The sequence below is a fragment of the Hirundo rustica genome, chromosome 3 (assembly GCF_015227805.2).
Source record: "Hirundo rustica isolate bHirRus1 chromosome 3, bHirRus1.pri.v3, whole genome shotgun sequence".
Lineage (NCBI taxonomy): Eukaryota > Metazoa > Chordata > Aves > Passeriformes > Hirundinidae > Hirundo > Hirundo rustica.
The window spans coordinates 18770957-18913553 of NC_053452.1; the positions used below are offsets into that span (position 1 = coordinate 18770957).

Here is a 142597-nt window from a genome sequence, read left to right on the forward strand (position 1 = left end):
GAGTTCCTGGGGGAAGGGGCGGGGGGGGCGTTATTAATGGTCTCAAAGTTTCTTTACTGCTTTAGAAAAAGAGATGTTTGTATACAAATTAGGTTCGTGGTTTGCTCTTCCTTCATCTGGGAGCTTCTAATCCCCTCCGCTTTTATCCTGCCTAATTACTGCGAAGATTTTAATACGAGTAGGAAAATCAGATGGAGCTGGTTTTCCTGCCGAGAGAGCCCTGTAACGGTGCTGATCGAATATACTATTTTTCCAAGAGTTTCTGAAGTGCTGCTAGCAACGTCCCTGGGTTTGAAATGGGTGTCCTGCACACAGCTCCAAGAAAGGGAGAACTTTTTCCCTCCACCTCTTAAGTGAGTGCAAAAGATTCGTGGGGTTGTTTTTTGGACATCCCAACTAAGACTTTGTCATCTCAATGAGGTCTGACTTCATCGACTCACCAGGTCCAACCAAAATTAACAGAAAAATAAAACGTGCCCTGGGCAGGGATGCTCCACCGACCGCACAAACGAGGAGCTAAAAGGCATCTGTAGGGCGGTCCGTCTGAGGCGGTAGGGACGGCAGGGGCTCGCAGATCAGCCTAGGGGAGGCTCTGCTGTTGAAGCCTGACCTTGGCGGAGAGCTTCCCACCCGCGCTTCCGCGCTGCCGATCCAGGGCAAACCGGGCTGCATGTGCTCCTGCCCTCCGTGGGGCCCCGAAACCGGCGCGTTTCGGAGCGGCGTGCCAGGAGGAGGCGACCCGTGGGGGACTCCCACGGATCTCGTTGTCGCAGTCCCCGCTGAGTGCCGAGCCCCGGGAGGTCGGACCGCCCTGGTGGAGCTCCGGGCCGGCGCCCCCGGCGGGGGCAGGAGGCGGGCCGGCCCCTCCCGGGGGTGGGCGGCGGGCGGGGCGCGGCGGCTCCTCCTCGCCGGGCCGGGGTTAGTTTCGGAGCGGAGCCGGGCGTGGAGGCGGCGGTGGGAGAGCGGCTCCCGGTGGGAACAAAGCGGAGGGCGGGCGGTGAGGCTGGGCCGAGCTGGGTGCCCCTCGCAACAGGTCGTCCCGGCGGCAGCGCAGCCCCCCCCCCGTTCCCCAGGCCGCCGCTCCCCGCTCCGGGTGGCGGGGCCAGCACCGGCCGCCCCCATGCGGTTCGGCTCCAAGATGATGCCGGTGAGTCCCGGGCCGCGGCGAGTGGAAAGTTGGAGCGGGGCAGCGGGAGGGAAGATGGATCCTGCGGACGTGGAGGGGGCGGGAGGCGACCCTCCTTCTCTCCGGCGCTCCCTGTCCGCCTTCCCCCGCGCAACCCGAGCTCCGCGGCCGCGCAGGGGCTTCCCCTCCCCCTCCCAGGTTTTCCTTTTCTTCCTCTTTCACGCCGGGATCAACTTGTTAGACGGGCCCGCTGGAGCCGAGCCAGGGCCGGGGGGGCCGCGGGGCCCCGGCAGCGGCGCGGGGTGCAGGGGGGCCCGCAGCGCCCGGGGCTTTTCCTTCGCCCCGCTCCCGGGGGATAAGGCTTCCCCGCCAGGGCTGCTCGCCCCGCTCCCGCGGGCTGAACGGGCACTTCGTCTGGCTCCTGCTTTCTTCTTCTTCTTGTTTTTGTTTTGTTTTTTTGTTGTTGTTGTTTTTAATGGTACGGAGTTCTTAAAGTTGGTTTGAGCCGTGCTGCTTCTGGGGGGTGGGGGTGGCTTTGTTTTGGAGTGCCCGGGCTCCCAGCGAAGATGGTGTCCATGTTGTTTACGGTTCAGCGTGCTTGGGAGCTCTCGGGGCAGGTATTCCCGACCTCGGCCGGGAGAGTTTCGGGAGCTGTTAGCGGCGGTGTGTGCTAAACCTGCCCGGCTCTGAGCGGCGTCTCTGTTTTAACACTTTCAAAAGGCACACGGGGCACCACCTCCTCTAAGCAGTTTTACCATGAATTTTAAAACTGCACCGTTTTTGTCAGCTGCGGTTGGATGAAAGCAGAGCCCAGCAGCTTGTCCTTAGTTTCCAGCACAATATATGTGAAAGTGGTGACGTAAAACAGTTTCCTTTGAAAGTACACCTGCCACTAAATACCTGGGTTTAGTGGCAGGGATGCCCCGTGAAATGCATGTTCTGTTGTTCTGGTAGACTGGAGCATGTACAGAAAATCCCGACAAGATTAATACCTATTTAGTCCGAGCTGAGAGTGTTTTAAAGTGTTCTCTCTGCCATCCTCCCCCGGGCGATGTGGCCTGTCTTACCGAGTAGCTTTGCACGCATAGGTGGTTCTTTCAACAGCACTCTTGTATTAAAGATTATTTCTACTTTAACTCTTAATGAACTGGCTGAAGCAAGCAAAAAAGGAGCTGTACTGAAAGGTGAAACTGGGAATCCATGCTGGAAGGATGTGGGTGTTTCAGGGAAGCTTGTTTCGCTGTAGGTGTGAGGTTCTTCCTCTGCAATTAGGAGGAAATAATGAGCGATAATTTGATCTCGCAGAACACTAGAGAAGGCTGGGTGATGATTGCTCTAGCTGATGAGGGAGGAACAGACAGAATATGAGCCCAACTAGATTAAATAGCCAATGTGTTGTGCAACAGTCGTGTTGTCTGCCTGTAAAAACTTAGAAAAACAAGCAGTAAATATAATAACGTGTTAATTCAGTCCATGTCAAAACTGAGCTAGGTAAGTGCCCTCCTATATCAGTGATATCTCCAGGCGATGCTGTTGCTGGTGAGTTCCTTGTCATTGAGTTCAAGTAAAGGAAGAAGCAAACAGGCGCAGTCTTACCCCATCACCATTTGCAGGTGATAAGTTTCAGAGTATGCGTTGCCCCGGTGGCTCAGACTTCTCTTTGGTTTATGACTCAACTCATTAGTGATTCTGGTTTTTGAACACATAAATAAAGGGATGAATACAGCCTTTTCTCATTGTTTACTACGAATAATGAAAGGTTTGTGAGTGTTGAAAGTGGATTAAGGAACTAAAAATGTTAAGTATTTTGAGTATTAGAACTTTTAATTCAGCTTAAAAAGCTTTTCTCCTGATTTCCTAGTTGTCTTTTAGTTAATAAAAAAAAAAAATCTCATTTCTCTTTTCACAAAAAGTTTTAAAAGTTTGAGATGGGCAGAGAAAGAGGGTTTGAAGACAGGAGGGAGCAGGACATGAGGCCTCTTTTATTTATTCAGTAATGAAGTGTTCATAGACTTCAGTATCTTCTTCTGCATTGTTCTAATGAGAAGTAGTAGGCTGGCCCTAAACCATCTACAAAATGTCTTGTTTCTTAAAGTTTAAGATGTAGGGTGGGGAAAAGGAGACAGAATCATCTGTATATGATGTAACTCCAGGTCCATCTCGTGTGCTCCAGAAGAGAACGTGGGCAAAGGATTAAACAACTCGGTTTGTTCCCCAAGTGGGAAATACAGGCAACGTGAGCCCAGCCAGGAATTCACCTCTGAGCAGCTGCCAGGGAAAAGCTGGGAAATTGCTGTAGCAGCATAACTACTCCTGCTCTTGGGAGACTACCCTGAAATGGGAATGTTTTCCTTGGTGTAATGATAGATAGGAGCTAAACTGCTGCTGTAACCGTATGTCAGGGCAATGTGATTGAAAGTCTGCACGAGGGTGTACTAAGAAGTAATTTGTGTGTAGCTGTACTGATGAAGGTAATAACAGGGTTAATGCTGGCAAGCTGTGTGAGGTTGTCTCACCTTTCATCTGTGAAGGCTTGTGGGAGTGTGACTGGTACTGTTAAGTAGTGAAAAGGAGCTGGAAATGCTTTCTAAAATAGCATATTTTTCCACAGCATAATTGGTATCTCTCCTTTTATTTTACATTATTACCCTAAAAGGTGCATGCAGTGAGAAATAACTTGGGTCATTATGCATGCTGGATAAATGTTTGGGGTTTTTTTCTGTCAGAATGTGGGATGTGGTAGATTGAGCTACCGTTTAATATCCAGAGAACTTTTTAGATCAAACTCCCTTGATCTAGATAAGGGTTAATTTTTATATTTGAATTATGTGCATTGGTTACTGGGGGCCTCCTGAAATCAGGATGGATCTAGACTCACAGCTATATTGATAGGGACTAACTTGGCAAACTGAAGAGCACTTTAATTCCTTAGTAAGTTTTGCCTTCTATCGTCTGAAATGTCTGGCACTGAAGTTCTTGATAACCGTGTGTTCTTCTCTAATCAAGTTAAGCTTTCAGGTGTAACGCTGCAACTTTGATACCACAAGGAGTACTGCTTTCCTTCTAAAGTCTTAGCATCTTGTCCCAAGTGATCTTGAAGTTGCCACATCCAGTAAGACCTTCAAGTACATATTTTCGTTGCACAACGCTCACTAGTTTGTGGATATGTGTGCATTTTACCTTTTAAAAAACCCCTACAATTAAAGCTGCTTTGCAGTTAATTGGAGCTGCCATATGGATTTTGATTTACTGAGGTAGTCTAGTACTAGCCAGTCTTTGGGAATTTTTGTAGGAAATGCTTCTCTTGTAGTTTAACTAAAGACCTTTTAGCAGAGATGAATCTCTTGTGCTTTTTAAGATGAGCAGCTGTAAGTTTATAAACAAACTGATTCCCAGCAGAGTTTATGGGAGGAATAAGTGAACTGTAGGATCTCAGTGCTGTTTCCTGTTGTCTTTTAATTATTTATCTCTAATCAAGTTTATCAGTCATTAACACTGTTTTCCTTGGCTCCTTTCAATGCACGAATGAGGTTTCAGACTGTGAGCTCTTCAAAGAATATGCTGCATATCTTCATCTGCTTGGAGGATTTAGTTTATTAAGTGTGCTTTTAACTGAATATCCACTTAATGTTAATAATTTAAAAGTTTTAATACTATATTCAAACACTTTAATGTGGTACTCGGTGTTTAAGTATTCTGTCTAGAATGCTAAATAAAGCTTAGGTGATTGTTTTGCTGTGCTGTCTTAGCTCTAAACTTCTCAAACCTCTTGTACTTCTCTTACAGACTCTGGCTTGTCATTTTGCACAACAGAAAACACTGCCTTGAAGTTCCCAGAGTTCTCTTTTTCTTTTTCCCCTCTCTTTGCTTCATGTGGTTACACCAAGATGTTTTTTACTTTTTTCTATCCAGTGAATAATTGTTCCAGGAGTAGTTTTAAATGCATTTACTCTCTCCTATGTCTTTTTTAATACCATAGCACTCTACCTGCAGTTTGTGTGTGTTATATTACGCAGCAGTGTGTTAATACTTTGTTTCTTTGTGTGGCTTATATCAGATGTGGGGGAAGGGCAGTATTACAAATTCATACCAGATCAAGCTGTGGAGACCATGGGACTAGTTAATTATGCCTCTTTTGATCTATTGAACAGTTCAGGGAGCAAGTGCCTCGTGGGGCTCTTGCACTTACAATTTCGAGGGCTAATACGGAGTCATGAAGTTTGGGATGGATGGATAATTCACGGAATTTTGTTTTGTCTTATCCTTCTTCATGTTGTCAGATGGGATCTCTGCTTTTTTGGTGAGCAGATCTGCTTTGTGGGATTAATTTACATGCAAGTCAGCTGGACTTTAAAAGAAGCAGGTATAAAGGTTGTTTCCACAGAATAAACTAGCAGGATGGCAGTGTGCCTAGCATTCCTTTCCAATTATTGATGGAGAAGCAGTCTTGAAAGTGCTCCATTTGTGTAGCCTCGGTCCTTGTTAGCAGCCTGCCTTGGGGACTCTCCCTTCTGTCCCACTGTGTGTGTTATGGAGCTTGTTCAATTACGTGCAGAGTCGTGCCTTGCTGCCATAGGGCCTCCCTGGAGGAGTCGGGTAACCCTGAGAAGACTGGCTCAAGCTACCTCCTATGGCTTGGTGGCACAGCTCAAGAAGGGCTTCTAGCTTCCTTGCCCATGTGCCCACTGACAGCAAAGGAATGCTCAGATCCTTTCAATGTCTGGGCTTTCACCATCTTGTGAAATGTGAAAACTTACGCAGTGCTCTGGAAACTGGAGGATGCTCCTATTCAGGAGGTAACGAGCAGATAAAACTTCTCTTGGCTCTCAGTTTTATTATCTTGAGGCCTGGTTTCTGTCAGCTTAGTCACTTGTGAGTCAGGCAAAGTCTTTTTGATCTTCAGTTCCCAACGAGTTGGATGATCCTGTGAGTAAAGGTCACCAGAAATCCTGGACATCATGTGAAGTGTACTTCATTATCTTAGTCACTATTGCTTAACTGGTTTAGAGGTTTCAGACTTTTCTGTGGAACGTGAAAGATCTGAAATGTTGTTTAAAACAGTGTTAGATAACTTGCTGTAGTTCAGGTTAAATGTTTGTGGAGAGGGAACAGTGAGTTGGGGACAGAACAGCAACTGTGGCTCTGACGTGTTAAAGGGCACAGAGTTGTCTTCTGCTCTTGCTGTTTGTGTTTAGTTAATCATTAATATTCAGGATCTTGCTGCTGCTGTTTAGTCATGCTTGTTGAGTGTTTCACCATAGGAATGGTATTATATGGATGCTGAACCCACTGGTGTCTAAGGATTAACCTTTTGGATTTTGTTTCTATGGTATTAATACCAATTTTTTTTTTTTTTTACTGAGCTGGTAGCGTAGTTTATGTACAAATTTCTTCTGTGGTGCCGTGATGCTTCCAGGTCTTAATAGGATATGGATCTTTGGTAGATGACTGTGTGCAGTGCCTATCTTTTACCTTTTACTGGTGTTTATTTTAAAAAGGAAGATCAGGGGAAGACTTTGTGCATTTATCTAGGGTGTTTTTTGGGGGTGAATTTTTTTTTTTTAAATCCTCTTAATATCTTTACTTTGCAGAAGGATGAGATAAAGCATTGAATTTTAGAATCAGGGTTGTACTGCGGTTATCACTCATTCTATGTGGTTTTCTTGATAATAAAACTGATTCTTAAAAGCCTTTTTCTGCACGTGTCTGGGTTATAGTACCCAAACTCATGTAAAAACATGGACACGTTCCCACAATTGGCAGGGAGATGACTTTAAAGGTTGTGACGTTATTATTTTGAGTTACTCTGTATCAAACATTTGATCTGTAAAATGCAGACTGCTGTTGATCATAACTTGGAGTGAAGAGAGCAGAAGCTGCAGGGGGGTCAAGCCATTTGTTAGAGGTCACGTAGTGAGTTCAGCCTAGGATGGGGGACCTGTCGAGTCAAACCAACTGGTACATTGTGGTGCAGCTGGAATGTAGGTCTGTCATAGCCAGCATCAGTAGTTAAATGATTTATAGGATTAATCACAAATGGGGAGAGAACTCTGGTGGTAATTTGTTGTGTTCCGTGCTTGGGAATGGGCCCTGAAAGAGATGCTTCTTCACAAATCCTCTACTAGTATATAAAAGAAATATTATTATTTCAGCATTTAAGATGTATCTTGGATAAGAGGCAGCATGTGGAATTTGTTTTGGTTTTTTTTTGTTGAATAAGTTAGATTTTCCGTGTCATTTGATACTTCTATTTTGTGAAACGTAACTGCTTAAGGAGTAATTTAGATCTAAGCTTCGATTACTGGTCTTCCTCCATTTCACTAGAGTGTTAAATCCCATTGCTTCTTTGAATTGAAAGCTAAGGGAGAATCTCTGAAATTGTCTATTTTTCTTACCTTAATTTTCCTTCTGTCATGTAAAAGAGTAAAATCCTTTTTTAAATTTTTCTTCAGTGGATTCTTTTTTAGTGTATTTAAGCTCTTTTCTGCACCAAAACAAACCACAGTAACTCCAGTGTAGCAGCAGCCTGTGGGTGTGTGAACAAGGAATTGGAAGGCTGCAGAAGCTTTGCTGTAGTTTATCCTTCTTGCATTCTCAAGGTGTGGAGGCTTGACAGTCAAGCCTCACCTTCCCCAAGGTGACTGTGTCCTTCCTGAGTTTCAGTAGCCACAAGCCTCTTCAGCAAGACACAGGGATCTCACCCTCCTATTCCTTAGTTCTGCTGGCTGAAGCTGAAGTTGTGCAACTTGGCTGGGCTAGCAAATAATAAGAATTTAGGGGAGGGCTTTTACTCCCTGTAGCTGGGTCTCTTACTCAGCTGTTACTATCATATCTGTGCACAGTTGTAACTTGCTAATTTCCCTGCTTCCTGAGCGTGGTGGCTTGTCTGGTGTACTTTCTCCTTTTTTTTTTTAAGAGTGTGCAGAGACTTTTTTCATTCTGCTCTCCATCGTACATAATTATTTGCTGTCTTGAGTGCAGATTCTTACCTGGATCAGTATCTGAATCACACAGAGCAGTGATTGTTAGCTCCTGCCTGATTTCTTCAGATGAGTGAAACCCTTTCTTGCCATCTTTGGATATCCTAAGCCAAGGAAGACCCTCTAAAGGATGTCATTCCCAGAATTTGTTAGAACTTCTCTGGTCTCAGCTGTAGTACAGCTGTGTGTCTCTCAACATAATCGTGTGTTCAGGAGAAGCTGATATAGCAGGGAATGACTGATTTCTGGCTGTAACAAAGGGAGGGAGGTGTCACTGCATTGGGAGAGGCAGAGTGCAAGGGACTAGGCAGAATGAACCAGACCTCCCAGGAAAATGCCAGGAAGCTCTCCTGTGAAATACCAAAGTGGCAGAGGCATTCTGCTGTGGGTTGTGTCCAGGCTGTGTTCCTGAGGAGGGTTTGCTGTCCTGCCATGCTGCCCTGTAGCCTCTCTCTCAGCGACAGCCACGCTGCATCTTCCAGCCTCGAACGTGTTCTGCTCCAAGGAAAGGTTTGTGCAGGGACGCCGTGGGAGCAGCACTCTGTGCTTCTTGCCTCTCTGCTCTTGTGCCTCTGCTGTTGTCTGTAGGTCTTGCCCACGAGGCCCTTCTGCAGAGTGATTTCGCAGTGTTGCACAAAACTCGTTGTTATTTAGGGTACTTCTCTTGCAAATTGTATTTAGCAGTGTTGGCTAAGAGAAGTTTTCTACCTCCAGGGAAGCTGAATGAGCAGCCAAGTAGCACCAGGCTGAAAGGGACTGCTTCTGAAGCTCTTGAAGCAAGAGGAGCCTGGCATAATATAAATGTTATTTGTTTAAACTCTGCTCTGTTTATTTCATTTAAAATAGGTGTGACATCACCTAAGCGACCCCCATTTTGTACAACACTGTCTTGTTCACTGTCATGACTTTGGTGACAACTTGTAAAGCCAAAAGCCACCCAGCAAGCTCCCTTCATTTCTCAGCTGGTGTGTCTGCACAGAGCCTGCTATTGCCTGGAAAGAGCTGTGGGGAGTGAGCAGCACTTAAATAAAACCTGTCAGACAGTGATCAGCTCTACAATCTGCCACCCTTCTGCAGCGTCTGGTCGAGTGCCTGAATGTTTGGGATACAAGTTAAAGTGTGTAGAGCTCCACATCACAGGAGCAAAGGTCAGATCAGGCAGGTTGCTTGGGCTCATGGGCTGACTGAAGGGACAAGATTTTTCCTTCCCAGTTCTGCTGTAGCTTTACATATCCTGTTCCTGTAAAGTGTTTGGCCAAGACTGGCTGTCCATCATTTCCCATGTTGGACATGCCCCACTGATCCTTTTTAACTTGCAACGCAACAACAAAGATCCATCTGTTTTGTTACAAGTGCTCAGTGTGTCCTCTGTGCCAACTGACTGGGTGCTGCTTTAGTTACTCATGGCTTCCTCTGTGTTTGCAGCCCAGAAGTGGTAGGACGAACCCCCTTCTTTGTGGCTTTGAGTAATAATAATAATAATATCAGCTGTTGTCAAAGGGGTGTGATCACCAAGCACGGGCATTTTGTGCTGGCCATCTTTGGCACGGCTGGTGGCTGTGCTGGTTGTCTGCAATGCTGTGTGTCCTGGCAGTCACCTGGATGTGCCAAGTGAAGGTCATTCCCGTGCAGCAGGACTGCGTACCCACTCAGAGCTGGTGGTGAATTGGGAAGAGCTGCCCTTCTGCAAAGGTGTGGTGTGACATTACACCTAATTAATTTAATGGTAGGATGCTGCTCAAATGGATGGTCTTGTTCCTTTGGTTTCCAGCCACACCCAAATCCACGTGTCTTTTGTAGCCTCCTCTTGAATTCAGTGAGGACTTGAGTGATGGTTTGTAGGAAATGCTGCCTGCACTAAAGGCAAAAAGGAACTAAAAGACTTCCATGGTGGAAGTGATTTGCGTGTGGCTGTGTGATCAGAAGTAACCAATGGATTTGGGAAGGTCGTGGTGTGCCCCAGCTCACCGTTTAAGTTGGCTGAGTTGGAGCAGTCAGATGCTGCCTTATCAACTCTTCCTACCCTCCCTTGAGAGTTGATAACACAGGTGAATTTCTCCACCATCTTTGTATATTGTCACTCACTGCAAGGATTAAGCTGGACTAACAAAAGCGTATAATTTGCTCTGGTGATATTTAGAAGATGTAACAAGGAAGCCTCTACATTGTAAGAGCAGATATATAGAAAGGCAGAGGGGATTTTGGAAGCGGTAAACAGGCACATTACTGTGCTGTGTGGTCTGAAATTCCTAGTTGGGGTTGGTTTGGTTTGTTTATTGCTTGTCCCGAAGGTGGATGGCTAAATAGCATGTTTTGGAATTGAAGCATAAAGGAGATGTCAACCCAGTGTGCTAAGATGCTTCTGAATTTGCCATTGTGGTAATGTGTTTTAGGGTACCAGAAACCCTGGTCAGCCTGCATCACAGAACAGCCCAGTGTGTCCTGTGACTTTTCCCGCGCTGGAATTAACCTGTGTGGTTAAACGTGTCATTGTTTCAGATGTCAGAAATGATGTGTCTTCTGACCTACCTGTGTGTGTCATGGGTGTTTTGGTTTGGACATAAATCTGTTTTATGGAGGTGGGACACAGGTTTTGACAGCTGTTTTCCTGGAGAAGTGACTAATACAATGTATTTTAAAAGTGCTTGGCACAGAGCTCTGTGAAGTTGCTGGGTTTGGAGTAAATGAGCGTTCTACACTTTTTTTTCCTGACTTGCTACATGATTTGTTTTATGTTGCTGTTTCAGCATAAATCTTCTGCTCTCTCCTTTTTTTTTTTTTTTTTTTTTAAGTTTTGTTTTAGATACATTGACTCACAGAAATAGAAATTCCTCTCTTCTGCTTCCATAGCCTGCCCTCCCCCATGGGTGCTCCCACCAGCGCAGCCTCCTGGTATCAGTACGCAGAATTTCAGTAATGTGCTCGATGTATGGGTAGGCACTTGCTGTATGATAAATGTGACTTTGCCTCGCGTGTTCTGGTGGGCTGAGGTGGAGTTGCTTCCTGGCGTGAATGTCGATTGCCTTTTTATTGCTGAGATTATTACGCCTTGGCTGGAAAAGCAGAAAAGGAGTGTTTTTGAACCCAGAAAGAGTTGGTGTTTCAGGCAGTGGGAGGTGTGGTGTGGGAGGGACAGGTGCCAGATCCTGTGATAGCCTGTGTTGTTTAAGTGTAGGTGGTGTTAAATACGCTTGCATCCCTGATGCGCATCTATTTTTGCTTTTCTCCGGGAAGCGTCTTGTCTTGTACAAAATCTTTTTTTATTACCGGGAAGAACACTGGACTTTCTTTTCACTGTGAGAAAGTACCTGAGTTCTAAAAGACTGTCTTGAGATGTGTTATTCTCCCAAGACCTGACAGGAAGCACTTATTGTGGCCCTTTTTCGGCCTCTGACCATGTAGGAGGCTGAGAGAACCATAATGCTTATTCCCGGGAGGGTGGGGATGCAAAGCTCTACAGCAGCAAGAACAGCTTTCTTTTTTCTTTATGTAGTTATTACTACTTTTTCTTTTCTTTTGCGCAAAGTCTTCCTCTGGGTTTGACGCAAGTACAGGAAATTGAGATGATTCAGGCTTAAGCTTGAGTTCATAACCCCATTCATTATGCTTGGATGTTGCCTTGGCTTTAGGATTGTTACGAGCAGCCTGTGGTTTGGTACTGAAGAATGGGAGGAGGAGCAACTGGAGCCCCCTCTGATGTTGTATGAGTTGGACTGTTACCCTTTTCTGTAGTAGGTATCTATTGTAAGAACTACGTGGTAACATTTTTTATCTGCCTGAAAATAAGGTTAATTTTATTCTCCCTGTGTTTGAAATGTTTATAACTTGGTGCCTAATGCAGAAAATGAGGCAGTCTACCTGAAGGGGCAAACTTCCAAAGATCCAATTCTCCTTTGCTGGCTCCAGGAGGAGGAGGAGCAAGCTGCAAGTAGGACACCAGCAGTACAAGCCCAAACACCATGTGTGGGCTTGCTTTTCTGACAGTCAGTTTGCAGAAGTTTATGATAAAATGTCTAAGAGTGCAAAGGCAGTGTCTGCAAGGAGCCATGAGAAGGATTTAGGGAGAAAGGTAACGAGTATTTTGGAGTGGAACGGAATATGTTGAAGGAAAGGAGCTACACAGATGGCAGTGTGAACATGCTGCTGTGTGGTACAATATGAAGAATATATTCAGGGTTTGTTTACTCTGAATTTCTGCAGTTGTTTAACTACATTGGTGTAAATCCAAGTGGATTCGGGTCTGGGCAGAATGAGCTATGGATGATCGGTGTTGGCAAATGTGGCTGCTCAGTAAAAGGCTGTGGCTTCCTACATGTGTTACTGAAACCAGTATATCTTATGGGCCAACTTGTTTGGTTTTTATCCTTGTGTTGGGCTTGTACAGCCAGGTTTTGGTGGGGGAGCTATACAGGTGGCTTCTGTGAGAAACTGCCAGAAGCTTCCTCCATGTCCAGCAGAGCAAATTCCAGCTAGTTCCAAGATGGACCCACCGCTGGCCAAGGCTGAACCAGTCAGAAATGGTGGCAGCACCTCTGGGATAATATATTTAGGAAGAAGGAAAGAAAAAGATATTGTGCAGATGTAATTACAGCTGGAGAAGAGCAGAGTGAGAATATGTGAGAGGAACAACTCTGCAGATACCAAGATCACAGCAGAAGGAGGGGCAGGAGGTGCTCCAGGCACTGGAAGTGAGATTCCCTGGAAGCCTGTGGTGAAGACCATGGTGAGGCAGCTGTGCCCCTGCAGCTCTTGGAGGACCATGGGGATGCAGAGGTCCACCTGCAGCCTGTGGAGAAGACTCACCAGAGCAGGGGGATGCCTCAGAGGTGGCTGTGAGTGGGCTCTGAACCTGTTGGGGAGGCCCGTGGCGGAAGAGACTCCTGGAAGGGACCTTCAGGCCAGTGGAGAGAGAGGCCCATGCTGGAGCAGGTTTCCTGGTAGGATCTATGACCCTGTGGGAGACTCGCTATGGAGCAAGCTGCGCCTCTGAAACATTGCAGGCTGTGGAAGAGTGACCTACCTTGTAGCAGTTTTGGAGAGCTGTTACCCCTGGGATGCACTCATGCTGGAGAAGTTCATGCAGATCTTTATCCTGTGGGAGGGACCCCTCACTGGGACAGGGGAAGGACTCCTCTCCCTGAGCAGCAGCAGGAGCAACATGTGATGAACTGACCACAGTCCCTGTTATCTCCCTGCACTGCTGGTGGGGAAGAACTAGAGCTGGAAAGGTGGGGGAAAGGTCTTACTGTACTTCTTATTGTCCTGCTCTGAGTTTTTTTAGTCATTAATCCAATTCATATCTCTAATTTCAATCTGTTTTGGCTGTGACATTATTTGGGGAGTGGTCTCTAGCTGCTTGTCTCAATGTATGAATCCTTCATTATATTTTGTCCCTCTAATTCATTTGCAGAAGGATGTGACTGAGAGGCTTTCGTGGGTGCCTGGCATCCAGCCAGTGTCAACCTACTACAAACTTTTAGGGTTTTTTTGGTTTTTGTTTTTTCCCCTAGTAAATGCTGATGTTGCAATAGATACTTACAGTGAAAAAGTATGGGTGGCTTTAAAAGCCACCTTTGAGATTTTTCTTGCCTTGTGTGATATGTGGTAGCTCAACCAAGGAATGGGGAGTTATGCTCCTGTGCTGAGTGTTCATTTAAAATACTGAGCTTTATTTGCATAGACCTTTCTGGTGTCTGGCTTGCAGGATGACTTCTGCTTTCTTGTGTATGAAAATGCCTGAAGAAAAATGTCAAGTTGGAAAACATAACTTGGGTTCAAAGTAAAAGCCCTTATTTGGAAAGCTCTCTTAAAGACTGGGTGCATAATGCTCTGCTGAAAGAAGAGGGGATGTAGGTCATGAATCTTTTGTTTACCGGTCCTGATAGACTTCACAAAATCAAAATTGCTAATCTAAGATAATGATTTTCTACAAGATTTGGCAGGAAGATTGTTGCTGCATATTCCTCATTAGTAAGTCTGAACTGTAGTGCTGAGTTCTGTTGTTGAGGTTGCAGTCCATGGAGTAGAATGAGAGTAAACCTCCATCCATTAATTTCAGACAGCAGTAATACTTGGCCAGAACTTGGGCTGTTTCCCTTGCAGCTCTTCCAGATTCCCATCATGGTGATTCAGATGCCTGATAGTGAGATGTAATGTGGCATTTGTGCTATAGCCTTTGCCCAGTTGTACTAGCATATACCATAAGCAGATGGCTTTCATTCTGTTCTCTCTACAGTAAGGATAAGAGGGAGGAGAAAAAAAAGGAAGGGGAAAACTTCCTCTTTGCTGCTTCCAGCCCATTTTCCCCATGCCCCGCTCAAAGTGCACGTAGATGTATGTTGTATTTTAAGTCTTGGGAAAAAATTGACATTTTTTACTAAAGATAAAAGACAAATGCATAACAAAATTTTAGTTTAAATAGTCTGCACAAGTAGAAACTACTGTGCCATTGAGAGTAAAGGCTCAGTCTTGTTTTCTGCTGTAGTACAATGAAAAGGGAGAAGGGCTGTGCTTTATATAGACTGGGAATAATATGAACAATCTCATGGCGCTTCCTACTGTACTCCACCTACCTTGCATCATAACTTCCTTTCTGGTTATTTATGGCCCAAAGCCAGTGCAAAATAAACGGAGTAGTGTGTGTGGAGGGTGAGATGGCAAGAGCTGAACTCCATGCGTTTGGGTGTGGCTGCAGGCAAACACTCAACTTCACTCTGCGTTTCTGTTGAACCCTTATTGACCAGCTGAACATGAAAAGGATCAGGGATAGCAGTCATCCCGTGTGCCTGTCTTCTAGTGAGTCTATTATTATCTTTTGCTTACCTTAATCTTTTGCTTACCTTAATCTTCAGGCACAATAAGGGAGGACGTTGCCTCCTGAAGGACGGTTTTCAGGTTCTGAGGAGCTTCATGCGCAAGGATCACTGAATTACTCTGTTGTTGCGGTGTGCTTTGCACTGAATGGAGAGCTGTGACTGTGCACCAGTTGTGACTGCTGCTTATCGGGACAGGAAAATGCGCTGTTGTGCAGGCTGTCTGCTGTTGTTTAGAAAGTTGCATCAAGTCAGCAAAAATATCCGTTTTAGCCGCTGATTTCTTTGTAGCCATCTGGGAAGGTGCGGCATCATTGCTCCCGCTAGGTAAGATGCGAGACTTAAATTTAAAACTCCTTGTATGGAGTGGTTTTGTATTTATCAGGGAGGACTTAGTAGTAGTTTAAACTGTGGGTGAAAGCAGTTATTTCTCATTTCTGTCACCTGTACTTGAAATGTGATGGTTAATCTATTAATTCTAAAATTCTTAATGTTGCTCATTTTTCAGTTAACTAAAACTAACTTCTAAAATTACGTTTTAGTTCAGGATGTAAATTCATAGAAACTGTTTAGGTTAGAAAAGACCCAAAGAGCGACTTCTAATGCCTCCTTAAAAATGAGAGATGAAAAAATTTGTTATGCAAGCTAAAACCATTACTTTGCTGTGTTATGGAAATATAAAAACCTTCAACACAGGTAATGAGTGCTTGAAGGGATTAGGTTTCAGTCTGAAATGCACCTAATACAGAATGTGGTACAGAATTATGTTATTAGCTCTGATGCAAGTTAACAAAATGAATCAAGTTTTCCAGAGGCAGAATGCTTGCTTGGCTATCAAATAATGGGATTGGCTCTGTTGTTGCCTCCTTGTATGCCTCAGTTTCCCTGCCTGTAAAGTAGGAAACTGCTTGCTTATGTCATGGCTTCCTGGTTATGAAGTGCTTTGAGGCTGAAGAATACTGTGTGAATAGACGCCACGGTTTGTATTGTGTAGTGCATGCTGTGCAGGAAGCCTCCATAAAGTTAGGAATTCAGACAATAGTAAAAACAAGGGTTAAGTTGTTGTTTTTTTAATATGTTCTCTTCTTGATTATATTTTGTGAGGGACTGAGTTTTGCTGGTTATTGCCCATTGCTGATATTTTATGATTGGAATTATCTTTCCCTAGAAATGTGGGGAGAGGGGGAAATGTGTCCCTTTTAACTCGGGTAGTTTCAGGAGTTAATTAAGTGTATTTTAATTTACATCATGCCTCATATAATAGTGTTCTTCTGAGTATTTGAATCCTGAATACTTGAATGCTATTAGTGTATTAGTTAGAAAGTGTCTAGTTGAGCACCTTTTTAATACCAAAGATGTGACATCAGCTTTATAGTAACTAAGGAGTGAGAGAAGTCTAATCCTTGCAGAAACACCATCAAAGCTGGAAAGTAAATTGCATTTCTATTTCCCCCCCTTTAATCAATAATTGAGGCCTTCTGATCTAAGAAGAGTGATACAAGGCCTTTGATGTGAAATGATATCTTGTTGGATGGATGTGAATTTGAGAATATAAGATCTGTTTGCTCAGGTTAGTTTTTGGAAACAATTTCTTCTGGGTTTGGAGGGTTTTTTTAATATATTTATAATTTTGCTTTTAATTTTTTGTGTGGCAGCAAAGCAGGAGCCAAAATAGTGTGGTCATAGCCTAGCACTTTTACAGAGCTTGCCATTCTTAAATATTTTACTTACAGTTGAAAATATATTTGCAGATGTTGAGACCTTTTGTATTTTGTGTCGGTGTAATTGTATGAAATGGTCCTGTTGATAAGCTCAGCAATGAATGGGTCAGATTTGCAGGCACATGTGAGGCTCTTTGAGATGATGGGCAGAAGAGAGATGGAGGATTAGAAAATCACCTGTGATTTGCTTTAATTGATGTTCTTCTTCTGTTTGGTTGCTTTTCTTACTATGCTTCCTTCCTGTTCCTGGGTGTGTTACCGTCTTGACTTAATAGCTGTAGTTGGAGTTCATTCATAGATAATTGAGTTGAAGCAAAATGATATTTCATGCTGAGGTTACTCAAAGTTGTACTTCACACCAATGTGAGTTTTTGTTATATTTGTGACTGAAGTGGCAGGCCTTTTGAGACACGAGGTCCTTTGTGTTCAGTATTCTGCTTTTGCATCCACTTGTTTGTAAGTCAAACACTGCAGTCATTCCTTGCAAAAACTCTGCCTTGCTTAAGCTCGTGTGACCTTGGTCTTCTCTCTGATGTCCTTGGTGCGGCCGATCGAACTGCCTCATTTGGTGGCTCCATAACTGCAAACTTCTATTTTCTAAGCTGGAGCAGAGTCAGCTGGAATCTGTGATGTGATTTTTTAAAAGGAACTGCTTCAGTAGATTCACAGCACCCCTGGTTTCTCCCAAGTATTCCAGAGTACTGCAGTGCTTTTATATTTTAAAGCTTTTAAAGTACCTACAGTGAGCATGGGCTGGGAAAAGGGAGGGAAAGTTTTTAGTTTAGACCTTAGTTTAGGGACCTGAGTTCTGTTTAAAATGCTTTGTCTGTGTGCTGGGCATTCATAAAACTCAGTCTTTGAAAGTCCAGAGGAAAAAACCCTCATCCAAGGCTGTATGGAATTGTCAGATGTTTCAGTAATTGCTTCCATGCTATCTTTTTTTAAAAAGTACAGGATCTGACTGAGATTTGCCTTCCTTTCATTTTTTTTAAGTCAAATCTTCATTTGCGCCTAGTTTGAAAATGATTTTTCTGCATGTCAGGTTGTTTTGTTGTGGTTTTTTTTTCCCTTTGAAATTGCTGGATGTCTGTATACAACTGTCTCAACACCTTGAGTTTCAGGGAGGAGCAAGAAACTGTTTTGTGCTCTAGGTGGATGTAAGGATTCCAGCTTCTGCACAAAGTGTCGGGAGAGTACTCATTTCCTTTGTTTCTCGTTTTCATGCAGCAATAAAACAGTGATGTAAACTAGCTGGTAGGGTGGTTAATGAGTGCCACAGTTGCACCATTCCCAGAGGAAGCGTGAGAGAGTCCTTGGGATCCCAGTGCCAGGTGATGGGAGCCACAGCAGCCGATGGGGTGAGAGCAGCGCCGGGAAGCCACAGCAGGCGTTTGGTTCGCGTTGGTTTCTTCACTTTGCCCGCTCCTCTCTGGGAGGAGGCATCTCTGTGATGGATGCTCTCTGGTCAGCTTGCCCTAGGCTCCAGTGTGTCCAGGTGGGCAGCAGGCTGGCCCAGGAGGCATCTCTGTGATGGATGCTCTCTGGTCAGCTTGCCCTAGGCTCCAGTGTGTCCAGGTGGGCAGCAGGCTGGCCCAGGAGGCCTCGTGGGTGAGCAGGCGGCGGTGACAAATGTGACGCCGCTCGGTGCGAGAGGAGCGCGACTTGCTCGTCTCAGCATTGCCCCTGGAGCTGACACCGCTGTCATAACACCACTGTCATAACCATTTAGTTGCTTTACACTAAGGACTTTGAGGGTTGTTTTCAGGGAATTTGCAGTTTGGTTTCTTTTCCTTTCCTTTAGCTCCTGGAATACGTGGGCTAGAGGTGATGCAGACTCTCCCAAGTCCCAGAAATGGCCCCCACACAGCAGGTTGGGGTGCTCTTGGCTTAATGTATTAGTAATTATCCTGAGCATTGTGGATAGAAATGGCAACTCGTGATCCTTCCTGTGTAGTTGTCTGTATTGCTAAATCCCAAGGATTAACAACTGGATATAGACAGGCACACTGAAGAGTGAACAGCCGTGCTAGGGTCAAATTAGGTCTGCTTTGTGTATAATGCCGTGGGTTTTATAATTTTCTCTTAATTCCCATCTGTGAGCTCGTCTTTTAAATTAACGAATGTTATTGCAGACACACAGCTTGTGCCGTTTAGTGGTGTTCTGAATACAAGGTTGTACAGCATTAAATGTGAAGGGGTGATATGTTCTACACACCTATGTAACCCTGCTGTAAGTCTTTTTGGGAACTTCTTTTTTATTTTATACTCTTCTGCCCCCGTAATTGTGATTAAGAGACATTCTTACCTGGCTGCACCTGACATCCTTCACTGTCAGGCTCCTCTAGGGGAGTCAGAGACACTGCATCTGAAAGGTAGGTAGCATGTTCTGTGATAAAAGATTAAAGCCAAGTGTCAGAGATCCTGCTTGGAAAGCTTTGTCTTAATTTAGGTCACTACCTCCTTGTGCTGTAGACGGCAGAACTAGTTGTGCCCATCTTCACTATATAATAAGTGTGTGCTAAACTGGTCTTACCTACCTCCACATTTTCTCTCCTGGTTTCCCTCCTTACAAGCTTCAAGTTTGGCTTTTTTTTTTTAGTTTGGTTTTCTTGTTGATTTTTTGGGTTTTTTTTCCCTTCCCATAAAGTGACAAGGAAATGGGTGGGGGAATGTAGCCATCAGGCAGATTTGAGCTTGCTTTCAGCAGGCTTTTTCCTCTCTGTGAATATTTGTAGAAGGTGTTTGGGAGTTTATCAGAAGCCCTTGTCTTGGAGAGCTGGGTAAAACCAGTGGTAAGAAATTCTGTGCCCTTGGTGCAGTGCCAGGGCCCAAAAACCGTTTGCAAGTGTTTGTGGTGCTGTGAGTGGGCCAAATACTTGCACTCTGTGTAACAAGATGTGCAGTCTGGAGTGTTTTTGTCAGAGCTTTTAAAAGAGTAAAGGCAGCCTCTTACATAGGGTTGAAGGGGATCTTGGCACTCAAAAGAACCCTAGAAAGGCTTTGGAGACATCAGGAATGTGCATGTGCACTGTTGTATTCACGAGAATTCCTGAAGCTGTGAAACAGGTGGGGCTAAATTTCACTTTGCAAAGGCATAAAAATCTCTAATTCCATAGCAATTACACAAAATCACAGAAATAGTGCATGTGGTAATGGTTTTGTTGCTTTTTAAAATTATTATTTAAATTTATTTAGAAGGTTATTTATACCTCTCTCCTTGTTTGATTTGGCCTCCTTTTCCTCCTTTTTGACCTTTTGAACTGTTGCTCCTAAGGATGTATACCCCTTTCACCCTTTAGAAGTAAGGACAGGCAAGCATTTGTGTCTTGAGAAAACACCTTTTCCACCTGTATGAAAAATCCTGAATTGTATGGGTTTCTGTTGCTTGAAATGCTTAGTGGAGTAATTGCTTTCTGGAGATATTTGACTGATTTTTATGTTGCTGGAAGCCGTGTGACTAACAGCCAGTTGACACTGAAGTTGAGAATCGGTCTCGAGAGAACAGACATTAATTTTTAGCTAGCAGCTAAACTCTGATAGTTTAGTATTAATAGCATGTAGGGAGATGGTGCTCAGAGGCAGTAATCATCATCGTTTTCTATCAAATATGGCAACTAATTTTTTGGAGTGCTCGTTTAGTAGTTGTGGCAGGAAAGACATGAGCAAGAGCAACATCTGTGTGGTGTGTATAAACAGAAAAACCAAAGATCAAGGATCCTTCTCCTTGATCCTTGCTGTAAAGAGGAAGCCAAGTAAAATATCCTTAGTTTCCTGGGAAAATGGGGTTTGGGGGGAGACCTTGTATTCAGGCTGAGACTAAGAGCACAGCAAGTTGACTTGTGTTTCTAGGAATCTTTTGATGAAATATGTTACAGAAATGCAAATTGTACTTCTACTTCACTGCCTATGTAGTAAGCTGTGGTCTTTTTGTATACCAGATGTAACTACCATTGTTTTTCACTCCTGCACAATTGTAGTTGACTGTTTCTCCTGCTGTGTCAAATGCTTGCAGGACGCATATGCACATAATAAGGTGGGAGGAGTTCTGACACATCACCTGAGGAGAGAAGGCAGGAACACCAGGTCCGGATTTAAAACCAAATAATCCTCCAGCAATGCAATTTAGTTGAGCAGGAGATTACTTCTGCAGTGCTTCTCTTGCTTATACCTTAAAGAAATTTGGGGTTGTTTAGAAAATTGTACCCACTGTAGTTAAGATGTTATCTGTGTGAGAAAGAATGCCTTTAATGAGCAGGTTGTGGCTGCAAGGTGCAGCCTGCCAATGCCTTGGAAAGTAACCGTGTGCTGTTGCCTTTGTCTTTTGCAGATGTTTCTGACTGTGTACCTCAGTAACAACGAGCAGCACTTCACTGAGGTGCCAGTCACCCCTGAAACAACCTGCAGAGATGTGGTGGAGCTGTGCAAGGAGCCTGGGGAGAGCGAGTGCCACCTGGCTGAGGTGTGGTGTGGCTCAGGTAGGTCAGGCTGGCAGCTGGTGAACTGCTGGGCATTCTCTGCTCCTGGGAAGGCAGCACACGGAGACCTGGCAGGCGTGATCCTGTTCCAGAGAGTTTCTGCTTTACCATTTCATTGGTTTTTTCATCAGACTGGCTGTATGATAATGCACCTGCAAGAAGGCTCACATGTGCAGAACTGAGTTAAAAGCAAAAGGGAACTTAAGCATGCTGATGTTCTTGTGTCCGTGCAGCCCTTCTGTGACTCAGATGAGTCTGAGGTGTGAGAGAGTTTTTTTCTCTTCCTTTTCTCCACAGTAGCCTTTATGGGGGTTTTGAAGTACTAAGTATTGGTAGGTCTGTGACTAGTTCCTTTAAAACCCCACAGTTGTTTTCAGTTGCAGTGGCAAAATAAAGCTTCCTTTTTCTGATGACACCTTCAGTGTTACCAATTGCATTGAGTGTAGCTGGGAAGGAGTGTGCCAGCAGAAGTAGTGGGAGTTACTTGGTGTGAAGTGCTCTAAGGAAAGTGGGTGACAGGGAGGATGGAGAAGCTGCTTTTGACTGTCCTTTCAGGCCTGTGGGAAAGGGGTTTGTGCATGTGGCTCATTGTAATTTTTTTTTCTTTTTCTACGTTATTCTGATCATGGGAGTGTGAATCTCCCTAACTTGCTGTGTTTCATTGGAACTGGAGACTATGTCAACAAGTAAAACCTAAAATTTTACTAATGTCTCATGGCTTAAATGGGAAAGGGCTCTGGACTATCTCCTGTCTCCATGGTTCTCATTAGATACTGGGAGCCATCCAGAGGCATAAGATAGATGAATCCCTGACAGGAATTTGAGTAATGAAAAAGAATTATGTCTGAGCCGACCTTTTTGAGATGCTTCAACAAGATTATAAAAGAATCAGTTGATAAGGGCTTATATTTCTGTCTTCCTCTGCTGCTATCTCAGGCTCACATCTGTTAAAAGAAGTTTTTGGTGAGATGGATTTTTGTTTAATGCTGTGAGATACTTGAGTTATCTCTTGATAGTTACTTGCTTCTGACAAAGGTGTAATGTTTCTGGTATTTGTAAGTCTGAAAAATGGAACAGATTTTTTTTTTTTTCTTCTCATTAGAAGATAAAGAATCTTTGCTTCATAAATAAAATAACCAATTCATCATGGAGGGAGATCTTCCAGGAATGTATTTTCATTATACATCTTTGTCTAAAACAGCACAATACTGAAGTCTACAATGAAAGAGAAGTAAAATGAAGTAAAGAAAAAGTTTAGGTAAAAGTACTGAATTTATAGATAGCCTCAGTGCCCACACCCTGTTAAAGAGCACAAGTGGTTGTGGTGGGTGACAGGGTTCTCCTTTTGGTACTGAAGTTGGAATTGTGCTAGGGTAGGCAGCTCCTCCCGTGTTTCCTGTACCTGGAATTCTTGCTTGGCTTTTGAGATGGTGATGTAGAGAGTGCTAGGAAGAGCAGCGAGATTGTCCTGAAATCAAATCACCTGTTGTAAGAGGCAAGTGAAGTCTGCCAGTACTTAGTGCCCAAATGTTCTTGTTAAGCTGAAAAGTGAACTTCTGTGTGAGTGGGACCATACAGTATGTGGTGTACCAAATTATCGGCCTCTCTGCTAGTCAAGGAGGTGTGAGAAAATAATCTGGATACAGAAACATAAAGCGACTTTTTCTGAGATGAGTCTTTGTAGAGACATCGTGAGGCACACAAGAACAGATATCTAAGTGTTGCTTGGACAGCTGTTGTTACAAGACAAAAAAAAAGCTTCATCCATTTTTACAGTGAAAACCCTGACAAGATCATTGAGCCCAGCCTTTGACTGAACACCACTGTGCCAAGCAGACCATGGCACTAGGTGCTATGTCCAGTTGTCTCTTGAACATTCCTAGGGATGGTAACTCCACCACCTCCCTGGGCAGCCAGCCTTTCAGTGAAGAAATTCTTCCTGGTGTCCAGCCTTAACCTCCCCCGGTGCACTTTGAGGCTGCTTGCTCTTGTTGTGTCACTTGTTACCTGGCAGAAGAGACCGAGCCCCACCTGGCTGCAGTCTCCTTTCCGGCAGCTGTAGGGAGCCATGCGGTCTCCCCTGAGCCCCCTGTTCTCCAGGCTGAACAGCCCCAGCTCCCTCAGCTGCTCCTCCTCCATTGTGCTTCAGCTCCATTGCCCTTCTCTGGACTCTCTCCAGCCCCTCGGTGTCCCTTCTTGCAGTGAGAGCCCAGAACGGGACACAGCTCTCGAGGTGTGGCCTCAGCAGCGCTGAGCACAGGAGGACGGTCGCTGCCCTGCTCCTGCTGCCCGCGTTGGTGCGGGTGCAGGTCGGGGTGTCGGTGCCTTACTGGCACACGCTGGCTCACGTTCAGCTGCTGCTGGGCAGAACCCCAGGTCCTTTTCCACTGGGCAGCTTTCCAGCTACTCTGCCCCCAGGCCGTGGCAGTATTTGGGGTTGTTGTGACCCAAGGGCAGGGCTCAGCAGCCGCCCTTGCTGAAGTTCCACATACAGTTCCTAGTTGTACTTGTTGATAAAAATGCAGTTATCTCAATAGCATTAAAAGATTTAAGTACTGGATTCATGCACGCTGCTTTGGGTAAAATATGTCTTAAGCACCTGTAGAGCATCCAATAACAAGTATTTGCAAGATGTTTTCATATATATTTTGGATCCTTTTTGGTGAGGGGAGGAAGCAGTGGGGGAGAGAAATACTTTTCAGCCTTTTGCTAATCTCATTTTTGATGTCAGCAAAATTTTCCATCTTGTTCTGCCAGGATTAGCCACGATTTCTGTTTCGTTTGCGTATTGCGCTGAACAAATTCAACTGCTTTAAAACAAACATGATGCAGTACAGCTAACCTCTGGGGGTAGAAACAAAAGATTTGTGTTGGAAAATGACTTCTCAGACTTCAATTACAGGGAACCTTCTTACTTTACTTGTTTCTTTCTCTTTCTGACACTTGCTCAGGAATTTTAGCTTCTATTGTCAGACCTTATTAAGCCTACTTTGAAAGATTGCTTGCAAGTGTGCTTGAGGCACTTTGCTCTCTGAAGGGATGCAAGTTTACTACTCTCCCTCTCCTAGTTTTGCTTGAAATTTGGTGAATATCTGGGCAAAACTTCTTGACCTTCCTGTTATTGTCAGAATTCAGTTACCCTGCCTGCTGTGGAAAGCAGTCAAAAGGAGTGCATGTATAAAAGATCTCATTTTTTTTCCCCTCTGAGACAGGTAGGGAAAAAAAGAGAACTGATTGTCCATTCTTCTTGAGCTTTCCAAATGTGCATTTATTTGGTATTTGAAAATCTCTTTGACCTTCCTTTGAAGCCAGTGAGTGGTATTGACTGAATCCTTGTGTAAAGGGCATCTCCCTTGATGATAGAATTTCAGCTGAAGTATAGCTGAGCTGCTAGAAATCTGCCTCATAAGCCTGCTGTATAGCCTTTAAGTCAAAAATCTGCCAGTGGTGCTGTTGATTTTTTTGTTGTCGTTTTTTGCCCTTTTTTTCTTGAATTAAGGTTTAGCAGATGAGGAACGTTTTTCGCTGTCTAGACAAGTAACTGCCAAGAGACGGCTTTTTCTGTAACAGTGACCTACTTGCTTATTCTGTAAAGCTAATCTCTTTTGACAGTGACTCCAGAAATTCTCCTTCCTAGATTGCTTGAGCACAGCTGCAGCATTTTCATTTAAAGGAGCACTTTTATGTTGAAAAGAGCTTTTCACATACTGAAAACATGTTAGGAGCACCTTTTTTAATGAAACTAAAAACATTTATACTTAACGCCAGCAATTTCTCCTGCTGAAAAGATTTTCATATTAAGACAGTGACTTTTTGAAAGACTTTATTGAATATGAATGAACTACTCTGATTTCTTTTTTTCTATTTTTCCCTTCCTCTTGCATAAAAAAAAGAAAGGAAACCACCAACAAAAGCAATGTCAGGAAAAATGAAACCGGTGCAAAAATGGTGGTGTTTAATTACATTCTTTGTCTTCTTGTGTTACTTCTCAGGCCAGGAACAATACCTTCTGCTTGTCTGGCATCCAGCACAAATGGGTCCAACATGATCATGAGTCCCAATGCTGTTAGAAGATACAGTGACAATATTGTGACTATGTAAATTCACTTCTGTGATACATTGACCACACTGTTGCCATCACATTTAAAATAGGCAGAAACATTTGTGGTAAAAAGTCTAGAATAACAAAAGAAACTGCTTTTATGTAAAGATTTAGAGGCCAGTAAGTAATTCTAGTTGTATTCTGGCTGTGAGTGCCTGGCTGTGATGTATGTAAATTTTTAAAGAATGGTAATACAGAAAGGGAGGAGTACTGGTAGAGTCTCACTGGGTTTTTCTGTTATCAAAAGACAATAAGTAAGGTTTGAAAATTACGTATGATTGAATCCTGAGCTTGGGAATAAAAGCAGGAAAAGAAATTCAGTGGAACTTGTGCATGTAACTTTCTCATCTCAGTTATTTGAAAGAAAATGGCAAGTTCTTCCTGGGCTCACTTTTTGCTGTCTGATCCTTTTTTTACTTTGAGCTGTGAATCCTAAGTAGTCCAGCTTCTCAAGGTTTATCTGAAATAGGGCTTTCAAAATGCATCTCATCAGAACTTCATGAGATTTGCTGTCTAAGACAATGAGCTGGATCTGTGTCTGACAGGAGCTGTGGGAGAACACTTGAAGTGACAGGAGCTGTGCTGGCATGCTGAGGATCAGGCCTGCTGGGTACTGCCAAGGAGCCTCTTCAGGTTGTTGAGTGCTTCTGCCTGAGCTCGAATGCAAGGGCTGCCATCCAGCGTTAAGAGAAGAATTCCTCTTCCCTGAGAGTCTGTCTTTGCATCTCTCTTCATTCTCATTGGCATTAGGAAGTAAAGGAGTCCCTGTAGGAATTGTGACAGCAGTGTCTTTGAGGAGGGGGTGGGAATGACTAAGGAATGAGTTTGAGGTGCTACAGAAGAGGAATGAAAAGTACAGCAGCACACTTCCTGAGCTGCTGAGTGGGTAAGGGGCTTTGCACATACAAAATGGGGGCACTAGAACTGAAAGCTCTAGATTCCCTGTTGGTGTTCCCTCGGACTGTGGTGCTGCCCCAGCTTTTCCCTTCAGGGGCAGACTTTTCCAGGGCTGCTATTCAGAGCTGTTGGTTTGGTTTCAGAAGCAAGGAGCGATGCAGTGGCTTCTTAAGGGAGAAGCAGAAATACCTTGGATGAGGGGCGAATGTTATGTGCGCTCGCTACACCTGTGCAGGTGAAAGATGGACAGACGTTTCTGCTTTAGTGTGGGCCCAAGCTGTGGTGGGATGTAGCAGGTGACTGTCTTTTACCTTTTCAGAGCGTCCCATAGCCGATAACGAACGGATGCTGGATATCCTGCAGCGGTTCGGAATGCAGAGGGGCGAGGTGCGTTTCTTCCTGCGGCACGAGCGCTCTCCCTGCCGCGAAGCGGGTAGGTGTTGATCTCAGCTGGTTCCTTTGTTCAAGTTCTGCTTCAGGAAACAGCTTGTGTGTGTTATTTATTAATGGTCGTAGCCAGTAGGTGTTGCAGCCCTTTTTTTGTCTGACCACTGGCTAGTCTTTGTAATGGTTTCATCTTCCCTTGCCCTATCTGGGAATAGTAAATCCAAATTAAAATTTATGCAGGTTTTCTAGAGCTGGTTATCACAAAGCATCCAAGGGCATATTGTGTTAAATATGTTTTCTCCAGCAAAATATCTTGAGATCTTTGGTGGTGATCTCTTCTTTTAAATATAGTAACCAAACTGTTGCCCAGCGATGTAATCTGTGATTTGGGAGATTATTAACCTGGCTAAATACTTCACCAGGGTGATAAACTTAGCATACTTGACAAAGATAGAGTTCTTCAAAGTTTTTCCTACAGATTTGTGTTAGTTTTAGGATTTGCATTAAATGGAACTGCCTGGACAAGTTCTCTGACAATATATTTCTCATTGTAAATTGAAGTGTGAAACCTGTAAAGGAAATTACTTTCAGCTTTTCAGGGGTTTTCTGTGTATCCCACATTTATCTCTTCAGTAGAATTTTTCACTTTTACCTTTAAATTAATCTACTAGGTTCTTCTTCCTCCTCTTTTTCTGTTTTCATCTTTGGTAGTCTTCCTCAGTGTTGGAAATACTGCATTTGTTAAGTGGCGTTGTACCCATCATATTTTAGATGACTAAGTGTATCTTGATACTTGAACTGCATACTGGTGATAGAATGAGTGCATGAAAAGCTAGAGCTGAGGATCTTACAGAGCAGTTTAGTTGTCAAAATGTATTTTTTCAAGTCCAGGGTGCTTCTAGTATTAGCATTGTCATTTTATTGGCTACGCCATTGCTAAGCAATGTATTTGAGCTCTGAGTCAGTCTCACTGAAATAAGGCATTTAAATAGGAATCAAATGGGCAAGAAGGAACAGACATGGCTTTGTCCTGTTTTCACTTATGTTCTATAGGGAGATCAGTGAGCTTGGTGCTGAGCATCTGAGCACTATTTGCACATAATTTGATGGGAATGAAGTAGGGTCCTAGTTAAGCAGCATCTTTACTGACACAATGTCTGCCAGGAAGAAAAAAAAAGTGCTTTTAAACTGTGTATCTATAATGCACATTATATGTGCATATTATGTAGGGCCTGACTGCCTGTTTGCCACAGGATAAATACTGGATAGCCTACTATTGGTTAAGCTGTTTTTGTTTGTATTTTTGAACAAAATTATACTTTAAAATAAAAGTTGACATTGAACAGAAATCTTTTCAGAAAATGTGTTGTCATCGCTTAAATTCATCTTGGCAGTAAACACAAAAATAGGTGTTTAGATTCTCCACCATAATGATTGTTCTGATTCTCCTTTTGTACTGAATACTGTGTCTAACAGGATTAGAAAGATCTTGTATTACCTTGCCATCTTTGACTATTTCTGTCTAGGAACTGGACAAAGGTCTCAAGACCCAACCTTCAAAAGAAATGGTGTGAAAATGCCCGGTGATCGAAGGATAGAGAATGGGGTAAGTGCTTGATGCAGTGGCTAGCTGGATTGGGTCTGGCTGAGCTGGAGTTCATTTTCCCACAGTCCCTCCCAGTGCTGGGCTTTGCACTGGCAGCCAGAAAGGTGCTGATAACACTCCAGAGTCTCGGCTACTGCAGAGCAGGGCTGGCACAGCATCAGCGCTGTCTCAACATTCCCCCCACATCAAGGGGCTGGCAGTGGGCAAGGTCCTGGGAGGGGACACAACTAGACCATCTGACCCAAAGTAACCAAAGGGATATTCCATGGCACGTGGCGTCAGCTGAGATGCAAAGCCAAGGGAAGGAGGAGGAACGGGGGAACGTTTGTTATTTTCCAATGTCTGCCTCCTGGAGCAACCGCTCCCTGTGCTGAAGCCCTGCTTCCTGGGAAGTAGCTGGACACTGCTCTCTGATAGGTAGAGAATAAACTATTTTTTGTCCTTGCTTGCTTGCACAAACTTTTTTGCCTTTGCTTTAGTAAACTGCCTTTTCTCATTGTAGGAAGTTTTCCAGCTTATTCTCTCTGTCCTGTCCTGCTGGGAAGGGGAGTGATAGAGCAGCTTAGTGGGCACCTGGCATCCGGCCAAGGTGAATCAACCGCAGTCCTTTTTGGTCCCTGAAGAGGGTGAGACAAAGGCAGTTATATATGTACATTTATATATAAATATTTTGCATACCACAGTAAAATTAGTTGCCAAGTGTCAAGCTCCTATGTGGGGTACAGAGTTCGTCAGCTGCGCTGCTTATCTCTTTATTTTGCTGAGTTTGGGAACATTAATGCGAACAATGGCTGTGTGCTCTGCCCTCACACTGATGGCCTTGTTATGCTGGGGGAGCTGTCTTGTGGGGATGATGAGGGAATACACCTCCCTCTCCCTGCCTGAGATTGACGTGAATGCCTTTAAAATCCAGGCTCCCATGTTTGCTCATCCATATATAAGCTGTTTAATACTGTTAATATTAACTATTACTGTTGGCACACCGTGGAGTTTGTGGAATTCAGTGTCATCCTGCTGTAGGAGAAAGCAAACTTTAGATGAGGAGATACTGAGATGTGCTCTGAGGTATCCAGTTCCAGGGTGTGTGGAAGGATTTGGGCAGGTGCCTGGGGTGGTTATCACCTCCCATTGCCTGGGGCTTTACACCTGAGCAGGTAATCAGTCAGCCCTGGAAGCTGACCTCTCAGTGGGTGCCTTGCCTACCCCGGTGCAAACCAGCTGCCTCTCACCCTGTACTGGGGCCTGGCCTGGGAGCCACAATACTCAGAGCACTGTAGCTGAGGCAGGAACCCAAACAGTGTCTGAGGATACTGTGGCTGAGACGGGGACTCCAACCACCGTAATTGTGCTCCAGTAGTGAGAAAGGAAAAATGGAAACAGACAAAGTAAGCTGCAGGTCTATTTTGTTGGTTGGAAATGGAGGAAGAAGGAGAATTAGGAGAGTAGGGGTCAGATAAAAAAGGCAGTCCTTCAAAAAAGAAATTGCAAGGAGTGAGACAAATCAAACAGGAGATGAAGTTACTTGGTCCTTGACCTCATCAGGACTTCAAGACTTGTGAAAAGGTTACAGCTGCCAGCCACATGAGCAGATTTCTGCCTGGCTGCTGCAGTGCTGGGTTAGTGGGGCTGATAGTCAGCACTTGGAAGGTCATGAAGCCCAACAGCTGGGATACCTTGCTAGAGATCAGGAAATTGAAAGAGAAATTGGAAAACAGAGAGCAGTTTTGCAATTTGCAGTTTCTGGACATGGCTCCTCTCAAGTGTGAACGCAAGGTTTAAGGAATATCCTGTAAATTCATAGGAAAGTGAACGACTGCACATGAAGGTATCCAGTACTTGAGAGAATTAGCAGTGCTGGGAATCATCTGTAGTGATCTAAAAAGTGGCAACATCCATGAAGATCCAGAGCATGTCCCTTGTGCAGGGTGGAGGAAGGTGGTTGAAAGTGCCCCTGCATCATATTCCAGCATCTTGGTGGCACTGTATCACCTGCAGATGGATGCACCAGCTCTAGAGGTGGCATCCTCCTGGCTTTGAAATGTAGAAGAAACTGGGTACTTCCACATCCCTATGGGCCAGCACCCCAGATTTTAGGGCCAGCCCAAGAGATGGCTCCTCTCCTGCCCCAGTCAGAGGGAAGGGAAGCCCCAAGAACAGGCCATGTAATGAGCTCTGTTGTTTCTGCATGAGCAGGGAGAGGACATGAGGCAGTGGGATGGTGAACCCAGCTCTAAGCTGGAAGAACTGTGTCTGAACTGAGAGGGAAGAGAGCTGTTCAGAAAGGGCCACCCAAGAAGGCTGTCAGTGTAGCTGTCACAGGGACAGGAAGGCAGTCAGTGATCTCCCAGATGTAAAAGGACTGAAACTGCCTCCTTTAACCGTGGTGAGGGCACTTCTGATGGGGCATTGCAAAGGTCAGCCAGGATACTGTGCCCAGGAACAGGAATAGAGGGTCCCTGCCTCTGGCCAAGAGGAGGAAAGGGATGACTGGGCACACTGGACTGTGTGGATTCGATGGCCTGGCACATCAGAGCCACACTAGGATAAAGCTTTAGTAAATAACTGATGTGTTACTGATGCCATCAAGACACAGGAGTGCGGGACCTATCTGGATCTCTGGAGTGACTGGGGCATGCCAGGAGTTGTCAGACCCACCTCAGCCTCTAATACAGACAGGGGACAAGTGGCAAAAGCACCCCATTGTGAGTGGCCCAGAGGCCCCTGGTATTCTCAGCATCAGCTACCTCAGGAGAGGGTACTTTGAGCATCCTAAGGGGTACTGATAGGGCTTAGCTATAGCTACTGTGAATACAGAGATCAGTTATCCACCCTGCCTGGCACAAAAAGACCTGTTCATTGTGGGATTGCTGCAAGTTAAAGACCAGCAAGTGACAGTTGCTACCAGGACAGTGCACTGGCACCAGTACCACACCGACTGAGACTCTAATCCCCATCCATGAACTAATTTGTGGACTGGAGAGCCAAGGAGTGCTCAGCAGGACCCACTCACCTTTAACTGCCCCACTTGGCCAGTGCAAGAGGGGCCTTGAGAGACATTCTGTGGTGACATGGTACCTTGGAGAGGATTGAATCAGACAGTTGGGCTAATTTTTGAAATAACCTCATAAACTCCTGGGAAAAGAAATGGCATTGAGTGAATACATCATGGCATTTAGCACCCACAAGCCTCTGGAAGAATTACCATTGTAGTGAAAATGGAGGCTTCCCCTCTTTGGAGATACTGGTGCAAATCATACCATGGAAAGAAACTAAGAGGCTGTTGTGGTGAGGTTGTTAATGGCTGCTCTAAAATAGATACAAAACCTCTAGCCATTATCATCCTGGCTTTCAGTTTTCAGAATGTCACCAGGATCTGTTGGCTGCCATAGCTGTGCTTGTACAGGTGATCTCGGAGCAGTGAATGCACCATACTTCCCCTTCTCTACTCTCATCAGAATTCTCTTCTCATGTTTCTTCAGACTGGGGTTCTTTCACTTGCGGTTTTGTCAGAAGTCCCTGACTCCATATTTCTAGTTGACGCCAGTTACTGTTTCAGCATTGATCCATTATCTGCTACTCTTGCTCCGTAATTATGGATGTAAGATTGAATCTAGGTTCAGGAAATACCTGAACAGACAACCAATAACAGTGCTGTCTTTGAGAGTGGTGTTTTCTCTCCTGCCCAGCCATATTCAAACTTACTATTTGCTTCAGCTTACGTCGAAATGCTTCAAATTGTGGTGATACACCTACGAGCGCAGATCCATCCTGCCACATGCTGAGCATTCTGGGCTCAGTCAGTCAAAGCTGATTCATGCTGAGCTGAAGTATAAAGGGCTCTGAAATGCCTCTTCTAAATGCTGCTGGGATTTTGCTAGAAACATTATTGTTCCAAGAGATGTAATTTTGTGAGTTGTTGCATTGGGCTGCACATACGTATGAGCTTACAATTTTTTTTTCCTTTACCATGAGAAGATGCTGTGTCTCTCTAATTATTTTATTGGCTATTCAGTTGTTATTTTTGAAAGACTTTTAGCATACTTTTCTGCAGTAGCACTTTCTTAAGTGCTAGCCAAATTAAAAATTCTAGACTTAGCATGCTTTGGGTTTTCTTTGACAGGTAAGTGCACCAAGGATGGATATGACACTGGCTGAACTTCAGGAGATGGCATCACGCCAGCAGCAACAAATTGAGGCTCAACAACAAATGCTGGCTAACAAGGTGAGTTTGGAATTAGAATGTTTACAGCCAGAAACAAAGGTAGTAAGAGTCATGTGAAGTTGGGGAATTGGGGGTTTTTCACTTCTAAACAGAGGGCTCCTTTTCTCTGGCTGCCCGTTTTTTAGATTTGAAAGTCAATGTGGGCAAATACCCAGTTGTAAAACATATAAATAATGCCAGTGATAGAAGTGACCATTTAGCTTACTAAAAGGGTAGAGCACATAACATTAATACGTTGTCATTCATCCTGGTGGCTCTGTCAGCTCTGTTTGTGCTCCGTGTGGTGGCCAGCAATTCACCAGTTTGATCACTGAACAGTGCTTTTGTCTCTGCTGTCCTGTCATGCTATCTTGCCTTCTCCTGATAAGAACTCAGTGTGCCTGGCTTTCTGGGGCATCTGGCTGGAAGAGATGTCTTGTGTGTGACAAAAGTAACCTAGGACTGTGGTTTATAGAATGCTTGCAGAACAGTAACAGAAAAGCTAATGGCAGCACACAAGGCGCTTCTGAACTGCGTAGGGGGAAAAATACTCGGAATGCATCTGCAGAATGGTGGCAGAGTTTGTGTTTTGCTTGAGTTTTGTTGGTACACATCACTCTTGAAAATGTAGCAGAAAATGCTGGTTTTGGCAGAGAATTGTTAAATGTGAGCCTGTCCTGAAGAGGGCAGATCTGCCTGGGTGGGTGTTCCCATGCATTTTAGAATGTTCTTAGCTGGGGAAGAAGGCTGCTCTGAGGATCTGCTCTCACTACTTCTCCTGTGTCACACACCCTGTCTCCCTTGCCCTTCAAGATCAGCTGTGGCTGTATATTTAGTACCTTGTTCAGTTCCCTTGGCCCTCAATAATTTTATCCTAGGGAAACGCTTCAAGCCATTTCTTTCTAATAGTTCTGCAGCCCCTGCTAAGTGGTATTATGGCCTGTCAAAATAGCCAGTAACACTTCCTCTGCTTCGTGGTAAGAGCAGGTGCAGCTATGATGCAGGGAATTGGTCAATCAACCAAGTGATGAGAGGTTTCATCTGAAGTGGAGCAGCACAATTAATACCCATCCTGCCTTGTTTAATGGGCCAAAGAATTTTGCTGTTTGAATTTCTCCGTTTGAGCTGTGTTTGTATATGAGAAGCCTGAGCTTTCACAGCTTCTGCTTCACTCCCAGGTGATGGCAATACACCCTGGTCTTATAAATAACACTGTAGTCACAAGAAACAGGAAGACTATTTTTAATGTAAACGGAGTTGTACAAGACGAAAAAAATAAAAATAGGAGTTTGACTCTGGATAGTTACCCATTGGGTAGGTGTCTGCTGGCTGTGGTTTGAAGAAGAGGAGCCCTGTGGGTGTCCCACTGGTAGGATTTTTCATGAAACAAACCTGCTTTCCTAGGTGCCTCTTCAGAGTGACTTTCCGTTGCCTTTTTCCTGCCTTCTGAAATCAGATACAATATTAAAAATAGATTCTGAGGGAGGAAAAATACACTTTCTTTTTAGACATGAGCTATATTTTTTGTGACATTTTCCTGCGTGGGAGTGACTCTAAAGTAGTGCATACACTGAGGGTGCTGCCTGGTCCTGGTTTTCTCCAGAAGGCAAACTCACTTTTTTGCTCTGCCTTTTTTATTCCAAGTGCACAAGAATCCCTTTTTTATAAATGACTGGTGATTTTTCTTTTTTTTCTTTTGTGGGTTTGGGTTTTTTTGAGGAAATGTGGAGTTCTAATGTTAGTAAGCAATGGTAGTCTTGGATTTTAGTGGGTGCTTGGGAAAGCCTTATGAGTTCTACTCCCCTAGAGCAGTCTGTCGTCTCCAGAGCTGGAAGCCGTGTATAATGGCCACTGATTTAGAGGAATTCTTTGTAGATGATCCAGTGGTCTCATGGTTTCTTCTAGGTCTAAGCTAGATATGTGTATATAGAAACTGATAATGCATCATTTTACTCTCTTGGAAAGGCAAAGGGATCCTCTCCACTAAGGTTCTATCTGTTGTTTAAGTGAGTGCTGGGTCACTGTAAAGGTTTTCCAGTGTTTTGGATTGTCTGTGTGGTGATGGTGGTGATCATTATCAGGAGACCAGTGTGTTTCCAGAGATTTGGTTAGGAGCCATCATCCATCTCAAGGAGGTTTTAGCAGAACTAGTAAAAGTACCAATAGTAATGGAAAATAGCAATAATTTATGGAATACCTTCTACATAAAGAATGTCTAATATTCTCCAGCATGACCTAGTTTAAAATATGACATATGATGGAGATAATGTAAAGTACAAGCAGCATGGAGAGGGTGGAGAAGAAGTAGTCCTTAGCTCTTGTAACTCCAGAGCTGAGTAATGATTATATCAAATTAGCAAATGTCTTGGAACACGAATACTAAAATTCTTCCTAGACTTGAAAATCTTTGTCTTGACTGCAGGAACAGCGCCTGAAATTCCTGAAGCAGCAAGATCAGCGACAGCAACAGCAAGCTGCTGAACAGGAAAAACTGAAGCGATTAAAGGAAATCGCTGAGAATCAAGAAGCCAAACTTAAGAAAGTGAGAGCATTGAAAGGTCATGTGGAGCAAAAAAGACTCAGCAATGGGAAATTAGGTGAGTTGCTGCTTGGGGAAGGTAGCCTGGGTTTTTTCATGAAACACGGTTCTTGGAAGTCAAAAATCTCTGGTGATTTCAGTGATTCAGAGGAGTTATTGACAGCATTCCAGGAATTGTTAATCTTAACGATTTCACGTCTGGTATTTACCAAGAAAACTCATGACTGACCTAGAAGAAAATATATTTTCATACTATATTTTAACACATCCTGTAAGAGCACCCTGTGTTTTGAGCCTAGCATGTCTGCTCTTTAATTACAGCGTAGGTTTTTTCCTTACTTGAATACCTTTGTGCACCACAGTGACTTTTTTCATCCTTGATGTCAATGCCCTACACATTATATTTTCTTGGCCTATAACAAAGTTTAGCCTGGTACCCAAAGTTTCCTTTTATGCAAGAGGTAACTAATGGCCAAATTGGCTGTGTATTTTCTTTTTAATTTTGTGACTCTGACCAAGGTCTCTCTTGCTATAGTACTGCTTGTAGTTGAGCATGTTGATCCAACATTAAGTCTGAAATAAGTATTTATTCTTCTGCCTACCTTTTCATCCTCTCTGTTGTGCAGAACTTGTTATTTGCGGCCTGACTTAACTAAAAACACGAATATGTTGTTTTAGTATGAGGCATTTTGGTTGACAGATAAAGTAAAACTTTTTCTGTCAGAGAATCCCTTTTCTGTTTGGGTATTGTTGCACAAAATAAACATAAATTTTAAGGTGTGGAAGGATGGTAGAATAATACAAGATCCTGGAGCATGTGAATCTGTTTTCCTGCACCATCCCCATCAGGCCTGATATTGGTACTTGCTTGAATTCTTACTGATTCCTTAAACTTCATTCTACAATAGAACAGTTTCAGCTTTGGAAGCAGCTGATGACAGATGTTTGTAATAGACCCTAAAAAGCCCTCTGAGTCTGTTTAATATGACAGCTTGGGTGTTTTTTCACTGAGTTCTTATGACCTAAATTCAGGGTTCTAACTATCATAAATATGCCTTGTGGTTTAGTGAGTGTCTTCCTGCTGAATTCAGCATTCACTGAATTCAGGCTTCTCCAGATGAATTCAGTCTGGCGTTGTGGTTTTGTTTATTTCCATACTTTAGGAAGTTTAAAAAAAAAAAAGAAAAAAAAGTTCTCTTTCTCTCCCTGGCAGGGCTCTGAGTAGCCCAAATTTCCATAACCGCTCTGGAGAGCGTGCATTTGCCAGAGCTCAGAGGCAGGGCTGGTGTGACAGGGCAGCGGGTTCGCCTGAGCAGCCCTGCTCGCTCTGGGGGGGGCCGGCAGGGTGCTCCCTGTCTCCTTAAGTGCTGCCTTGGAAGCAGCCCACGCTGGGCTGTCTCTCAGGGCAGCTATTGTGCTCTGCCCTTCTTTGCAGTGGAGGAGATTGAACAGATGAACAGCCTGTTCCAGCAAAAGCAGCGCGAGCTGGTGCTGGCCGCGTCAAAAGTGGAGGAGCTCACCAGGCAACTGGAGATGCTGAAGAACGGCCGGATTGATGGTTACCACGACAACCAGTCGGCTGTAGCTGAGCTCGACCGCCTCTACAAGGAGCTGCAGGTAACGGGAGGCCAGCCCGTGACCCTCCGCTCTTCTGGGCTAGAAGTCGCTTGGGTTGTTTCTTCCCTGGCTGGGAAGAAATGGCGTTGCTCCTGTTCCTGCCAGGGCCGCGTGCTGAGGATGGAGCCTCAGCTCTGCTGGGCTCAGGGTAAAGAGAGGGAGGAGCACGCGCTGTCCGTACCTTTCCTTTCTGTGAAATTTGGAGCCTAACCGAAGTTTTCTCTGGAGGGAGAACATGACTTGACTTTTTAGAAGGCTCTTCTCTTTCTAACGGTTTCCTGTCCTCGATCCTGGAAGTGAATTTGTTTTTATTTTGGTTGTTTTCCCCCTCCTCCCCCACTGCTTTGTGAATTTATTCAGTTGAGGAACAAACTGAACCAGGAGCAGAATGCCAAGCTGCAGCAACAGAGGGAGTGTTTGAACAAGCGCAACTTGGAGGTGGCGGTCATGGACAAGCGTGTTAATGAGCTGCGAGAGCGGCTGTGGAAGAAAAAGGCAGCTCTGCAACAGAAGGAGAATCTACCAGTAAGTGTGGGCTATTTAATAACTAAAACAGTAATTCTGTGTCTTGTCTGTACAGCCTGAAGGAAAAACTTGCCTGGGGGGAAGGCTGTTGAGATGCTGGAGTTGTTGTCTTGATCCATATGTAGTGGAAATCTTGTATTATTAAAGTCCTTTTCATGGTACATTAGTGTTAACCTACTTACTCTTTACATACAAGGAGTCTTATGCCGTCATGAATTTTATTTTAGGGTTTTTTTTGCTATTACTACCTCAGCTTTATAATTCTCTCAGCTTTTTCAAAAAAGCACTTTTGATATTAGAGTGTCATTTGCTACTCGTTTTATCCTTTTTGACTTCTGTTTCAAACTCTATGAATGGATACTGCAGAGTAAAATTCTTTAAATTTTCTTTTTTTTTTTCCCCCAAGGTTTCTTCAGATGGGAATTTACCACAGCCAGTGGCTTCTGCTCCAAGTCGAGTGGCAGCAGTAGGTCCTTATATCCAATCCTCTACTATGCCACGTATTGCTTCCAGACCTGAGCTTTTGGTGAAGCCAGCATTTTCAGATGGGACACAAGCTTTGCAGGTGCCTGATGGGCCACTGAAAACACAAACATTGCCCAATATGAGAGCTGGGAACAGTTCACAACCTAAAGCTCCTGCAGGTAATAGCTTATCATTAATATTTCTTGTTCAAACATGCTTTGTTTTCTTACCTAACAGTTCTGTTTTGATGTTTTGGGTTTTTTTAAAGCAAAGCATTATTTGGGATGTCAGTCTTGCTACTTGCAATATTTCCTGCACCAGTGAATATATTTTCTAAGCACTGAGATTCTATGATTCAATGTTAAAAATTTAAGTAAATCTATTAGTGAGTACTTTGAGTTGTTATACAGTGTGGACCATAGGAGGATTTCTCTATAAAGTAATTATTTATTTTAAAGTTCTCCTAAAAACTATTTAACAGTGTGTTTGAGTTTCTAGAGGCAATTTTAGTACATACCTGATGCCTGGATCTAGAAACTGGCAGTGCCAAGTTTTCTGATTGTGCATTTTGGAGATGACCTATGTAAAGAATTAACCAACATGACAAATTTTGCAAAGGAGGCAGTTGCTTGCAGTAGCACAGAAATAGCAGTGAAGTTACTGGCTTGCTGGTGAGGTTTGGCCTCTCCTACTTGGGAGTTAATGGAGGTTTGTTGGCTTCTCTCTGGCTTTTCTCCTATGAGAGACAGTTCAGTTCAGTAAGAGAAGTCTAAAGGAAGTTTTAGAGAGTTGTAAATATCTCTTCTGTACTCTCCTGGGAGAAGACTCCCTTTTCAGCTGGTAAAGAAGTGAAACATTGGTCTTCCCAAAAGCAAGAAATGGAGACTGAGCTTGTAGAATAGTTCTGTTTATTTTCTATCTCCCTTCCTCCATCTCCATTTCTGGCAGATACTAAAATAACCATTGCACAAAAGCTGTTCCAAGTGTCTCTTACTGTGTTGGAGAATGGAGGATTGTTTCTTTTTAATTGGTTTGCTGATCCTAAAACTGCTGGAGAGGAATTCAAGCTCTGGGCCACAAAGAATTTGAATTTTTGCTAGAGAAATGTGTGGTGAATTAAAATATCCCTTCTTATTTTTTGGCGCTTGGACAGAAGGACTTATTTCCTAGAGAGAGTTTTTGGTACTTTGTCAGAATGAAATTTTCTGCTGCTGCTTATTATTACTGTTTGAATTTAACACTACAGAGGTTATTTAGAATTTAGTAGAGAGAATCTGGTGAAATACTTAATGGGGGCTTGCAAGCGTTTTCTAAGTAGTTTTTGCAGATCTGGATGTCTACCTCAGTGAATGTAAAGATCAGCTTCAGTGCAGACCCAATACGTACATTAAACACACGGATGAATTTTATCCTGTTTTGGATATCCCTGGCAGGGTCTGTTTATGCTTTAAAGCATCCTGTTTTTCTTTACACAATATATCTTATTTTATACTTAACATTGTATCACTTAAGTTAGCACAGATACTCAAGGAAAGTTTCCTACTAACTGGAAACGTGCCAATCTGGAGAAGTTTCTTTTTTGAATGCTTTAAGTGCAGATGTGTACTGTGACAGAGTTTTGCTGCTGCTTTTGGTAGTTCTTGAACTTCATTTGCGTTTTTATTTTAAAACAAACAAATGAAAATATCTAATGATAGGTTTTATAGCAGTTAACCTCTGTGTGATGCTTTTACATTAGGTAGACCTGACTCTTACAGAAAAAGAAACCCCTATTTGTAATAAGTTAATAAAAACTACTATTTTAGCTTAATCTGTTCCACTTATTCTCTCCTAGGTTCTGTGGTCCCCAATGCAAAACCTTCCCCATCTGCCCCTGACTGGAGTAGTTCAAATACAGACAATCATATTAATCAAGGATCAGCCTTGACTTCAGGAAAAGGAATTGTGACAAGTGAAGGACAAGGTATGTTCTTGTGTGCTTGGCTAACTTTAAATTTGGAGAATCTAGTTGATGATACCTCTCTTCTAAATGCTTCAGTAAAAAATTGAGAATTCATTTGCAAGCACCAAAATAAAAAAAAGAGTTGTCATTGCTTTGCTATGATATTGAAGGGGTTTTAAGAAGAAAGAAACCAAACCCACACCCCACTTCGGGTGATGAAGTAGATCCTGATTCTTTCTTACATGCCCCTGTTGAATTTGCATAATACAGCATTTGACAGGCCCAGGGGCCCTTAGTGCAGAGGTAGGATGGATGCAAAAAGCATCCCCTGCGTGCATTGTGGTAAATACTGCACAGAGCAGGACTCTAACCCCTGCAGTTGTGCATCCCTCCTGAAAGTTGTCTCCTCTCTCTTCAACAACAGCTGAAGGAGAAGCTTTTTTACGAGACAAAGAGAAGAAGGTGCGTCCGTTCTCCATGTTTGACTCGGTGGACCAGTCTGCTGGGCTGGGCACACTGAGGAAAAACCAGAGCAGCGAGGATCTCCTGCGGGAAGCACAGGTATGGAGGGAGCCTGGGCTGCTGCTTTCCATCTGCCAGGGCTTACCCACACTGTTCTAGTGTGGCTGGCAGAAAGCTCAGAAGTACTGAGGTCAGCTTTTAAAAGACTGCTTCTGAGGAGAAGAGTCTCTTAGGCTCTTAATGGCAATCCGTAACTCCAAATCATTCTCTGCAGTCACTTTTTGAGAATCTATGGCTGTATTACTAGTAGGAGTGTGTATTTTTTTTCCCCCAGAGACACAGAGACATTTGCATGTTTGTTTTTTTCCAAATCATCTACATACTTGTTTCAGTCTTTAATACAACTGTGTTCTTCAGGTGTTCCCACCTAAATTTTGGCACGAGGGCAGAGTTTGATCAGGTAGAGGTGAAGTAGCCTACAACTGGAGATGACAAGTGCTTTGTTGGAGAGAAACCTCTTGCTGAGTGTCTGATATCGCCAGAGAAATTACTGTGCCTTGCCATTGCTCCTGTTCTAAACATAGCTGTTACAAGAAAGAATTAAGAGAATAGACTCAAAGTATTTACAAACATCAGCAATGACAAAGTGTTTCGAGCCATTTCTTCTTGTTTCTGATGCTGTTGTAAACCTTATTACAGCAGCAGTAGATGTAAGATATCGTGTCATACTTTGAACCTCTTTGGTCCTTCACAGCAGAACTCTTGAATTGTGTTTTACTGTTCTATCCTAATGAAAGCTTTTTGTGTTTCAGACAACCAATAAGAATGTAACCAAGGTGCCACCACCTGTCCCCACTAAACCAAAACAGATAAACTTGCCTTACTTCAGTCAAGCCAGTCACCTGCAACCTGCTGATACAAAGCTGGATGGAAACCTGCAGAAGCTGCCTTTGGCTATTGCAGCCATGGGGAACAAGCAAAAAGCAGTGGCACAGCAGCCTTCTCATCCTTCTCAGCAGATACAGCAAAGAATTTCAGTACCTCCTGCTGGTTCTTCCACTAGCCAGGATCAAATTCTTCCTTCCTCCAAACAGGAGAATCCCCCAGCAGCAGCTGTGAGGCCTTTTACTCCTCAGCCATCCAAAGAGACTTCACTGCCACCATTTCGAAAGCCTCAGACCGTGGCTGCAAGTTCCATTTACAGCATGTACACCCAACATCAGACTCCTGGGAAGAACTTCCAGCAGGCAGTGCAGAGTGCGTTGACGAGGGCGCAGACCAGAGGACCACACTTCCCAAGCGGTAAGCATGTGGCTCTCTGCCTCTCTTCTGTTTGATGAACCTCAGATAGGTGTTCTTTCCACCCGGTCTGCGGGTATGAAGCTGTTCTTCAGGGGAATTAAGTGGGTGAGGGCAGCTGTAAGATTCTTAGCTGGATCTTCCACGATGCCTAACTGTTAACAAGAAGTGCAGAACGTGTCTTGGCTTTGCGAGATAACTAGTGGTACATCTGGTTACCAGATTAGTTCAGTTCATTTTTTGTATTCCGCTTCTTTGCCCCGTATAAGGAATACGCAGCCCGATTCACCTTTCTTTGTTGTTGTTTTCTTGTTGATCAAATATTCAAACTTGTTCCCCCCACCTCTCTCTGAACTGCTCCACAGTGTATGGCAAGCCCGTGATGGCAGGAGCCGGGGTACAGAGTCAGCTGCCGCAGACGGAGAACGTCTACTCCAACCTCCAGGGCAAGCCAGGCAGCCCAGAGCCCGAGGTGGAACCGGCGGCCTCCGCTCACGAGAACCACGAGGCGGAGCGGATACCCCGTCCCCTGAGCCCGACCAAGCTGCTGCCTTTCCTGTCCAACCCCTACCGCAACCAGAGCGACGCCGACCTGGAGGCGCTACGGAAGAAGCTGTCCAACGCGCCCAGGCCGCTGAAGAAACGCAGCTCTATCACCGAGCCAGAGGGGCCTAATGGCCCCAACATCCAGAAGCTGCTGTATCAGAGGACCACGCTGGCTGCGATGGAGACGATCTCAGCCCCGTCGCATCCCTCCAAACAGACGGCACCAGCTGCCGGGCCTGAAAGCCCGGTGGAAATCCCAAATCCTTATCTAAGCACGGAATCGGAAAAAGAAACAGCTGCTTCCGTGGCAGAACCAGCTATTGCGGAGGAGACAGAAAGCGCAGCAGCAGAGCAGAGCGAAGCTGCTCTTCCCCCCGTACCTTTGGACCCTGTACCCGAAGCTGTATTGGACAGCGATGAGCTCCCGCAGCCCAAACCAGAAGAGCCAAACCTAGAAGCTCCGCTGCCACTGGAGGTGTACATGGAAGAATATCCTCCGTACCCACCGCCTCCCTATCCATCAGGGGAGCCAGAGAGTTTGGGAGAGGACTCGTTCAGTATGAGGCCTCCTGAAGTTACTGGACAGTTTTCCTTGCCTCCTGTAAGTATTGGCTTACAACTGGGGTGTCCTGTCAATAAATCATCTCAAGGGCTGCCATAAACCCCGTGCATTGTGTTGTAGAGCTCAGGCAGACGTGGGAGAACAGTGACACAGTCTAGAAGTCTCTCTGTGGGTATCTGTTCCATTTGCGTGATGCTCTTATCTCCAGACTGCGTAACAGTAATGAGAAGTCTCTCTTGTCCCTAGAATTAATGACATAATGAAAAGTTTCAAGTGGAATACACAAATAGTAAAACTCTACAGAGCTGTAAAGAACATTCCTTATAGAAATCTGCCTACACCCAGATTTTACTTCCTTTTTTAAGAAAAATTAAAGCTGATTTTTTTTTTTCCTTGAGGTACAGATACAAGCATTTTCCACTGTTGCTAATATGAGCTGAGGACTAATTTTCTTAATCCTGGATTGCATTTGTTTATCTGAAAGTGCCTTGCTTGAAAAATATGGAGGAACAGACTTCTTTGGTTTCTGCCTTAAAAACTCATTTGTAGACATCAGCTGTTTGTACTTACACTGAATTTCTTTGAAATCTGATTTAACATCAGTCTACTCTCAAGTTGCATCAAAATGGAGCCTCTTGGGGCTGGGAGGAGGCAGCATTTTTACCATTTTATTTTGCACGTTTGTATCTGTGCGTGGTATGATGTTATCTCACTGTCGTAGAACGAAAATACCGAATGTTTTTGGTTTCTCAAAGACTTGCTTTAAGAACCTATCAAGAGTAGGGTTTTGATAACCTGATACATGAAAGTCGTTTTTCCCTCTAGCACTTCAGTGCACAGGAGTTAAAAGGTTTAAAAGTGCTTTTTAACCTTGTAATTTGTGTGTGGAGTAGATTTCGTGTATTCATGCTATAAAGTTTTTGTTCTTGCTCCATTTTACAAGGAAAATTGAGTGGTAGGATTTCCTGAATTGTGAGAACTCATTTCTGCTTGGTTTTGTAATAATATTGCAATGATGAGAAGAAACCAGCCCAACTTCTTGATTTCATATTTAAATCTGTGGGTTGTTCTGCCAGGTTCACTCTTGATACTTCACTTTTGATACTATGTACAAATCTACAGGCAGAAGAGTATTTCATGGGAATCTCTACTTACATATCTTATCTCCACATGCCTGCTCTTGCAGAATATGAGTCAGCTCTATTCATCTTTGCCTGGACATCTGTCAGAAATTTACATGCCCTCGTGAATGGTCTTATTTCTGTTGCCCAGGCAGCTGGGCGAGCGCTGAGCTAATGCAAGCGTGTTCCCTAAAGGAATGGGTACAAACTCAACTATAGAAATACTTGGTTTCCACTGTCAATGGGAGCATCTAAAGCAATTCTGCACTTGGTTCTATATTTTTCTAAAACCATTTTCCATCACTGTTTGCTCCTGCTAACCTCTTCTATACTCACAAAAATGTTAGGAACTTTGCATCAGCACTTAAAATAGTGTGCTTTGTGGAGTGTGCTGCTTGGTTTGTCTAACAGACGTGAGAATTAATGGCAAAATTGTCCAAACAACAAGAAAAAATTTCATCTTTTTGTGATCTTTGGTAGTTTTGCTACTTTGTTGATGTTTGATCAAGGTAACTTCTGTATGGGTGTTGAATAATGACCTTGTCCAGAGATAAAGGCAGAGATCTTTAATGATATGCTTAAACTAACATATTCATAATGGGTTTGAGGATTGGTAAAAAATACTATAAATTTCCTGTGAAACACTTTTCTAGTTGATAATTTCTCTTGTCATTCCCAAATAAGCAGTTTTGTATTCATCTTTCCAGGAAAGAAGTGCCTGTAACTTGTGTTACCTTTTCACAGGGGAAGAGGACAAACTTGCGTAAGACTGGCTCTGAAAGGATTGGGCATGGAATGAGAGTGAAATTCAATCCCTTGGCATTGCTTCTGGATTCATCTTTGGAGGGGGAGTTTGACCTTGTGCAGAGAATAATTTATGAGGTACAAACACTGATTTGCAAGACAAGGAATTTCAATCCTGGTTGGAACTAGGAAGTCGTAGCTTTTCTGGACTGGTGGAGAACCTGGATCTGTGTTTGAGGAGATAAATCCTAACAGGTTCTAAACGATCGTAATTAAAGGCTGATTTTAAGTGTGTTAAATCCACAGAGGATTTTTAGCATCAAGACTGTAAATTTGCAGGACACCTTTTTCTCCTTTTTTATGTAGTGTTTCATTCCCTGTCTGGCATGTTATCAGATAATTTGAGTGGCAAAATCCATGTGAACTTTGCTCACAGTTTAATTAGACATATATCAGAAATTTGTTAAAAGTACTTTTAGTAAGTCATCAGGATCCTGTTTTTCTGAACCACATTGTTAAAGGGAGACTGCAAGCTTAAATATGATTCTTGGTGCAAAATCGGTAGTGGTTATGGTCTTCTTGCTCATGTCCTTCCTAGAAATAAATCACAAATTCATATTTCAGACTAAGATAACTGATTTTTGTATGAGAAGAGGTGTTTATTCAGAGCGTTTCACCTGAATGTGATGGATTCCTTTCTGGCTGGCCAGGTGGAAGATCCTAGCATGCCCAATGATGAAGGAATTACTGCTCTGCACAACGCTGTGTGTGCCGGGCACACGGAAATTGTGAAGTTCCTGGTGCAGTTTGGGGTGAACGTGAACGCTGCAGACAGTGATGGATGGTAAGGGTTTCATTAAGTGGTTCCTTGTGGATGTTCTCCACAAGAATCAGGACTTGGGAGCTGCTGCAGGTTCCTCAGAATGTCCCTTGCTTTGCTCCTGTGGAGCTGGCAATGAGTTTTCTTTCCAAAGCGGAGCAGCAGCAGTTCTCTGTGGGGTATCATACGGGACTGGGCAGATGAGAAAATAGGGATGTTACAGCAGTATTCCCTGTGTGGAAAAACCATTGTAGGAGTGGACACAGTTGTTAGGAAATTGCTATTTCTTGGAGATTATTGAAGACAGCTTATAATGAGCCTTATGCTGAAATTCCCTATATTCTCTGTGAGACAACCTAAAACTTAGCTGTGCTCTAGCCCTGAAAACTCTCCCCAGTTCTTTGTCCAATTATCAGCCAACTTGAAACCAAAACAAAGTGGAAAACCACAACCTTCAAACAAGGCTTGCAGCTGATAATGTGTTAAAGTCCTTTTTCCAAATAACTAGGGAGATTCCTTATGGAAGGCTGGTGCAGGGCATTTTTCTGTTATTTCTGCCTATAACAGGAGTGCTTGAAGCCTAAAGTGATTAAAGATGCTTGTGCTCCGTCAGCCTGAGGTGTTTGCACGATGATGTGCACTTGTCACGAAGTCAAATCGTGAAGTAATTATCTAGATTGTAAGAAGCATGATGTCAGATTTCTGAGTGGGTTTTTAATATTGATTAAATTTTTAATTTTTAGTGCCGTAATGAATGTTCCCAAAATGTTAATAGATTATAGAAAGGTAGAGTAACTGGAGATCTGTGTGGACACTCAGCTTTTGGGCTTAAGCAGCTCTCAGTGGCTCCTGCTGCCCGTGAAGAGCGATTGCTCGTGGCGTGCTGGCTTCGGTGCTGCGCCGGGAAGCCCTCAGCAGGGCAGCGCTGACTGCCCGAGCTCCTGCAGGCACGGACACTTTGCTCCCAAGGCTCTGAGCGCTGCGTGGGAGCGAGGTGCCATCCTTCCGTCCCTGCCTTGCAGGACCCCTCTGCACTGTGCAGCGTCCTGCAATAACGTGCAGGTGTGCAAGTTCCTGGTGGAGTCGGGGGCCGCTGTCTTTGCCATGACCTACAGCGACATGCAGACGGCCGCGGACAAGTGCGAGGAGATGGAGGAAGGCTACACGCAGTGCTCGCAGTTCCTGTACGGTGAGTGTCGCCCCCGGGGCTCCCTGCCGCTCTCAGCTCACTTCCGCACGAGGAGCGGCGAGGTGCACCCTCGGCTCAGGTTCCTCTTGGAAAGAGAGAGGTTTTGGCCAGCTTCCTGCCGCAGAATGAGTTCCATCGAGATGAACTTCGTAATAGTCACCCTGTGGAGGAGATCCGAGTTACAAGAGGTTTCCCTACGTTAAAAGCTTTGAGTGAAGCGCGTGCGTTGACAGATTCACCAATTAGGTGAATCTTGCCCCAAAGAACAACTTCTGGGTGAAAACAAAAGTGGTATGGATATGTCAGTAGGCAGTTCATAGCTGTTACCTGGTGTCTTGAAATGAGGAGTATTTCCTACTGTGCCAGAACCAGAAAAGTATTGCCAAGTTCCTGCCTTGGTGGATGTTAGCAAGCAGTGAATTTGGCTTTAGCTTCCTGACTTTTTTCTTCACTTGCATTTAAAAAGAAATCCCATATTATATTCAGCCTTTATTCCAATAGTAAGGCTACAGAGATGCTATCTTTGAATGGAGAAAACGAATTCCCCCTAGGGTGTGATGAGTATTAGTCAATGAGGTTTTACATTACTTTACTGTATGTTTTGTGTGTAATGAGGTTTTAAATTACTTTGCTCTGTTCTGTATGTAGCTCGTGTCCCCTAGGCAGGTACCAGCTGGTGTCATCTCTCTGCGAGTGGTTGGAGTAACAGCAATGTAACGCAGCAGAAAAAGCTGTAAAACTGCCTTTCTGCTTTTGTGGCACAGGCCAGAGCTGAGTTTCTCTAAGCTGCTCAGCCCGGAGATTTCAAATCAGTCTGTCCAGCTGTCCTCACTAAGGTCAAAAACTGTGTCTTTGGTGCCAAATACATAGTTTTCTCTATAAAGGGAGGAAGCCTTTTTATCTGACATCAAAATTTGTAGGCTAGGCAAAATTCCATTTGTTTTTTTTAATCCAGACTCTGAGGGAGGTCGTCAACACTAAATACTCAAGGAAGATTGTAGGACTAGATAAAAAAACAAAACAACTTTAAACTGGTTTTAACTCAGATACTAATTAAGAGAGAGTATATTTGTGTTGAACAGCTCTTGAGGGATTTCTTTCAGGAATTTGTCTAATTCTTGAATTCAGGTAAACTGCCCATGAGAGCCTGTGGAAAGGTGGTCCATGGTCTCATTATATACAGCATGAAGAAATACATTCTTCTTTTTTTTTTTGTGTTTTTTTTTTTTTTTTTTTTAATGTCCTGCCATCTGGTGATTTCACTTGATACTCTGTTTTTTGTTGAGTTTGGGATTCTTTTGTTTTATGAAGTACTTTCTGATGGGTCCTGAAAGGACTGTCGGGCTTTGGCCTATTGCCAGTTTTTCCAGGTTGAAACCACTGAAATTATCTCTTGATGTGTTGACTGTTCAACTCTCGAAGTTCCATATTGTTCCATCAGAAATTAATCCTATGGTTCTGGCTGCCTTTAGTTACTGTAAGAAATTATTCCCTCCCTAAAACTGCTTCTGTAAAAGAAGTTTGGGAATGTGTATCTGTTTCCAGAACTGCACTAAACCGTCTCCCTCTCAACTCATTATTAAGCTAATAAACCCTGGTGTAATCAATTGGTTCACTTAATCTTTTTTTGTTACAAATGATGTCCAGTAACAAGAGGTACAGGTAGGTTTAAATAAGACTGATCATCCTTTAGCATTGATTAAATGACAGGTCTGTTGCTGCTTAAGTATGGAAATTTTCACTTTCTTAACTGTAATGGCAGTGCTGGCTCTGCCCCACTACCCTGGTGTGACTGTTAGCACTCTTAGGACACCACGTGCATTGTGTGAATCGTTGTCTGCTTTGGTGCTCGGTGCTCAGTCTTCCCTTTCCAGGCTGGTGCAGGGCACGGCTTTGGCCAAACCTCTGACTGCACCAAATGCAAAGCAAGGGAAGAGCTTCTCTGAGCAGAGCTTATCATGCACTGGAAGTAATTTAATGTTATGTGCTGAGCTGGTGTAGAGAAGTAAAGAACTTGATTTGAGCAGATGCTTCCTTTAGCAGATGTAGGTGGTGAATAGGTACGTGATGAAAAGGGAAGGGACAGGGTTTGTGAGACAGCGTGCAGTGTCCTCTCTGCTCCTGAAAATACCAAAACCAACAACAACAAAAGCCCCAGTAGGTAATATTTTAAAATAATTACCTAAGAGAAAATCAGCTGCTGTACAAACTTAAGATACTTTTTCCAGTTTTCTGCCTGGAGGCTGAGGAATATGTACAGAAAGAAGAGTATCATTTCTGGCTACAGCTGTACAACTTCTGAATAACCCCGCTGGGTGTATCTGTGTACTCCAAAACAACCTGGTCCAGAAATAATTTACCAGATTTTTATTTCTGAAGGCAGTGTTTAAAACAAGAAAAAAAAAAATTAGAAATTAAGAACTACTGAGATAACCAAAAGCAGCTGCAGAGGAGCAGGCAGATCTCTCAAGTACAGGTCTGAGATGCAGCTTGCTTTAAAGTTCTGAAATAAAGTGACCCAGGTGGCAAACGACACCAAAGGCATTAAAATGGCAATGGTGGTCAACCCAAGCAGGTATTGCTATCTCTCTGTGACAGAAAAAGATTGCTGTTGCACTCAGAGTACAGAAAGTGCTTCTTGCTCATCACTTAGGTCTAGAAAGTATGAACTCAAAACCAGAATCTTTTATCAATTTATTTTATCTCTCCATTTGCCTTGTATTTTTTGAGCATGTTCAAGGAATGAATCTGTCTGCTGTAAGTAACTTCACAAAGCCACTTCTTCCAGGGCCAACTCTGGGTAGGCAATAAGGTGCCAAGTAGGTAGGAATTCGGGGTTTTTTTTCCTGGACTGTCTTCCAGTAAGAACAAAGGTGTCTTTCCTCCTGCTGCCCTTTTATTTATATATTATCTTTTCAGTAGAGCTGCTCTGTGTTTTCGATGTTGCAGGAGTGCAGGAGAAGATGGGCATCATGAACAAAGGAGTGATTTACGGGCTGTGGGATTATGAGGCTCAGAACGATGACGAGCTGTCCATGAAGGAAGGAGACTGCATGACGATCCTGCGCCGGGAGGATGAGGAGGAGATCGAGTGGTGGTGGGCACGGCTGAATGACAAGGAGGGCTACGTGCCCCGAAACCTGCTAGGGGTGAGTCCTGGCTGCTTCCAGAGCCAAAAAAACCCCACCCCAGGATGTGGAGTGTACACAGCATTGTATTCTCATTGGATCTCTTGCACTGAGGTGCAGCTTTAGGAGTCAAGAGGAAGGAGTTGACATTCTCCATCTTTATTTAGGGAGTTGAATCCCTTGGCAGGGTGGGTTTAACACCCTCTGTTTAAGGTACTTAACACAGATGAATGGGTGCACGAAAGAGAACATGTATCACCACCACAGCAGGCCCTAATACCAACCTTGTCCCACCATCTTAGAGGAAAAAACCCTTTTATCCAGACATGACATGTGAGTAAGATTTTTCTTGACCATGTTCTTAGGCACATGGGGTGATCTGGGGACTTTGGATAGGGCCAGGAACTGGACTCAGTGATTTCTTGGAGGGTCCCTTCCAACTGTGAGGATATTCTCTGATTGTTTGAGAACAAAGCTAATTTCCCATGTTTCAAAAAAGTGATGTACTGGTACAAAGGGCCTTCAGAACTGAAACTTACATGAAGAATGAATAACAAGTCCTTCCCTGTGTACACAGGGCACCTTTTGATCCAAGGAGATAACCTAGATTTTTGCAGTATTTATTTTTTTTTTTCTAGTATTGGAAAACAGATTACATTTCTCAGTAAAGGCAGATCTTTGTTTTCTCCTATGCTTTTTAAGTAACATTTAACGGTATGTTCAAGGCCTTACATGAATGGCCTCTCCTTCTCTCATCACCTTTAGTATTGCCTTTTATTAAAAACAACTGTGTACAAATCAGATACTTTCAATTATGTCCCTGTATTTCTCCTCATAGCTGAGTTGCTAGAAAATGATGGCAGATGGACATATATATTAAAATTCCATTAAGCTTTTTTCTACAATTCTAGCTACCCTGGTGCTGGAGATAAGAGGTTCTTCAAGATTAACCATTGTGAATTTTAGTTGATTGATGTATGATGCTTGAAAGAGGCTGAAGCTCCTTCCTCATGCAGATAATCCTTGCTCTTTAAACTGGTTGGATTTTGCAGAGCCACTCTATCTAATGCAAAATCAGTTTTCATATCTGTATCATTTCCAGGTCAGGCCTACACACCATGTACAGTAAAATCCTCCCTAACATAGTACTCCTGCTCAGTTTTTTTCTTTTCCAAAGTAAACATTTCTAAATTGAGAGCAGCCATCAGCCCTGCCCAGTAAAGTTAAAATGGCAGCTTTCTGATTTTTGCCTGCCCCAGGGTGAATTGTGCATGTAGTGCTTGTTCATAAGCTTGGCCTTTGACCCTGAGCACAGGTGTGTAAGAACATAAGGAATGTCTATGCTTGTAGGGAAAAAAAAGCAAGCACAAGGCAGCACAGCTTAAACTGGGGATCAAAACTTACCCTTGTAAGCACAACACAATCCCAGCAGCATCTTTGTGGAAAACCACACAGTATTTATTAACTGTGACGCTCCTGTGTCTGTTCAGTTGTTCTAGTGCTGCCACTGAAATACCCTGTGGTGATTCTCCAGAGCAATTACTGGCCTCTTAATATAGCAGCTGAATTCTAGTCTATGATATTCACCAAAGAGGAAAACATTTCGTAGATGAATATATTGTTATTTTTGTCATAGTTTCTTTATCCTGTTGCAGTCAGGTGTACTGAATAAAAACAAGGATTAAATTATCTGTATCAGCGCTGTTCCTTTCTCAGTGACTCCCTAGCTCCCTAAGCTAATAAGACAATACTGTCAAAGGGAGTCTTGAACACTGTCAGGTGTTATGACACTGTAACTGACTGACTTCATCTCTAAGAGATCACAGCAGGCTGAGACAGACCGTGTGGTGAAGCTGTTGGCCTTGTCTTAGTCACTGAGAAAGGAAGAAAGCCAGAGTCTGGTTAAAGGGAGAAGGGAGCAGCTTTAAGGAGAGCTTTAGATGGGAAAAGCTGTGATGCAGACATGCATTGCCTTTAGAGCACGGAGGATTCCTCTCTCCTAGCTGTATGAAGTACATCCCCCTATTTTCATATGCCAGTGGCCATGCTTTCCAGAGCAGTACCTGTTCCCTAAGCCCTTCCAAATGGGAGCCAACAGCTTCCCAGGCAGCTGTCCTTGCTGTGTGCTGTCCCAAGCTGTGTCCTGTCAGTTGTCCCCTGCACCCTGTGTGTGTGGCCTGGATGTGAGCAGCACATGGCCCAGGGGCCAGTTTCCTGCTGGGCAGGTCATTCATGGAACTGGCCACCCAGCCTCCACTTCCTTGTCCTTCTGCAGACAGGTGTTTCCAGCTTGCCCAAAGCTATACTGAATATATAGAAGGTGATAGGTGAGAGAAAGCAAACCAGACTCGGGAGCTCTCTGGTCCCATTTATGAAACAGGGAAGGATCCCACAGTTCACAGAACACAGGAGTCTCCTGATACACAAAGCCACGTGCTTTTCCTGGCCCACCCATCTGGGTAGAGCTGAAAGCACTCAATCCTGTGCTGTTCAATGCCTTCCTTTTGTACTGACACAGTTGGTATTTTTTTAAACTTGTCTAAGACTGCTAAATTCATATTTTGTCAGTGCCCTGGGTGTTCTTTATAACACTGCTTTTGCTACTATGGATTACATTAGAATTGTAGCACCAAAGAGAGGGCTTTTTTTGTTCTTTTATTTTTTCCTTTTTAAAAGAGTAACCTTTTAAAGTACTAAAATTTTAAACCTCATTTCTGTTTTACCCTCAGCTGTATCCAAGGATTAAACCTAGACAAAGAAGCTTGGCATGAAATAGTCCAGAAGCCAGATTCTTGAAGTACTAATCATGGATAACTTACAGAAAAAAAAGTCCATTTTGTGTTGGTTCCAGTATCATGAGACTTATTTCAATGACAATGTAATTTGAAAGCTATGAAAAATGTGCTTTGAAAACAAATGAAGGATTGATGCATTAGCAAATGGATGAGGGCATTGTACAGGATGAAATAATGCTTACAAGCAAATGAAATTCTGCTGCCTTTGGTCGAATCGAGCCATTATGTTCAAGTACCCGCCCAGATTTCTTCAAACGTGGCAGAAGAGAGTTTCACTTTTTTTCTGCATTAAATACAAGGACCTTTTGAATTAGCCACTGAAGGAGTCATCATGATACAGACAACTTGGCTTTGTCCAAATTTATCCTGAGGCTTTTTCCAGATGGGAGAAATTAAAATATGTGCACAGCACCCAAATGCTTATTGCTGGAAGCAGAATGTTTTTCACAAGAAGCTAAAAAAACTGAAGTGCATCTGAAGAGTGACAACCACATGACCAGTCCATTAAGCAATAACTTTAAAAAAAAAAAGCTGTAGCATCTTAGAAATTCTATGTATTCAAAATATCATGTGCTGTAACAGAAATGTAGTTTTAGATTCCTCTTTTTACAAAGAGCCTCATGTATTTATTGTATTTTGTACTTTGAAGACTAAGTGTAGAAACTGTGTAGTCCTCAACAACTTACTTGTTTTTACTCCACTTGTTTACTCCAACATTAAACTTTTTTCTCTTAAGCTTTAACTCTTTTATTTTAATAGTGATTTTTTTATTAGAAACGTTACCAGTTAGACACGTTGCTGTTCTACATTACACTAACTTTCAGCTACTTTCTGTATTAAACTGAACTCCTCCTCCCCATCCATTCAAGGCTGTTTTCCTGCATTTAAAATTGAGCTGAATCTGTTAGTTGCACATTATTAACCTTTGCTAACCTTAAAAGCTAAGGGACATACTTGAGAAAAAAAAAAAGGCACAACAACTTGGTACAAGTATTTTCCAAATAAAGCCTTTCCTATGGAGCTATGCTTTCTATCTCTCTATTTGGCAATAATTTGATGCTGAACAGTATTCAACAGAGGAGCAAATAATTCCTTAAGGGTATTTAGAAAGTGCCTCGCCCTACAGGCTCATGTTTTCCCACTAGGTTAAGTCCTACTGCTTTCTGAAAAGGTGCCCCATAATAAAGAAACCGTTTGTAAGGAGGACACAATTCCTCAAGTGGGGAAACTAAAGGCAGCAGCAATTGGCTCATGGTCACAGCCAACAGGCTGAGTGTGGGGTATATTGTATCAGTTGTCTATCTTAGAAACCTTTAGCTGGTCAAGCATTAATCTTTTAAAGTATCAGCTTGTCTAATATTTCATGAATGGCCACACATGCACAGGCAGCTCCAGCATGCTGCTTTTCTTCTTTAAAAGGCAGCAACTTGTGCTCCTGAAAACAAAAGCTCTGCATGTGCACTGTGATGATCTGCTAACAAAACCAAAAAAAGCAGATTATTTTCAGCAGAAATAAGAGTCTGGCAAGCTTTATTTCTACTCTTTTTTTATTATTATTTAAATACTTTCTTGTATTTCAAAGGAAGATAAATAAGATATGGGTATTCAAGATTCCACCTGAAAGCATGGACTTTCTCTTGGAAGAACCTTGTTGCCAACAGCCTCCTGCTCCAGGCACATCAGTGCTCACTTTGGTCAAAGATGTACTTGCTATTCAAATTCTTTAAAGAATACTTAACTAGAATAGTGCTGGGGCTTGACAAAAAGCATACAAGGAACCCCTATCTCTGATTACAGGTGTTTAGATACGCAATGCTATCTCTTTCCTAATTTCAGATATGCAGGATCTTGTTCAAAAAGCACTTTTTAAAACCAGATTGTCAAGCTATAATGAGCTTTTCTTCCTGAAGCCCTGGACAACACCTTAAATACAAAGATATTAGCAAAGCAGGATTTTCAAAACTTGCACTCAGGATTGATACTAAATTAAAGCCAATGTCCAGAGGCTATATGAGAGTAGGCACTTGCTGTCAGACCCATAAAAATGAGGCTGCAGCTTCTTCTGTAGAATGCTTTTCTTCTTGCAATTGTGTGCCAAATCTGCTTGCTGTATGTAAGTTAAGGCACATTCATGTTTGGATATTACTTGTATGTAGCTTATCTTCATCTGATCGTGCTCTTGTTGAGGTCTCAAGCTGATGCCATTGGTTCAAATGACAGTAAAGCACAGCCACTGTAAGGAGAGAGAGAGGAAAACATGGTTAAATATAGTAAAAAGACCTGTAGCAAGCATGCCATGCATAGCCACATTTCTAGCATATAGTCAGCCTCTTGTTACAGAAGTAATTTTAGGATCTTTCCTGACCAATTTAAATTTATGTCTCATTTAAATCAGAATTTTGGGATGCCTAGGTACAGAAATAAGTTATGTTCAGGTAATAAGCAAGGCAAACATGTAGGAGGATACTGTTCTCCAAACTTAGTCCATTCTACAGGGCACACATGGGGCAGAAAGAAGCAGATGTGAGCAAGACCATCAGTCTTGCCTACACAACTGCACCTACATTTTGCTCTGTTGACAGAAAAAGCAGGGAAGAAGCCAAAATTACTGCCAGCAAAGGGATAAAGGGCTTTTGGTGTAAGTAACCTTGTCTATTAGAGAATATCTCATGATGTAGGTACATTTTTAAAAGGTAATCTTTCTAAGGCTGCTTATAAATACACAAGGTAGATAAATCTAGCACAAATGTGAGTACTTCAAACCAGCCACCCTTAGGCAGAATGGAGCAGGACAGACTCTACATTCCTCCCCCTCCCCATTTTCCCCCAAAACATGAAAACAAATGTTTTAGAGCTAAATGAACTTACATTAACAAGGTTCAGTTCTATTGTCCCACTTTTCTCAGTATCCAGTTTTCTAAACATTTCTGTGATGGGAGAGAGATGACAGACAAGGGTAAATACAGGAACTAGTTTGAAAGTCTTCCCTTTCCTTGTGCTTCAGGATCAACAAGGAATTTAGTCCCAGAATCTAAAATTTGACAATGACCTACACTCCAAATCAAAGAGGGCCAGTCTAAAGTCATAGTGCAGGAGCAAGACTGAACATTTTTAATCATTGTCTGGTATTTTTTTAATCAACATAGAGTTTTTTGCAGGGAAGACTGGGTGTGGTTCGGAAGCCTGGCTTAAAAGACTGAGTCCTGGATCTAGGAGAAGCCAGATTAATATCTCAGGTTTGAATTTGTCTGAACATCTTATCCTGGACTTCTGGGCAGTTCTGCCTGGACAGTTACCCTGCTGAAACCACAAGGCAGCAGAGCCTGTTCTGGTTCTAAGCGTGTACTCACTGAACAAGGTTTCGAGCCGAATCAGACACCGCACGAAGTTATCAAAGTCAACGACGAGATCCTCATCAGCAAAACGAGCCACGATGACCTGATGTAACTGGCAGTTCAGTTTGAACCCTGAAAATGCAATGCCAAGGATTTAAAAGACTGTTTCCAGAGAGTAAACACAGGCACCAAATGAAATCCCTCATCTTGTGTGGTGGCAGGAGGGGAAGCCTCCAGAGTGCCCAAAATTCAGGAAGTTAAGATGGGACTTTGTGGCTCTGAGCATCTCTCAACCCTGCTTGAAACTGATGGAATCCTATAGAGACAGATCAATATAAATACCTGCTGTTTCCAGTGCCCTCCTCATCTCATACGAGTTCATGGTACCTGATCGATCCACATCAATTTCTCTGTAAATTTTCTGCAAAACACAAAACCCAAAGGAAACCTTGACAATAATTCAGAGCGTGGTTTGGCTTCTGGCAGAAGCAAAACATTTTGAAATGCAGCCTGCATGTTACTTAAAGCACTTTGCAACATTGGTCTGAAGGACTTGGTACTTACATCAATTTCTTCCAAAAGTAGCTTTAAAAAGTAATTTTTTTTTAATGCAGTAACCAGAGTGGATAAAGACAAAACCTGAGGGACTGCAGACAGAGTCCCTGCTCTGGGAAAGGCAACTGTGCACGGTGTACAGCACAAACCAGTCTACAGCCACTTCTACATGTGCTTGTTCTCCCAGAGGGGCTGTGTCTTACCTGGTATTTCTGAATCTTTGTCCAGAGGGTGTGGAACTCCTTCAGTCCCAGCTTGCCACTCCCATCATTCTTCTCTGAGTTAAGGAAGTTTCTTCAGAGGTAAGAAAAAGGGGTTTCCCTCTGCTGGATTCACTTGCATGGGCAGTTGTGACTTAAAAAAAATTGCAAACCAAAAAGGGATTCAAGTCCTCTCTGAAGGACTTGTCCTCTCTCCAGGACTCATCCTGTTGAACAAACAATTGTTGTCCAAGATTTCTTTCTAAATCATTAAGATCATTAATTTAAATCATGACCAGTTCACGAGCTCTTTCTGCACCAGCAGGTCTCTGTCTTTCCACTACAAGTATAAACGAGCCAGGATGATGCCATTTTGTTCTGCATAGTGGGTTCAACACCTGCAGTTACTGGAGCACAAGTCCTGGGTCTGGATTATAAACAGGAAAAGCCACAGCCAAGCCTGCTATTTGGAGATCTTCAGCTCTTGAGCAAACAGCTAACAAAAGAACCTGGTCGTGGCACTGCTCCCAAAACCTGTCATGGAGTCCCTATGGACTGCTGTATTTTACACCAAATTATCATCTGTGTTGGTAATTTTCCCTTTTTCCAACTCTGCAATTCAACTCCCACTGCACAGAGCAGCTGAACACAACTATTCTTAGACCCGATCCTTCATCCTACACTTTTGTGCGTATTCTTAGGAGTAAAAGCTCCTAAAATCCTGCGTACTCTCTGCTTCCTGTATGGCATGTCAGAACAAAATACTGCATTTGTTCCCCTCATTTTCCATTTGCAAAGTCCCTGTGGCTTTGTGACTCTTACCAGCTCCAGCCAGATAACAGAGAGGGAACAACCCCACAGCCAAGGCCATCATCACCATGCTGAGAGCCAGGTGCCTTTTCCCAGCACAAACATCACTTTGTCCTCAGCTAAACCAGAACACCCAACAGCTGGGAAGGCTTCCAAGCAGACTTTGATAATGGATTTTCCCATTGTTTGGGATAACACAGTGTGAACAACACTAACAAGGGAGTGGCTTTTTCAGGGGAGTCAGGGTTAGGCCGGCTTCTCCACCTCAGGAGCCATCAGTACACCAGGATGGACCCACCAGGGAGCAAAGATGGCTCACCTGCTTCAGCACAGGAAGGGGAACATCATCTAGGAAGAGCTTTAAAGGATACATCTAACAGGTCAACCATTATTTTGCACGTCTCAATACTAAAGCCATCAGATTTAATATCTTGGCCTGTAAAGAAGAGCAAAAGACAGGATTATCACTGCATGCTGTACCACAGCACCTTAACAGCTCATGAGTTCTCCAACCAGCCTTCATATAGTTCCAAAGGTGCCATCCTTTGAGCTGACAAAGAGGCTTTGGGCACAAGTGAGCTGGGATGTGTCCCCAGGCAAACAGCCTGAGTAGTCTGGTTTGTAGGCGTGCTACAGGAGCAGGAGACAGAGACAAAAGCTTTCCTGCTCTTACTGTCTGCCTGCAAAGTGGACCGCTGTGGACAGTGTGGACTTCCAGCTTATGGAGGTCAGCAGGAGATGGCTTCATGAAAGGCTGAACATGAGGCCAAGCTTGGTAGCCAGCAACACCCCATTGCTGATTATGGCTGCTGCGGACAGCCATACACCCCAGTCCTGACCGTCTGATGAGATTGCACTTTGGAAATTAAAGAGACACTTATTTCTCCAAGCACTTGTTTTTTGAGCACTGTTTAATGGGAAGGAAAATAATGCAGAGCCAAGCAAGGAATCTCTGCACAGAAAAAGAAGCCTAGAGTTTCAAAGTTTCTCTTCCTCCTTAGGGACACCCCAGACCATTGGCTGGGGTACCGCTTAAATCACTCCTGGGTGGTTCAATACTAACACAGCAGCAATACCTCTCTTGATTGTTATCAAGGATTATTCAAATCCACCCATACTCCTGGCAGCCAATTCCCAGTGACAGATGCTGGGATAAAAGACACCCATCTGTACCCTGCCAAAGCACACAGCCTGTAAAACACCTCCTGGGCTGGCACAGCCCCAGCATCTCTGCAGCCCCCTGAAGCAGCAGAGAGAACACACGGTCGTGGCCATATGGAGAACCAAGCAGCAGGGCTGGGGCAGAGCCCAGGCTCTGACCCTGCCCAGTCAGTGGTGCCCTCTGTGCTCCCATGGCCACGGGGGAATCCTGCTGGTGGCCATCTGAAGCTGCTGCTGAGGGAGGCACTCACGTTTAGCCAGGATTTTATTCAAGATGCTGCGCAGTTCGAAGGCGGAGATCTCTGCATCCTGTGGAAAAGAGGAAAACAAATTTTCCACCGTGAGCTGCAGACACCATCTGCAGCCTCTGATTGCTTTGGGCAAGCTGGCCAATTTCAACACCCCCCCTCGAGTTCAGTTCCCTTGAATGGAAGCAAGTGGGAAGCTCTCCCTGCCTCCATTCCCAGGAGCACCACCAATTCCCAGAGATCAGCACACCCAGCTAGGTGTGCATGAGGGCAGAGCAGCCTGGGGGGAAGGCCCAGCCCAGCCATATGCTCTGCCCAAGCACAGAATTCAGGCCCTGCAGAGATAAAAGTCAAGCCCACAGTTCAGAGGGAGCAGAAATTGTTCGCCAGGAGCGCTGACAAATCCGCTGTGGAAGCAGGTGCGTGACTGCAGAGATTCTGGGATGCCCAGTTGTGCTCACACTTGGGAGCTGACTGCACAAGAACTCAGCTCTGTCCTGGGGAGGCACCTCTCTTACCCACTCACCCACGATGCCAGTAAGATACTACCAGAAAAACACTCACATTTCCTGCTAGCTGCCCAAAAAGCTTTTTAAAACTGGGTTCGATGTCATCTTCGCTGATCTCAGTCTAAAAGACATAAACAGAGAATGTCAAAAGGGGGCAAGGTTCTGCCTGAGAAAGACTTGATGCATTTCCTTGTCCTTAACAAAAAAGTCAAATGGCAAGGTTGAAGGTACAAAGTGCTTTTTACTACGATTTCATTCAGTTTTATTTTCACAAAATGGTGAGGTGCCCCTGGCAGCAATCCTGGCATTATCAATGCTGGCAAAGCCACCCACTACACATGGGAGGAGGTAGCTGCTTTAGTGGGCAAAGCATGGACAGCTCCAGGAAGACTAAACATATGGTGAGCCATTAGTTACTCCTGGAAACAGCACTGCATGCAGAAACAGCCCTGCTGCTGAAAGCTGCACCCCTGGATTCCTGGAGAGCAATAGGAGTTTCCTATGGCTCCCGTTAACTCTTCAGAGTGTACCTCTGCCTAGGAAGTCCAAATTCTAGATAAAGGACAACAGTTGTTTCCATTACATTCCTGATGGTATTTCCATTTTCTTGACACCCAGCTATGGATATTGAAAGATCTTTTCCCATTTTCCTAAAGTGGAACAACATTTCTTAATAATGCCTATAGAAAACATCACCCTGCACAGGGAACAGTCACTCCAACCCCTCCTTACAACAAAATTACCTCAATTTAAAACATTTAATTTGATGTACCTCATCAAAATTGCCTTCAATTTCATCATCTATCACCCTAGAAAGAGAAAGAAATCAATATTAAAATCAAAACAACTCATGTTTATGATGCTTTTCCTTCAAGCTTCAGTTAGAGAGTCATTAAAATACAAAAATAACAATGAGCATTCAAAAATTACGGGCTTAATCACCTATGGACGCTGCATAGCACAGTGAAAGCTGTATTCTGCCAGGTATGACAACAACAGTCTGTAAAGACACTACAAATTGTGCCACAGACAGGATTTTGGGGCTCACATAACTCTTTGGGTCACTGCCTACTTAACACAGGACCAGGTTCTCGGGTACAAATCAAACTTTGTCTAGTCATTTTGTCTTTAAAACAGCAAAAATGTGAGAGCCCTAAAGTAATTCTGATGTGTCTCATGCTGTCCCCCAGGTGCTGAGGGAGCACCAGATCTACAGATGGTGCCCAAGCACTCCTAAGGGCCCATCAGAACCTGAATGTGTCCTCACACAACAAACATCCTGGGTTTCTCACTGCTGCAGGAATATGCAGCAAAATATGACAGGATAGAGGAAGGTTTTTGCTTGCTTTGAATCAGGGCAACTCAAAACAAAAGACCCCACACCCCCTCCTCAGGCTTTAGCCCAGCTACTCTTCAAGATGTGACATGTCTAAGCCTTTTAATTTTAATTAAATAGTAACAGGGAAAACAAAAGCAATACAAATAACAACAATAATAACAATAATCTCCCCCATCTGCCCACTGCTGCAATATGGTCACCAAAAGCTACCCACGTGGAGTTTGCATTTTTTTCAGAGAAGACTCTCAGGCAGAAGTCCCCGTTCTTGTCGGGTTCAAAGGTGGAGGGCACGATGATGTATTCTCCTGCGGGGAGCTTGAACCGGTTCAGCACCTCCCGGAGGTTGATGAAAGTGTTGGATTTTTCCCGGGCTTTGTTGGTCAGGAAGAAGTTTTTGCTCAGATGAATATTTGTCTGGCCAGAAAACTTAGTAAAAGCAAAGAAAGGGGAAAAAACCCGCTGCAGTCTGCATGTGTTCACATTTTCAAATTAAAAATATCACAGATATGTCTGTTAGCTATGTCTGGGGAAAAGAAAGTAAAAGAAAAAATATGCCAGTTTGACAGAACTGAGAAAGAAGAGAAAGAGGACTCCTGAGATGTGGCTGCAAATGTATTTTGCAGATCATTGCAATAAATCATTCTGGTCGTGCTTTTGTTTTGCAGATGATGATGGGTGGCTGAAGACATTGGGCAAATTCTTCCACCAATCATTTTTCTCTAAATTGAGATGGCACGTGAGCCATGTCCCTCTGGTCACCAGGGCTGCTGCCACCTGCAGCTCAGCTCTGCCTCCGAGGTCAGGCTGCCTAAGAGCAGAGCCCGCTCATGGAGGGTTCCAAGAATAAAACAAAACAAAATAATAAAACAAAATCATATTTGGAGTGTAACATCCAGTGAAAGGTGTCTCTTCCCATGGCAGGGGATTGGAACTGGGTGATCTTTAAGTTCCCTTCCAAACCATTGCATAATTCTGTGATATTCCAGAATGAGCTATTTTTGCAGTCTTACAGGTGGGCCATTTCAGCTCTAGAAGCCAGCTTCAGGAATGTGCATCTTTCAGGAACCTCCTCCTTCCCGTCCTCCCAGATTTTTAAACACGAAAAAAATTTTAAAAACCTGTCAGACCTGCTGCATAGCAGGAGAGAAAACTCCACCTTTTGGGGGGAAAAGAGCCACAGGACTGTAGCTAGAATCATTTTTCTTATGGAAATGACGTTTTTCGACCACTAGGGTCAGTGACAGAGCACTGCTAAGGCATTAAAAAGCTACATAAGAAATCTAATTAACCAGCAGCACAGTTTCTTTTCCTGATGAAACCATAGTTTACATAAAAGCCACTGGATTTGGCACAGCCTCAGGATGCCCTGGCTGCTCTGCACAGACCCTCACAGGGACAGCAAATCCAGTAATGGTGTTACCCAGGGGTTTTGCTCAGCTTCAGTCCTTTGAGGAGCAACAGCTCAGAGGCATCGCTGCACTGCCACCCCTCTGTGACCCCCAGGGTGTACTAGAGCTGCCTGCAGGTAGAAATAGAGAGAAACCAAAAGAGGTGGTGCTTAAGGAAATTAATACAAATACCTCCTTGGAATATTATTCATGAGTCAAACATGAACTCTGTGCAAACCTGGAAAAAACAGCTGTGCTCTGGGGGAGCAAGTGTGGGGCTGGGCTGGGAGGAGAGCCACAGAAGAGCTGCTTTGGGGAGTTTCTGCATTACTGAACACTCTTATCCCAATCCAGGACACTCTTAAAATGCAACGTGGGCTCAAGGCCCCTTCCAGAATAAATGGCCTCTAACTGTAGACTCTGTGCAGTCATGTTGTGCTGCAATGAAGTAGGGTCCTCTGAACATCTTCCCACCAGCCACTGAGCCCCAACTCCACTCCTTGACCACCAACCCATGTCACATACCTCTGGGGGCACCTGCAGGGAGAAAAGGAGAGGGTTATTTGCTTGTTGAATGGCATCTCCATCGTCTTTTCGCCATTACTTTGCAAGGACATCCACATTCTTAGAAAAAAAAACCCAAAAAACAACCAAAACAACTGAAAGAAAAGAAGACTTGGCTGGAGGGGAAGGTGGGTGTTGAGCCCACATCACCCAAGGCCAAGTGCTGGCTCAGCTCCCAGCTCCATCCCTGAGGCAGGTGAGGCTCACCTGGGGCAGCGTGGGCACAGCCTGCCCCAGCCCCAGCCCCAGCCAGGCTGGTTGTGGCTTCCTGCTGAATCTCCCCCCTGCATCCCACCATGATTTTTATTATATAGCAAATTGTATTGCTCAATTTCTCTACTATTTCTCCCCATCTCCTGCCCCTCTGACCTCTCTATCATCAGGAGAGGAGACAGGGGCTAAGCAAGACAATAATGCAGCTGTTCCTTTACAGCTTCCTTGCTGCAGCTGCTGTCCAACTCAACCCATCTGAGTTTTGATGGAAAGCCCAGCATGGGAACTGCACTATCCCATTTACAGGGGAACGGTTTTCCCTCTTCCTCCCACATTCCTGTCCGGCCCTCCTTGCCTCATAAATGGCAAAGCCGATGGTGTGCATGTCCTCCCCCATCTTCCTCTGCTTCCGGCGGTGCTTCTGGATCAGCCCGATGAGGAAGGTGCAGCCCCCCTCAGGATCGTCGGGGTCCTCATCTTCTTCCTCCAGCTTGATTAAATACTGCGGGTTCGTCCAGAAAGTGTCTGGGAAGTGGATTCAAGCAAACTGCTCAGAGGCTTCTTTGACAGCAACCGTGATGATATTTAAACACACAGCTGGGACAGATGTGGCTCTGACTGCCAAAATCAGCTGTGAGAAGAGAAAACCAAGGCACTGCCCTGCCCACCCCCACCCCAGCCTTTACAACCACAACGGACCCTCATCAGGGAGCCACATTTCCCAGACACCTGCACTTTTTGGAGACTAGTCCTAGATATCCCATCCCAACCTATCTCCTGGAAGCTCCCAGAGAAAGTACAAGTGAACAAATGAAAGGTTTCTCCATTTTTTCTTACTTGGGTAATTCCTGCAGCCCCCTGCAGTGGCTCCTCGCCTCCAGTTCCCATCCAGCTTCAGCAGGCTCCACTTTTTGTACCTGTCACTTGCCAGGGTGTCTGGAGTCAGGTTGCAGATCTCCAGGCGGGAGTAGTGCCTCAGGAAGTCGTTGAACGCCATCCTGTGGGAGGAAATGCTCCTGGCAAGGTCTCCTCGGGAGGGACAGGTTTTCCATAGCTCCACCTTGTCCATCCTCCCTCCCTGTCACTGTGACTTAGCTCTAGGGTTTGGGGTGAATTTGCACACTCATCTCGGAGAGCACACTGGGAGAGGTTACTTTGTATGAATAAAAGCAGAGCAGCTGACATTCCCTTCTCCTGGAATGGGAACCCAGTGACACTCACCAAAATTCCCCATCTTCGTGTCTCCTGGTCAGTCGCTCCCGCACCTCAGGGTCAACACCACTCCAGTTTGGGCAGCTGGAAGAGAATCCCACATCAACTACAGCCTGTGGGAAAGGTGGAATCCTATTGTGGCTGTTCTGGCACAAGATCAAACTTCTAGCAGTTCCAGAATTCTCAAACCACTGCAGAATTAAAAATAGATGCACCTCGCACATAAAATACCTCACTTCTCAAATATCCAAGGAAAGCATGAGAAACAGAGTGTTTTTTTTAGAAAGTGTTAATGCCTGGACTGAGACAGAAAGTGTCAGGACAAAAACTGCCCAGCCACAGAAGTGAGTAAACTTCAGCTTTCATGGCTAACAGCAAAAATGGATTTTTAAAGCCCTTTTAGAAAGTGAGTCTTCAGAAGCTCTCCATTGAATTCGGGCTGTTAAATAAGCAGAAACTACAGGGAGCTTTCTAGGATTCACCAACCAAATCACTGTACCTTACACAAAGGCTGGAATTTGCATGGAAGGCAGCACATACCGTGATGGCTATGAGGGAGATGACAGTGAGGGGATACTTCTCTCTGAAACAGTTCACTGTGAACACCAGATCCAGACAGGACTTACAGAGGACTTTCATACAGGGGACAGACAGAAAAGCACAGAAACACGGCTGCACCCCAGCAGTAAAGGGCTCCTGGCAACAAGTAAGCCATTGACTCACTTGTCATTCCATTTCCCAGTCCACTCCACTTCTCCCCAGGGATTTCGGATTCTGATCAGCTTCTGCACTGTTCCTCGGAAGTTCACCTGATGGGATCAGAAGTGCATGGAGAGTTACCAAGGACTCAGCACCACACTCCCTCCCTCATCTTCTACAGTAATTAAAAACATGACAGAGCAAGTATCTCGGTGCTAGGCATGGCAACATGCACACATCTGGTCCAAAAGATGTAAGTCCAACTGATTCTGAGTGAGCTTCACACAGCCAGGCTTGTCCAGAGAAGTTTTACAGCAAGCACAAACCAAAGCCCATGAAAACCAAAATGTCTGATTTGTGCTGCTAAAAAATCACCTTTGATAGGATTACAAGCAAAGGGAATGTAAAACTGCTCTACAAAAGCCAAAAAGCAGGTACAGAGGTATTTCTCAAAGTCATCACTTAGGTATAAACTGTCTCTTCACATTCAGATGCCTTTTTACCCCCCTTGCTTATATAAGAGGCGCCTGTTACAACAGACAGGACACCCAGACTGCCCACAACCCCTCTGACCACACCAAGGCCCCACAGAGCAGCAACCTCAGCCCCTCCTCTTGTCACCTGCCGGTCCCTGCACACTCACAGAGGCCAGGACAAGCACAGTGGTGAGAGCTTCAGTGGGAACCCCCACAATTTCTAGGGAACACACAGCACTCGCTTGAGGGAGGTGCACCTCTGGAGCCTGAAGCCAAGAAAGCTGCAGAGCAGCAGCAGCAGAGTCCAGAGATGACACCTCAGTTCAGCTATCCTTACAGAGTTTGCACAGATGTCCAAAGGAACAGCCTGGCTAAATCATGCCTACTTGTGAGTTAAGGTGAACAAACTCCCTCTTCCCTGCTTTTGCTGTGAGAAGAAGACCAAATGCACAGCCACAAACCAGCACAGCATGTCAGCAGCTCTCTACACCCCATCCTGAATTTTCAAAAATTATGTCAGAAACAATTATCAGTGAACTAACCAAAAATCCACTGCACACATGGAGGGATGCCATGATCTGCCTCCTTTGTTTTGTCCTGCCTTCACCAATCACCCACTCTTGGGCCTCTGTGTTTGAACACCAAGCCCAGCTGAAAGGTGCTGCTCAGCAGGCACTTCAGGGACAACTTTGCTCAGGACACTTCTTGCTGTGCTTCTAAGATAAAAAGTGTGGCCTGCTGTACAAAGTGGCTGGTCACCAGCAGAGGGTAGCATGCCCTCTGCACAGAGCTGCCCACCACCCTGCTCAGTGGGAAATAGCCATGCTTATGGAACAATAGGAGATATTTTTTTGGCCAAACAGCCAGGAAGGCAAATCTGCGTTTTATCTAAAACATACCAACTAATTAAGCATTGCTTCAGAAAGAAGAGACTCAAAACCCAATTCAGCAAAATGGGTTAAGAATTTGCAGTGTTGAAGATGGGTTTGTGGTTGCCACACACACCTGCTGCTCCTTGGGGTGGCACACCTACCTCCTCTGCCCCCGTGACCGAGTACGCGTGTCCCTTCACCAGCTTCTGGGAAGTGACTGCTTCTGTCTCTGCAGCACTGGTGATCTGGAGGAGCAAAGGACATCAGTCACTGCAGCTTCCCGTTCCCAGGGGATCCAAGAGAACAAAGCTTCCCCCTCCAACAGAGCTTTCCTCTCACTGGGAGGCTTCAGGAGTGGTTTAGCTGCTGCACAAAAGCAACAAGTGTGACAGGGCAGGGAGAGGGGACAGCAGCACATGTGGTGGTGTTGGAGCCCCAGGGACCTTGTTTGTGGCATGGGCTGCACACCAGAAGCCTGGCACTTCAACCAAGTTCCCTCCTGGCTCCAAAACACTCGGTGTGGTGCAGCCTTCACTGGGATCACAGTGGGTGCAGCAAATTTCAGGGTCCAAACAGCCCCTTCAGCTCCAAAGCAGGGTGGGAGGTTCCCCTCCCTTTCCCCAGCCCTGCCACCCTAGGATCTGCCCTGCAGGGCAGCAAGGGAAGAGGCTGAGCTTTGGATGCCATTCGTGCCTGAAGGCACATCCCCTTGTCAATTTTTCACAGCCACTGCTTGTGCAGTCTGGCAGCTGCCAGACAGTGAATGTTTAACCGCCGAAGAAACATGTGGCTGTCATTGTCCTTCCACCCTTTCAGAAGTGTGTGACCTCTAAACAAGCATATTAAAGCTTAAACAAATGGAGAGGATTGCAGAGATTTCCTGCTGTCAATTCATAGCCTTTTACTGCCCCACAGCACACTCTCCATTTAATGCTTAATCTCTGTGTCCCTATTTCTCTTACAGAAGAGAAGGAAAGATTTTACAAGTTTGTTTTTTTTCTGAACGATAAACTCAGCAACAGTTAATTTACACTGCAGAAAGTGCCAGCACTTTTCAACAACATAATATATTTACTCTCTCCCCCCCACCCCCCACAAGGGATTTGTATCAATCTGGGGCAAAAATCCAGATGTCAGATTCTTATCTAAATGCAAACGAGTGAAACAGGCCTTGAGAATACCATGAAGTCAAATTGACATTAACCAAGCGCTTTTCCTGCTGTGAAGCTTCCCTCTCCTGGGACTCTGATTCAACTTGAAAAATGGGAGGAAACATTTACATTTATATTATGAATGGAGTTTTTGTAAACAATTTACCTTCCCTTTAGACATAACTAAGATGCAATCTCATTTGGGAGGAGAGTGATTACCACAACAATATTTAGACTCATTTCAGTAAGGCTAAAAGCAATGCTGAATCCTTGGAGGCAAGGCCAAAGCTCCTCTTTCCTTTCCCGTGTGGGTCAAACCTCTGACAATGTGTCTTCCCAGAAAACCTTTTAAAGGTCTGGCAACAGTCCGAGCCTCTCTGCTTCAAGAACAGAGCCCAGATTTTTTGGGAACATTTCAGGTACAACTTGTGCAACAAGAAAGGCTGCAGCAAGGATGGACATTGTCATCTCTGAGCATCTGACTGTAGGAGCCACAGCAGCTCTGTCCAAACCCTCTCAGCCTGTGCCATCCTGCTGCCAAACTAAGGCTTTCTTAGGAACACAGATGTCCATCGGGACCCCTAACAAGTTCCCTGTGCAATTCATTCCCATGAACCTACTGAACAGCAGAAGGGAGGGAATGAGCTTTTTCGATGAACTAACGAAGTTTAGTTTCAGCCTAACCCCCATGAAGAGCACATGCCTGGGTCACATTTGTGGGTCAAGCTCTTCAGGCACAAGGTAGAGCAGGGAACCATAGGCAGGGCCTGGCATCCTGTGTGCAGCTCCTGCAGGTGCAGCACCGGTTCACCCTCAGCCTGTGTGTGCAGCAAGAACCCAGAAATAAACCTGCTAACTCACATCAATGGAGCAGCCAAGGAGAGAGCCCTTCTGGAGTGCCTTCTGAATGATTTTGAAGAGGTTGGGGGGTGGCTTCTGCAGCTCATACCATTCTGCAATGCCACCAGTGAAGTCCTCGAAGCCTTCGGTGGTGGTGCCACCAGAGAGGGACTCATATGATCCATTCAGCCTGCACAAAACGGGGGACAGACACAACCATCAGGCTCCCTGTTCTCCTGTCCCTCCAGGATAGGCACTCAATGTGCCAGCTGTCACAGTGTTTCTGCTTTCAGGAGCATTACAGCAGCTGAAAATGTCCCCCTCCACTCAGCTTTGCTTCTCAGACCTCTGTACTTGGAAAGCCCGGGATCAAATATTATACAATCATGCATGCACCTTGCAGGTTCAGTCATATCATGATGGGAATCATGAACACTACCTGAAGAAAAAACATTATATAAAAAAAATTAAGACCAAACAATTTGCCTCTCTAGTTCCACAGTCTTTAAATCCCTTTAACACTTATGAGTCTGATTTTCAGTGGAGCTAAATTTCTTAAGTCAATTCAATATAGTAGAGATAGAGTAGAGAATTCCTCTCTGGCCAACCCAAAAATGGAGATTCAGATATGAACACTGAACACAGACCTCGGCACATGGACTGATGTGCTTTGCACACTGAAGCAGTGCAGCTGCCAAGCCATCAGAGCTGCTTAGAGCACATGAAATGGAGCTTCCCAGGCCCTGGTGACAGAAGGGTGCTCCAGGAACATCCTCACCACGAGAAGCAAGAGCTACTTTTCTTGGCTAGCAACAAATTCAATATTTTTGGCTCCTTGTCTTGGGCATCTTCCAACAAGGCTGTACCAAAGGAGCCGTTGTGGGATACCCCAGAAGCTGCAAAGGCTAATAAGCAGACTGACACTTTAAATGCACAGTATCCATGCAGCTGGGGATGCTATGGGGAAGCAGGGGTGTGACTGGGAGGGAAGCCTGGCCCCAACTCACTTGGCGTAGGCCTTCTCCAGCAGCGCGCTCCAGAACTCGCTGCCCTCCGCCGAGTGCACGAAGAGCAGCTCCCCGTTCTTGGTGGGCAGCCTGTCATCCACCACCACGTCCACCCACTCCCCATACTGCCAGAACTGAGGGAAAGAGAGCACAACCATCCATCACCACCCCATGCTGTGCACTCCCATCACCAGGATCAGGATGTTTATCTCTGAACGTTGATTTTCCTGGGGAAAAGCAATCCCCATCCCAGCCAGCTTCACCCACCCTGTTCAGGGATGCACATTCTCAGCTGGCTCTGCTCAGGGAGGAAGGACCACAAAGGCAGCCCTTGCTCCCAGATCTTTGATTAATGACCTTGTTCCTTCCACCACCCTTTTCAGATGTCTCCTTTTTTTCTCTCTGGCTCTTTGACATCCCACAAAGCCATGCCAGGAAACATCACACATGGATACATAGCCAGCCACACTGGCTCCTGCCCAACAGCACTAAGGCGAAAAGGCTGTTTTCCACATACCTGGAAGTGGAAAATTCCTGCATATTTATCCTGGAAGCTCTGGTCTTTGGGAACAACACGGGCCAGAATTTCTTCATTCAGGGTGAGAGAAGCAATGGCTGCCAAGAGCCAACAATCCCCTGTAAAAAGAAAAGGAAAACAACCCAAACCAGACGGCATTCATTATTCAAACTTTAGTTTTTGCACTGCATCAGGATTGTGCATTACAACCAATAATTCCCTCAGCTGGCATAGGATGATCCCTCCCATCACTCTATCTCTGAGCCAGATCAAATATATGAACGCAAATGCCCTCCAGATCCAGGCAAGTGTTTCCTCAAGACCAAAGTCATAAAAAGTCAAAGCAGGCTTTTTTTGACCTACCCCCACAGTTATCACCTATTCTGGCACTGTTTGAAAGAAAACTTAATATTCAATTGAGTGAATGATAGGAAGCAGCCCAGAGAAAAGGCGAGGAGCCTGTGGGCACCCACAGGTACTTAGGGGTGCAATTTCTCCTCAAAGGGACAGTGTTTTCTCAGGCACAGGCTGCATTCTTTTCCCTTCTCCGTGTTAATAAACACGTTGCCTTGCTATCCAGAGACCTGTGGGCAGGCTCCCTTTAAGGTCTCTTGGCAGCCGCCCTGCACACAGGAGCTCCTTTCACCTCGCGGGTCTCTGGAGGCTCTAGCTGGAGGCCTCTCTGTTTATCCCTTGTCTCCAGCAGTCACCGGGGCGCTGGAGAGGCCTGAGGGCAGGCTCTGTCTCCCAGCCCCACACACGTCCTCACCCTGCCTGGGCCGGAGCCAGCACACACCGGGCCCGCACACCTCGGGCTGCCCGGACGGTGTTGGACCACCACCGACAGTGCTTTACCACCATCTCCCGCCACGGAGAGGCAGGGAGAGACCGCAGCTCCACAAACATCACACCTCCACTTTCTGTCATTCTTTTGAGAGCCCAGCTTTACTTTCCCAGAGCAGTCACCTTTCTGCTCGGCCGTGGGCCTCCCGCGGCCCATCAGCGAGGCGGCCAGAGATTTACAGCCCCAGGTGATCCCCTGGCTGCCACAGCCCGACACGAAGCTCCTTGCCACCACTGCCAGATCCGCTGTTCCCCTGCTTTGTGAACGCAGGGCAGTCGGTGTTGCAGGCGAGATCCCGCAGGAGAGTCCTGCAGGATTGCAGGCCCCGTGTGTGGACCTGCCACAGCCGTCAGCAAGCCAGAGGCCAGCAAGGCAGCAGGCCCTACACAGACATCTCTCTCCCACGGGAAAAGGCTCAAAAGCTTATGGGTGAGAAGCTGGGATCCTAATGGGAGAAAGTGTCAGGGTGAATTAACTCTAAAGCAGCCCTCGAGGTCCACCCTGGGGCCCAAATCCCTCACAGCTCAGACAGCACCAGCAGGAACACGGACAACCTGCAGCTCCCTCCCTGCACAGCTGACCCCAGCAGCAGCTCTGCGAAACACATCTGTCCCACACATCTTTTCACACCTCAGGACAGGTGGAAGAGGTGAAATGGCAGAATAATTTCAAAACCTAAGGTGCTTATACTGCTTCACAACCTGGAGGGGAAGAACTGAACATAAAACTTTCCCTTCAGCCCTGCCTCTAGCTGCTTGTACTGCAATGGAAAAATCAGCACGTCAGAGAAGTTTTTAAACAGCAAAGTCACCTTGCTATTCTCCTGTGACAGACTATGAAGCAATGATGAAATTCCCCTCCCTACTCTGTCACAGCACACCCATCTCGCCCTGCAAAGTGGGGATTCCTCTCGCAGCCTCCTCCAAGGAGCTGAGACCCTCTTCCCTGAGAGCTGCATCCAGAGACAGCACAACGTACTGCAAAGGTGTATGCTGGGAAAGACAGGGCAGGAAAGAGTCTGGCTCAGAAGACAGCTGTCACACTATTCTTCCCAAGAAATATTAGTTATTTCTATTTCATACCCAGGGCAGGGACTGGGCAGGCAGGGAGCAGCACAGGAAGAACAAATGGACCACTCAAATGGCCACAGCAGCTCAGGAAGGCTTGGTCAAGAAGCTGATTAGGCTTCCAGATTATGAACGTACACTTTAATGCTGTAACACGTCTTTGAGTCATGTTTCCCCTGGAGGTAAGAAGCATGGAAATTCAAGGAGAAACTCCCCCCAGAGGATCTCCACACCCACAAGCAGAATTTATAAAGAATTTCCTTTACTTTCTAGCTGTCCCATCAAGGCAGACTGAAATTACAGCCTGTTGTAAAATCTCTCAGTTGAACTTTATACTGGTTTCTAACAAGAATTTGGAGTCAAACACAAATCTTAACTCTGACAACTCTGAGCAAGGTCTTGAGGTTTAAAGGCAGCTGCAGCATATATGGAAGACATCCTTTGGTTTCCACACTTAAAAGTGCTCAACAGCCAGGATATCATCTCTACCTTTGTGAACAGCCATCGCTAAAAGCACAATTGATAATTCAGACCCTGGGTGAGAACAGATCTTGTGATTATACCTGGAATTTTAGCCTGCACTAAGCAAGCCTGAGTATGATCTTTACCACATAGTCTGAACTTCTAGACCTGATGCTTCTGCAAGGTTCTTGACAGCGATTTTCCTTTAATAGGGAAAAAAATTCCACGGAGAGGCTGACAGATTGCTTAGAGTCTGAAAGGAACGTCAGCACGGCTACATTAATCATAAATATTTTTTGTAAATGAACAGTGGGCACCACAAGGTTATCAGAAAAGGGAATATTATCAGGCTGTGCATTTCTCTATAACACACATTAACAAGAAGTGGTATTTTTTGTCCTGTCATGCTTACTTTTTCCTGCTTTCAATGTTTTACTTGTTATTTCCATGTACCCATCTCTGCATTTACTTAATCTCCAGCTGTAACACGAATGTTAGAAAAAAAAGTATGCAAAGCAAGCATAAATAGCCGTAAGGGCTTAAAATTAGCCATTCTGGAAAGAAAAGACAAACAAAACACACCCATCAAATGCCTGAAGGGCTGTAAGCAAAAGGCAGCTCCTCTGGTCACTGCACAGCTCGTATAAGAGTATGGGGTTAAAGGAAAAATGTACATTCTGCCAGTCACAGACTCATCATTAATTTAAATCAGTCTTAGATTAACAGCTACTATGAATGCATTTATATTAATACCATGGCACTCCTGAAAGTTTTCTGGCTACAAACATGAGGCTGTGGCAAACCACTGGCAGTGCAGTGGCTGTCAGCATGAGAAAACCATGGGTCTGATTTTCGACATTCAATCTATTCAATTTGTTATTTTTTCACACATTTGTTACGTAAGGAGGAGACACCTGCATCCAAAAAAGCAGCTGGGAGATCCTGTGCTGTTTATCCCCTGGAGGCACCCAGTGTTGTGATACCATGGTGACATCCACTCCAAAAAAAGGTGGTTAAGGGTGAACCAAGCTTCTCTGGCTTCGGATCCTCCCCTCAGCTGTAATGAGTCACCACATCCCATGTGCTGCCATTTCGAGCCAAATCCCATCACTGACTTTGCAGATCTGATACTGCAAAACCAAATCCAGATACTTGCCTTCAAAAGTTTCTCCTAAGGAAAAAAATCCACAAAACAACAACAAAACCCAACCATAACAAACCAAATAAAAAAACCCAAACTCACAAGGCCAGAATAAAGGATAATCCAAATCCCAAGGGGCAGAACTTTGGTGTCTGGAAAACATTTCTGCACTGGTGAATGCACAGCTGTGCCTTAATATGCATCGCAGTTTCTTATAGTCCAGGTCAAAAGCAATTAAACAAATTTATATACCCGGCCAAAGAGTCCTGAGCTAAAAGAAACTCTGCTCATTAGCTCAGTTATTTGGTTACACATTCCCTGCCACGAAGCTGCCATGCAGATATGATGGGTCCGTGTGCTCTGGATGTCTCATCTGTCCCTGCAGTACTCCCAGATATTCCGAAGGGCCCAGCAACAGCAGTGAAACTCCCCATGGGCACAGGTCTGTTGCTCTTTAATCAAGCCCTTTGGAGGATAAATGAGACTACAAAAGGTTCCTATAAAAAGGAGCAGCATAATAAAAAGTATAGGTTTCCAAAAGCACCTGATATCTTCCAGTGTGATCTTCTCTCTAACATCCTAAAATGTGATGAACGTGAACATTCAAAATAAATACAAAGTTCAAGTAAATAGAAGCTTAAGCAATTTTATCAATACAAATGCTAGTGTCAGGTAAGGCAGTGGAAAAAAGAAAAAAAAAAAAAAAAAAAGAAAGCATTTGTACTGTGCATCTGCCAGCCCCATTGCGTGAAAGAGCAGAGACTGCATCCAGGCTCTTAGGAACTCAGTAGATAAGATCAGAGATAAGATCAAAAGCATCCAATTTTTAATCACCAATTGTCACACAATACCAAAACCCTGCCCAGATTCATGAGAAGACAGCCAGGAGAGTCATCGCAGTACTTAGTGACGGTGAAAAAGGAGATACAAACAAGAACACTGACAACCTCTGGTTCAAATATAGTCAGGAGGTACAAAAATACCAGCTGTGAGTCACTTCATATCCTCTGGTGATACCATACAACCCCATGAGAGCATCTGACTGGTCCAAAGACCACTAGGGCAGAAAATGCTTTCATCAGTTTAAAACAGAGTTTGGTATTAGCAACAGCAATTTCACAACTCGAAAATGGAGCTTCAAATCTTTCATTCCCATGCTCTTGCTGCCACAGCATCTGCAGAGAAAAGCTGGAAAAGCAGAAGGCAAAAAGCAACTAAGTGACTCCGGAAATCAGCATCTCTACAGAAATGCCAGATAGTGAAATAGCATCACAGCAAACTTTAACTTCAGTTTGAAGAACTTCTTACCATAAAGTTTCACAATAAAAAGAGATAACAGATGTCTGGCATGTGTGTTTAAGCACTGGGACGTGCTTCATGTCAAAACAGTCACGGTGGGAGATACGGCATTGGGCAGAGAAAGCACAGGAAGGAAGCCGGTGACATGGCAACAACCCAAGGCACAACAGAGCCTAACCCACACCACTGATTATATTGGGGCATGAGGAGAACCAAGTTCATAATCTAAGTATTTTTACTGTCATGGATTTTTTATACATCTACATTGCATCTAGTTGTCAAAACACTAACCTAAAAAACTTCTGAATAAAAATATAAGCATAAAAGATAAGCTTCTCTGCCTGTTACATTTTTTGGACATGAACCCACAAATAGCAGCAGTGGGACTAGAAACTACGAAGTAGCAGTGTGGTGAATATTTGAAAGCAAACAAACAGAATTTGGTTCCTTTGCCAACTGCAGCAGCACAGCACAGCTCGTATTAGTCATGTTTCCTGCACGAGAGCTTTCCCTCAACCCCTCTATCTGCCTAATCTAAAACCCTCTCACTACAGCTATGGAATAGGAGCCTACTGCTTTCGCTTCACTTCACTTCTTCTCCTCATACCTCTGCAGACATCTTCCACCCAAAACTCCCTTCTGTCAGGCAAGACAGGAGAGAGGTTTCCAGATGGGGACAGCTGTGCACGCACAGCCAGGCAAAGCCATTTGCTCCCCACTGTGCCCTGACACTTCCCTGCAGCTCCCAGAGCTCCCCTGGAGAGCCCCACCAAGGGGCTGCCATTGCACAAGCCATGAGCAGAAGTCATGACAAAAGCAGAGGGCTCACAGGCTGGCCCATCCCTCCTCAAACACCCCAGTTTTGTGTTCCTCAAGAGCTGGCGACCAGCAGGAAATCCCCCAATACAAATTCTTTTCTCTCTACAGCATCTTCCCAGATTTCAGGAGGTTCCTCCTGCTCAGGAGAAATCTCTCCCTCTGGGAAAAGAGGAGTCCTGATATGCACACAACTGCTCTTCCAAGCAGACTGTTAAAGGCTGAAATGAGTCAGGCTGCTCTCAGGCACATGGACGTGAACGTGAAAGGAACTGGCCACGATCAGAAAAGCCATCAGGAAACCAGTGTGTACCACCCCTGTTTGGGCGTGCTCAGTGGCCACACACGCGGTCCCCACCTGCAGATGCCAAGGAAAGGCTAGAAAGGTCTGATTTGATATGAATGGAGGTGGCAGGATGCAAAAGGAGGTGTTTACTGAGTGAGTTACAGCCACATATAAACCGTGGTGTCCTGGGGCAGTGCCTGGATGGAAAACTCAGCTTTCTGCCCCCAGCTTACCTAAGGCGCCTTGGCAGATGTCCGTGCGAGTGGCTCCGCCGGCTATGAACTGGGGGTTGGAACACAGCTCCTGGGAACAAAGCAAGCCTTGCATTACACAGGTAAGGCAGGGAACAAGGCCCCACTTGCAGCAAATTAACCAAACCATTGACCACAGCAGATGAGCACCACAGAGATGGAGCAGGAACGGCACCCAGACACAGCAAGCACAGTGAGAACGGGAGCTGGTGACCAAAGCTCGTGTGCAGCCATCCCACTTCACAGGACGTGCCAGGAGGTGCACTGCATTTTCACACACGTGCACACACTGCTCTGCCATTACCTCCCCACCACCGAGTACACCAAGGTTTTTCAGAAGTGCCTGGAGGCACTCCGGAGTCCACCTGACCCTATGGCTGGCAGGGCTGCTTCGGGAATAAACTCCACGGTGGTCAACCCACGGCTCTGCCGAGGGAAAAAGTTAACGGAAGAGAGAGCCCCAAGCGCGACCCAAGCGATTTGTCCACACGGAGAGTCCTGGATGGAGAGGAAAACGACTTTTCTGATTTGCTTGTTTTCCAGGCAGAGCAAGTCGGGCTGCCAGCCCGTCCCCGGAGCAAAGGGGAGCCCGCGGTGCCCCGAGCATCCGCAGCCGCACGGAACGGGCACCGCGACCCTGCAGCGCGGAGAGGGCTCGAACCGCGCTCGGCAGCCGCGCCCCGACCCGCCGCCTCCGCACGATCCGATCCACCCAAGTTTACGGGGCGAGGGACGGAGAGAAGCCGGGAGACGCCGTGGAATGACGCTACCAGGGATCGATGCTGCCGGGGATTCCCCCCCCCCCCCCCCGCCCCGCCGCCCTACCGTGGGTCTGCGCCAGACGACGCCCTGCGTCTTGTGCGAGCGGGGCCCCAGCTCCCGGTAGCCGAGGGCGGCGGGGCCGGCGGGGAAGGAGGGGTCCTGGAAGAGCCGCCCCTCCTGCAGGCACTCGTGGCGCAGCGCCCCGAAGCGCTGCCCCAGGTAGGGCACGGCGCGGTCGTGCCGCCCCGCGCCCGCCGCCACCGCCCGCTCCTTCGCCAGCGCCTCCGCCATCCCCGCCATCGCCGCCACCGCCGCCGCCCCGCCCCGGCGCGGCACGGCACGGCACATCCCGGCGCGGCACATCCCAGCCCCGCCTGCCATCCCTCCCCTCCGCCGGGTGCCACGCCGCTGCTCAGCCCCGCCGCGCCCCAGGCTTGCCTCGAGTCCCTCTGTCCCGGCAGCCGCGGATGGAGAAACTTCCCATCCCGGGCTCTGCGTCGCTGCCCCGTGCAGAAGCATCTCTGCCTCATCAGCTCCACACCTGCGCTACGCCCGGCTCCCCTATCGTCACATGTACGCATCATTTCAAAGAACTTGGCATTTTCCGTGTAAAAACCAGAACTATTCATATAAATTCTCTAAGTTTAGGGAAAAAAACCAAAACAACAAAACGCCACCAACAAAACCAAACAAAACCAAAACCACACAAACCCCCAAAACAAACAAACAGAACCACAAAACCCAAACATCCACAAACAAACAAACAAACAACAACAAACACCCCCCCCCCCCCCCCCCAAAAAAAAAAAAAAAAAAAAAGGAAGGGAAAACCTAATATGGCTCAAATCCCACCAGGGTTCGTTTGTACCCCGTGTTGTCACCTTGTTACACCTCTGAACATTGCAAGTAACAGAGATCGCTTACAGCTTGATTTGTTGGTGGTCGCCACAGCGTGTTTTGCCGCTGCTGGCATGGACCCACCTGCACTCCCCGCACAGCCCAAACCACAGACAGTGAGTTCCCGCCGAGTTTCCCCAAAACACACACATGGTGTGGGGGAAGAGAGTGCCTCCGTTTTTGGCAGTGAATTTCTGCCAAGGATGGCTGAAATGCTGCTGCTGGCACCCGCATAGAACAGCAATCCTCCGTGGAGGAATTCAAACCATTTGTTTCATATTTTAGGTCTTACTCAGGATGTGCTCATGCCAGGCAGCCTTCCCTGGGCAGCACACAGAGGCTGTGACCCCTTCCTGCTGCACCCACCACCCACAGTGGCTGGCCAGCTGTCCTGGAAGGACAGGCACCTCTTTTTATACTTTGTTTTCCAAGTCCTGGATGCATGAAACAGTGGTTTGGAGCCATCTTGACTAAAACAAACAATATTGCTTGAAAAATGCATAAAGAACCTTAAATTACTGGCAGTACTTTTTGGTGAGATGAGGTGGGAAGTTTTCCTTCGTTGCTGGTACATGGTGCTCCAAACCACTGTGTACCACTGTCCATTTGCTTGCTAGTTTTGCACTTTCATCATTTATTATTCCTCTTCCTAAGCTCAGCACAGGTCCTATTTGCACAGTTCATGGGAAAGCCGTTGCCATTAAACAGGAAAAAGAGCCAAGCACTGCCCATTCCATTCCCAGTGCAGCAGAGGACGCCCCCCAAAATCTTTTTGAAGTTACATACGAATGGCCTGAGCAACAGGTGTCTGTGTAGATCATGGCCACACAAGAAAACAGCACTGATAGCACCTGGTTGTCCGAACCTGGCAAGGCACAGTCCAACTTCACTGTGCTTTGAAGGTGCCTCCTGAGCTCTACAGGTCAGAAGGGCTCTCTTTATAAAGGGAATAATGTGGTGGTGGGTTTTTTGTTTGTTTGTGGTTTTTTGTTTGTTTGTTTTTGTTTGGTTTTTTTAGCAGTGCATGGGAAATCAATCACACATGGAGGGCTGGAAGCAGATCCAGTAATGTCACGTGCCGTAAGCTGTGTGCACTCAACTGAGGGTGTGCCTTTAGCCAAGGTCTCCAGCACGGCTGTGCTAAAGCTCGAGCAGGACACAGAGTGGCACAGGAGGATGGTTTTGCTCAGCTGTTTAGATTTGTTAAGCACCTCTGAGTTATCTCACAGGCAAGGGCATCTCCTGGACCAGGAGACAACAGCACCTTTCCACCTGGGAGTTTAACTCGCAGTGGGCTGTGTTGCATCCTAACGTGATGGATCTGGGAGCTGTAGAGCCGCTCAAAAAGTGTTTCTTTGGCTCCACGCAGTGGTTCAAATCCGTACAGCTCAGACACAGGTCAGACTTCTCTGGTTTTACAAGAGTCAGGGTTAAAGGAAACGAGAGTCAGTTCAAAGCAATGGTTTTCACATTTTCACAGGCCCACAAAGCCAGTTTTGGTTTTTGAACTTCTCTGCTCTACCTATTTTCCAGCAGATGTAGGAGTTTGAGCTGGGTTAAAAATTTGTCATATAATTACTTCGTTTTTCTTAGCTATCTCTTGCGTGCCCCATAGATGATACTCACAGACCACTTTGGAATCTGCTGGCAGCTGACAGCCTCTGCTGGACAATGATCAAGACCAAGTGTGTGCAAGACTCTCATGTGGCTGCTCTGTTCAGCAGAGCTACCAGAGTTTTCTTAGAGTCTCAGTGCAATGAGGGTTGAGACTGAGCCAAACAGCAAAGGAGTAGGACAGAAGGGAACAAAGCCAGAAAGAAACTGAACCACCAGCAAAGATTCAATTAAGCAGTGGGGGAGGTACCTAGGCAATTGCAGGGAAGATGTATATTTGCCACCCAGGCTTGTTAGACTGGTCCCAGATGTACAGGGACCATCCTGTGGCTTAATGACAGGACAAGGATATATTGGTGTAATACAGAATTTCTGTTATTATCTGGGAAGCTGCCTGTCCCAGCAGCCATCTGACCAGCACCTGCTCACAAAGTCCTCTGCAGCCAGGAAAGTCAACTACTTCCACTTCCAGCCCAGCAGATGTGGATGGGAGTCCACATTTTGAGGGAAGGAAGTTCTTTTGAACACTACATGAGCAAGTTCCTTCATTTTCTACATACTCACACAGTATGCCCATTTTCTTTAAGAAAGAGGTGATTTCCATTTGACTGTGAGTCCAGGGTAATATTCTTAAGTGAAAGTAGCAGTTCCGTGCATAGTTACCTACTTGTGTCTCCCTAAAACCAGGCAATTTCAGAAGGAAGAAGAAGTCTGATTTCTTCTTCATCTCCCTGCACACCTGCACCTCTTCAAAGAAGTCACCAGCTCTCACATTTTGTGAATGAGTGGTTTCAGCTGTTGCTGCAGCAGCTCATTCTGGTTCCTGATAAAGAGCACCCAGCTGCCACTCACAGCATGGAGTTTCAGGCAGGATGGGTTTGTCCTTCTCTGTGCCCACACTCAGCAATTGTGAGTAACTAAGAGCTGCTCAGCCTTGCATCATCCCTCCTCCCTCTTGCTCCTCTGTCCTTTCACTGTATATGGATACTGGTGAACAAATGGCCAGCAGCTCAGGAAGGGAGGAATGGGCCCATGCATCTTCTGGGCTCCTGTTCTCCTTTCCAGGAACTGCCCTGTCCTCATCAGGATGAGGGTGGTTTCCCAGGGGAAGAGGCTTGCAGCAGTGGTAGTGATGTTTCATGAGTCAGGGAATTGCTTTCCTGTCTGAGGCTGGGATCTGGAGAGGTACTGAGCTTTCCCCATCATCACAAGGTGGCTCCAGCCCTGGCTAGTTCAGTGTGGGGTATCAGAAAGACCTGAGTCATCCTGCAAAATCCAGCAATCCTTCCCAGCTTCTTTCTCAGCGCTGAACCGTCAATCTGGATCAGCCTAACTCGTGTTGTGCAGCTTCACACATGGGGTGCAGGCATTACCTCTGCAGGAGGATATCATCTTCCTCCTCCTCAGGCACCAACAATTTTATGGCTTTTATAAAACAATCAAGCAGGATCAGAGCTAATTTGAGATGTGTTTCCCAATAGGGGACCTGTGAGTCTGCAGCTTGTGCAACCCGTCCCTCCACAAACACTCAGATAAAATACTAAACAATAAACCAATGATCTTAGTCACAAACATTTAGGAACTTTCATAGCTCCCAATGGTATTCTTATTGATACTAACTCAATTTTTACAGCAATAGGGTGGGTAGGAACACATACATCTAGAATATGAGAAGGCAAGCTCTCAGAATGAAACTGATCTGTTTCCATGCTGCAGGGTCTACAGTACAGCAAAGCAGATTCAATCCTCATTAGCCAAGTGCTGCAGTACAGGAGAGCCCTTTCATTTCTCTCTAATGCACTGTATCAGAAATGTATCTGAAACTGCTGGGTAATTGGCAATCATTTTCTTCTAAAGATTTCCCCATATACAGAACAGTCCTGACTGCATGGAATTTTCAGTCTCTTCTTTGAAATCCAGGTGATGCATTTTTCTGGTTTAATTGGTTCTTCCTTATTTCCCTCATCCTCTTGCTATCACCAAGAAAGAGGGAGAGGGAAATGAAAGCAAGAAGAGCCAGGAAAAAATATGCAAATCCCAGAAACAAAAAAAGTCAGAATAATTGTTATAACTATTAACCCTAGGGGTTAATGCCACTTCGGCAGCAGTTTTTGAGTCATGGAGAACCTTAAAACTTTCTCCTCCCATAATACAGCTGTCAGCTGTTGCTGTAAACTATAGTCACTATCATCTCTTTTATATCCTCTAGATGGTGCTTGTGCATCACATTCTACACAAAATAAATCATGCTGCTGCTAATCGAGCTTGGAAAATGGATTTGAAGTGCTGTGACAGATCACTAGAATCGATTAATTGTGGTGGACTCTCTGGGTGGCCATCTGGTTTAAGCCTCCCCCAGAGAAAAGGGTTGTCCTCAGTCTCTTTCCAAATATGAAAACTGAAATTAGTTACTAAAATCTGGTTGTATTATAGAACTATAGAATGGTTTGTGTTGGAAGGGACCCTAAATATCATCTTGTTCCAACCCCGCTACCATGGGCAGGGCACCTTTCACTAGAACAGGGCACCCAAAGGCTCATCCAACTTGGCCTTAAACACTTCCAGGGATGAGACATCCACAACCTCTCTGGGAAACCTGTTCCAGAGCATCACCGTCTTTACAGTGAAGAATTTCTACTTAATATTTCATCTAAACCTCCCCTCTGGCAGTCTGATAATACATTCCCATTTGTCTTACGACTACAAACCCTGTAAAAATTCCCTCCCCAGTTTTCTGGTAGCCTTCTTTAGGAAATGGAAGATGATCTAAGGTCTTCCTGGGGCCTTTTCTTCTCCAGACTGAAAAACCCCAGTTCTCTCAACCTGTGTCCACAGGGGAGGTGCTCCTACCTTTTGTCTGTCTTTCCCTATTACACTCTGGTGATGCACAAGGGTTCACCCCTGCTGTGCCTGCTCACATCGAGTTGGAGTTACAGATCACACAGCATATCAAGTGTACATCTGAAAATGTACATGGAAAACAAAAGATTCCAATTGTTCAAAATGACCAGTTCCAGTTGCTGGAGCACCGTGCTTTTCCATGAACAACGTTGCCAAACTTGCAGCTTACAGCAATCACAGAAAAGTGGGAGCATTCCTCTGGACCCCAGGAGGAGAGGAAATGTCAGCACAAGGCACTGATGCAGTGTGGGGGAAGAAAGCAACATTCTGCCTCATGTGCAGAGAAAGTGGGTACTCGTGGGTACTCCTGAGTGGGTCTATTTGACAGGAAAACAAATCCACCCTGGAAAGAAAAAAACCTCCCCTCAACCTTTTGTTAACCCACTCCTCACTCTAGTTCAGTACACAGATATGCCTGGAAGTACTGAAATGCAACAGGGATCAAACGCTGGCTACCCTTTCCCTTTACTCAATTTCAGCAGAATTCATTTAATTTTGGGGTGACTGATATATCAGTTCCCTCAGCCCAGCCTTCACTGCCTGGAACTGACCAAGTCATTTTGTTCCCTCCCTTGCATTCACTCTCTTCAAATGTTTGCAGACAAGCAACCCGGCTAGCCTCTGTTTGGATTCCTTATCTCACCAGGTTTCATTCCTTAAAAATTCTCTCTTCCCTTCCCCACGCCCTCTGTCTAAATTTACCTAGAGGTGGTCACCAAACATTCTCTTTGGCAAACACAGTTCCTGTCTACCCAGCCCTCAGCTGAGCAGGCGGTGCCTTTGCTGGGGAGTCCCAGCCTTTACACAGGATGACAGCAGAGAGCAGCTGTGCTTCATGGAAAATATTTCCTCCTTCAGTTCCTAAACTTATAGAGGCAGCCACCTTGCCAGGGAGGTGTGGACCCCTGTGTCAGTATAAAATGGGGTTGCTAGGGTAGAGATGGAGTTTCTCTCCTATAAGAGCAGCAACCGCTGTTTCCTAAGGTCTGTAAAGCCTTTTGCACCCGAAGCTTTCTTTGCTTTCTGCCTGTAAACATTTTATATGCAGGAAACGCCACCAGAAGACTGTAAATATGATGGGTAATCTCTCACTAGCTGAAACAAGGCCCCATTTTTATAGATGGGGACATTTTAGTGACTTCTGCCCAAGGTGACACTGGAGAGCGGTAGCAGGACTTACCAGCTTCCCTCCTATCTGGTGAAACAATTTCCCGTTTTTGGCCTAGGTCATGCTCCTGGGTTGTATCCTTGTCCTCTGCAAGTGACCAGCTCCAGCTCTGTCAACTTCACACCTCTTGTTGGTAGTAAATTAAATTACAAATTCATACTGCTTTGGGAGTACCAAAGAGTGGGGTCTTCCTAAGAAAACTTGTCGTTTAAGCCAGAAGTGGGTTCAATTTTCCCTAGCTTTAAAACTCCAAGGCATCTCCATCGCCATGTAAGCTGCAGCTATAGATATCCAGCTCCAGGTTTTGTGGCTGCACAACCCTCCAACAGCATAGAGTCTGATTTCAGAAGGAGGAAAGGAGTTTTTAACCATCTTTACCTGGATTTTTAAAGAACTGATCCTTAAACCTGATTTTCAGCACACAAAATGTGCGCAGTCTCATTCCATCTGTTAACAGGTGTGCCTGCAAAAAGTCCTCCCTGGCCTCTTGCCAAAAAAAAAAAAAAAAACAACAAAACCAAGCAAATACCATGGGAGTAGCAGCGGGCAGTGCCCAGAATCCCAGCCGTGATGTCTGCGCCTCCCGCCCCTCTCCCCGGTACATATTTGCTCTCCCGGCGCCTCCTCCCTGCGGGGAGCGCTTGGGGCCGTCCCTCGGCCGCCCCGAGCCCGCCGCCGGCCCGCGCTCCCCGCGTCTCCTCGCCCGGGAGCGGCATGGCCGGGCTCACGGCGAGACTCTGCCGGGAGCGAGCAGCGGCGGACGGGCTCGGATCCAACGGGAACGCCGTCAAGTACTTGCAGCAGGACTACGAAGCCCTGAAGCGGCGGTGCCTGCAGACTGGCACGCTGTTCAAGGATGAAGAGTTCCCAGCCTGTCCCTCTGCCCTGGGCTACCGGGACCTGGGACCATATTCCTTCAAAACTCAGGGGATAGTCTGGAAGCGCCCCACGGTAAGAGTGCTCTGTAACTGCTGATTTCACTGGGTTCAAACCTAACCAAAGCCCAGCTGAGCTTCCAGGTTAAATCACTGGTGAGCTTGAATATCCACTGTTCCTGTATGTCTTTTTTCTTAATTCTATCTTGCTTCACTTCCGTGGCAGAAGCAAGGTCGGAAAGAGGGTAGGGAAAGGAATAATCTTCTAAGCCCGTTATAAAGCAGGGAATCCCGTAGTTTCTTCATGGGTACCTGCTTCATGGCAACCTCCTTTCTTCCTGTCCATCCCAGTTCCAGAGAACTACAAGTCCAGGCTGCGATCCAGAGATGGATGCAAAAGCCCCACATATATCCAGCCCCAGACCATGGGACATCCCAGGAGCCACTGACTGTCATTTGTAGCAGCCAAGGTCTTGCCAGAGTGCTCCTCAGGAAATGAGGCCAATACCTAAATAAACCCCTCTGCCTCACTTCAAGCTGCCTGTAACAGTTAAATAGCAACTGACTGGAAATGTTATTATCTGAATACGTGTATCCTAGAAATGGTCTCTGATTCTAAGAAGGTAATTTTCATCAGCAAAGACTAGATGATGATTTTTTTTTTTTTTTTTAAAGTCACAAAATCAGGGCTCCAGAGGTTTTTCTGCACTCTCATTTTTCAGTCATTTATTTCTGTCCCCACTTACTTCTCCTTTGTCATTTTGCAACATTAACATTGGGGGATTCCTCTCCCCCAAATTACTTACCTCTGTCGGGTGGAGGAAAGGAGAATGAGAAGAACAGAAAATTTCAAGGCTTTAAACTTTAATATTTTTTCACCTGAAAAGTGAGAAACAGAAACTTGCAGGTTTAGTATCTCCGGGTTTAATAACCCTGGCAACCCCATTTATCTATTAGCACCTCACTCTGGCACCTGGATGTTACCTGAACCAATACCATGGATGTGTATCTTGGCTTTGCCTATCCTCGGAGAAGATCAGCCTTAGAAAACTCATTAAATGAGACTTGGGTTTCTCATACAGGAACAATTGTGTGGCAGAGACACAGCCACAAGCAGAGCAGGGTAAGGAATAACTGAGGGCTGAGATCCAACAGGGACCTGCCTGCCACAGACCAGCCCGTGGGACCCCTGAGGGGAAGCTCAGCTGTGTGAAAGGCGCATGTGGCACTTGGGAGTGGCTCGGGAAGGACAGGTATCTGGGTGAGTAATAAGTCATATGCAGCTGACTGACACCAGGTGCAGCACTTTGGAGGGAGAAGAGAAAAAATTACACAAATCCTTCTTCTGCGTGGTGGGTAACCTACTGCTGGACCCTGCTCCACTGGACAGAAGCAAAAGGATGTAGCTGAGATGATTCCTGTTGGAGGGAAGATTCACAAACTGGCTCTTCATCATACACAAGAAGTCCTGGGTTGTCTCCGTCTCTCCATGGGATGCTCAGAGCTGACAACTGCCGCTCTCGAGGAGAGCCAGTGACTGCCTAAACTGTCCTCAACCCTGCTTGCCAAGTTAGGCTTCCTGTAAACTGCTCCTTGCTGCCATGCAGAAGCTCATGGAAAATTCTCAGAAAAACAGAAAAGGCTTTTGTCCCTAGAGACAATAATGACTTCCTAATATAGGCCATGAGTTGTTGGAGAGCTCAGAGTTGGGATAGGAGTGACAGTCATTGCCATAACCTACTTGGCTGGCCCCAAAGGGGCAGGAGGAAAGGGGGGTTGTTGCCAATAAAAGCATTTGTGTGGTTGGCCTCCCAGGAAGCAGGGTCAGGCTGGGGGAACATCCTTCACACTGTTGGCACTGGAAACTCAGCACAGTTCCAGTGGCAAAGGCAGCAGTCACAGTCACCAACTCCTTTGTGCTGCTGGAACCAAAATCTCAGCAAGATGAAATGAGATGTAAACGCTGAGGTGAATTTTCACCTCTGTCTCCACTGTAACAAAAATTCTCGGTAGTATCACTGACAGTGCCTAGTAACAAAGGGCATCAGGATTTGCCTAAAAAAAAAACCAAAAAACATGCAGCCCTCAATTTAATAAAGAAATTTTGTCCTGGGACCGTGTTAATCAGAGAGAGGAGAAAGGATCTATTTTTAAAGAAACGTTCAACTCAAAGTGTTTAATAGATTTTGAATATTGAAATAAGGAAGAAGAATAGGGAACTTTTCAGACCAGAAAGGGTGATACAAACTTTGAAATTGTGTCTTTTCAGGAGTTATGTGCCAACCCTCAGTTTATAATTGGAGGAGCTACCCGAACAGATGTCTGCCAAGGAGAGCTGGGTATGTAGAGTGTTTCAGAATTTCTTTTTGGAAGAAGAAAAAGAAATGAAGCTTCATTTAAAAACTCCTGATACATGGGCCATTTTATTGGCTATCTCCCAGACATAGTATGGAGGGAGAGACACCCAAGAAGAGGACTCACATACCAGCACTGCTGCCTGAGATCAGGGTATACGTGGGCTTGTAAGAGCTGTGTCAAAATTGGAAGACACCAAACTCTCCTGGAGGAAGGAAGTAATTATGTGGAACAGAAAACTGGTCTGCTTTTGACCTCTTAAGACAGAAGTGGATGCCAACCCAATCATGGGAGCACTTGCCCTGAGGCAATAGAGTGGGATTTGTGCCCATGACAGCAAGAGCAGCTCCAAAGACTCAGGAGGCAAGGGATACCAGGGAAGCTTTCTGCTGTAGCCTAGTCCTTGGGTTCTTTTATTTGGGAGGCAGAGCAAGTTCCTGGCCCAGTTTTCACGCAAAACAAATACACAAGAACCAAGGAACAGAGCAGAAACTTTAGTTTAGTAGAGGGGTGGGTGTGTGTTGTGCCATTTTGTGTCAAGCATGACGGCCCAAGTATGAGTTAGGAACAAGGACCACATCAGAAAGAAAGGGACAGAGAACATAAAGTTTTTAATACCATCCACAACAAACAAATTGTTCCAAGCCCTTCATGCTGAACCATCCTTTCTGCTTGAACAGCGTTCATGTAGAGCTGTGAGCAGGGACAGGAGCAACCAGGAACCAGCCACACAGAGAAAAAAGGCAGTGCCGCTCAGCTCCCTGAATCAGGGCCTGATGCAGAGGAAGTATCTCTCAGGAGGCACTCATCCTCTCCCAGACATCCATCATAAAAAAAACCTTCCCTACCCATTTTTTCTGCAGTGCTTGGCTTTGACTAAACAGAGCTGCTGTGCAAGTGGCCAGAAGGGAGCTGTAAGGGGACTTTACTCCCCCTGGGAGTAGCTGCAGCAGCAGCTGCCTTCCCCGCCTGCCTCGCTGATAAGATCCAGCTGCAGAGGACAGCGGCAGCAAAGCCTTGACTGCATAGAGAGGCGAGAAGGCTGAAACTCTTGTAATGAGAATTTGATAGATTAGACGCAGAGAAATCAGCCTTTCTCCCTCCTGTGCTGCTAACTGCAGTGCTCCTGACCTCACTGGTCTTCCGGCACATCCATTGTGCAAATGAGATTGAAACAATTTCTGCGAGTCGCCGGCGATAAATAACGCCAGTGCTGCTCTTGTAAACACAGCACTATTAAAGCAATTGCTAAAAAATTCCCTGGTGTGTGGGCCTGTACTTCAAATGCTAAAAATAAGATGCCCAATCATATACTTGCTCCAGGATATTTATTTGGTGGATGCTGGAACAGAGTATGGGGAAATCACTTACTGTATTTCAGGAGAATGGCTCAAATTAGTAGTGAAAGCGACATTTCTTGTCACCTCCTATTTGAAAAGTTTCTATAATGGCATAAAAAAAAAATTTAAGAACATACACCTGAAGTAAAACCTCATTTTCCCAGACAGTTTACAAGCTATAGAACTGAAAAATATTATCTGTTCTTAAACTAGAAGAAGCCAGTGCATTATTTGTGCTTAGCCTAGAAACTGAATACCAATACCCTGAGCCCTTTTCTGTTTCTGTCATCTGCTGAATGTTTCTGTGAAATCCCAGTCCCTTGTGGGCTGGGACTCCACAGAAATGTACTTTCATTAGAAATCAGTGCCAAAATCCATAGTGATAACAACAGAACCGGACCCCCAAACCTCCTGTGAATCTGGGAATGGTGTCTTGCTCTGGGCTTTGCCAAGACAGCTTTTGGGGGGCAGTAACCCAAAGGCTGGTCCTGAAAACTATCCCAAGCCTAAAAGAAAAGCTCCAAAATCTGATTCTGCTATTATTAGGAGTTTGATTTTCTTTCTCTCTCTCTCTCTCATACACACACACACACACACACACTCTCTCTCAAAAAAAAAAACCCCAAAAAAACCCCCCCAAAACCCAAACCAAAACAAACAAAAAACCCCCACACAAAAAAACCTCAAAAAAACCCCAAAAAACAACCACCCCAGAGAGAAAATAATGAAAGATAAAAGATAATCCAATTTGTTTCTGCAAGGCTTCTTATAATTGCTTCTACACACACTGACCCTTCACAAAAATAAACTGCAGGCATGGGACTTCCCTTCTAGCCTTCAGGTATTTGCTTTACATCTCTGAGGCATACTAAGCTTTTTTAGTATTTGATTCAATACCTCAAATATCAAAGTCCTTGTTACTAAAACCCTCATGTAAAACATTTCTATTGAAAGAAACCCTGATTACATATTTACATAAGCCACGTATGTGACTGGGTAACACATCCTTTAGGGAAATAGAGCCTATTTTTAATAATATTCCCTGACAGGTTTCTTTTCCTTTAAGAATAACACTGCAGGTCTGGGTTTATATGAACAAAAGGAACAAGAAAATCCAGAGTTGGTCTCACTCCATTAAACTTATTTCTTTGACAACAACATAAGCTAGACGAATATCAGCTTGGGAAGTTTGATGGGGACTTGAAAGTCTTAAAATGTTTTAAACGTTCTTTGAACCATATCTTTTTGATAGCCTAGTAACAACTTGAAATGTAGTCACATAGTCTTAGTTTTTAAAGGTGACTTATGAAATTTTCTTGCTGCTATCTGAATAAGTTAACCCGAGCACTGTTTGCAGAAGTTCTTAGGAAGTAAGTGGCATAAAATTTAATTTAAATAATATAAAATGTACTGAAACCCCCTCAGTTTAATATTAGCTTTCCAGATCCACACTATTTATATTCATGAGTTTCCTTTTGTTCTGAATGCCCAGAGTTCACTCCAGGCACTGGCAGTTCCCTGGGCCTGGGCTGGCAGCTGGAGGAGTTCCCTGGAGCCAAGGCAAATGCACCAGTTCAACCAGCCCAGGAGCCCAGCCCACAGGTGCTCTGTGCATGCCTTGTCCTACAGGCAGATTTGGGGAGATTGGAGGTATCCTGGGAAACAAACCAAAGCCTGACAGCTCTGAGATAACTCCGTTGGGGGAGCCTTTAAAGTGGTTGTAGGCAGGAGAGAAATGAACACTACCGGGCTTGTTCACTTATTTCGCTGGAGACAAAAACACGTGGCCCTTCTGACATTTAAGCCCATGGACTCAGGGATATTGGAGATCCTGGTTCTAGCAAATACGTCCCATTGATATAAAAAATACCTTCACTAACAACTCTGAGATACAAGGAGAGGAAAGCCTGTTCCTTTGCTGGATTCTCTTTTTCCTTTCTGTACACAGCTGCAGAACAAAATTAATTTCCGTAGAAAACCTCAGAAAGTCTTTAGAAATCTCAAAGCAGAGGCAAACTGCACCGCCATAAATTATAAGCTAGTGGGTCAGTGCTTCCTTGTTTTCTGCTGTGGTGCCCCAGGTACTACTAGCTCTGAACAAGGGCTTCCAGCAGAGACTAAAGCTGAGAGTCAGAGCTGCTAGGCAATCCAGGAAGCCACAGCACTGTTTGGATCATTTCTGAACACCAGGCATTGCTGAAACAGCAACAAGCCAGAACAGAATCAGGACAGAAATGCCTCTGTGCTGTCCAGTTGCATCCTGGAACCAGACTCTTGGATTTTTGGCTGAAACTCACCATCTCTAGGTCAAAGAAGAGTTTAGATGCTCTGTGTCTAGACACTTTGATGGTAGCTAAACAGAAACTGAGCACAGCTCTGGAGCAACTGAAACGAATCAAATTTCTCATTTATTTTATGGCCTCTGCAAGTGGAGCATGCTTGGGTAAACATCATCAATACGGAGGAGTCGCTGAGCTGCCGGGTCACCAAGGATTCGTTATTCGCTGCAGCAATTTGATTATCTCTGTAAACCAGGAGCTGCCTGGGCAGCACTGAGAGCATGAGCCAACTTAGGGCATCTGTGAGCAGCAGGGGATTCTATTCCAAGTGCACTAACAGTCAAAATAATTCTCCAAGATCACACAAGTATGTATATGTGTATGTGTGTGTGTGTGTATATATATATACACACACACACACACACATACAGAGGAGATAGGCACAGCTAGGCTTCATGTTTACCCTTCCCACCACAAACTCGAGGTCAGGATTGCTTAAATTTAAAACCAAAAAATTTTAAAAAACCCAAATTCCACTTTATTACCATTTCAAATTACTTCAGATCCAGAAATCAAGCTGGCTTCTTTACAGGACATTCAGCAGCAGCAGTAAACACTGTAATTAGCCATTGTCTGGAAGTTTTGTTCGTGAAATATGAGACTGGACAGAAGCAGCAATATGTGTCCATAAGTGATTTAGCCTTACTAATATTGAGGGCTAATATTGAGACAGCTTTTTTAAAAAATAGGTTTTTTTATAAGCTGAAATGCTGCAACTTTAAACTCATAGGTTGAGCAGAAATGCTTTTTGATATTGTCATTTTTCTGACTATGAGCCTGTTTGAAATACATTCTAATTAATTGGTCGATTGGCCTCTTTTTCCCTCCCTCAAAAAAAATTCCTGTTTTAGGAATGGAATAAAATCGCTTCCTCACTGTGTGAAAGATTACTTAGAACCTGCAGAAGCAGAAGCAGAAGCAGAAGAAGTTCGAGGGTCCTACAAAGGTGCCTTTCTGGGGAACTTGTGCTCTTGTGCTGTCCTGTAGGCACAACCACAAACTAAACTCCGAAACTTGCTGCTGGCAAAAGGATGTTGAACTTTGTAAAAGGGAACAGGAGGTGTGTCACCGAGACACACAAAGCAGTCACACGTAGACAAGAGATTTTCGCAAGGCAGAGGTCCTTCTGAACCAGCTCCCAGCTGAGAGAGCCGAGAGAAGAGACCCCTTTGTTTATTTCTTACTTTTTATAATTTGTGGGTCTAGCAGAAGATTGGCTTTTTGGGGTTTCCACCCCTCAGCCTCAGTGGCCAGACTAATCGTCAGTTACAATTGTTTTCAGGTTAGAAATATGCAAACAAAGGACAGAGAATGAAAAACAAAGGATTTGTTTATGTTACATCTGTGGGAAAAGGTAGAAAACTGCTCTTAATATTGTACAATAACTAAAAAGATCTGACTCTATTTAAGAAAATCAAAAGGCTCAGAAAAACTAAAGTAACAGAGGTGTCAATTTGTACTCCTTTAGAACTAGTCATATATTACCCAGTAGGGATGAGAAGGTTTATTAATAGGCCAGGATCCCGTTATGGTGTACAAGAAGAGGCCAGCTGCACAGTTTAGGTCCTGTCATGGGAGCTCCTTGATAGGGCCAGATTCCTACATCCTCTGGAAGTAAATATCACAAGAGCTTAAATGTCGTGCATCTCTGCTATACGAAGATGCCCCCAAACCATCTACATTCAGACACACTTCCATTTTTACCAAGTTACTCTGCAGCAACCAGTTCCCAGCTGGTTCCTTTTGGCTGGCACAAGCTTAGTCAAAGATATTTAGGCCCCAGAAAGTAAGGTTTGGAGACAGGACTCTGCAGTGCTTGAGGGAGGCATGGCTGCTTTTAGGGCCAAGTCCACCACTGCAATTCTTCCAACACAATTCTTGCCAGGTGTGCTTTGGGCAGGCATGCTCTGAAATGCTTCCCTGGGAGGTCAGACCACCCAGGTGTGTTGGAGACAGGCAGCAGCAACCTCGTCGCTCACTCTCCCGAGCACTAAGGAGTTAATTCATGCTGTAAGAAAGGCGCCTTAGGAGATTTCACGCTGCATTTGGCATCCTCTGGTCTGAGATTCTGAAATTGTTTAGTTCTAAGGCAGGAAGTAAACAATATATTTAAGGAACCCCCCCCCTCATTTCACCAAATCTTCTGCCTAGTTGCTCATCCAACATACACCATCCTCAGCAAAACCTGGAGCAGTTTCTCATTCACTGGCTTTAAAACCGTGGTCAGGATTTTAGGGGAAACTGTTCCAGGTGTTGCACATTGGGAGAGCACCAATTTGTCACTGCTGCAGGCTTTCTCTGGTCTCACAAGTTGGAGGGGCACAAGAGGAACACCAGGGACACCCACCTTGCCACCTTCTCAGAAATAATCTTCTGCACTTCACAGTGTGCCAGGGGCAGCCAGAGCATCAGAAAAATGAGGATTTCGGTTCTGACTTGATATGGCTTTTTATCTTCCTCCTCTGAAAATCCATTCCCCAGACTTGCCACCATTATTTCTACTTCTTCAAGGAAAACAGAAATTATAACAGCCTTAAGGCATACACCGTACCAAGGAAAGCCTCAAAGAAATAGCTACAAAGCAGATCTGAGTGTTCTCAGCCTCATTTTTCTTCCTGCATCCACATTTCCTTGGGAGAGAATGTTCTTAAAGCCTTTCTCCCCCCACACCTTTTGCTCTTACAATTTTGCTTATTTTATACATAAGTACCTAAGGCTGGGAGGAAACTTCCAGGCCAGCAAGTTGATTCCTCCTTGAGGAGGTTTTTGCTCATAGGTGTTCTACAGTCTGAGGCTTCTGGACTTTCTTTTCTATATGCAGAGCATCAGCTTTTCCCTATTTCCACTTTAAACAATCACAATCCTTTCATTTTATCTCCTTCTCTGCAAAGGAAATATTATCTTTCAACTAAGAGCTCTTGCCTTAAACAGCTTTTCTGCAAAGTAGAATTTAACCTGCCTTACACTTCCTCTTCAAACTTCACTCGTATAGGATGAGCAGCACAAAATTTTTTAATGTCTTCTCGTAAAAAAATGCAGGTGCATGGGGGAGAAGCAGGCAATCCAACCATTTGTCTGCCCACTTTGAGCTTGAATGCTCTTTTCTGAATGTGGCAGCCAAGATAAGGCAGAGAATCCTGAGGAAGGCTCAAGCAGCACCTCACGTACTAAGAATGGATTTCCCCTCCTCTTTAGAAAGGCCTGAACTACCATAACAGGTAGAAATATATCATATTTCATGTCACGGGTTGGGACCCATGGTGTGGTCAGCCAGCTCAGGCACTTAAAGGTCATCCCTCCGGGACACTCCTTTACAGAGGTTTCTCAAAGCAGCTCACAGGAGCCATCTGGGTACCTCCCCCCCGTGGGGTACAGGCAGCAGAGAGCGCCTGGCAAGGCCCTTCCTCCTACTTCTACACTTGTGTTCACCATGGCATTGAATCAAAAACCCCAAGTCAATATAAAAAGTTAACTGCTGCTCCAGGATGTTCAGTCTTGCTGCAGATTAAACGCTTTCATTGGCTTCTCAATTTGCTTATTTCCTCTGAAGCAAGAGCTGCGATGCCACTTCCTCCTGCAGAATATGCATCTGCCAAAGGAACTATATCTTGGCACAGATAATCCTCAGGAAACCAGGAAAATGTTAGTACCTTCAGAGCAGTTTTGTTCTGCTAGGCTTTCTGCACACCTCAGAAATAAAACAGAATCACAGAGTTCCTCCTGCTGTTTGCAGTGCGCAAACACCGCGAGTCACCGCGTTTCCCAGGGGCACCGCCTTTGGTGTGACAGAGGCTTCTGCTTACCCAGCCTCCAATCCTCAATAAACAGGTAACTATTCCAGCAAACAGCTCCAGCTGCAAGGCACACAGCCTCCAGGGAGGGCTGGGAAAGCCCAGCTTTCCAGAATAAGGAATGGGTCAAAGAAAGGACTCACCTACTCACAAAGCTCCCAGGAGACTTCAGCTTCCATTAGACTGCTGGGCAAATCTCTGGCAATAGCTCTGAGTTCAAGTTCAGACCTTCAAAAACGGGTTGAGGAGGAATAGGCCCACAAATGTTCCCGCTATCCACTGAATCTTCTCCAAATGATAGGAATGGAAGTCTCACCATCCTTCTATCAACCCAGAGCTTTTGCCCTCTCCTGGACATCTCCTAAGCCCTTGTCTGCCCCAGATGTGGTGGCTTGAGTCTACTTAAAGTAACACAGGTCATTAACTCTGTCCTGCCCAGCCACACTTTTCAACCCACGTACCTCAAATGCCTTCTGCTGGCTGTGTCCTTGATCTCCTGAGGGCACTAACAAGCTTAGGCAAAGCAGCCTGTTTTCACAGCTTCATTACAAAATCAAAGCACAAACTGGACCATTGAAATTACTACCGTGGTCAGCCTCAGAGGCCCCAGGATACCTGTGTGGTTTGGGTGAGTGGAAAATGAGCAAAAGAGAGAAATAACAGAACAAGAATGGATTGCAGAACCAAGACGGGAGTCTGGCATAGCTCTTACTGCTGGCATTTTAGTCCAAGTGAGAGCATGACTTAATGAAGTTATTAACGGACTTTTCTGCCTTGTAATGTGTGTTTTAGGTGATTGCTGGCTCCTAGCTGCCATTGCATCTCTCACTTTGAATCCAGATATTTTGTTCCGTGTTGTTCCCAAGGCTCAGAGTTTCCAGAAGGACTATGCTGGAATCTTTCATTTCCAGGTACCCGTACGATCAGAGGATTGAGAATAAAAAAGGAAAATGCTAGTATTTAACTAGATGCAGCTTTGTTGTGGTGGTTGTTGCTGTTGTTGTTGTTTGGAACACATGAAATAATCAACAGTTACAGTGTGTATGTGAAATGGGGGAGAGAAAAAGGAAATAAGAACAGAGTTAAATAATGTTAAATGGGACCTGCTCACTGATGAGGTTCTGCTGTCTTAGAGATGATGGGGCTCTGGGGATTTTTACAGATTTTGTAAACTGAGCCGAAGCATCAGGCCACAAGAGTCCAAACCAAGCTCTGTTGCTGCCAGCTATTGAGTGAATTCAGGCTGGTGTTGTTTCTTCTCCTTCCTCCCTTTCCATCCCTGCTTTGCCTTTATTTCCTTTGCCTGTGGAGCCAGAGTGTTGGAATTTAGCCAACCTGCTTTGGCTGGAGGTTAAGCTCAGGTGGGAGCAGTGTGGATTCACCCTGCTAAAGGAGCTGTTCTGGTGTGGACAGAAGTTTTAGAACCTATACCTAGCCCTTCCACCAGCTCATCTTTGAGTGTTATGGTGTGAGTTATCATCTCTCCTTTCAGGAATGCAGCAAATCCTGGAGTAAACATTTCTAACTTTGAGGCTAAAATTTAGCACTAGCAGTGTTTCACACATTTCCTCGTATTTTCAGAAAGGATTAGCACTATTGAGTGCTTCCCCTTTAGATGACCTCTCCTTACAGGAGTTTTTGCAAGCATATTGGTTTTTGGTTTTTTTTTTTTTCCTTAAGGGTTGAGCCTTGAGCTAGATCAGAGTATTCTACCTCCATGCTGGCTTTCTGGGCTGTCCACCATGTAAACTCAGTTTACGTGTTCAGACAGTGGTTTTGATGCTATGCACAACAAGATGCTGTTAATATTTCCTATCAGCAAAATTCAGTATAGCATTAAACAGCCTGCTGAGCGATCCACAGAACTGGGAGGAGTTTGTCTCTATTACACAGGAGAGGAATCCAGCATGGGAGTAAGCTACTTATGCAGGGGGAAGTGATGACAGGTGAAGGGGTAGGAGGATGGTAGCATGGAGCTACTATGGGCGCACCAGCCTCCATCATCTTTTCCTTTCTTCTTTCCCCCAGTTCTGGCAGTACGGGGAGTGGGTGGACGTGGTGGTGGATGACAGGCTGCCCACCAAGAACGGGAAGCTGCTCTTCGTGCACTCGGAGGAAGGCAACGAGTTCTGGAGCGCGCTGCTGGAGAAGGCCTACGCCAAGTACGGGGCTGGGTGGGAGCTGTGCCCCTGGCTGTGCCCCTGCTGGTGGCCCAGACCAGGGGTGTCAGTCACAACACACTTCATTCTAAGGCTGCCTCCCTCCAGCCTCCCTCCAGCCTCCCTCCAGCTTCCCTCCCACGCAGCATTTACAGTTCCCTCTAGGTCCATAAAGGGTGTTGCCAACTGCATTTCAAGGGGCTTGAATTTTCTTGCCCCAGGTCACATTGATGGCCAACCAAGTTAAGAGATACTAAATGATAAACCCTTCTTTCTGTGGTTCCTTGTGCTTGCAGGTGGAGAGGGACCCTTGTATAGCTCTTTTAGCTCCATATTTCTCTCCCAGGTTGAATGGCTCTTACGAAGCTCTAGCAGGAGGATCCACTGTGGAGGGCTTTGAGGATTTTACTGGAGGCATCTCTGAGTCTTATGAGCTGCGGAGAGCTCCTTCAAACCTGTACCAAATCATCCAGAAGGCCCTGAGAGCTGGGTCACTGCTTGGCTGCTCCATCGATGTAAGAGGCTGACAAAGCTTTACTCTCCTTACTCCTCTTCTTGGGACTCTGGCCCGTACTGTGACAAAAGCCCAGACCAATGTAAGATATAGGTAGAAAGGTCTGATAGAAGAGCAAACTGAATTAATGTGAGATCTTTACTGATTTCAGTATCAAAAAATTTGGACAAAGTTCTAAATAACCAATGCTCATCATGTCTCCCTACTTACATGACAGGATGTGATAGAGCTGTGAACAACCTCCTGGTCTTCTGGAACTCCATCCTCTGAATATCTTTTCTCATTCAAATTTTGTGTAATTTCAGCTCCAGATACTCAACTGCCAGAGGAAAGCTTGTTGAGACACTTGGTTGTAGCCTGCAGTCTGATTCTGGCTTTGGTTTTCAGTCCTAAAAACTACTGACATCTGTAATACAAATAGTGTCAAATTACAGATGATGTTTGGACATGTCTTGGAAACTTCACACCTTTCACATCCTGTTTCATTTTCTTGTTTGCATTGTGGTGTATAGAATTACCAGAGTTCCAATTTTGGTATACTGGATCTCGACTGAGACAGGCTAGAGCTATGTTCATGTGAACATGTCTTTGCAGGTGACTGGGTCTCTGACCTGAGCTGGGAACTGGACTTAGATTTCATTGTACATTCTTGAATTTTTCTGTGCTCAGACTGCATATTAAGGGGCATGAAACTGCAGCTTTTGCTGTGGATCTCACCTTAATTTAATATACTTTGCATCAAGAATATTGGTATTCATTGTGCACACCACTTTGGATATCTTCCCCCATATTAATTTGCTTATGAAGGCTCAGTTCATACACAATGTGTAATCATAAATGTGCATACTTTCATTGTTCCAGATAACTACTACAGCTGAAATAGAAGCAATCACAAGTCTGAAGCTGGTAAAAGGACATGCTTATTCTATCACTGGAGCAGAGGAGGTAAGCCAGCCTCTCTGGGGCCATCCTGCAAACCAGCTTGGGGCTGCAACACTGCAGTGCCTTCGACTTTCTGATGTGTTTCAGTGACCGACCATAAAAATGTTCCTAACTTTTACACATTCATACAGAAAAAGGAAGTACCTGTTGTACTCAGCCAGGTCAGAAGCTCTGTACAGGTAGTGGTGTGAAGCACACTCTGCAGGGCCAAGCTGTTACCAAAATTCAGGGTACAGAAAGGAGGAGCAGGTGAGGAGGCAGCCATTCCCCACGTGTTTATGTTGTGTGAGGTGGGAGCAAGCAATTTCCCAGTCAGAGATGATGGGAAAAGAGTAAAAGCATCTTCAATGAACTCTGCTGTGAGTCTCATCTTCAGAGTGAGCCCCAGGTATTTCTGCTCCTCTGAAACTGCAATCATTACACAGATGTCCATGCCAGATAACCTCCTTCCAACCTTGCTGTGTTGTGCAATGTTTCCTGCTTTTGAGGATGTAGATATTCTGCTGGTTTGTAGCTGACGATTTTCCTTGCAGGTTGCTATCATTATGTGAAATGGTGAGTGCTGCAGCTAATGACTCACTTGGTGGCACAGGATAATGTAAAATAAGGGTGGAAGGCAACTAGGTGTCTTTTAACTATTGCAAACTGTAATGGACTGCATCACTCAACTAAAAATCATGTTTATCCTATCTGAAAAGCAATTGTCCTCTGATGATTGGAATAATGGAAGTGCTCAGGCTCTGTTTGTTGTGGATCTTTTAGGTATATTACCGAGGACGGCCAGAGAAACTAGTGAGGCTTAGGAATCCCTGGGGTGAAGTAGAATGGACTGGATCTTGGAGTGATAAGTAGGTTTTTATATGCCCCTGCTTTTCTCTCTTTGGTGTATTTTGGAATCTATTAAAAATTAAATTGGGACAATGCAGTTAATCCAATCACAAGGCACACTTAGGAGAGATACTAAATCAGTTGGAATAAAACACTATTAATTTATTACCAAGGTTGGTTATTGATCCATCCTTTCCAGCAGGCATTAATACCTGCCTCAGGCGGAGCTTTCTCATCAGAGACAACAGCCCTTGGTTTAACTCTGAGCAGCCCAATGTAAGCCATATCCACGTCGTTTTGCAAGACAGTTTTTCTCAATTTGATTCTACCAATGGTTCCAGGACCTAAGTAAAACATAAAAACCAGTCCTGCTCCTGGGAGTTAAAGCAAAGATAAACCATTATACCTCTGCTTTGACTCTGAGATTGCTCAGCTCTAAATCACACAAGAATTTGGTACCTCTCTGAGAATCTTGAAAAAGTGGGGATGCTGACTAAGATAAGGACCTAAAAGTTTCAAAATCTCTCAGAAACTGTCTGGGCTTCAACTATCTTGGAATCTTGGGAGCGTGGTAGTGACAATATTTCTTTTATTTTTATGTTTAGAATGGCATAAATTTTACTGTCATTTGGGCCACAATATATTTTTTTATTCAGCACTTTGAGATTTCAGTTTCCTGTCCTGACTGACTGCAGCCTGGATGCTGAGGTATCATATTCAAGGATAGAGATAACCTTACAATTAATTTTAATTTCATCAGAGCTGCTTTGCTCAGCCCCAAGGTAAGGTGCCTCAGGCAGGCATACATGTCATATCCTGGTTTTGTTGCACCTGTTTTACCATGGGACAACCTTGCAGGTTGTAGCAGGTGCAGAACTGCATTGTCACATGGGAGCAGAGCAGAGCAAAATCCACCCTGAGCACATTAATATCAGAATGGCAAGGGAGCAACACTGTTTTCTGCAGTAAATTTTCTGATTTCACCTTGTCACTTTCCTGTTCTTCCATGACACCCAACAATGGAGGTTATATCATTTCCCTAGGGAGGATATCAGGCACCCCAATAGATCCTAAAGTGCAGAAGCTCTGACTGACTTTCAGGCTGTGAATTTTCTAATTCAGCCAGTCTGTTTGTACCTTCTGGCACCTGGCAGGGGAGATTCAATTCAAGGACTATTTGTGGCAAATACTGTAGCAGTCTAATTCCAGCCCAGTACAGTCAGGTTGCAGGGTGTGTTTTCATTTGGAGGGGCACAAGGTCTATTTGTTGAAGAAATATATACTCCTTTATCAGCCGGAGATAGGATCTAACTCAGATCTCCCTGTCGAATAAAATGCAACAGCTGAAGAGTGTGCTTTTGTGCTTTGTCTGCAGTGCTCCTGAGTGGAATTATGTTGATCCCAAACAAAAACAGGCTCTGGATAAGCAAGTAGATGATGGAGAGTTTTGGTGAGAATTGTTCATTTAGCTTACTCTTTTGGATATTTTGTGTGCCTTAAGCAATCCTATCAATTGGATGGAGGAAAAACTGCCAGCACCAAGGGGGTTAATAATGACATGCATGCATTGTTAGTCTCTTATTTATATCCCTTCCTATCCAAATATTACCTTTTATTAGAGCTTGCGTAACTCGGCACTTATCCAAAATATAGAGACCAGATGGTAATAAAATTAATGAGGTGGCAAGAATGAACCTCAGCTGCTCTACATTTTGAGGGGTTTTTTTTTGTTGTTGTTGTTGTGTTTTTTTGTTTTTGTTTTTGTTTTGTTTTGTTTGTTTTTTGTTTTGTTTAAATGCTACACACTAATGAAAAAGTTCAGATTACCAGCTTGGGAAGAGTCTATTTACTCAGACCTAATAGAAAGCCGGTCCTAACCCTGATCTGATTATATATGGATCAGTGCTGAGCTGATGTCACTCTGTCCTAGCCTGGAAAGATAAACGGCCACCGTCCTCCAGTGCAATCAGCTGCATGGGCCATCAGGCACTAGGAAATCAGAGCAGACCTCTGCTTGCAGCATGAAGCAATCAAGGTCTGTCACTCATGCAAACCTACCAGGAATGGTAAAAACAAACATCAATGATGGGACTGAAGCAAAACACCAAGCTGAGGCTGTTTTCCTACAGAGTGATGCTTTCCCAAGGGCCAACTCCTACTCCCTTGAAATGGGATCTCTTGACAGAAATTCTTTCACTAGTTTAAGTGTATTTGTTTATGAAGCATGTTACATGAGGGATTGCCCACAGCTGAGGGTGACAGAAAATGGCTTGACTGAGCCCATAATGTGTAACAGCCATTGACACAGGCTGTCTCCAGAAGGTACAGCTCATTCAGGCAGTGGGCAATTTTGTTTCCCAAAAGCCAGTTCCAAGTTTCAGAATTCAGTTAAATGCAGCTTTGGACAGCTCTGCAGCAGCAATGTTTGCTGCCCCATTGGGAGAGGTGTCCAGCCACAGCCACCTCATCTGTTGCAGGCTGATGGGCTAACCTTGTCTCTTTGTGTGCCAGGATGGCATTTTCAGATTTCCAAAGGCAGTTTAGCCGCCTTGAGATCTGCAATTTGACTCCTGACACACTGACAAGCAACAAGGTCAACAAATGGGACCTGACCCTGTTTAATGGACAGTGGAGACGGGGTTCATCTGCTGGGGGCTGCCAGAACTACCAAGGTAAGGACTCAACCAAATGGGCCTTTGGTGAAATCCCAAACAAAACATTCAAAAACTGCTTGTGAACTGCAGGGACAAGAACAGCTTGGGGGTGCAACAATTTCTGAGGGGTTTAGACAGTAAGCAAAAGCCTGGGAGTTTAAATGAAGATCTAATTCACACTTACTTCCTTGTGGGGGATAATCAGCCCACCAAGCAGTTAATTTGTGGCTATATGTATATATATTATTTTTTCTGTCTGCTTTTCCTGCTTACGTGGCTTTTGCTACTGGCTGGACTAATCCTCTCAAGGTTTGGGTAGGCCAGGAAAGCGTCACAGTTCAGTGGAACTGTTATTTCCAACTCCTTTTCAGGTTAGACCTCTGGAGAGGCTGTCTGGCATTTCGTCCTCTTGCAACATTAGCAGCCTCAGCCAAGGACATTTCCTGGAGATAAATGACTGGCTGGAATTAACAGCATCAGCTCCTCCCTGTTGGTCACTGGTCCCAGGAAATACCCTGGTGCTTCGATTTCCCATGGCTCTAATTGATGCTCAGCATAGCTGTTAAAACATAAACTCATATAACTCAATGGAAAGAACTGGAAAAAATCTAGGCAAAAGTCCTTCCATGGAGACATTATCTGTAGGTCTAGTGACGGCCATCACGGCTGCAGTGACAGCAAAGTCTCCTCCTTTTTGTCTCCTGTTGGGAATTCTTAGCAACATACTGGACCAACCCCCAGTTTAAAATCCGGCTGGATGAACCGGACGATGACCATGCAGGGGGTGCGAACGAGCCATGCTGTACTATTCTGGTGGGCTTGATGCAGAAGAACCGCAGGAGGCAGAAGAGAATGGGAGAAGGTCTGCTTAGCATTGGTTATTCACTCTATCAGGTAAAGTTTGTTCCTGATTTTAAAGACTTTATTACTTGTCCTGTTGAGCTGGAAAAAAATAGCAGCGCGCTACATCTTGGCATTCAGCACTGCGCTTCTATAAGATCTGGATTTTGCAAAATGGTTCAATTACTTCTCTCATTTCTTCCTGACGCCCACAATATGGGAAGACTCAGATAAATTGAGGCTCAGTTTTTTCCCACTTCAACAGGATAGCAGTGTGAATTATTGAGCCAGTAATTTAGTAACAGTCTCATTTTGAATCTTCTTTTACAAAATCTGAATGGGGGCAGGTTTGGGGTGCCTGACAATTCCAGATAAGTGTTTCTGATTACAGCCTATCATTAGTCCTCAGTAGTCACTTTCTTTTTTGTTATTATTTGTCCCTTGTATTTCAAACTTTTTTTGATCCATTGTCTGCCATGTGCTACTGTTCTGGTTCAGTAAATTTGGGTCTTTTTTTTCTCTGTTGCTAAAAATATAATGTAAGGAAAAAACCTACAGTGTAACCTCTGATTCCTGTGGTGTGAGGGAGTGAGAGAGGCAAATGTAAAAATTTCCAACCAGTATCTTCATTACCAATACCATATGTGAAGAAAAGCAATTAAATATTGTATAGAGTCCACTGCATGAAGATCGTTAACCAGCACAGGTGGAGCAGATGGGAATGGCTGACTTTTGCTAATAGATCTTGTGTGGGATGGCTCGAAATTATGGAAGGATTTCCCTAGTGCCCAAGTGCCTGCATGCACACACGGTTCTCACTGAGCACATTTCTGAGCTGCCTTCTCTGTGGTACCAGGCACCCTCACCTATCAGCATCCCAAATTTGTGCACTGTGGATGTTGTCTGCTCCCATCACTGGGTACAACACTGGAGAAGTTCTTGTGCTTTACATCTGTTCCATCCCCTCTGCGTCCTCTGCGGCCTTACCCACAGCACGGTAGACTTGGGGACTCTTAAGTCATTTAAGTGACTTTTAAGATGTTAATTTTTTGGAAAACCTTGGCTGCTAAGTCATCTCAGGTAGGCACCCAGCTCCGATCCCAGCTCCTTGCATCACACACAGTGTGGATTTACTTCATGGCAGCTGCTGCTGCGGCTGGGACTGCAGAGATGATGGCCTAAAGCAGATCTCTCTGTGGAGAAGGTGAAAAGGTGTGTGTTCAAGTCTGTCTACCTGCCTGCTGACAGCAACTGTGTGTCCATCACCTAGCTCCTGCCCTTCCCGTGTGCTGGTTATGGGCAACAACACCTGAGGTCTCAAGGGGCAGCTCAGGCTCCAGAAATGTTGTATGGGTGATATTTTTAAAAGCGCTTCTGGGGCGCGGGAGGACACTCTCTTTGGCTCTCACTGGAACCCATGCTCCCAAGGAAACCCATTGCTTCTGGAAAATTTGCCTTATATTTGGAGGTACAAGTTAACACAGCAACTCAGTTAATTTAGGAAGGGCCAAATATTGAAACTTGCTACTTGTTATAGTTGTCTCACAACAATCTCATCATCCCCAGGCTAACAGCTACTGACAGTAGCTTTATATTTTCATCATATTCAGTAGCAGTAGACTAGTGGACTTTGGGCCTGCTGTAATAAACTCTCTGGCTTTGGTTAGCAAAGTGGGACTAACTTCTTCAATTTCCTGACAGAGCATTTAAAGACTTACTCAAGTATTTCCAGCCAAGAGTATCATTCACAACACCACATCAAGGGAAAAGCAATTCAATACGCTATAGATTTCTCTGGCTGAAGATTCAGTTTTTTCTTTGGAACAGCTCTAGGACAAGACAGAATTTTGTGGGTATCTGATACTATTATAGTGGTTGTAAATGATGTTTTTTTTCAAAAAGTGTCTGAAGGAGGCTTTATCTGAATTTTTTTCCCTACTGGCAGGTGTAGGTATTTAGAAGCACTTTAACATTGTCTCTTTCCCTTCCTTCCAGATTCCTCCAGAGGTATGTAGTCTCTGCTGAAGAGTTCCAGCCTCCGCATGGGCACATCCTCTTGCACTGGAGAATTTAGCTGCCCCGATGATTCTTCCTTACTAATGATATCTCTTCTGGAGAGCTTTGCCCTTGAATCACTGGACCAATATCTTAAGTTCTGAATAATCATTTTCAAGGGACCGGGGCACAAGGATTTATTACAGATGCCTGACTCCCAGTCTTGATCTCATTTATACTTGCTGAAATTTGGCTTCCAGGAATTTTGTACAGCTGAGGTCAGAATTTGTCTGTTTAGTTCAGGTGAAAGAAGGACAGGATCTCTATGCTCTAAAACTGAGCAAATGTTGCTAATATTGTTTAGAAGAAATGCCAAGCTCTGTGGATCTGTTCCTTTTACAGTTCTGACCCGGGGCTCCTGGTAATGAGCAAGCCCTGCTCAAACTTCCCTAATCCCCCCAGATGTCAATACTGAGGGAAAGAGACTTTTCATTGTTGGAGAAAGAGACCCCAGGGGTGTCTGGCAGTAGGAATAGCCCATACTCATTACTGAGGTCCAGCAGCCTATACTGCCAATTTTTCCTTGGCCATTCAGCCCTTTTCCTCTCTCAGTAAATGAATGTGTGGCCATGTAACAATTAACTGTGTTCTTTTAGCAGCCTTGCAAATGCAAGTGGAAAATGCACTTTATATTCTGGGGAAGATATGGATCTGTCTTCTTAACTTCTGCAGCCCCACTTAGCTTAATATTGAGAGAGGGGAAAGGATGGGGCTGTTGAATAAATACCAGATTCAAATGTATCTCAGAACAAAAGAGGAGAAACCTGCATATTTTTCTATAGTTCACAACAGAAAACCTGAACGATTATACAAAGTTTGGTGAGATTTTTTTGTGCTCTGGTCTTAGACAGAAAGAAACCTTATCCCTAAATGATAAGGCTTCCCATCCTGCATCAGCCACACAGCATTTTTTTGTGTGTCACTGAATCATACTTTTTGAAAGACATCTTTGTGGAGCAAAAGTCATGAAAAGGAGTTTTATAGCAGGGATGTTGTTTTTACACTATTACTTCTTATGTCAGTGTTTTACTTTATGAACTGTGCAATGTTTAACTTCCTAAAGAGTATATTGGTACTAAGGAAAATTTAAGTACTGTTTTCTACAAAATCCAAATTAATATCCTTAGCATTACTAATAGAATTTGGGGAAATTACCTAATGTGTCCCCAAAAGTGTCACCCTTGTGACTACTACTTTGTTCTCTTTACTATTCTTTTCTGTCTTTTTAAAGAAATCAGAGACTACAATCCCTATGCAATTAGGACATTTTTTTCATACCATAAATTGCTCAAAAATATTCTGAAAATTAAATTTGTCCACAAGCTGCCTATGAAAAAAAAAATGCTCAATGCATGGAAAATTTACAGTGTAGTAATTTTATTGGATATGACCACACATTATGATACTTTTATTTTATGGTACCAAGTGTAAAAAAGCATGTGAACAGATAATCTTTATAGAGGAAGATTCTTGTCCCTTCTAATCATCTGCCTGTTTCCCATGACAGAACCCTGGTGGTTTTCTTTTGTGCCATCCCTCCCGGATTTATTATTTTATGCAAACAGAAGCTTGAGATGGCTTTGAAGAGCTGAAATTGAAATAGGGTGGCTGTTCTTACCAGGGAACCGCCAAAGGGTTTCTGACAAACACGCGTTCTCCACAGCTGGAAAACAGCACAGATGTGCACGCGGGCCGTGCCTTCTTTGCGAGGCACCAGCCGGCAGCCCGCACCGACCCCTACGTGAACCTGCGCGAGGTCTCCAGCCGCATGACGCTGCCCCGGGGACACTACCTCATTGTGCCCTCCACCTTTGAGCCCTACAAGAATGGGGAGTTCTGCCTGAGAGTTTTTGCTGAGAAACAGGTTAAATCGCAGTGAGTACCTTCCCTGAACCTCCCCCTTCTGCTGGGGAGGCACGCAAAGGAGGAGGTCGCGTGTTGTACCCGCACCCTGGGCTTGATCTTTTGCCTCAACCAGCAAAACAGGCCCATTTCCACACCCATCTTTTCCACAGTCTGCCATAGTGACCACAACAAATCCATGGCAGGTGGTTCTTCAGAATCATCGTCTTCAGGTGGCTCTTCAGAGGTGCCCACCAGGCACTCAGCTGGGAACAAGACCCCCCAGCTCTGTGAGGGAGAAGTTCCCATAATAGAAGAGTGCAGGTTTTGAGACTATGATGATGATGAGACAGTTTTTAAAAGGGTTGCATCAATAGCATCCATTAGATGAAAAACCAGGGATCTGGATGGAAGACAAGAACAGCAAGGCTGCATCTCCCATGGGAAATATCTTCAAAGAGTTGGGGCAGGCAAAGGTGGGATGCAGAGCATGGGAAGCAGGAAACTTGAGGGCTTGTTCTGTGCATTTATTAACACCTTATGGTTAAAAAGCTTGCTTTTTTCCCCCTATTTATTTTAAAGGCAAGACTTTAAAGTAGACTCATAATTTCTGGTTGTTTAATTTTTTTCTTTTTTTCCTTAGGACGATGAATGATGAGGTGTCTGCAAAGCCGTATGAGGTTAGATGCCCTTACTGGGCAGAGTTTTCCTTCATGATGTGGAAGTAAAACAGGGAAAAGATTTTTATTTCTCACTTGAGCTGGGATTACAGAATGTTTTTGTGCTGGGGAGAAATGTTTTTTGCTCATGGGGATTTTTTACATATATCCATGTCTTAGCTTCACATTCATTTTTATGTACCTGGGCCATGTGGCACAGAAACTTCACCCTTGTGGACTGAGCTGGAACACATTCGATTGTCCCTACCTCCAGCATGGGTAGGAGAAGGTGGAGGGGGCACATTTCCGTAGCCTGAAGCCTGGGAGAAGCTGCAAAAGGCCTCCAAGGAGCTGCTGGATTGCTCTGGCCAAGTGCAGCAATATTTTCACTGTGTCTGTTTCCTAAAACTATCTTGGTAACAGAATAAAAACTTTCTCATCAGCCTTAGGAAGTACTTGCTCTCAAATTAAGCCAGCCCCTGGCTGGTTGTGACTTAAGCAGTGCCTCTGTTTTGCCATTACTGCAGAGCATGTTCTCATTTTCTGTTGCTGTAAATAAGCCCTTGTCCAGCATCTTTACAATACCCACAGCTCACTTTCTAGAACCACATTGTTAACCACTCTCTTGGCCATCTCTTTCTGTAGCCTCATGTTGATAACAAAGATATAGATGATGAGTTCAAGACTCTATTCCAAAAGCTCTCTGGAGAGGTGAGTGGATTAAAGCGAACAAAAAAAGACTAAGACCTTTCTGTTATGATTATACAAATATTTGACTTGCCAATTCCTTTTACTGTCTGTTCAAAAACCCAAGTGTTTCTCCCCTATTATTAACTCACAGCTTCAGTTCAGTTTATTTTACAATAGAGAAGATTTTCTACATTGTTCCTCTTATTGGTGCAAAATGTGATTTTCTTTCCCCTTGATAATGCAAGGCAGGGAATAACTTTGAAAATAGGGGCGATAGGAGTGAGAACTGTGAAAATATTATCCCAGGGTGAAATAAATTACCTGTGGAGTTATCATATAATTCTGACAATTGCTTGGCTGGCCAATTCCTTCCTTTTTGTTTAGCCCCAGGAACTGGAAAACTGTTGGCTGGGCTTTTTCTCTACTTAATGTACTTGAAAAACAGTATCTACAAAGCCCCACTGTGTTAGCCTGTGGCTGTCATGTCAGACTTCCTCTTAATGAACAGGTGGCCACTGCTACTGGAGAGGGAAAGCATCTTTGTAGGAAGACCTTTCTGAATTTTGAGAGTGCAATTTTAAAATTGTTTTGTTGTAGTTTCCACAAGCCCTGAAAATCTCAGATGTTCTCCTGAACCTTTTTATTCAGTCAAACCTTTTAAACAGTTGCCATTTCCTTGGTCATGTCACCGTAACACCTAACAAACCACTTATTTCCTGGCTGAATGTCTAGGAAATACAATTTAGGATCTTCCTCCTGTGATATCTGAGGGTAAATGTGAAGGGTTAGAAAAAAATTAAGGGTGTACATGCCTTAGATTTGGAAAGAAAATAGTCTCTGGATGTCTGATAGCAAATCAATAGAGATTGTTTCAAATAATTTTTGTGTTAACACCTACACTATGTTTTATTTTCTGTCCAGGACTGTGAAGTGACTGCAACTGAACTTCAAAGGATCCTAAACCGGGTTCTGGCGAAGAGTAGGTGACATTATCTACTTCCCATCGGATGGAGCTGAGAATGGGGTCTGTGCTAGCAAAACCCAGCTCTGTCAGCTAGGGATGATGAAAAACCGAGTTTGTGTCTGATCCCAGCTGATTTTCTCCTGGCTTGTTGAACCTCTAAATATAGGGTGGGGTGGAAAAACTGCCTGCTGCTTCCCTTCCAAGCGCTGCCAGCAAATGTTCTGCAGGGGCACAACATTCCCTGTACTTTTCTGGGAGGACCACCATGGGCACTGTTATTATGCTGCTGCATGACTTCTGTGGACAGAGAGGCTTATCACCACCAAAACCAATAACATCCCCTCCCACGGTGAAGGGGAAAAAAAAAAAAAGCGCCATATTAATCAACTGAAAGGACATAGTGGAAGGAATGACAGAGCAATTACTCTGCTACCAGGATTTTAAGGTTGTTGGTATCTCCAGCATTGTCTGCAGAAAAATATTCGTCTTAAACTATTTCTGACTTGGACTTTTATATTTCCTTTTTGTTCAGGAAAGGATGTGAAAAGTGATGGATTCAACATTAACACTTGCAGGGAGATGATCAGCCTTTTAGATGTATCCTTTGAATGTAATTTCATCACCTTTGAAGTTTCTGGATCTCTTTTGCAAAACTTCCTGACAAGCTGGGCTAAGTTTACACTTCAGTTGTTCGGGCACATGGCTGGGGGCAAAGAATTCAGCCAAGCATCTCTATCAGCTCATGGTGGCAGAAACCTGAACCATTTAATCATCAGCTGTTTCTCTCACCGCATGTCTCATTGCTTAAACGTTTTCCTAAATATAGTGGGGAGAAGAAGCAGGGCCTTTCTGCCTGGCTGCAGCCGTGCAGTTCCAGGTGCACACACAGCATGCTTGGCAGGATGCAGGTTCTGAGCACATCCCCAGCTGCTGTCTCGGAGTCAGGTCCTGCGTACAGAGCCCTGAACTCAGAGCAGAAGGGACAAGCTCCCAGGAGGAAGCTGCAAGTACAGGCAGTGCCTACCTCCCTTCTGCAAAACTGGGAGGAAACTTGGGACCTTGTAAGGTTTGGGTACCCAAGGGAAAAGAAGAGGTCAACAGCTCTACCCAGTGCTCCCTTGCACTGGGAGGGTGAAGAGCCATGGATCTCGCTGGTGCTGGTGTCAGGGCACGGCTGTATTGAGGCCAGCAGGGATTCACTGTGGATCTTGTGGATAACTGGCTGTTAGGAGAAGTGGTGCCATGGCCCTACACTCCACAGGCCCCCAAGCTTAATGGGGTAATTCAGAAAGTACAATGTTGTGGTGTCCAAATCCCTGTTTCTGCATAATTTTCCATTGGAAGGGATGTTCAAGGCCCTGAAGGACATGGTAGAATACTCTGTAGACTGCTACTGACTCTCTTCACTTGCAGCTCCTGCCTCTGGTTCCTAACAATTGTCTGCTGCAAGAGCAGGCCCTTTTCCCCCTAAGGACTCTAATCTACTGTTAAATGTAGAAAATGTGAGTGCTTTTAATCATGCTTATATATTTAGCAATCCCATATATCATTCCTTGAGAGTGAAGATAGCCTAGAAATTCTTGGCATACCTTTAGCTCAGCAAATGTGGAGCTTGTGGGCATGTCTGTGGGAGATGGAGATGCATTACAAATGAGAGCTAAACTGGCATTAAGATGACACTGTGATGGGTGAACTGTTTTTATCAGAACTGATTGCTCTCCAGTTTTGTTAAGGATAAAGGAATCCTGATTTTTGAATCATGCCTTAACATGGCCCAGACTGATGGGACCGGCACCTTGGGACTTGTAGAATTCAAGACACTTTGGATGAAGATTCAAAAGTATTTGGTAACAACATTTCTGACTCTATCCCTTTCCCTCCCCTCTCAGCACTGAAGTACAGATCCAGAACTGAGATAGAGTTAAACCCTCACAGGCAGACATAGTTGGAAGCCTTCCTTCTCAGGGCTCGAGTTTGTTCCAGGGGTCTGAAACTCAACAGGGCACAAGCAAATCCTCTTTCACCTTGGCCCCATCATTCTCCACAATTTGCAATACCTTACAGAAAGACAGATTAACTCTCTGATTATTGGCAAAGACAGCTCTCCCTGCTGCCTGCTCTATTAAAGCTCGTATGAACATAACTTGGCTGTTGCAATATGTTGCATTGCTGGCTGAGCATAAGCAAACAGAAGAAACATATTTTTAGGACCTACAAAAAACTGCCTGTGTATTTTTGAAATCTTATAGAGCTGCTGAATTGTTTTTCTGGTAGAGGACTTAATATCCCAAGAGGTTCACCCAGAATGAAGAGGTCTAAAGGCAGGTCACATTTGGACTTTCTTGGTGTGACCACCTCCCTGTCAGGAAAGCCTGCTGCCACCATACTTGATGTTGTTCATCGCAGAGCATCTGCCCTGGAGTTCCATGAAGAAATGTTGGGTTCATGAAAAACCAGCTCTGCCCTAAGTCTTGTCAGAAAAGCAAGCCCTGAGACCCAAATCCAGTATTAACTGTAGGTCTGGGTGGTTTCTAATTCTGGCTAATAAACCTGCTGGCAGTAGGAGGCATCTGTCAGCTTGTCTGAAATATTAAACAAGATGGCCTAGGTCTGTTGCAGTGTTTGCCAAATGATAGGATATTTTCCTCACTGGCCTGTCTGCCACCATGTAATGGGAAGGCAGGCAAGCTGCCAGCCCATGGGAACGTGTTCCCCACTCTGCCTAGCTTGCCACTAGATGCTTGAAATGTTTCCCTTGCTCATTAATGTTTCAAAGATTAGGAGCTTATGGTGGTACAAGACCCTGTCCCAGCCATCAGTGGGCACAGCAGTGACAATGGGAACATGGCAGAGGCAGGAATGATTGTCCTGGTGCTGATTAGCTACACGAGCAGGGAGGATGGCAGGGCATCAGGGATGCAGGGTGGGCTAGCAAAAAAAGGTTAAAGACTAGAGGGGCCCTCTGAGCAGTTCACTGTGGCTTGTAGCCCCTGATGAGACCTGAGTTACCACATCTTCACGGCTGCTGTGAGCCAGCTGTGCAAGCCCAGCCTGCCTCCCTTGCCCACACCACGGCACCTGCAGGGGCACATGCTGGAGTGCCCCCTCCCATTCCCTCCTTCCCCTTTGCCACAGGCAATCTATAAGAAAGTGGACAGTGACTACTCTGGTACCATCGACTCCCATGAGATGCAAAATGCCCTCAGAGAAGCAGGTGAGTGTGCTGCTCAGGGACACCACTGGATCACCAAATATTGGGAGAACAGCAGAGCGTTTTAGTGGCTTTTCTTCTCTCCTGTCACCTAGATCACAGCATTGCCAGTGACATTCTCCCTTCCTGACAGTCACATGCTGCAGTCCTTTTGCTGTTTTGTACATCAAACCCCCTCCTCTGTTCTGCATTACGAACCACTGGTACTTTTGTCCATGCTGTGACCATTGCTTGTCCATCTGATTATTACTTGCTCTATTTTTTGCCTCATTATTTCTATTGTAATCTAATAGTCCTCTTTCAGAGCTATGCCCAAAATCTCTTTTTCCTTCATTTCCTCCCACCACCTTTCTCTCCTCTAGAGTAGGCATGCCCCAATGATGTCCTCTCTGATATGTTCCCTTGTGGAGCACAGCTTGCCAGCTAAGGGGCATCTAGAGGAGCACTGTTTTTTGATTCTTCTTGTGCTCAGTGGATTTTATGTGAATGATCCAGAGACAGAAATAGCATGAATATGGGCCTGAATAGAGCCCAATGTGTTATGTGAGCAATTGGCTCTGCTGCAATCACTGCTATTCAGCTGCAGTCCCAAGACTCGCTAATTAGGGGTTTATCTGGGGAACATAGGACTGGTTATACTGTGAAACAATGTGAAACAATGTGAAACATGCAGTCTGACAAAATGCTGTGGGAGAACTCTATGCCTTTCTTCACCCAGCACAATGGGCTTTGGAAAGGACCCACAGAGGTGGGTGTGGGAATCCAACAGACCTCCTGGGAGGAGCAGTCCTGCCCTTCAACCTGCAGCTGCAGCAGTCCACGGAAAAGTCACATCCAAGACAGCAACTTAACCTGCTGTGTCAGTGACTCCTGTGCTCTCCTGGCCCTCAGGTTTCAGGCTCAACGACGAGGTGCAGCACAGCATCGTGGCCCGCTACGCCTGCAGCACCAAGCTGACCATCGACTTTGACGGCTTTGTGGCCTGCATGATCCGCCTGGAGACCCTGTTCAGTGAGTGCCCACGGGCAATGCCTGAAAGCTTCGGGGTTGCCTTAGGTGTTTGGTGTCTTTTGGCTGTGAACGTAGCAAATTGTATGGGAATGTCGGGGTGCCAGCAAAATTGTGTCAGAGAAAGCAGCAGAGAAACAGCAAAAGCTTTTCTGTCTGAATGACCGTGGGGAGCAGGGGACGTGTTTCCATAACACACCATTCTCTTGTGCTTTACAGTCAGCAGCAACTTGTGGTCACTGCTCTGGCCCCCACGTTGTCCCAGCTCTGACAAATGGGACCATTTACCACTTGCAGTCCTTACTCAGACCTGATTTACAGGTTTGTCCCCGGATCATGCCAGATGCCACCACATCAGATTTTATAGTTGTCCCGCTGCCAACTCCCATTTTGCTGCTATAGATCTATTCCACCCCATGAAGCAGCCTAGAAATTATTTGTAAGAAGAAAGAACAGCTGTAATATTATCTTACAGAACCAGTCTAAATTTTTAGTAGATCATGGCAAAAAGCCAGACCTTTACATTTTGTCAGACAGTGATTCTCTACATGTCAAACTCTGTGGTTTACATCCACTTTTTTCCCCACTCTTCTACATTTCAGAAGTGTTCCATCTCCTGGACAAAGACAAGAATGGAGTCATCCAGATCTCTCTGCCTGAGGTAGGGCTGTAAGATTGAAATACCACCTGATCCAACTGTAGCAGTAGACCACTCTAAAATACACTTATTTAAAATCACTATTGTAAGTGATTTAATCACTATTATAAGAGAAACATGGTAGTGATTCAAAAGGAAAACTTGTTTGTATGAAAATGTCCTTCATCCCACAAGCCCTGTCTGAATTAGTAGAACGAACTTTTACCTTATATGAGCAAAAGAGTAAAGATACCTTCAAAACTCCCAAGGCTGATAGAGAAGGTGCTTACACAGTGCATTTCACTATCTCTTTTTAGAGGGCAGTGGTCAATTCATTAGAAAACACACAGCAGGGAGCTCTTCTTTTCTGGCAGAGAATGTACTGATCAACCTGCCAGAATTAGAAGAAACCTTTTAAGATTCCAGGTCTCTTTTTTTCCCCACATTGTTTTTAATGCAAATTTTTCCTGTTGAAGCTGTTGTAAAAGCAATCAGCTTGAGCCTTCCCTTTGCAGAATACAAATATATCTCAGGAAACAGCTGGAAGGAGCCCCAAGAGGTCCATCCAATTAGTCCTCTCAGCTGAAGACTGGCTCGAGGGGAGGAGGATGCTTGGAAGCTCTGTGACCCTCAGTCACAGTTAGTTAAATCTAACTGAAATTGTACATCGCACCCTAGAGTTTTTCAAGGTTGAAAGTCAAAGCTTTCTCCAGCTTGCCCAGTGGAACTCATCTTCCTTTGGAAGAGACCCCACTTGCAATGTTTGAGGCTGATCCTGGCAGTAGATTTCCCTGAAGTTCAAGAGCAGATGGATCCTACACACATAAAAGATTAAAATGCAACCCCAGCTGTTCCCAGCTTGTTCTCCCAGAGGCATGGAAGAGTGCCCCAATGGTATCCTGTAGACCTTCCTGATGCACTGACTCCTTGTCTGTTTCTCCCTCAGTGGCTGTGCTGCACACTGATTTGAACCACGGTCAATCAATTCAGCAGAGACCTCTGAGGCTCTTCTGAGCACAAAACCCACTTGTTTGGCATCTCCTTGTTGTGAAAAACAGAAGCAGAAACCTGTTCTTATTCCTGGCAAGTTACTTTAGGCCAATAAAAATGATCTACTGTCAGTTATAAAATAAATGCATTCTTAAACAAACAAACAAACAAACCCAGGACTGACCTCCTTTCCTTTTCCTGCCCAAAGAGTATTGCTCTGTGCCGTGCTGAAATCTCATCAATTTTGACTTAGCGCGGATGGACCCAGGTGGCTGTGGTTTGACTTCTGACTGCGCAGAAAAGTTCAGCAGTGTTCAAAATCCTGGAAGGGATCTCCGTTGCTGCAAAATCCAGCATATGTTTTGCTCCATGCTCAAGAGTATGGGCAAAATTTATGTTGCTGCCCTGGCAACCTCCCTTCGCAGACAATTGTCTGCTTTGGCTGTGCCAAGTGTCTGCAGAAGCTGGGGGTGAGGATCTTGGAGGCAGATGCTGAGCTGCTGGGAGCACAGAGGATTTGGGCACAGACACAGCCCCAAGGATTAACTGGGAATCAGGAAAATGTGATGGCACTCCTCCACAAGTCTCGACTCAGTCCTCCAGGAGGAGGAGAGAGGATGGAAGGTCAGATGCAATATTCTGCAGTTATTTCAGCTGAGATCTTCTCCTGTGAATGCTGGTCCATATGCATGCCCAAAGATGGGATTTTGAGCTTTAGTTTAATGAGTGACTGGAGCTCAGAAGCTCATGAAGGCAAGAAACAAAAAATGTGCATGTAGGGGTTTTAGGAGCCTGAGAACACGGGGATGTGCTAATGTGGATTGTGACTTCAAGAAGAATCTGAAGCTAGCTGGCATCAACTGTCTTAAACTTTGCACTGGCTCACAGTGCTATGCCTTCCTAAGACCTTGTAAAACATTTGTCCTCTTGAAAAAAGCTCCTCTCTACACTAAATTTCATAGTATTTTAAAGAGCAATATCATAGCAATGCAGGCAAGATAATCCAGCACCCTGTATTACCAATCAGAAAATACCTCTGGAACTTGCAGTAAGGATCTGACAAGACCATGCATGTCATGATCGGTGACATGTCTGACACTTCTCCCCAGGAGCAGGAGTGCAGGCTGACATCTGTGTCCTCAAGGCAGATGTGGAGCCAAGGCTGTCCCCCTCTTTTCTTCAGTGCTGTGTTTGAGAGAGGCCTTTCTCCACACCTGCTGGTTCCTAAGCTCTTTCTTTGAGCAGGAAGAAAGCTGTGGTTTGGTTGCCATCTCTGAACACAGAATGCCTTGTGACAAGCCCCACACATCACATCTCCCAGCATTTCTTCTTGCTGCTGGCACAGCTCTCTGACTAAAAGGGATGCACGACCTGTGTCAGTGCACGACTCTGCCTTTCTAATTGATGTCCTCTACCAGTAGAAGAGAAATAAATATTTCCTTTGGGTTGCAGGATAAAAGCAGCCAGAGTAGGAACCACAGGATTTCCCCTGCTGTCCTTTTGCATATCTCACTGGCCATGACCTGTGTGCAGCTGTCAAAGGTTGCCCCCAGTTTCTCCTGGCATGTATCTGCTGACCAACAACAGACATCTGTGTACCTCTGCTTGCCTGGAAGACAAAGCTACCTGGGGCAAGCTGGGAGCTCCAAAACCACCAGAAAATTCTGGTGACTGCTCTGCCTGTTCAGTAGGATGAATGCATCCTTCCCTGCCCTACATCCTGCATATGCAACACGTCTCCTTGCTAACCATGCAGCAGGGTGAGCTGGCTGCTTGCAGCTCCAGATTTGCTTTCTGCTCACACGTGCTATTCATGAGCTCATTCCAATTATGGCCAGAGAGGCCTCTCTCCACAGGCCTGGGAAAACTCAAACATATGCAGAAATCCATTGCATGCTCCCACTTCTTCTCCTTTTACAGCAAGCCTGATGCCCCCATCACAATAACTCTCACAGTTATCTCAATGGCTCTCACCCTCCTGTACAGGATGGGCAGAGTGCTGCACTTCATCTTCCTTTATCTTAGGAATGCAGGCAGCTCCGGAGGAGCCACCTCTTCTTTCATTTGTTCTTTGAGCACAGCACTTGGCTAACAGGTCTTAGAGAACAACTGCTCAAAAATAAGCCTTTTTGTGGGATTGAATGTGCTTCTCCTTTTTACTTGGTGCGTCTGCAAAAAGATGATTAATGTCCACCTGATTTTCCTTCCCTCTGCTGTGAGCTGGGCAAATGTCTGTGCTCATCAGTTCTCCCAGTTAGTCCTGATGGGGCTAAAATAGCTTTTGACTAAAAAGCCTGCAGCAGCTCCTGTGGAAGCAGTGGGGCATGGTGAGCTGAGCCAGGGCTTGGGCATCTGGACTCTGCACTCTTACACTCTGCATGTTGGCTGTGCTTAATTTTTGGAGCTGTGAAGGGCTGCAGCTCTCCTTAGAATTGAGTAGCTCAGTCATGGGGAATTATGATACAGGCAAGTCACAAAGGTTCATGAATTTGTGATCACGTCACAATGAAAACTGTGCTGTGTGGCATTCTCAGCTTTTTATAGGCATGGCAGGGCTAAAGAGACTCCCACAGAAACTCTGCCACAGCTCTTAAGATCTTTCCTTTCTCTCTCCACTGGCCCATAGAAATGTTTTCTTCTGCACTGCAGGCTGGTGAACTGGAAGCTTGAACTCTGTACATTGGTCTGGTAAAATGAGATTCACATTAGACCACACTCAGAGTTCCAAATGCCTGTGCACTAATTGCTTTGTGGTTGCCTACAGAGGACCTTTCCGTGGGTATAAATCCTACCCCATCAGCATCTCACTCCAGCTTTGCACCAGAGCAAGTGTCTGCATTGTGGACAGCACAACCACAGGTATTTGGGATTCTGCCTAAGAGCTAGGAGAATAAAAAGGATCAACCTCATATGTGCAATTATCTGTCACCTGCTCATCCTCCCAGAATGGGAGATTTACAGGGGGGATCTCCTCATGAGTGCAGGCTAACGATCAGATCCATGGCTTATGAGTAAGCACAGGAGGAACAGTCCTTTACAAATCCCTTTTCAATCTTTATTTCAGACAATCCTGCTGAACCTGACTCAATGGTATGTTTTCATTCTTCCTTTCCATACCAGGCAGGTCTAGAAGCACTGAGATACTGTAGGCGCATTCTTCCTTTCCACGTTATTCAGGATGCATCCAACATCCCAGCCTGCTATTGTTATCCTAGGCTAATCTTATAGACAGCAGATTCAAATTCCATAAAAGCAGGTGAGATTCTGGGTGCAAAAGGAACCCAAATTCCAAAGCTTTTGAAGTTTCTCCACCACTAATGATGTCCCCAGCGATAGTTCATCCTAAAGTAGTGCCCTGCTCCTGCCTGACAAGCTTGTTGCCATGGTGTCTGTCTCTCTCTGTATAACTGGCACGTACAGCATAAAATCCTCTTTCTTTAACAGAGCAAATTACTTCACTTGTTACTGTTGGCCACTCATTAACTCCTTCTTCAGTCTTTGAAATCTTCGATGCAGCTCTCACCTCACTTTCACTGTGTGGACAGGAGGTGCTTGGGGAGGCTCGTGTACAGAGATGAAGAGCAGGCAGCAGAAAATAATCTGTAGGAATGTATCTGAGGGATGGACTCAAGAAGTACCTGGACAAATGCTCTAATAACAACCAGGAAGGAGCTGAATGAAACATATTTTTTCTATTCAGGAGCTGAACAACGTCAGGAACTGGAGAAAATATGTTCTCCTGTGACCCTGCAAGTTTCAGGACAGAAGACATGTACACTCCCTTCAAAATATGCAAGACTGACTTAGAAAAGAAATGCTCTTTTGCTATTTGGAGAACTCTAGAAAACATTGGTAGTTTTGTCTATTCACTCGCCTACAAACATGTAAAAACGACATTGTCAGCCCAGGGAGTGATTAAGGTATTACTTCTAACCCACCTTTTATTCATTCAAAAAACCCACAAACCACCAAACTCAAAGGTATTTTCTTTAAGTTCAAATTAGCTGGTGTGCTCCTCGATGGGATCCCTCACCAAATTAGGTTTTCCTGGGGTAGTTTAAATGGTGTCGCTTGATCTCGCTCTTACAGAGAAGATAACAGTGAGGGCCTTCTTCCAATGTCTTAAAGCATTTCAGGCTTCCCTAAATTCCCATAACCTTTTTGATAGTCTCTCTCTTATTCCCCTAAATGCACAGACCGTCACATTTTTATCTCTGCTGTACGCTTCTTTTCAGCTGATACAGTGAAACGTTTCAGTGTTCCTTTGTTATCCGTAAAAAAACCACTGAGGCTGGTTTTGAAGAGGAACTTTCACTATCGTCCTCAGTTGTTCACACCCTGCCAGTGAGGACACAAGCCATACCCAGATAAGAGGGGCTGTACTGTGCTCCAGACCTGCCACTCCACCACCAGTGGCTGAGGTGGAGCAGCAGGAATAGCTGCAATCACCGGCAAACATCACCCAGGTGTTCTGCTGAGGCCGCTTCGAAACAGCTCACAGAACCCAGGTCCAGGGAGCACAGGGTCCCCACACAGTCCCCAAGAAAACTTTCAGTCTGTCCATGTAGAAAGCACCAGATCTTCCCAAAGATGTGTCTTCATTGCATCACAGATGCATGGGAACAGTAACCACATTTCAATGTAAGTGTCGTTTTCTCTGTGTCTTTACTCAGCCTTGTGGCTCCACGGGGACACCACTGAACCTCCCACCGCAAACGCCACTGCCCTGGCAGCAGCATCACAGGCTATGAGGAGAAAATAGGCAACCAACCTCCTTGCCACTGAGGGCCTGTATTTAGACACAGACACTGGTTTATTACTAAACCAGTAGCTCTCATTGCCTTTAACACCTCTGAAAGGAGTCGGGCTTCTTGCTTGTCTGATGAGGCTTTCAAAGGAGAAGGAGAATAGGCCAAGGCAGAGTGACATTGCTTTAATGGTAAAATAATCAGTGCTCTCTTCAGTAATGATGGGCATCCTTTTGCCACAGCTTAGCTGCAGGCAGCACAGGCTCTGGCATTTCCAGAGATTTCTCATTTCTCTGTCTTAGTTTCTCCATACGCCTTTACTTGATTAGCCAACACTCCTGGCCAGTTCTTGACATAGCTCTCTGGATTTCTGGACTTCAGTGTTACCTGTCTTTAATGTCATCCGTGGGAAATATTTCTTCTTATTTCAAGAGCTTTATTTGGTAATTGATACGAGTAAGATATCTGGTACAGTCACTAAGCCAGCCAGCTTAAAACTGCGTGTGTTTGTAAAACTGTGTGTTTTCCCAAGCTGTAATCACACTCTTAGACCACTGTGCAAATTTATCCAGTACACATACCAGAGCAGGTACGATCTCTTGGGAGTTTAAAGGAGCTTTGTGACCAACACGGTCCATTTCAAATTGTGTTTTGCTACGTTTTAAAGGATCATCATATTTGCTTATTAATTTGCATGGAGTCAGAGCTCAGGAAACGCAGTGCTCGTCAAACATGGGATTGATGACTGGTGGTGGTTGGTGTTGTGGCAGGCGGTGGGGCATCCCACAGGGCCTCTGTGTTGGGATGCAGCAGCGTTCCCAAGGGATATTCCACTGTGCAGATTGTGTCATATGAAGGATGCTCCCATCTGCCTTGAGTGAAAGAATCTTTGCTGGAGAAGCTTTGCCCGGCAGATGGCAACTGTGAATGCAGGAAACTAGGAAAATGTTTTCAGTTTCAGAAAAAAATCACCATAGAATTAATTAAACAGAAGGGGGGAAAGAAAGAAGGAGATTAAAGGAAAAATGAGAAAATGATAAAGTACCTGCCTGACCTCTAATTTGTAAAGCACCTTTAGCCAGAACCCCTAGAGAAGGAGCTATCTGAAACAGCAGTAATAAACTTAATAATAACGAAGTTGATTCCATGCAGAGAGTGCCAGCTTTCTACATGTTAATTTAATTTGACTCCATCTCAGTTTTGGGCTGGGATTTTTTTTCTGTGTGTGCTTTTATATATGCTGATAATGTTTGAATTACAGACATGCTGGCCTGGTGCATGAAAGCTTGAATGAGAAATTATCTAACCAAATTTTAGTGTCCAAGCTGACTAGAGTACAAACAATGAACAAGCTTTACGGAGAGAGAAAATACAATTAATTTCAGAGTTTGCACCTTGCACTCTATGGTGATACCAGTAACAGGAGTAAGAAAAAATAAAATCATGATTTTTAAATTTATGTGGGTTGTTATTATAGGTTACCCTGGCACTCACAGATTTAATTTCACCTGTCCTCATAAAACTCCTTGAGCCACCTGTCTCCATAGGATGCAAATATTATTCTAATTTAAAGGATATCTCTCCTCAGTACCTGATGTCCTGTCACCATTCTGTGATACGAAGGAGCTCTGTAATGGTGAAGCCCCATTGTCACTAGGGACTTGCATTTTTTTAACACAAGGTACATTTTGTGAATAACGTACATGAGTACGTCTTGAATAATCACGGTGTTTGTCAAACCATGGTATTGCTTCTCTGGATTCCTACACGTACAACAGATGAAATTTCCTCCGGTACCAGGAGAATGATTTTTTATTTCAACTCTCTTTTCCTCTGAATGAACTCTTCTGCTTTGGCATTCCTGGGAGAAAAAAGTAAGTGAAATACTGTTGGCCAGGTCTCATTCATTTCATTTAAGAGGAGCTGGTAACAAAGCGATAGCTGGCTTGAGGATACTTGATGTTTCCATCCCTAAGTACAAGTTCATTTCATGGAGGGATGGAGACAGCTAAATCAGATCTCAGCTAGAGGAGGAGTGATTCTGGCCGGACTAACAAGGTTCACTGCATTGGGCAGAAAGTGCTCAGCATATTTTGATATTGGTTCTGACAGGCTGAAGTTTTCTGCTGTTTGTAGTAAATTATGCTCCATGACATAGGAGTGGTCAATAGAGAAATCTGGGAATACAGCTCATTCAGAGACACTGTAAAACCAATTATACCACTGGCAGATCTCAAAAGTACCGCAGAGCTAGACAAGTCCGTGCTGCAATATGCCTTCAACCTGCACTCCCTACGTCTACATCTAATTAATTTTCTTAATTGCATAACAGTGCTCTTCCTAATTACACTGGGGAACCACCCTCGGTTCTTTATCTATTGCTCAGATTATTCTGGCTGTCGTTGTATCAGCGCAGTCCCCAGCCTAATTTTGTGCTAGCCCGCACAGGCTGCTTGGGGAATGCTTGGCAGAGCCCTCGGCTGCTGCAGCGACGTCTCCCAGGCCCACATGGACACCCTCCCTCACACGGAGCTCCTGGCTGAGTGGGGCCACCGAAGCCACGGGACTGTCATGGAGGCAGTGCGTGATGGAAGGGCGCTGTTAAGATCTCCTGCGAGCAGGAGCCAGAGGAAGCCGTTGGCAGCGCACATCCACAGTTTCCTTGGTCCTACAACACCCAGGAGCTGCGCTGTGTGCTCTTCAGCACCACCTAATTTGGGGCACAACTAAGTCTTTATCAGTAGATGGCATGCTCCTGAAACAAGGAGCACAATCACCCCCAAATGACCTGGCAGACAGAAGGAGCCTCCACCTCCAGACACCTCCGTTTATCCCACCATTGTAACTGGAATACAAAGGGGTGTAGGCAGGCACGCGATAAAACCATGCAAGAGTAATTACAACCAGCAGTAAAAAGCCAACACCAACCAGTGCTGCCAAGTACATCTGCCAGGGAGTGGTGCACTTTCCCTTTCACTCATACTGAAGTAAAATACCTGAAGTGTATTTAAGGGTATTCCACATCTTTCAATGGCATCAGTGTGCTTTCACACAGCATTGGTGCCTCTGGGTTTTCACCACTGCTGGCAAGTAGCTGGAGTCTGGATCCTTTTGGTGCTATCCCCATATTTTGCTGAAACCAGCCAAAAATTTCAAAAAAATATTTGGTAGATTTTTTAAATCTCTTTTCTTCCTTTGTTTTCAAATTTTGTAGAAGCTAACCTCTTGGCCAATGGGTTTGCCAGGAGCTCTCTCAAGAAAACATCTGCTGTACTCCAGGAGAAGGAGATGTTGAATATAATATTGAAGCAACACACTTAGACATGATCAAAGGAATGGATTTTATAAATTCTAACTAAAATGAAAACTTGGTGTAACTGGGTGTTGTTGGTCTACAGGATTTGGCAAGGTGAAGAGAGATCAGACATTTGTATGGACAAAAGAGCAATCAGTGGCTTTGTTTTAAACTTTATTACTAAACCACCTTTTGAAATATTATGAAATTTAATAATTTCAGGCTTTGAGCTGACCACTAATATTAGAGATTCAGAGCAAACCTGCTGTGAAGTTTAAAATAATCCTCCATCTGTGTAGCTACTCTGAAACACTTGATCTTGGACAATTTGAGACAGGATGGTTCACTGGATTGACCAGAGATGCCTTCCAGGAGATCAGTGCTCGCTCCACGTTACCTCAAATAGTCTTGTCCCCATCTGCTGTGCAGGTACCACCAGCACTTTGAATTTCACCCCTCTGGGCTGCCAGGAGCCTCCTGTCAGCTTCTGCTTTGCTGAGCAGAGAGGAGCTGGCATGCCACAGAGCAGAAGGAACTTGTGCCCTCCCAGAAGGGTTTCACTTCTCCTCCTCCCCCTTCCTTTGCTGCTTTTACTGCATCCCAAATAATTGCTACAGAGTGATTAGTCATATGTTTATTCTTTATTTATAGATTTATAAGCCAATGAAACTGTGAAGGGTATTTGCAAAGCCCAGTTCTGGCCAATTATTGAATTGGCTGAACTATTTTTGATTAGTAACAATTACTCTAAAGCAGAAGACAACCTGGAAAAGCATAATTGTTTTTTTTCTATAAAAATAACTTATAATGTGTGGGTTTGGGGGCGCTGAGACATATATTAAAATAATTTCATATGATCTTGATCTCTGTCTATTGACATAAACCTCCCTGGGTCTCTAGGGCTCCCTCAGGAAGCATAGGATGGGGACAACCCATGGCTCTTATTTTCAGATCTGATGATAATGGTGACTGCAGACCCCAGATCACCTGAAAGCATCCCTTCCTAACTCCTGTTTTCTAACAGCTCTAGAAAATTACTTGTGTGATGGAATAAAAAAAACCCACTAGAATTTAAAAATCTATTCTGACAGCGATCAGTCCCCAGAGGAGAAGCATCTGGGTGCCCAAAGGGACAGATATATCTGCCTTCAAACATGTTTCTTAGTTATGATGATATCCAAGCTGTAATGCCTCCTTTTCATTTAGCCCTTCTAACTCACTCCCAGCAACACAAAGCTTTGGCCCGAGATTTTCCCTGTCATCCATTCCCACAACCAAAGATCTGTGAGACAGATCTGCTTTCAAATTGGATAAGACGTGTACCAGGTGCCGCATCCATGAGCACTGCACAAACAGTGAAATCCAAAAATTGCCTTTCAGCACAACCTGATTAAAACCAGTATAAAACAGCAGGGAGGCCTGCCTGAGCCTCCAGACCCATCTTATTGCTTTGGGATCTCTCTTGATATGTGACACTCTGCTCTGCTGGAATAGCAACACCATGCATCTTGGAGCTGAGTTTTAGAAGAGAGTCCTCTTTCAAAAAGGAAAAAGTTCTTCTGCATGTAGGCTGGCAGAGCCCTGTGTCTTCTGTCACCTACAATGTCAATTTAAATTTATATGCTCAGTTCCCAAGTTGAAAGAGTTCTTAACTGTCTCAGTGCCACCCAGGGGCCCGGGCAGATGTCCCAGACTATTGTGTTGAACACAGACCCTTGTGTTGAAAATAGGCCCTGATACCTTTTTCCAGCCTGGACCCTGAGTGGCATCTTTGCTTCAAGTGAATTTGCAGTATATAAATGTTGGGAGCTCAGTACATGATTTCCCTGGTGATAAAGAAGGGAAATAAAATCTGGACCATGCTTTTCAGGGTTTATAGGAGTAACAGGAATAAAAGACAATAAAACATGAGTTATCACTGAAGTCACAAGCTTGACTCTAATACAAGCAAAGGTCAGATCAGATAATAAAACAGTTCATGCTTTCCAGTTCAGATTAGGAGGGTGCTCTAATCCTCAAAACAACTGTGTTGAATATACTCACATATGCCAGTGCCAGTGGCTAGCTCTAAAAATAATAAATATGATTCATTTTCATTTTGGATATAAATTTTTGACCGTGAGGATCATGACTCAATACGCAGGGAAGAGTCAAGGGGATATCACCAGCTCCTAGCCAGAGGAAGGAGTTAGTATCACTTGTTTTCAAAAGCGTTTTCAAGGCTGGAACTGTTTAACTGCAGAGACCCAGAGAGCACTTGTGCATGGCAGGACTAGTGAAATGATAACGTGCCAGCTCCTCTTGGCAGGGCCTGAGTATTTTTAAGCTGAGCTTTTCTGGAAGTTTTCTTTCCAGCCCAGTTGCTCCCAAGCAGAGGAAAGCTCCAGTTTCCCTCGGGCTCTGCTGGAACGTGCTCCTGTCTGGCTGGGGTGTGGTGCTGCTGCAGAGATATGCACTGCCTGGGAGTTCAGAACAAGCTCTGTCAGAGGAGAATCAAGAGGAAAGGTCCTCACAGAGATGTCCACACCATTTTAAAGGTCCTCTACTGAGGAACCTGCTTAAGAAACATGGTCAGAATGTGCCCAAGATGTATAAATGATGGAGAGGCGTTGGAAGTGTCTCCTCTCCCAAAGAGGCTTGAGTGACACAGTCTCATCTATCCTTGCTGTAATGGTCTCACTTTGATTGTTGAAATTCCAGTTAACACTTTTTTGTTTTTCTTAACGAGTGGAATTTGTTATGTCCATTTCTATCCTGTATGTAGCACCTTCTGTTTTAAAGAAACATGGACAGATTGCAAGAGCTCCTAGGTATTGATTTTGTTGACAATAAACTTTAAATTTGAGCTGATTTCTGAGCAGGTATAAAACATGTTGTGAATTTGTTTTAAAAAGAACTCCTTTGAAACACACTAAAATTGGTAGGAACCATTTAAAATGTAACATAAGCCTTATTTGGATTTTATAGCAACACATATCCTTTTCTCTTTAAGAAAAAAATTGGAATGTGACAGAGGGCTCCACAATGCCTGAAAAGTCAATTAGAATAAAGCATTGCCCCTGGCTTTCCAGGTGGCCGCATCCTTTATTTCCAGCTAGGAAGGGATGCCCCGAACTTTATATTCAGTACATGACTGCTGCCAGTGACTTCCACCAGTGCTGGAGGCGCCGCACAGAGATGAGTGCAGATTCAAACTGCCCGCACGGGATATGGATCCCAAGCATGAGCCCAATCCCAGCTCACATCAACTGCTTTGATGCAAACCTCTGCCCAGGGACAAGCTTTGGGTGAGCTCTGCCATGGGGGAGAGGAATCAAGGATTGACCCTTTGTGTCCTCTCACAGAATCACAGAATTTTTTTTCCCCTTGTTTGTTAAACAGTTTGTGAATGTGACCTGAACACTGCAAGATAAAGCTCAGTTGGGTAATTTTAATGAAATTTTGGAGGCCGGGAGAGAAAATTCAGGAGGTGTTTAAAGAAAGTGCTTCTATTTCACACTGTGTTGCAGCAGCTGAAATTAAATTCTGATTAATATTGTTCAAAAGCAGTAGTAAGTGACTGTATGGACCTTTGATTGTCAGTGGTTTTTTAATACACGCCGGAGGTCAAACATGTTAAAGACCAAGGAGATATGGCCAGGGGGCATGATGGGGAGAAAAAAAGGGAAGGAATATTAATGTAATACTTGGGGCACGTACATGCCTGCTACTTAACTGCAATTCCTGCCTGCTTCATACCCTCAGGCAGCCTGAAGATAACTAATAACCCTGTCATCTGGAGAGAAAACACAACACTGATCATCACAGTTTCACAAATAAGTCATTTTAAATTAATTATATCACATCCTAATAAGATCAGCTCTGATTGTCTCCTATCTTATCTTGGATTACTTTATCAGCACTGAATACATTAATTTTGCAGCTAAACCTGGGAGTGCTTGAGCAGCAGCTGATGCTGTGTCTCTCTGTGTCACTGCCTGCCCCTCCCTGACCTCCTGAAGCCCCCGTGAACAAGGCTCACTGTGCAGGGAAAGCCAGGGAGCTTTTCCCTTTTCATTTAGCATTGCCTGCTGCCGTCCCACAGCTGCACACCTCCCCCTCTGAGGTTATTACTGTCTCCTCAGCTATTCCAGATTGTCCCAAGGTTCAACCCAAATGCACACCTGGAGTTTGTGACTCTGCTCTCCTATATGCAGCCACGCTCCAAAGCAGCTCCCTCGACCATTTTGCTGAGCCCAGAGTCTGCTGGATGACAAAGCAGCCCCTCTGTTTTGGTATTCCAGTGATGTGAATGGCACTGACAAGCTGGATAGAGGAGAGTTGTCGTAATGGTGAAGTACCAGAGTGGGCAGAGGGAGATCTTGGAAAGCTCTCAGCCTGCCTCTGTAACAGCTACCTGAGAAATGATCCTCCAAAATGCTCTTTTTGTCAGAAAGTGCCTCTGTGTTGAAACAAATCGGGCTTACTGCATTTTCAGTCTCCAAAGAGAGCTGAAGCAGAATGGGAATATCAATGAATTGAAGCAATTTCTTCTTCCTCAAAATTTTAATTTATGGGAAAGGTGTTTGAAATCAAAACTTTAACATGACTTTAATATAATCTTCAAGCAAAAAACCCTCATGGTTTTGCTTTTTAAACAATAAAGGAGAAGCAAGGATATTCAAAGTAATGGTAACTCTCTTAGGCCAGCAAAATATTCCCCACCTGGCCTGGCGTGCTACAAACTGGTCACAAATTTCAATTTCGGAACAAATGGGAGCAAGTAACTGCTATCACAAACTGTGTAGGAGACACTACATTACAGCAGTACTTCAGGTCACTCTTTGAGCTCATGCAAGAAGGATTTTCTCCCTTCAAACCATTAATCACGCTGCTGATGAGCTCCAAGAGAAGCACAAGGTTAACTAATGTTCCCCCCTTTTGCAGACGTTTTTCTTCGAAGTGAGAGAGGGGCAAAGCTCAAGAGGCAGGAGTTCAGTAGGAGCTGCAAGAATCAGACTGATTAGTATCCTCTCAGCAGTCATATTTTCACCCTAGGGAAATGAAACATTGCTCACTTAGCAATATTTTATCACACGTAGTATAAGAGATCTCTTCTTTCAACAACTGCTTAGAGTTTTTCCAGTAAAAGTTACCTCTTTCAATGATAACAGGGCCTAATGACTTAATTGGCAAATGCTATTATGTGTTTTCAAAAAGTTTGATCTGAATTCAAGGTTGGTGGGAGCAGGAGTGAATTATAGATTTGAGCTCCAGTCAAAGTAAATAGTTTCTAGTGAGTGCTCAGAAGGGCAGCTGCAGCAGGATGCTCTGCCTGGAGTGGGGGAACAACTCGAACAACACCCTGTGTGCAAAGCTATCAGCAGTGAAAGGAGAAGGGGGCTGGCACACTGCTTTTGGTGCTGAATGACGCTGAAAACAGCCTGACTCATCATTCCCAAGGATAAACATCCTGATAGTGACTTGAAGATGTGGCAGACCTGATAAAGTACCTGACATAATGGGACAAGCAAGTGATACTGCTGACAACTTACCTGAAGATGCTGAGCTGACACAGCTGGCCTGGAGACATATGAGGGACAGAAAATCACTTTGTATATAAAAACCCAGTCCCGCTTTTTCACAGCAGGGTCTTCATAGAGTCATAGAATGGTTTGGGTTGGAAGGGACTATAAAGACCATCCAGTCCCAACCCTCCTGGCATGGGCAGGGACACCTTCCACTAGACCAGGTTGTTTAGAGCCCCCTCCAACCCGGCCTCGAACACTTCCAGGGATGGGGCATCCACAGCTTCTCTGGGCAGCCTGTGCCAGGGCTCACACCTTCTGACATACTCCTTGGAGTGTGTTTGGAGATTCCTCCCCGGAGTGGGAATACCCCTCAAGGTTATTCCTTGAGGCCGAGTGAAAGATTTGCCTGCAGTCATCACCCAGGATCAATGAATCTCTACTTAATCGATCTCTACTTAATAATTGGTTTTGCTTGCTGCAATATAATTGCTTCAATATTGCTTCCAAATAGTGTAAAGTATTAATAGTTATAACTTCCTCTACTGTGTAGTAAATAATTTTGATTAAGATCTTTTAGTCTAGTCATTATAATTACTTATTTTTATATAGATATATTTGGTTCGTCATCCTTTACCTTGTGGGACAAAGATGTATAGCGGTTCAATTACACCTATGTAATCCTTTAGCCATAAATCATTGACAAATCTGGGGCTAAGACTGGCTCACCTGGACTCCTCTCTACGAAGGAGTTTAAAAAACAAGGGGGTTCTTTCTGTCCCTCATGACTCAACAGCAGGGCTTCTCTAATAAACTTCAGCTGAAGCTCCCATTCTGCCCGTGACAGTAGTACAACCAAAGCCAAAATTATGCAGATCAATGAACTCTCCACACTTGCATCATATTGATTTTTGCGTTCGTAGGAGGCCTGGACAGCCCAAATTGGGGACCAAAATGGTGCTGGGAGCTGCACTACCTTGTGTTCCGACTCATGTGAGCCCGCTGCCTTTCTGCATCAGGGGTAGAACTGAAGCAGGGAGGTGTCGTCACCCTGAGCTCTGACTCCTCTCCATCTGCTGACACACGTTAGGGACAACTTGGCAAAAGGCTCCTCTTCAGAGTGTGTTGGGGAGCCACAGGGTCCAGGCAGATGCTCTCTGTCCTGAGAATGAACAAGAGCCATACATTTGCCAGAGGACTAATTTAAAATGCCTGTTTTCACTCATCTGCTCCACACAGGCACAGCGTCTGTAGCATCACAGAGGGTCTTTCTCATTATTCTCCTCCCTCGGCCACATAGTTTTCATGTGCTTTAATCTTTTTCTCCAGCATAGGATTCTTGTCGTATCATTTGTGGCTGAGACACATCTACCCAAGGAAGCACAGGGAGTTTTACCCTTGCAGCTTGAATCTGGACTCTCTATTCAAATCCCTGTGATCTTGTGAAGAGTCTGAGGGCAAGATGTGCATCACTGCTGCTCTGGACTGTCGCTGGTGGCATAACACGGTGCCTCTCAGGGGGACCCCGAGCACATCACAGACGATGCCTGTGCCTCTGGTTCTTTTCAGCAAAATGGGTTTTCTTTCCCACTGGGTTGTCAGACTGTTACACTGCAACGGTGATGGCTGGCCCCAGGCGCTCCTGGGGAAGCCCTGTTCCGCTGGAGGGAACTGTGGTGTGTCACCTTGTGTCCTGTAGGTTGACTGACTTCAACAGGCAGGCCTGTTTTAATGGTTTTCTACAAAATGCTGCATGAGATCCCTTAGTTCATGAACTTCCCAGAAAATAGTGACTGTGTTTGGATCTTCTTGTAATAGCAGGAGGCTTTTGTGGCTAGACTTTTGTGGAAGAGGCCTGCTCCTAAGCCTCGGTGGAAAATACTTTGGGAGAATTGCTCATGGGAGACATCCTGGCAGTTCAGACGTGGGTAGTGTCATAAACAAATGACAGTTAATTTGAGAAGGGGAAAGATGAGATGAGAAAGTGTAAGGAATAATAATCAGAAGTTAAAAATCCCTAAGGAAAATATCAAGTCAATATTTAAGGTCAGATTAGTTCTATTTTTCGAGCCAAATCATTGCCTTTATTAAGAATAAAAAGAAGTGATTATGCAAATGTCTTGTCAATGTGTTTTCATTTCAGGCTTGGTATAAATCACTGTCATTTCAGTCCCTCCAAGATCAGACCCATCTTTTCCACATTGTTTCTGTGCTTTTCCCATTTCTCTCACATCAGCCCATTCTGACCTTGAGCAAGCCTCCCCTTGTATCTCTGTTCCTTTTCTATAAAATGTGGGCGATAGTACAGCAAGCCTGCAAGGAAAAAATGCCCTGGAAGTACAATTTCATAGTGGGTGCTGTGAACATAGCTCAAGGAAATAAGCTCTCAAACACAAGGTGAATTCAGGTTTCAAAACGGCTTTGATGACAAATCAATCTAAAATTTCTGTTCCACTTGCCCTTGGCTTTTTGAGGCGTTTTAAAATCATATTCCAGCCAAGGACCCTGGGGCGAGAGGCAATGCAGTGTGGCTGAAGGCTCTCATGTGCTGGTAGGACGTAGGACTCTCCTGTCCTCTCCTGTGTGCCAGTCAAAGGCTCCCCTCTTGCAAGCTCAAATTCACTTCCTGTTGTTCAGCAATGCCTGCCCTGCATGCATCTGCTGCTTCACCTCTCATGTTTAGACTAATGAGGACTGAGCCCACACATCTTGTTAAATGTGTGCTGTAGTGTTCACTGTCACATTCCTGAAGAGGCTTGAAAAAAAAAAACAAACACAAAGAGTTAAGGCCAAGATCACCAGGTACCCTGAACTTATTTTTGTATTTGGTAAGAAAAGGGGATCCTATATTCATGGAGGTGCTGGGAATACCACAGCACATCCTGGAGACGTGAGGGACATGAAGGTGATTGGAACTGGGATCCAGCATGAGTATAACAAAGGAAACCCTGCTTGCCAAACCTGATCATATTCTGTCCACTTTAGGAGGACTGTCTGCCAGAATAACTTCAGGGAGAAGCTGAAGAAGTGTGGGCAGGATGAGCAGAATGGGAGGTGGTTTGAAAACTGGCTGAGCGGCTGGGCCCAAAGGCTGGTAACCCAAAGTGGCACCGAGTTTATCAGAGATCAGGACCAGCAGTGAAACCCAAAGCGAGGGGAGGTGACGACCAACAGGTGGAGGGAGGTGATCCGTCCCCTCAGCTCTGTCCTGATTACTGAACCTACACATCTGCAGAACTGATGTTGGTGCTGCTGCCCTTTGCCCCGAGGAAGTCAGTGCCCATTGTGCTGCAGCAGGAGAGAGAGAAATCCTTGGGACTCTTCAAGAGTGTTGAGCACTCCATGTGCTGCCTGCTTCACCTCTGTCCTCAGAACTGGGCAGGTGGGTCCCTGCTCCTCAGCTGAAGCTGGGAAGAGCTCTGTTCACTTGTCTGCTGAGCATTGTCATGGAGGGGTGGACAGATTGAGGACATCTGGAAGAGAGAGGGCATCTGCTGGCCGTGGTTCTGTGGGGACACACAGCTTGGAGGAGGGCAGGCAAGGGCTGGACCAGGCTGTCCTGGTCATGTGGCAGCTCTCAGGAGCCTCCAGGCCACAGCCACGGTTCCAGCTGCTGGCTCCCCGCCCACCCTGCTGCGCGGTGCAGCCCTGGGCAGGGCAGAGCTGGGAGCACCGCCTGGTTGTCTCCACTGATGGGGTCTTGCTCTCCTTTCTTTTGCAGGGGGAGGGATCAGCAGCAGGAGGAGAAAGGGGGTGACCTGGCCCATTCCTCTGCGGTGGAGCCTGGCCACTACCCAGGCTGCCGGAGATAAACTTCCACATGGGATGGTTTAAAATATTCCCCTCAAATAATGCACCAACTATTGACCACACAGAACTGCAACTGGAAGGTTTCACTCAGTTTGCACAGAATGACTCAACCAAATTGTCTGCTGTCTGCAGAAATGTAATTTTAGAAAGGAGCTTAAAGCACCTGAGCGCTTGTGAACTGCGCTAGGTTCTTTGCCCTTGATGAGAATTGTAATGCTCCACTCTCGAAATGAGCCATTGTCAGGGTGCACTGACTTGTTAATATTCCCAGACACTGGCAATGAGAAGAGGAGCACTGTGAATATCACTTTTTCTTGCCTTTGTGACTCTAATTCAGACAGGCCAGAAGGGAATAAAGTCTTTAAGGGAAGCAGAGGTATGAGGGTGATGAGAGCTGGGGACCTCAAAACTCCAGCCTTGTGTTTTCGTGAAACCACTCAGGCCAGTGCCAGAGGAATGCAAAATGCAGATGCTCTGATTTTCTGTCATTCCTTACCCCTTGTACATTTTATATGAGGGGCTTTGAAAACAAGGAGCAAGGGAGAGGGGCTCTGGCATGAAGGTGGAGAATTGATGTGTGAATATGGCTTTCCCTTGAGAAAGGAAAAATGACTGCTGCCCATGGCAGGCAATCAGGAAGATGCATCTGGTACAGTATTAGAAGACAGGTACACTGCATAAAGTGAGACAAGTTATCTGTGAGACTTTGAACAAGATGCAGAAGCCAATGATGGTTCAGCAGTTGCAAAGGGAGACCTTCACAGGAGCATTTTGTACAATACTATGTGTGGAGATGAGGGGAAAAGAGAAACAGGCTTGTTTTTCTTTTAGATCCAAGGTTTCTGGATTCCTTTTTGTTTTCCCATCTGGGGGCCTACTGAAACCTCTGTGAACACGGAGAGATTTTCACTGAAATGCTGCACCTTTTAAGCTGCCTTATACTTACAGGTCTGGTAAAAAGTACAAACACAGCAGACTTTGAGAAGGGCCATAGTAACCGCACAAGATACAAAGAGTTCTTAAATCCCAGTAGTCCCGTGGATAATAATGCTGGAGGCAGGTTCATGCTGTAATTTGTATTCAAAGGCTGAACATTAAAGACAGACCATTTCTAGCATCTGAAATTCAGAACAGGTCTGATATTCACAGCTGGAAGTTAACAAATAGGTGTGATCTCTTATTAGTTTAATATTGGAAAGGAGACACTTGAAGGTTTAATTTTCTCCAAACAATACAGAACAATCTACGAGAAGAAGAGCAAATTGCAAAAATGAATAGGAAAAGATTGTTCACTCTTTATTATAACTCAGGAATTAGTAAGAAACACATGAAATTATTAATCATAATAAATGAAACTAAGAACATCTGCACACAACATATAATTAAACTGTATACCTCCTTGCCACAGGATGTTTCGGATTGAAGCAAGAACGGGCAGAAGAGGTAATTAGACAGAATCAGTGAGAAAGGTCTCTCACGGGCCATTAAGCTCTGGGAAGCAGGAACAGCCTCCAGAAGACTGAACTAGTGACTCTCAGCAGATAGAGAGCACACCAGGCTATGCTTATCCCATTTCTCGTGCTTTTTTCCTGCACACCTTTCACTGTTCAGCCTCAGAGACAGGACGCTGAGCTAAATGAACCTTTGGTATGACCCCGTGTGGCTATTCTCATGAATTATCCAAGGCACAGTTTATAAATGCTAGGGATGCAATTCACATTCACGCAGAGCACTGGCTCACAGCTCTGCAAATTCTGCTGGGTATTTACAGGGGGAACTTAGGCAGAACCTAAGTGGCTGAGTTCATGCATTCATGCGATCCCATTTCGCCCTGTCTGAAACTGCACACTGCCTCTTCTGTGGCTGCTTTTTGGCTTGGGTGCAATTTTATATGCAATTAGTCAAACATCCTCTCCTGCCATATCTGCCCTGTTGTGAACGATTAGCGCTGCATAAGGGAATACATTCCAAGGCTCGGATCCCGGGGATTCCTGTCAATTCACATTGACAGTATGCTTACAAGGAAGGAACTGACAGTCCAGCTGGAATTAAGAGTTAGCAGCCACCGAGGCAGCCACACACCAGCCCACAGATGGTCCAGTTCTTGCTCACATTTTCAGCCTTACCTGCCTTGAGCATCCTTTTGTTTTTATATACGTTACGCAAGATACTGAATATGTTTGAATACCCAGGAATGCATTTCTTCATGTTTCAGCTACAAACAGAGTTAGTAGATATTTTAATGCACAACCCATGGGAAGAAAACAATCAGGTCATTAGTTACATACAGAACATTTTCTTCTTGCCGGAGAAGAGGGGACCAGCTGTTAGGAGGCTGACCTGATGCAGTTCCCAGGGTGGCCAGGCTGCCCGAGTGCCAACTCCACTTAAAGAAGGGACAGCTTGACTCAGGAAGAGAGATTGATTTGCTCCTAACTGTGGCTCCCCCCAAAAAATCATGCTCTGTGGTGGTGACTTTTTCTGCACATTAAAGCTTGCTCATGAATAGCTGGGTAACTTACAAACCCTAGTAGAAGTTACTTACACCAAAACAAAACAAAACAAAACAAAACAAAACACCACCACACCACAAAAAAAAACCCCAAAAACCAAACCCAAAACCAAACAAAAACCAAAAACAAACAAACAAAAAAACCAAAACCAAAACCAAAACAAAAAACCAAACAAAACCCAACACTAAAAAACCCCCAAACAAACAAACTTACTTAAAAAAACAAGCAAACTGTCTCTCAAGTCTGCCCTCATCCAGAACTAAATTTTCTGGAGGAGGGCAAGAAGAGGTCGTTTTCTAAGTGATCAGAGCTCACGTGTTGGAAAAGCTATCAGATGCTGTCTTTTTTTAACTTTGTAAAGCCATTTAGCTGCGTTCTGGATGTAATTGGCTTTTAGTACTCTGGCTAATCAGATCCCTTCTTAGTTTATCCTGGACTAATTAACTCTCATCTCTTCAAATTATTCCCAGTGCAGCTGATCACCTAAAGACCTCCCATCCCCGTGCAGCAGCTGCTGTCCATTGCTGATAAGGTGAGACATTCTTCATCACGAGCTGTCTTCCCAAGCAAAAATAGAACTAAATGCTAAGTAGTGCTAGAATAATGTACCAAATAGCAGCCTTTTCTCTAGCTGCAAATTTTTCCTCCCTGGGGAATGCTGCCTACAGTTCTAGATGCTGTTTTTCTATTAAATGGGTTGTAACATGTTACCAGGAAACAAGACGCCGTGCACAGGGGACAGCTCAGCTTGATCAAATGTCTTTGCCCTTCCACGGCTGATGATCTGTGTGTGGTGAAAGACTGCAGCTCTACATGGGTTACAGAGTGAGGTGTGCAACACCATTTTCCAAGCATGAACAGCATTCCTGGGTTACATATCACCGCGCTCCTCTGCACCTCTTAGACAACGGCGTGGATGCAAAAAATGGGTGAATTAGTTGGGGCTGTAAGAGGAAGACAAAGCCACACACCGATATTGAAGTTCAGGATTTGGTGCGTTGAAGACTTTTACAAATGCCAGGCACAAGAAAACATCAGTTATTTAATACTAAAAGATAGAATGAAATGGGTTGTTCTTTGGAAAAGAGAGAGCTGAGACCATTGAAAGAGTTTGGGTTAAACGTTCCGTCCCATGGTGTTTGTATTTCCAGTTCCATAGCTGTGAGTCTATCACCAGAAATTCCCCGAAAACACTCAAAAGAGTCACAGAGAAGCTATGGAAGTCCACTGTTCAGGAAGCTTTTGCTAATCTTTCTCGCTCTGGTGCTAAAAGAGAAGATGTAACCTGCCTGTGTTATTTTTTGCCCCTGAATTCCAGCCCTGAGGCTCAATGTCATGTAAGGGAAAGTGGCACCAAAACTGGCTGAAGTGGTTTGCTTGTCAAAGCAATCCCAGCTGGTGACTCAGTTGCCCTCTCCACCCAGATGGCCACAGAGAATCCCTTGTTATCTTTTCACATGGTTATTTACATGCCCAGTGCTTGAGTAGTCAACATTGGCATCTCCAGCACTGGAACGGAACCCTGTGAAAGCCTTGACACTGAACCCAAACCATCAGAAGGGCCCTTCCTATGTGAACCACCCATGATGCAGTTCTGAACAGCTGCTGCAGTCAGTGGGGTCTGAAATCCATCTTTGGATCTGAGCAATGCAGCACCGCCTGCGAATCTGTGCGTCATTAACCTTCCAGATGGCAACCTGAGGAGACATCCCTCGAAAGACGGATGTACAGTGAAGTTTTAATTAATGGTCAATGACCTTTAGGGGTGAGACATAGTGGTCTATGTACTATGCAAGACTCATAGATATCCTAGGAAACTGCTGAAAGGATAAAAAGTAGTTTTTTTTTTTTTTTTTTTCCCTTGGTTTTTTTTTTTTTGTTTTTTTGAGGTGGGACATTTTCCTAATAAGATTTCAGCAATCTAATTCAGATTGGAAATGTTGTATATTTGCTTTTCTCTCAAGGATTTTAACACCTTCTCAGACCTTCAGCAGACCTCAACAAGATGATTAGATGCAGATTTATCAGTATCCAAACCCATCCTCTAGCTTTAATTCTCCCAGGGCATCCATGAGGAGTTAATCCACTAAGTGTGTCTTCTTGAGTAGGTTCAGGGGGTGTTTTGCTTCATTCTATTCCCTCACTCTATTCAAACGTGCCTTTTACTTCACGTCTTCCAGATACATCACCCACCAGGTCTGAAGTTTCTGGAGGTCAGTGATCCTTTTTCTTAGGGTTTTGCCTAGAGAAGTGTCAAGGCCACCAGGAAAGCGTTGAGAGTACATCAGTGCTACTCCAAGTGCTGGGCTGCATGCCAGGTCTGGGGATCAGCATTGAAGGGAGAGGAGAGGATTTCTGCAAAGGAGCCTGATCCCGCCTGCTGCACAGCCACAAGGAGACAGGAGCACTTTGAAGTGTTGGGTTTGCAGGGAGCTGCTCCGCTGGTCTAATCTGCCTTGCCTGTTAGCTGCACCTCCCTTGAAGAGGCAGCCACAGGTACATGGTTCCTCTTGGCTGCAATTTTTCTGGATAAAGCAGACATAATTTGCACAATGCCATCTAAAAAGGATGCAGATTCATCTGTATGTCCAGATTACACCTAGCTACTTTGAAATTGCAGGAGGCAGCATGAAAACTGGAGTTTGGGACTATTACTTGATCCCTAGTGCAATAACTAGCTTGAAGAAGCTGAATGGGTAAGATTTCCACTGTCATTTATTCATACTCACCAACCTTTGCCCAGAGAGACTTGATCTGTGGTGAGTGTTGGGGGATAATTAGATTTCTGTCTGCTCAACTTCTGTATTGTTATGACTCAGCATGACCAGTTCAGCTGAACAGTTCCCCTGATGTTACGGGATTCAACTAAAGAAAACTCAAGTTCATTTTGGAAAGGCAAAGCAAAATACATTATCACTAGGTTTTTCTACAATGAAAAGGAATTAATAACCTGCAAGCTCACCCAGTTATCTTTCTATTGCAATGGTTGCAGCAAACAATGTTCCTGTTATAAAAAGAAATTCATTTCATCATACCACTGTGGCATTCCCTGTTTGCTCTATTTAAATATAAAAGATTTGTTTTCTGCCATATAATTCAGCCACACAGATTTTGAAAGTCAATAAATGGTCTGAGTACTGAGATATTCCAATTCCTACAGCACAGAAAACCATTTATGTTTACAGAGAGTATCCTCACAGCAGTGGGAGCAGTGATACCCCCCACAAGAAACTGCTTGTTTCACTTATCTCTCTGTCCAGCCAATCTGCAGGGCATTATCTAGAAGACCAAAATCTCGGCACTAAGGAATATGAGAACTTCACTATTTAATGCAAACAGAATACTAAAGATTAGGAGAGAAAATGTTAAAATTTTTCATCATGTCTAATGACCGTCTTTGGATTTAAAATTTGGATATCCTGTCCAAGATGCCTAGAAAACACCTTATTCCCTTCAAGCCCAGCTAGATGAGATTGTTGAGATGTATATGAAGTAACCTTTTTATTCTTTGCTCTGTGATTAGCAGTAGGATATGGGGCAGTGTTTTCAGAAGTTATTTGAACAAGGCTCGGTGAGCGGCACATGGAGAGCAGCATCCTTTTGTACCTGGATGTGAGTTATGATTGCTTTTTTATGTGTTTTCTGCTTCAGGCTTTTTAGTGCTGCTGGATACGAAGGGTTTCAAGGTTTCAAACAAATGCTTATTTAAATCAAATGTAGAACTACATCCATGTTTTGTTTAGTATAAGGGCTTGGGTTGGGGTTTTTTGCTCTTTTGTGTTTTAGCCAGTGGGCAGAGAGTAAAAAGAGAGAGAACCAGAAGCTTGCTGGCTTCTGTCTCAAAATGAATGCATATCTGACTGCTTTGTAGAGGGTGATATATCCACTTTGCTGTCATAGATCAGATTCTTCAGTGACTCTACCCTAAACAAAACATAAACCCAAATATTACCACAAAAGGACTTTTTTTCCATAGCCTTTGAGATTTCAGTATGAAACATGTCATTTCACAACTGAGTATGTTCATTTTTGTCTAAGAAACTAAAGAACTTTCAGATTCATCTCAAGACCTTGGTACTTGTAGAAGAAAACAAGTGTGGCAACGTGATGTCAGAGTTGGTATCTTTCAGGAATATTTCTCTGTTGTTTTCTTCAGAAACTGGTGGATCATTTCTATGAAAATAAGCACATAATCATTCCTAACACAGCTTTCCTTCTCATCAAAGTCAAACTTTATAGAGAGCAAGAAATTTATGCAAGACATAAGCATAAACGCTATAATGAGATTTGGTTTTAACAGATTTCCTCCTTTTGCAGTTAGAATTGGATTGAAGATTATTCCTCCTACAAAGACTGTAGACTGGTCAAGTATTTCTTCTGTTGTGCATAAACCCCTTTTATTTTTCTGGTGTCAGTGCACAGACTTTAACTTTTCAATCTGTAATTCCAGGCAATTGAGCATGGTGTGAAGCACTTTACATGGAAATGCTCACTCGGGGATTCTCTGAGCAGGCAGCAGACTCTCAGACTTCCTTGGTGCCTGCAATGGCAATTCCCACCGTGGCTGTGCTTTTCACAGCTGGAGTCTTCCCTCAGATCTTTGAAAACATTCATCCATCATCACAGGAAAGTAATAGGAAATTAATTACTGTGGTCTCTGATAAACAAAGCTAGCAGCAAACTTTTGGGGAGCTGGCAGGGCCGGTCTAAACACCAAGAGAATTCAGCCAGGGGAGACAGTCTCAGGGCGTTAAGCAGTTCAGCTTCTCAGAGTGCAGGAACTCTCGCATTTTAGAATTATTGACAACAATTGCACCTGAGCACCAAGTAATAAGAGCTTGAAATTACTCCAGAATGATCATCACAGATGGATATGTAATGTAACAGCCAGAGGTGATAAAGATATTGCAGAGGCTGAAAGGAGGGTGGCTCAGATCAGAAGTCCTAGGATGCTCTTTTGCCCTGCTACTAGAAAGAACAGAAGCCATTTTGCACTTCTCCTTTTTCAAAGCCATCCAAGACGTTGCTTGATCAGACCTGAAGTGAAAGTAGTGCTGATACGAGTCAGAATCACTTTGGAGGAAGGTTAGGAAAAATGTTAGGGGCAATGAACGTCTTCTTCTCCTAAAAGAACCAAAACAGAAGCCCAGTTCAGCAGCAGCTAAAACCTCATTGTCGTACAGTTGGAATTACAGATGTGTGGGCAACGTTAAATGAAGGTATCATTCCTCAATAGTTTTAACAGTGTAGTGCAAGCATGACAATGATGAGATAAGAGGCAGATATGGGTGACAGTCTAGGAACTAAATCTTCTCTAATCTACTTGAGTGTAAATCCACTTCAGCTGCATAGCTCCTGGGAGGGATTCCAGGGTGAGAAAGAAGAATTTCACCCCACTGTACTCTTTTATTGTTGTGTATATTTCTTGACGATTTTTTACCTTGTAGTTATAGCAGATAAGGTGAAACTGTAAATTGTATATTCTCAGAATTGTACATTCCCAAGGACTTTTCTGTTTGTAAAGCTGGAATTTGATCAAGCATAGGAGGTACAGTCGAGATAACCTGTGCTAGTACAAACAGGAGCAAACAGAGTGCTGAAAGATTTCAATAATGATCCTCTAACTGCTGGGGACAAAGGCAAATCCCCATGAATTACAAAGGACTTGTGATCTCGGTTTCCAGCAGGTGCCTAAAGCTGTTGTGGCAGTCCTGCCTTTGCTTGGATAGCAGTGAGAATAAACAGGCTTGTGAAGGGACCAGGAAAAGAAAACCTCTTTCTACCAGGATTATTAAACAGTTCTTCCTCCTATTGTGCACGTTGGTTTTAGGTGTAGATTCAACACACTGCAAGTTCTGTCTGGCCCCAGAAGCAATGGCTGGGATGTTTGCAGCTCTGCCCCAGCCACAGCCAAGGGCTGCTGAAAGAAGCAGAGAGCTGGGATGCCTGTGATGGGAAGAGGACACCTTTGCAGCATCAGTCTCACTCCTCACAGAGCAATTTGTCAGATAATTGTAATCATGCTTTGGGATATATTCTGAATAGCCCATAAATTCTTATGAATCAAATTACCTTAGTCAGCACTGCAGCTTGTTAGCATTAAATTACTGTGGTATATAATCCAGAAGGTAAAACCTCTAAATCTTTTCAAAGGTTTGTTCTTCTGACTAGTAATTTAACAACCTTGTAAGAAGCCTAGATATAAGAGCTTTCTGGCAGAGAAATAGAGAAGAGGCAATGAAAAAAGTGTCATGTACTCATCTGAATCAATTGTAGTGTCTAACTTACATTGCTAATGAATTATGAAAAGTGAGATGAATGATTTCTTTCATTTTCCTTTAAACTAACCTGGGATCAGACATTGCGATTAAATCTGTATTGAGCCTTGCTCCCTTACTTTCCTTTTTTGTTTGTTTGTTTGTTTGTTTGTGTGTGTGTATGTGAGATATACAGGATCTTTCTGGCAGGATAAAATATACATAACATCAGGATTTTAATGTACTGTGTGTGCCTTGTTACATTTGTTTTCTGTGTCCTGTCCATGCTTATGGAGATGACGGAATGATTATCAGTATTTGATGAATGTCTTCATTACTTGTCTCTTGGGCTTTGCTCTGTTTGGGTTTCCCACTGTTTCTGCAAATCATAAACTAAAAGCTTGACAAAAAGCCCAAAGAAATAAATAAGTGTATTTCTTTGGCCTTGAATGACTGAAGAAGCAGACAACATGCTAATGCAGTAGAGGGGCTGGATCAGGCAGCTTTTAGTTTTGCTTTTCCTGTGCTGATATTTTTCCTCTGGGAATCCTGTAAATGTTGCCTAGAAACACCTGCGCCTCAGAAACATCTGAAGCACAGCAAAATGGCCATAGAATCAGGTACATGGAAAAGCCCATCTGTTCCCACCAAACTAGATTTGAGGAGAAAATTTTCACATATTTGTACTAATCAAAATGCTGTTTGACCATTTTTTTTCCTCAGAAGTGTTTAACTGTGTCTTGCATCACCCCTAAATTTACCAGTCAACCTTAAAAATTTAATAAGTGCGGTGCCTTAATATAATATTCTGCTCCTTCCTGAATTGGTATAAGTAGAGGTTTTAATTACCAAAATTATGCAGTTACAAAAATGATTTTATGAAATTATTCTTCCCATTTGCATTCAGGGAGTGTCTGTACCATGAGGCGTGGTAAACGGCACTGAACTGTGGAGGAATAATTCCCGGTGCTGTAACTCTACCTGACGACTGAGCACCTCAAAGGTTTCAGCTCCCAGCCAAATCAAACCACGGGGAAGTGCTCTGAGTGCACTGTAAGGAGGGCTAAACATAATGTATGGCTTTTGAAATCACTCTCAGTTTTATTGATGGCCTCAAGATCTTGGCGTGGATAAAATGACTTCACGGTCACAACCCAAAGGGGAATGTCTCTGCTTTCAGTGAAGTCCTTTTCTGTGACACCTTTAGCCATGACTGGTGCAGAACGTGTGCCTTGCAGGAGAAGGGTTCTGGATGATGCCTTAATTTAATATGCACACTCTCTAATCTGCAATGATGTCTGTTTATTTCAGAACTAATTACTTCATTATGCTTTCCCCTGCTAAAAAAATCTTTGGTGCCTGAATGAGACTGCGAACTCTTTGGGGCAAAGACCACATATAATGAGATAATGTTATGTTTGCTAAATAATGTAAAAGGAAGGAAGTTTGTGAATAAAATATATGCTGAAGTTTTGTAACTCTGGTTATAGGTAAAATTTCACAATTTATCCTGCATTTGCAGTCATAAATAATCCTTTTCCTCAGATTTATAAATAAATCATCAGCTGAAATACAACCTGCTACCTAAACAGTCTCAAATGTTAGAAAAATAATTTCTGACTTGACTATGATGGACTGAGCAAGGACTCCTGGATTCAAATCAGTTACAACAAAATTTCACAGTCACCCTTTTCTTCATAATCTTTGCGTAAGGGAAGAGCTGCAATATCCTTCAAGACTATTCCAAAGGCATCTTTTTCCTAAAAGCTACGAGTGTAACTTTCTAATCTTGAGCACCCGTCCCAAACAAATCTATTCTGGACCCTTCTGTTACAGGTAAAGCTAAGTGGTGAGCCATGGAATTGTAATCACTGATTGCCAGTGTTTACAATAGGCAAAAACTAAACAGACTTTGACACATTTTTAGTGTTTCAGAAGGACTAGTTTTCCACAGATGAAGAGAGTGATAGTGAGAAAAAAACTCAGAAGGAGTAAATGTGATGGAGAACTGTGAGCTCTTTCAAGAACAGCTCATTAAACAGCCAAAAAGCTGTGATTCCAGTGCCAAGAAAGATGACAGCATTGCCTGAGAGCCAGATTCTGAAAAAAAAAAAAATGAAAGCAGTAATTAGGGATAAGCAGTGATATACATTCAATAAATAAGGGCAAGGTATAACGATCAATTATAGATGAGAGTTTATGAAGCGTGGGGAATGGAGGAGGGACAAAGAGACATGAGAGTGAAATCTTTCCCTTCCTTTCAGGCTGGGTACAAGGCAGTCTGGGCTTTTCTTTAGGGGCAGGACAGCCCAGTGCTGGGGCTGGTGGCTGCCCTCATCAGCATGGAGAAATCCCTTTGAAAAGGGGGTACTATGAACTTCGTGATAGTGAAACCAAGCCTGGAGTTTGTAGCTCCAAAGAAGAGAAAGAATGACCTCTTAAGAGAGGAATGTCTGTTTCTCCCTGCCCTTTCCTCTCAGGGCTGAGCAAAGCCTTTTCCACCCCGGCACAGGCTTCTCCCTCGCTGCACAGGAGCTCAGCAGAGCCCAGCTGCTGGCAGTGGCTGGCCAAGGTGGGGACCCAAACCCCTCCTCCCCTTGCTGCTCAAGGAGATGCAGGAGCAAGCTCAGCCAAGGTCTTCTCTGCCCAGCAGCGCTTTCCCTTTAGTGCCACTGCAGCGGTGAGCACAGAGGAGGCTTGGGCAGACCACATGGGCCACCAGCACAGGCACCCCCCTGTCACAGGACAGAATCCTAGAATGATCATCCAGGCCATCTAGGGCTCCTGCCCGTGCTCAGCCTTCTCTGTGCCAGGTGGCCCTGGAGCTGCTCAAACCAAGCTCCTTTTTCATGCTCTCAGTGTGAGAAATTTGAAGACCTCGCTCTTACCTTGAAGAATCTTGTGAAGTGCTTCAAATATGCTATTGAAGTATTTTCATGAGAAAAAGTACAGTTATGAAAGGGACTCCAAATGAGGGTAAGGGGAAATCCAAGTGAAAAAAAAACCTTTGAGAAATCATTGTTTGTGAGCTGAAGTTGACAAATTCAGTTTGGGTAGTTGGAAATCTTATTTTCACGTGGAAAGTAACCAAGTGTTTAAACAAACTAAC

At 44.6% G+C, this 142597-nt stretch overlaps 3 protein-coding genes across 4 annotated transcripts; 2 read left to right on the forward strand and 1 right to left on the reverse strand.

Moving 5' to 3' along the window:
- Window positions 1–989: 989 nt before the first annotated feature.
- On the forward strand, window positions 990–52796 carry TP53BP2 (tumor protein p53 binding protein 2). Of its 2 annotated transcripts, none has more exons than XM_040059628.2 (18): window positions 990–1147; window positions 20967–21114; window positions 26433–26546; window positions 28027–28106; window positions 32227–32328; window positions 34730–34904; window positions 36282–36463; window positions 36824–36988; window positions 37395–37632; window positions 39288–39416; window positions 39820–39956; window positions 40670–41159; window positions 41522–42303; window positions 44130–44267; window positions 44840–44973; window positions 45972–46138; window positions 49088–49287; window positions 51996–52796. In XM_040059628.2, exons 1-18 carry the CDS (start codon window positions 1121–1123, stop codon window positions 52035–52037), a joined length of 3450 nt encoding a protein of 1149 aa, XP_039915562.1. In that variant the 5' UTR covers window positions 990–1120; the 3' UTR covers window positions 52038–52796. The 2 variants fall into 2 exon arrangements, with proteins under 2 accessions (XP_039915562.1, XP_039915563.1); XM_040059629.2 differs by lacking the exon at window positions 990–1147 and adding an exon at window positions 14800–14901.
- A 56-nt stretch (window positions 52797–52852) lies between these two features.
- CAPN2 (calpain 2) lies at window positions 52853–76385 on the reverse strand. The gene is made up of 21 exons (XM_040059630.2): window positions 76149–76385; window positions 75306–75375; window positions 69158–69276; window positions 68641–68774; window positions 67655–67823; window positions 65804–65887; window positions 64319–64404; window positions 63605–63679; window positions 63221–63381; window positions 62739–62908; window positions 62132–62143; window positions 60433–60644; window positions 59652–59688; window positions 58935–59000; window positions 58374–58431; window positions 57333–57397; window positions 56155–56223; window positions 55739–55817; window positions 55412–55528; window positions 54930–54988; window positions 52853–54294 (listed from the first exon to the last, which is right to left on the reverse strand). The coding sequence occupies exons 1-21, from the start codon at window positions 76383–76385 to the stop codon at window positions 54271–54273; spliced, it is 2103 nt and encodes a 700-aa protein (XP_039915564.1). The 3' UTR covers window positions 52853–54270.
- Window positions 76386–83379: 6994 nt separating this feature from the next.
- On the forward strand, window positions 83380–113513 carry LOC120750696 (calpain-8-like). Its single transcript, XM_040059637.1, has 21 exons — window positions 83380–83616; window positions 85810–85879; window positions 94158–94276; window positions 95394–95527; window positions 95871–96039; window positions 96900–96983; window positions 97743–97828; window positions 99184–99258; window positions 100320–100480; window positions 101181–101356; window positions 103298–103309; window positions 105021–105232; window positions 105843–105879; window positions 106504–106569; window positions 107470–107527; window positions 108045–108109; window positions 109291–109359; window positions 110648–110726; window positions 111615–111734; window positions 112334–112392; window positions 113315–113513. Exons 1-21 carry the CDS (start codon window positions 83380–83382, stop codon window positions 113336–113338), a joined length of 2112 nt encoding a protein of 703 aa, XP_039915571.1. The 3' UTR covers window positions 113339–113513.
- Window positions 113514–142597: the final 29084 nt, after the last annotated feature.

Coding starts and splice junctions, on each gene's coding strand:
- CAPN2 (XM_040059630.2), bottom strand. CDS start 76,385: ATGGCGGGGATGGCGGAGGCGCTGGCGAAGGAGCGGGCGGTGGCGGCG. Junction 57,398..58,373: donor GAATAAAATCCTGGCTAAAC/GTGAGTGCCTCC, acceptor TCTTCTTTACAG/GCCAAGATATTAAATCTGAT. Junction 54,989..55,411: donor TCGGCTCGAAACCTTGTTCA/GTGAGTACACGC, acceptor CTCCCATCACAG/AAATGTTTAGAAAACTGGAT.
- LOC120750696 (XM_040059637.1), top strand. CDS start 83,380: ATGGCCGGGCTCACGGCGAGACTCTGCCGGGAGCGAGCAGCGGCGGAC. Junction 99,259..100,319: donor GTAGATGATGGAGAGTTTTG/GTGAGAATTGTT, acceptor TTTGTGTGCCAG/GATGGCATTTTCAGATTTCC. Junction 112,393..113,314: donor TCCAGATCTCTCTGCCTGAG/GTAGGGCTGTAA, acceptor TTTCTCCCTCAG/TGGCTGTGCTGCACACTGAT.
- TP53BP2 (XM_040059628.2), top strand. CDS start 1,121: ATGCGGTTCGGCTCCAAGATGATGCCG. Junction 39,957..40,669: donor ATCTCCTGCGGGAAGCACAG/GTATGGAGGGAG, acceptor TTTGTGTTTCAG/ACAACCAATAAGAATGTAAC. Junction 42,304..44,129: donor GACAGTTTTCCTTGCCTCCT/GTAAGTATTGGC, acceptor ACCTTTTCACAG/GGGAAGAGGACAAACTTGCG.